Source organism: Lytechinus pictus, chromosome 14, assembly GCF_037042905.1.
Source record: "Lytechinus pictus isolate F3 Inbred chromosome 14, Lp3.0, whole genome shotgun sequence".
In the NCBI taxonomy this organism is placed as follows: Eukaryota; Metazoa; Echinodermata; class Echinoidea; order Temnopleuroida; family Toxopneustidae; genus Lytechinus; species Lytechinus pictus.
Genome location: NC_087258.1, coordinates 22315001 through 22432807, shown reverse-complemented (window position 1 = coordinate 22432807; position 117807 = coordinate 22315001). Strand labels below are relative to the sequence as shown.

The 117807-nt window shown below is 37.3% G+C and overlaps 4 protein-coding genes across 5 annotated transcripts; all 4 read right to left on the bottom strand.

The window, feature by feature from the left end:
• Window positions 1-260: 260 nt before the first annotated feature.
• LOC129276109 (aminopeptidase N-like) lies at window positions 261-39442 on the bottom strand. 2 transcript variants are annotated; one of them, XM_054912547.2, is made up of 19 exons: window positions 39382-39442; window positions 34858-35195; window positions 26497-26816; window positions 23173-23446; window positions 22619-22739; window positions 16649-16797; window positions 15939-16052; window positions 15233-15364; window positions 13142-13273; window positions 10858-11045; window positions 9449-9540; window positions 7922-8058; window positions 6941-7144; window positions 5885-5967; window positions 4477-4617; window positions 3938-4102; window positions 2922-3062; window positions 1651-1732; window positions 261-1104 (listed from the first exon to the last, which is right to left on the bottom strand). In XM_054912547.2, exons 2-19 carry the CDS (start codon window positions 35158-35160, stop codon window positions 949-951), a joined length of 2934 nt encoding a protein of 977 aa, XP_054768522.2. In that variant the 5' UTR covers window positions 35161-35195; window positions 39382-39442; the 3' UTR covers window positions 261-948. The 2 variants fall into 2 exon arrangements, with proteins under 2 accessions (XP_054768522.2, XP_063965615.1); XM_064109545.1 differs by having other exon boundaries at window positions 34858-35225; window positions 39382-39436.
• Window positions 39443-42480: 3038 nt separating this feature from the next.
• LOC129276469 (hyaluronidase-like) lies at window positions 42481-54447 on the bottom strand. Its single transcript, XM_054912848.2, has 3 exons — window positions 53905-54447; window positions 46775-47350; window positions 42481-45980 (listed from the first exon to the last, which is right to left on the bottom strand). The coding sequence occupies exons 1-3, from the start codon at window positions 54334-54336 to the stop codon at window positions 45639-45641; spliced, it is 1350 nt and encodes a 449-aa protein (XP_054768823.2). The 5' UTR covers window positions 54337-54447; the 3' UTR covers window positions 42481-45638.
• Window positions 54448-59991: 5544 nt separating this feature from the next.
• Window positions 59992-64516, bottom strand: LOC129276470 (insulin-like growth factor-binding protein complex acid labile subunit). Its single transcript, XM_054912849.2, has one exon. The coding sequence runs from the start codon at window positions 64218-64220 to the stop codon at window positions 61455-61457; it is 2766 nt and encodes a 921-aa protein (XP_054768824.2). The 5' UTR covers window positions 64221-64516; the 3' UTR covers window positions 59992-61454.
• A 20024-nt stretch (window positions 64517-84540) lies between these two features.
• On the bottom strand, window positions 84541-108294 carry LOC129276473 (E3 ubiquitin-protein ligase MIB2-like). The gene is made up of 20 exons (XM_054912850.2): window positions 108027-108294; window positions 106095-106266; window positions 105545-105651; window positions 104561-104752; window positions 103057-103166; window positions 99435-99542; window positions 98519-98623; window positions 98014-98170; window positions 97341-97549; window positions 96751-96899; window positions 94216-94375; window positions 92702-92856; window positions 91786-91912; window positions 90805-91014; window positions 90431-90609; window positions 89951-90093; window positions 88266-88452; window positions 87579-87699; window positions 86461-86580; window positions 84541-85954 (listed from the first exon to the last, which is right to left on the bottom strand). Exons 1-20 carry the CDS (start codon window positions 108253-108255, stop codon window positions 85547-85549), a joined length of 3348 nt encoding a protein of 1115 aa, XP_054768825.2. The 5' UTR covers window positions 108256-108294; the 3' UTR covers window positions 84541-85546.
• Between the last annotated feature and the right edge of the window lie 9513 nt (window positions 108295-117807).

The following is a 117807-nucleotide window of genomic DNA, read 5'->3' as shown; positions in this document are numbered from 1 at the left end:
GGAACTGAAGTGGCTACCCTGGGTAAATATGCCGCTATTATTATTATTATTATTATATAACATAACATAATCTAATATAACATTATATTGAACAATAATTTCTTCTTTCCCCACTACGTTTCTCTTCCTTTTCCTCGGTTTTTTTTTGCGGGGGGGGGGGGGGGGGAGCACGTGCCCCCCATGCCCCCCGTAGTTACTCCACTGCTCATAAATATTCATTGAGCAAATTGGTGATGTCATAACCCCATTTGTCCTTTCTCATTTTATTATATGAAATTATGTTTCTTAAATTTTGTTCCTTCAAGAATTAAAAGTTTTGAATTGACAACTGGATTGTACATTAGATATTCATTGCTGCAACTTATTTTGTTATAAGGGAAACATATCAATAGTAAAAAAATGTATGAAAAAAAAAAAAAATAATCATAATTTAATGTACTAATGGGTGCTAGTGGTCACGACTCTCAATCTGAGGGACGTGGGTTAGAATCCCAGCCATGGCGTGTTTTCCTTCAGCAAGAAATTTACCCGCATTGTGCTGCACTCAACCCAGGTGAAGTGAATGGGTTCCCATCAGGAATAATTCCTTGAAACGCACTGAGTGCTGAAAGGCTGCTTGAGCTAACTCTCGGGTAATATTAATAAATACAATGCGCCTCGGAATCAGATTAGTTTTAGATAGATGGCGCGATATAAATGCCTATTATCATTAGTATCATTAACATAAGAATAGGAAAAGTGGGGACATGAATGCATCAGCCCATCTAATGAATATTCATGACGACATGCATATAACTGTTTTCACAAAATATTACTAAACTTAAAAATCCAATAACTCTTTTATTTGTTATCAGATTTTGATGAAATTGTCAGCATTTTGCTCAGTGAATTGTTCTATTTATTTAGATATCATATATTTTTCAGCCTGAATATCCCTGTATTTTAAACTTATATTCCGCCGTTGAGGGTGGCAGATTGTAACCACGTTGATATGATCCCTGAGTTGTTTTCCATCCATTCGATGTTTTTCCTCGTGTTTCTTATAGCCTTCTCGTATTCACTCTTTACCGCTTCCAGATCCGTATGTTCGCCGAACGCCTGGAGCTTTTGAATAAAAAATAAAAAATCATACATTTTTTTTAATTTGTGAAAACTGCACGACACAATGCTTTAGATAAAATGTCATAGTACATACAATTGCCATGACTGTGACTTTCGTTTTTATAGTAATAAGCGCCTTAGTTTTGTATATTCACTTTTATTTAATTGGTGGAATCCGATGGATTAAAAATGGATTGTAACGGTTCTCGTCGGCTATCCATAAAATTAAAACTAGTCTTTATGGTGGTATTAAGTTCCTCTTCTCCTTGTTATCTGATTCCGCCGATTTATTGAATTTATCATTATTGTTATAGTTTTGACTGTCTGCTAGCATAAAAAGTTTTGGAATACATTTTTTTATGAACCTTATCAAATCGTCACACATACATTGCAGTAAGAACGATTTTGCGAAAATAATTATGTACACGTATATTATCATATTATAAAATTATTACTTTCAAACAAATTTTGCACTATTGTTTCTCTCGCACTTTTTTTTCTCGTCAGGACAACTTCAAGTCTTTAAAGTAAATCAATGTATGCGATTACCTCTTTAAGTTGGAGTCGTGTATTAAAGTTTGACGTAACATCGACAATAAGCCGCTTGAAATGAAAAGAATCCTCTCCGAAACTGGATTTGAAGGGGGATAGATGCAAAGACGGAGTGATTAACAGAAATGAGCGGTGTTGTACCTTTTTGAGTATGACAACAATGATTGTGTGCGTGCTGTGTGAGGGTGTGTGTGTGTGTGTAAGGGGGAGAGAGAGGGGGAGGGGAAAAAGATTTTTGGGTGTGCCTGTGTGTGTGTAACGAGCGAGAGTGTGTGTATGGGTGTGCGGGCGTGCGAGAGAGATACATGTACATGGAATGAGAGAGGGGAGAGAGCGCACGGTGTGTGAGAGTGAGGCTAGCCTGCTGGGCAAACCCTTCACTCGAGTTAAGGGTCTGAATGTGCAGCCTACTCATGCCTTGTGTACTGAAGGCTCTCTCGCTCAGTATTGGAACAGCAAGTTTTGTATGTGCTAGTCTTTGCGTGGAGGCACACTTATTGATCAAAGTTCCAATCAGGGTCTGTGCCTGCAGACTAGAGTGAGGCATCGGGGTGCTGGTACATATAAAGTGGTGAGTGTGTGAGAGAGCAGGTAGGTGTACTTCATTATGTGTGAGTGCGTGTGTGTATGGGTATGGTAGTGGTAAATTAGGAGAGCAATAATGTGTCCCTCTTACGTCATGCGGAATATATTTATTAGAATATATCCATACAAAAACACAAGATAAACAATAAGCTGTTTTTATCAATGTCCTATTGAAAGAAACATTAAATCAAAATTAATAGAATTCATTTATCATAAAGTAACATATTATAAATCTAGAAATCGTATGATTTATTCTTTCAAAGCCACTAAAATGGAATTGATGAAATAAGTAGGGGGTGCTCTATATGACTTCAAGGGAACTTTATTTAAATGGATTCGGTATACTGTATATATCTATGGCCGTGGCCGAGTGACCAAGTGGTGTAAGGCGCCTGACTATACATGGAAAATCCGGTGTCGGATCCCCGGCCGAGGCACCTAAGTCTGTGAGCAAGGCATTTAATTGACCATGCTCTTTTATCCTGCATTGAAATAAATGGAAATGCTGTACGGATTCTTGGTAACTAGTTGTGAATAAAAATGAATCTATCGGTACTAGAAATAATTTGCTCCGTGGAATCAACCTCTTATAAGTCGAGTAAACATACATACAAACAGACAGGACAAAAAAAAAAACTCACAAAAAACAACAAAAAACAGGTAAACACGACAAGATATCTTACTTTTCTTTCAACTGTTCCCATTTGTCCCGTACAAAATTCCATGCTATTACCCGTCCAATAGGGCTCTTAGATACATAAATTATGATGGAAGCAGACCATTTCTTCTCAAGAAGTGTTGAATTGAGGGAGTAATGCAAGAATCTGAAAAAAAAAGCATACACACTAAGACGAAATCAAGATACCAAGCTTGCAATTTAGATTTTAATATTTATAATTCTCAATAATGCTTATCTTTATCTAATACATCTGTGGTGTTCTGTCTTTGAGTAATAGATTAGTCAAACGGTGTTCTTATGGATTATTATTATACATATTTCTGTTTATTTATTTGCTTTTATATAATGTTGATGATTATCATATTCCTCCACGGTGGAAGAGCCGTGGTGTAGTGGTTCTGACTCTCGCCTTGTAAACAGAGGGTCGTGTGTTCGAATCCCACCGCGGTCTAGCGTCCTTTGGCAAGGCGTTAATCCACACTTTGCCACTCTCGACCCAGGTGCTAATTGGGTACCCGGTAGGATGCGAAAGATATTGTATGTTTGATTTTGCCAGCGCCATAATGAGGCTGCGATGAATGCAAGGAATGCTCCCCAGGGAGTGGAAATTGTGCACTTTTCGTGCGGGATTGAAATGAATCCAATGACCGGGGTAATAATATGCTGTAACGCGCTTTGAGCCATTCTGGGAAAAGCGCTTTATAAAAATTGGCTATTATTATTATTATATTAATAATAATAATGGTAATAATATGATATGATAATGATAATAATAACGAGAATAATAATAATGATAATACCAGTCATAGTGATAATAATAACAATGATAATAACAATAGTAATAATATCAACAATAATAATAATGCTAATGGTGATGATGATAATATTAATAATGATAATTATTATAACAATCATTATTATTATTATTATTTTGTTAGCTAAACAAATTCCTGGTCGCGTGATAGATCTCATCCTATCATATTGTTTGGATCGCTATCAACAATTAACCCCCTTTTTTACCTGTTTAGTATCCATGGTGTCTTAGAGCAGGCAAGTGACTTGATCCAGTCCATATTGCCCTCGCTCTGATCCTGAATGAATTTATTCCAACCAAAGTTCCACTCCTCCTCAAAGCCTTCCTGGATAGCATAGCAATATGTAGACGCCCTCAAATTTGGAGATATGCTGTGGGCAAACAAGATGACCGGAAAAGCAAAATGAGGATATTGACGTTTTACTACTATGGACCTAGTAGGTCCATGCTACTACTACTACTACTACTACTACTACTACTACTACTACTACTACTACTACTATTACTACTACTACTACTACTACTACTACTTCTACTACTACTACTACTACTACTACTACTACTACTACTACTACAACACTACTACTACTACTACTACTACTACTACTACTACTGCTGCTACTACTACTCCTACTCCCACTACTATTACTGCAACTAATACTACCAATACTATGACAGCTACTACTACTACTTCTACTATTCCTATTAATATCCTTCTTAATACTAGAAAGATCAATAAACTTACGGATTGATATCATAATCTGATTTATTTTCGGTGTTATTCGAATCGATATCCATATACTCTGCGTAGAGGGCGGAAGCTTTGTCTAAGCAATCTTGATTGTTGTATTTACACGACGTGTCAATTGCGTTGATTCGATTTAATCTATTCAATAAAAAAAATAGCAGTAAATTACAATAATTAATGTAACGTTTGCTCTCAAATACACGGGAGGGTCATTCATGCGTACCCCTACTATACATTTTGTACACACATCCATGTATATACAGAATGACCATTGCTTTTTCAAAATGTGTTTCAATATGGATAAACATCCGAGTATTGTTTTCCTTGGTCAATGAATATTTTTTCTCCCTTCAAAAATAAAACAGTAAATTTGATGAAGAAAGATAAAAGTGAATAAATAAATGATTATAGTGTTTAAGCATTTTTGTTCAACATTATTTTGTCTTATTCATGGCAAAGGTCACGTTTCATAAAAAGTTACCAATAAAATCTAAAATTTGCTTAGAACAAGGAACAGTAGCGATCGAATAGGCGCCTACACCAAAAAGCACATTAGCTTGAAGAGTCATACTTGACCACCATCTCAACTTAATTAGCCTTGCCATTTAAGTCGATTTTGCAAGATAGGTTATAACGCCAAAAGTGTCGACTTGATAGTTTCCGCTTCTTTTGCTATATTGCTAGTATTTTGTGCAATGAAAGATAACTCTTTTATTGCATGCTTCTCTCCCCTTTCCTTTTGAGGCTTCCATCAATTTGTCTCCCACTTTTCAATTTTCCCTATTCTAAAATAGTTTATAAACATGTTAAGGGCCCTGGGAACGATTTTTAAGTGGGGATGCTGATGCAAAAAAATTGAAAAGCAAAAAGAAAACTAACAAAAAACACTACAAAATTGGAATTCAATTCGTCCCCAGATATTTAAAAAGAAGAAGACAAATAAAAGGTTGTACACCTCTTCCAGAATACCTGGGGGTGCTGCCTATGGAGAATATTACACACAGCCCCATCAAGGAAATTTCAGGGGGTGCTCCCCCACTTCCCAGGCCATGTACCATGTACATGTGTCAACATTTTTAAAGAGAAATTTGTCCATGTATAATTAGAATCTGACCAAGAACAATACTATGTTAAACATTGTTAACATTCTGTTCATTGTCATGAAATGCTGAAAAATGATTATACTAAAACTTGTCCATATACTATGCTATAGAAATGCGGAAATCAAATCGATTCAAATCAAAATCAATAGTGATATCATGTCGAGAATGAGAGCAAGATAAATCATCCCGGAGACGCATTTTTCTTACCTTTACGGTACTTTATTTGTTAGTGTATTGATATGGAGGGGCGGGAATGAAGGTGACTTTTCAAAGTCCGTTTATACTTTGAAATTCAAACTTACTGTTCAAGCAGGGAATCTGTTTCCGGGTCATCGTCCCATCCAAGTTGGTCGTATAATGACTGCACTTGTTGAAGCATGTATCTCTGTTAGTAGGGTAAGTACATGCACTGCAAATACTCGGGTGTTGATTTAACACCAGCCCGGAATCTATATATGTCCACACTAGAGAAGTATTGAAACACCACCAGTTTGGAATCAAACCGATGCTGTTTTGATACTAATTGGTTTTGTATAAACACCTCTCTGGTGTTAGACCAAAACGAAACTGGTGGTGTTTAACACTTGTCTGGTGTGGACATATATAGATTCCGGGCCGGTGTTAAATCAACACCAGAGTTTTTGCAGTGTGGGAGGAATCGAATCATGTTTCATGTTGATACCCAGTTCCCACTGCCACGATTCGAGCCACAATTAAAACGGCGGACTCAATCGTGGAGTAAGCGTAATGATCGTAACAGAACGTAGAAGATCGTATCAGAACGAGGCAATCGTATTGATTTTAGAAAAAAAAATGGTTCAACAATTTGCGCGATCAGTTACGGAATGCCAATCATGGAGTTCGTAACAATGAGAACGAGGTAAACAAACAATTAATTTATTGTATTAAATGATTTAAACTTACATTATTGATATACACTTAATACATTCAAATATGACTTTATTGAAATTAATCTCTTTTTTTAGTGTCCTAAGGAAAATATGAGATGCCTTCAAGCAGAGATAATCTTTCTAACGCAATCATGTCAATTAGCCAAATAGAGTGGAAATGTCTGCAATAGGAAATATGTGTGATTCTGCTCAGAGGGATATTGGGTGATTTCAAGTCCGGTGTTGGCATCGGTGTTGGTGTTGGAATTTTGATTGCTTCCCCTAGCTCCAAAACCTATTCAGAGTTCACAAACTACTGAGTGACTTTTCAGGACCATCTTCATTTAATGTTTGGTGTTATAAAAAATTGACCTAACACTAACACCAATAGGTCAACACTGAACTTGAAATCATCCATAGTGCTCAAGCAAATGCAGCCTTTATCTAACCGCTGCAAATATTACTTACCTCCAAATATCCATAACTAGCATCTATACTGATCATATCTTTGATATGGGAGAAGTACTCCAGGACAACCTTCCAGGATACATACTCCGTCTCCTTCGCCAAGTAGCGGGTCAGATCAAGTGCTATCGGGTAATCGACTCGCCCGGCCCGAGCCAACGTGAATGCGTCGTCGAGGAGCTGAGAACGTGTCGTCACCGGAATCACCTGAATACATTAATATTTTTTAATGACAAATTCAAGAACAAGATGGAAAACCTGGTGCAGAATTAGTTTATATAATGCACAATTTAGGCTAGATAGAGTTAAATACAGTGTATCTTGGCATTGCATACCACCCCGCATACTACTGCCTCGGCTTTCTTGATTAGATGCTCGAGAATTCAGGTAATTTCTTCCTACCGGATACCCATTTACTACACCTAGGTAGAGAGTAGCAAATTCAGATAAACGCCTTGCCAAAGAGCGAGAGTGTTGCAGTGAGAATTGGACCCCAGAAACACAACATTACTGTGTACAGCTTTCATGAAAAATCACAAGAAGAGTTTGAGTCAGCTTCTTCCTCTAGAGCTATCCAGACTTCGCATTTACTACGGAGAAACTCTCTGCATGCAACGCACCAATTCCTTTGAATGGAGAGCTGAGAGGCATTTGCCGGAAGTTGGTGGACCTAGACAGCATCGGATTCTCTTCTGGACAACGACATAGTTGCATTTGTTCGTCCGGTGCAAATTTACGGATGATCTGCTGTCCCAGTCCACCAACTTTCGACAAAAGTCTCTCAACTCTCCATTGTGATTTTAATTTCATTTTCAAAGGTATCGATGCACTGTAGTATAGTGAGTATCCCCGTAGTTCACAGATCCACCAATTTTCGTGTTAATTTGCACCATCGAACGAAGAAGGCGTCAACACGCAACGCTAAACACTTTAAACTTTGGACGCCCTCTACGTTCGTTGATTTGAACAAGAAGACAATCTTACCATATGATCATCGAACAACTGTTGTCCAAGCCGAGCCCAGTTTTCATCGTCGTAGTTAACTCGAAAGAAACCAGACTGCTGGACATTTCCAAGGTACCAATCATCATTCCCCACGGTGGATGGCAAATCAACAAGAGCTGAAATTGATAATTGGACAGATGCCAGATGACATTAAAAAATATATACAGTTGTGCTCAAAAGTTAGTGAATTCCACCACGAAATGCACTCCTTCATGCTGAGTGTTGAGACAACAACATTACGTGTACAATTTCCAGTGAGCCCAGAGAAAGAAACGTCATTGAACGTAATACTTTATCACCTGACTTTACAATTTAAGTATCGAAAACAGGGCAGAACTTGATTATTTTAAATATGTCCATGTTCTGATAGGGCTTTGAGCACCACAGTACATGTGAATAGAAAATGGCAAAAAGAAACAAGGCCTAAGAAGATAGAAGAATATATAAATACAAAAAAATGTATAAAAAGATGAATAAGTGGATAGATGAGTCGATATTTATTGGGTAGATACATGTAAAATATATAAATAAACAGATTGATGGAGAGAAAGGTAGACTGAAGCAGATGAATAGAGATAGATCGGGTAGGTAATTAGATTGATGGATACATTGATGGATATACCTAGATGGATATATATATATATATATATATATAAATGTGTGAAGTTATACATGTACAACAGCTTTGGCAACTCTTTTAATTTTAAATATTGGTGGGTTCAAAACCCACCTTCACCCGACAAAGGAAATTATAATTGGTATAGTGTCGAAAATCTGTCTATCTGACGGTCAATCGGATCGGGGTCGCCCTAGCCACTAACCCGTCTATGTGGTCTAGTGGTTAAGGCACCGGCGTTCAAAGCTGGGGGCCCGGGTTCGATTCACGGCAGAGACATTTTTTCGGCATCACCAATTTTTCCAAAGGGTAGAAAGCTCTGGGGAACCTTGATTTAAGCTACGCCTACCATTGTTCTCTTCATTCATTTCTTTACAATATATATATATATATATATATATATATAAGTCGACAGACATAAACGTGAATAGAGAAGATATACGTATAATACGAAGTTAGGTAAAATATGATCTTTACAAAGCTTTTTTCCATTTGTTAACTTATCAGCAAGAGAACGCCCGACAGAATTATTTTTTTATTGATTCTCTATTAGAAAATGTTACAAAGCTAAGAAACTAAATTTCACACGGCTCGTGCGGTCGAGTGGTTAGAGCATTGGGCTTATAATCGCAAGGTTTTGAGTTCGAATCCCACCTCTGCCACTGTTTCCACTATGATATAAAGACCCAAGAATAATATCTGTCGTCTATAAGGTCAGCCACTGTGACTGATTAACCTAGACGTAAAATGTTTCCTATATAGGTAGTTGGTTATATACCAGCTTGGCGTTTACCAGCAAAACGCTATTCTATCGAGTTCCTACGGAAGTTACCATAAACAGAAACAGAAACTTGAATCTAAATCTAAGAGGTTCTTCCGCTTTTTCTTACCCCAAGGCTCTTGTTCAATCCATGTTGACTGCGGCATTTCATAATTTGCTCCAGTCTTCTGGGTATAGGTTAGATAGATATACCACAGGTATCTGAATAGATGAAAAATGAACGCATACACTAAAAAAAAATCCTCCTCAAACCTTAGAGCAACGTCTTTCCCGCAGAATGATATCCCGCAAGCGGCTATTATATTTTCTTCATAAACAAAGTAAAGGGGAAAACAGACAGGCCGCTTTGGGAAGACGCATAGCGGATTCGTGCTAAAAAGACAGGACACAGACTTTCGACAAGTTGCCTTCAATGTTATCGTATAACTGCATTTCCGGACATACACAATGTTATTTTTTGCATTTTGTTCTTATTTTGAATCATTTCAATCTTGTTAATATGTAATTACGATGATTTCTTTGAACAAACTCTCAAAATAGGAAAAAAAGTTTTCAGATCAATGACGCATTTGCTCATTTATTGGAAAACAACATTGTCGCAATGATCAAGAAAAAAGATATTTCAACGTTAACTCGGATTTCCATTCAGGTCCTACCCGCGATGAATAAAGTTGTCAAATCAAGCAAATTATTTGTTAGAATCTTCCAGAATTAATTGAGTTTCTTTTTTTTTGTCACACAACAATACAAATGCTTTATAAATCATTTTTTAAAAGAGCGTTTAACTCGCCTGTCCTAAATATACTCAGATCTACTTTTTATGAATATATTGCTCCTGGGGGACATAATTACATGAATATTTGGGTTAGTGATTCTGACTGACAAATATTAAACTACTAGAAATTCTTGCATTTGATTAGCTGAATGCATATTAGTGAGTGAAAAGCACCGACAAAACTGTATGGGATGCTCCCGAAATGTAAGTCTCTCGATCTCTATTTCGCTGTTAGCAATACCTACCGTTCTCCACAATTTTGGGCGAATATACGTACATTCACTTTTGAGACCTTATGCATATGACATTATAATCTCATAGCGCCCTCCTTCAGAGGCTACAGAAATGCGCGTAAAAGGAGTTGTCAGAGATGCGCCAGCTGCATGCATAACAACTAATTTCAGGCAATTACTTCAGCCTCTAACATGGCGTCGTGATGACGTCAGTGCACTGTAAAAGCTGTGGTGTTAAAATTGACACCAGTTGGTATCTATGGAGGACCACACCCAGTGCTGTTAAAATTACACCCTAGAGATTGAACAAAACACTAAAGAGTGTAAATGTAACAATCAAAGGTGTGAATAGCACCTATAGGTGTTAAACTAACACTGTCAACTTAACACCGGTGTAAAATAACTGGTGTGGTCCTCTATGTACACCGGTTAACATCATAGTTTTTGCTGTGTGCACAAGGCCTATAGACTAGCAGGTGTCTCACAACCTGTCTCACAACCAGTTCTTACCCAAGATTGTCATATTTTTCATTTGCCTTCGCGTCGGCTTCGGCATCGTAATCGAGCAGGAAGCGTTCTTGCGAAGCGTTCAGTTGACGACCGTTGACGCGACGGAACTCGACCACGGGGTAACCCATCTGAAGAACCCAGGTGTCCATGATCGTCTTCACGTCGTGGTCACCGATTCCCTCATCGAACTGAGAAATCAAACAATCATTTTATTTTCCAAGGATTTTATATTTTTATTATAATATCATTTCTTGAATGGCTTATCCACATTTTTATTTATGTGATACAATATAGCATCTTACACATTATTTTTGTATGATAAATCGATAATGTTCAGAATAATGTATTATCACATGGGTAGAGGGGACCATGACCTGGAAAATTTGACAAAAAAAAAAGTTATCACCTAAAATGTAAGCTAATTTTAATCAAGCAAAAAAAAAACAAAAAAAAAACAATGTTTACACCCAAAATGTATAGGTCATCATTTAGTTCAATACATGTATTATTTCGATTGTGAAGCGATGTATTTTGCTCCATCATAAAATACCAAAAATAGTAGGGAGAGCATTTGATATTTAGGCCCCATCTTTCTATTTTGAGTAGGGGGGACACGTCCCCCCAGTCACCCCTGGGATTTCCGCCCATGTAATATCATATAATGAGATTCGGTTAGTAAACAGTGTATTTCTGTGCTTTAATAGACATTTTTAATTGTTTGTTCATGTTTCTAATTTGCATATACATGATGCTCCTTCACATTAATACATTGGCCATTGATTGAATTTTATTCATGCCTTCTCTTTATCTAATGATTTCTTTCGTTTAATGAGATAAATAAAAACTAAGAAGCTGAATTCAAACAAATTATTTCTTCGTTGCGCATATTAAAAACATGTCAACAAAATTGGGCTCATTCTGAAGACGACAAGAGGGCCGTCTGCACCAGCCCGAGTTTACAAATTAGCGCGCTTTTTCTGATCCGGCATATTATCCCGATCTGAACAATCTCGAGATTATTTGTAATGGACACGCAATTAATGCGCCATTTCGCTGGATTAATCTCGAGATTGCAATTCCAAGTCAACTTTTGATTTTTTTTTGCAAAATAGCGCGCTATTTACGAATTATCCCGCTAATTCGCAGGTGCAGACGCACTCAGGATGATTTTTTCATGGCGTCAGACCATAATGCATCGATGCCTCGCTCGAGCAGGAATCGCTCTTCTTGCGATGGTGGAGATGGGGTTTCTTGAATATCGAGATTAATCGCAAAGAGCGATCGGGCTAAAATCTCGAGATTGAGCAAACTCGGGCTGGTGCAGCACCGCTTGTTGAAACGTAGAGTTTTGGTGGTTCTTTTCAGAACCAACAATTGCCCAAGAAAGAAACATATGCGGTGCTGCATCAGCCCGAGTTTGCTCAATCTTGAGATTTTTCAGATCGGGATAATTTGCCTGATCAGAAATAGCGCGATAATTTGAAAACCGGGCTGGTGCAGACGGCAACCTATTACAATAAAACTGGGCTCAATTATAACGATAGGCCGACGTAATATTTTTTTTTTTTTTCAACTGATATTTTTTTATAATGGGCACAGCCTGAGGGAAAATCAATCTTTGCCTGGTTTTTTGTTTATACTATCGATACCGTTTTCACTGAAAGATAATGATCTAACACCCCAAGCCAACAATACTTCGTCAAAAGTCTATTTTGAGATTTTTATTGAGCTTGAAAAACACATATCCTAAGCTTTAAAATGGTATATAACTTGTCAAACTTCATCAACCAAAACCCAAACGAGCACTTGATTAAATGCAGAAGGTATTCAGCAAGAGCTTCCCCCAAATAAGGAGAAATCAAGATTTGAAGTTCGGAGTTAACTCAAGCATAAGATGTCCTCATTGTGCAATCTAAGTGAAACTTACGAGCAGTTCACAAAACATGGGATCAAAGAAACTTGGGCATGTTGGGAATCTTGTCTTTTATTCAACATTAATACAACTTTGAATGTTAACGGTTTGAAGAAAAATAATCAGTCTTTCTGATGAGCTAATTTTCTATATATTTTTTTTTCTTTTTGAAGAACGAACTACTATCTTGGCTATTTACATAGAGTTTTCCATGGCGACTTATTATACTAGCGGCTTTGGCGTGGCTGGTCACAGACAATGTTTATGCTGCAGTAACATTTCCGCTACGGCGAGTCGAAACAGCAATTACGAGAACGGCTGTTTTTTACACGACGTACGGCCGCCGTAGGGGAAATGTGACTGCACCATTACCTCAGTAAGAGCTGCCCATAGATCATCAGAAACTACATTGCCCAGTTTGTGTCTGCTTAGATAAGCTCGAAGACCGTTTTTAAATACTTCCTCGCCAAGCATGGTCCTCAGCATCTGGGTAACTTCAGCTCCCTAAAAGAAGGGGAAATGGATCAAAGAATGTATTTGAGAAATAAACTCAATTTAGAAATGTTGGCATACTTTGAATGATAAACTAGAGACAACGTGTACAATGGTACGACCTTGATCATCATTTTCATCACCATCATTACGACCACCATTACGACCATCATCACGATTTATCACCATCATATGATCATCATAATGTCGTCATCATAATCATCACCTAACTATGATCACTATTATGATGGTCATCATAATCATTACCATCATTATGAAAATAATTACGATTATAATAATCGCCAACTTAATTATGATCAGCATTATGGTAGTCATCACGATCGTCAACTGAATTATGGTCATCACTACGATCTTCATCACGCTCATCAACTTAATTACGATCTTCATTACGATCATGAACTGAATTAGGATCATCATTACGATCGTCATCACGAACATCATCGCGATCTTTATCAGAATAATCAACATTACAATCGTTCCCACAATCATCACCATCAATATGATTATTATTATGACCGTCATTATAATCATCACCATCATTATGACCATCATATAAGTATGGTCGTATGGTCGGCATCGTCATCATCACCATAACATGCAGTATATGATAACAACCATTATGGTCGTCATCATAATCATTACCATCATGATCATCATTACTATCGTCATCTTAATCATCAATATTTCGATTGTCACCATAATCACCACCATCATAATGATCATCATTACGACCTTCCTCATAATCACCACCATCATTTTGATCATCATTACGACCGTCCTCGTAATCATCAACATCATTATGACCGTCCTCATAATGATCATCAATACGACCGTCACCATAATCATCAACATCAATATAATCATCATTACGACCGTCATCATAATCACCACCATCATTATGATCATCATTACGACCGTCCTCATAATCATCAACATCATTATGACCGTCCTCATAATGATCATCAATACGACCGTCACCATAATCATCAACGTCAATATAATCATCAATACGACCGTCCTCATAATCATCACCATCAATATGATCATCATTACGACCGTCACCATAATCACCGCCATCATAATGATCATCGTATGGTCGTCATCATAATAATCATCATTATTATGATCATAATTACGATCGTCATCATAATCATCAACATAATTATGATCACCATTATGGTCGTCATCATAGTCATTGTATGATAATTACGATCGTCATCATAATCATCATCATATCATCATTCGGGTCGTCATCCATATCATCACCATAATTATGATCATCATAACGTTGGTCATTATAATCATCGCCATTATGATCATTACGATCGTCATAATATCTACATAGTTTTGATCCCCATATGGTCGTCATCACAATCATCACCATCAATGTGATCGTCATAACGATCGTCACCATAATCATCACTAATTACGACCGCTATCATAATCATCATCATCATTACAATCTTCATAACGGTAGTCATCGTAATCATCACCATTATTATCATCATCATAATCATCACCATCATCGTCATCATCATCATCATGACCACCATCATCATAACCATCATGATCATCATGACCATCATCAATCATCATCATCATCATCATCGTCGTCATCATCATCATTACCATCACCACCATCATCATGATCATCATGACCATCATGACCATCACAACCATCAACATCATCATGATGATCATCATGATGATGATCATCATCATCACTACCATCATCATCATGACCATCATGACCATCATGACCGTCATGACCATCATAACCATCAACAGCATCATCATCATCGTCATCATCATCGTCGTCATCATCATCATCATCGTCATTACCATCATCATCATCATCATCATCATCACCATCATCATCATCATCATCTTCATCATCATCGTCATCATCATCATCATCATCATGTGTCGTCATCCCCGTCATCCACTCACCTTGTGGTAAGTTATAGAATCGAAGATTCCATCGATATCGTCCGGTTTGTTAAGGGGTGGTCGGAGTGGATGAGAGGTTAAAAGAGCATCTTTCTGGTACCCATTCTTCTTCTCAATGCGACGATGCTCATGCTACCAAAGAATAAAAAAAAAAAAAGATATGGAAACTAAAAATGAAATGAAAGGAAGGCAAAATAAAATAGATAAGTATATAAGAAATACGTAATGATAAAATAAAAGAAACGAAAAGTACCAAAGGACATAAACGAAGTGAAAAGAAAAGAAAATGACAAGAATGTGAAAGAGAAGAAAAATACCGATAATTATTGAAAAGAATAACTCCCATGAAAAAAAAATCAAGATGTCTGGCGGAATCCTTGAGGTTAGGCAAAGTTTTACTTTTAAAAATAAGTTTGAAGTCCATGAAATAGTAAAGAAGCATGATTGTACACTAAAAATGTACAAAGCTCAACTATTTGCGTGTCTTTTATATCTCTGTCTGTCTCTCTTGCTGGTCCATGGACGTTCAAAAAACGACACAATCATGGGTGTCACTCCGGGCACAAAATACCTCGTCGTCTTTCCATAAAAGTTATTACGTCATTTTGTTGCTACAACCCCTCTCACATCTCACTCTCTAGCTGTGCTCTATCTTTCAAGCTGTTAAGTGCATCATCACACTGTCATTACCATTGCAAATACTTACTATTCTCCAATTCGGTTCGGCGGAGTCCATGCCGAGCAGCTCAAAGTAGCTCGTGATGCCTTCGTTGAGCCAGATGTCGTCCCACCAAGTACAAGTTACGATGTTACCGATCCACTGTATGGTGAATAGAAAATGGTGTTTGACCTCAATCATAGATACAAACTCTTTGAAAGATCCTTTTATGCTTAACCCCCTCCTATTCCTCCTCGTCTGATCTTTTTTATCATCACCATCATCATCCTCATCACCATTATCTTCATCGCCGTCATCATCACCATTATCATCATCGTCATTACCATCATCATTATCATCGTCGTCGTCATCATTATTACCACCATCATCATAATCATCATCACCACTGTCATCATCATCATCATAATCGTGGATATCATCACCATAATCATCATCGCCATCGTCGTCATCATCATCATCACCATCATCATCCCCATTATCGTCACCATCATCATTATTATCATTCATTAACATAATGATAATAACATAAAAATAACGTCATATTTAACCCATGGTAGCCACTTCAGTCCCGAAAACTGTTCTTCCACCACCAACAACAACAACACCGCCACCATATTACCACCAACACCACCACCACCAACACCACAAATACAGTTTCCACCATTTCCTCCCATCATTCCCAATGATCATCATGACAATGTAAATGAAATTATAGATATTAGACATGTTAGACGTACCTGGTGTACAAGTTCATGAGCGATAACTGTAGCCACCCACAGTTTTGACTCCGCAGTATCGATCTTAGAGTCAAATAGCAGATACTTCTCGTTATAGATGATAAGACCCCAGTTCTCCATCGCACCGCCACCATGCGTTGCGATCATGTCTGAAGTTAGGACGAGATAAAATATAGAATAAAATAGAATAGAGTAGAATGGAATGGAATAGAATTTTATTCATTTATTTATTTCTGATATTTTGACAGGGTAGCCCATTCACCAATAAGTAGTGGTCTTCCATGGAGCCCTGAATAACAATAAACATATTTACAAAATGCATAACGTATGTACAGAATGTTACGGCATTAAGATTCACATTAGGATTTGAATGTAAAACGAAACATTAACAAACTTAGCAGCAAACAAAACGCAGACGGGCACTCGTTTGACGTATAATCAAATATCAATAAATCAAATTAACTAAGATCGACATCTTGAAAATACTGATAATATACACCAAATCATCAAGGTCATGCTAACACAAAATACGCACAACAGTGGATGTTCCGCAAGTTATTTATAAATTACAAGTTCTTCAAAACATTCTCTTAAATGAAATGACAGAAGGAGCTGTTCTAATTGAATTATCAAGCTTATTCCATTCAAATATTGAAGATACAATTGGACTACACTTATAACAATCAGTGCGAAACTTGGGCACGCGTAAATATCCACTGTCTCTCTGTCTGGTATGATGTTCATGTACATCATTTGGATTGGTTAAGTTTACCTGAAGGTAAGAAGGTGCTAAATTATGAACACATTTATATATCATCGAAACGCGACTGAGCTCAAATCGTTTGTCCAGTGTCATCCATTTAAGACTTGCGAACAAATCAGCCGACGGTGTGTCGTATGTCTTGTTCAATATTATTCTTGCCTCCCTCTTTTGAATTTTTTGCAGCTTAATTGTATGGGATTGAAATCTATTCGACCATACAGCAGAACATTAATCAAATCTTGGCAACACTAAACTGTTATAAAGCAACTTTAAGGACTGCAGAGGCAAAGAACTTTCTGCTCTCTTTATTATGCCAATACTTTTCTGGGTAAGTTTACATACATTTTCAATTTGTTTTGACCATTTCAGTTCTTCATCTATCAAAACTCCTTAGCATTTGGTGAATTGAACTCTATTTATCACATCACCGTTTAACGAAATCGTGAAAGAATTTATTTTCCTGAGATTAGCACGAGAACCTATTATCATGACACAAGTTCTTTCAGTGTTGAGGACGAGCTGATTATCTTTAATCCATGCCACGACCTTGTTTAATGCAACAGTTAAATTTTCTTCCAAAACTGTCGCATTATTCGCACTGACGGTAAGTGTCGTGTCGTCAGCGTACATATCTATGGTACCTTCATGAATACATTCAGGTAAACTATTAACATATATTGAAAATAAAAGGGGACCTAGAATTGACCTTTGTGGCACGCCTAATTTGACGATTGAAGGGTGCGATTTGGCTCCTTTGAATTGTGTCACTTGTTGTCGATCAAATAAATATGATTTGAATCAAGTGATAGTCCTATTACTACAACCAATGCAAGCCAATTTCTTTAAAAGCAGCTCATGGTCCACGGTATAGAATAGAATAGGATAGAATAGAATGGGAGGGAATAGAATAGAATTGAATGAAATAAAATAGGGTAGAATATAATAAAATAGAATAGAGTAGAATGAAATGGAATGGAATAGAATAGAGTAGAAATATAATACATGTAGAATAGAATGGAATAGAGTAAAATGGAATAAAATAGAATAGGAAAGAATAGAATAGAATAAAATAGAATAGAGCAGAATTGAATGGAATAGATTAGAACAGAATACATGTAGAATAGAATAGAGTAGAATGGAATGGAATAGACTAGAATAGAAAAGAAGAGAATACATGTAGTATAGAATAGAATATAATATAATAGAATAGACTAGAATATAATATAATAGAATAAAAAAGAATAGAGTAGAATAGAATGGAATAGAATAATATAATATAATAAAATAGAATGGAATGGAATAAAATAAGATAGAAAAGGATAAAATAAAATAAAATAGAAAAGAGTAGGATGGAATGGAATGAAATAGAATACATGTAGAATAAAATAGAGTAGAATGGAATGGAATAGAATAGGATAGGATAGAATATAATAAAATAAAATAGAATAGAGTAGAGTAGAATAGCATATGGAAACGAACAGAATAGAGTAGAATGGAATAGAAACGAATGGAATGGGAGAGAATAGCATAAAAAATGGAATCGAATCGAATAAAACCGAATGAAATGGTATGAAATAGAAAATAATGGAATATAATAGAGAATAGAACAGCAGTGGAACATAATACAATATAAACGAATGCAATAGAGTAGAATTGAATAGAATTGGTTAACAATAACACAAGCAGCTAGTATGCTGAATATGTTCAAATAGTCTGGTAGGGAGGTAGGGTTCCCATGCACCCGAATTATATATTTTTTAAACCTATATTTTTGTAATCCTTAAGATGTTTATTGAATGAATTTTGATGTTCCCAAAACGAAATAATGTCCCATGGGGTTCAAATTCAAGATGGCGTCCAAAATGGCCGCCATATTCATGGGATTTTGATTTTCGTGCATAGATTCCGACACAAACATTCATTTGCCACAAAATTAGTGTCATATGAAAGATAAATAAATTTTCTACAAGTTGATACTGTTCATGGGTGATGAAATGGTAATTCGGCTGAGATTTTAATGAGAAAAGTACAATTTTGAGAATTTTTTCTAAAAAATTGAAAATTTGTGAAATACATGATTTACCATAAATCTTAGGAAAAAAAAGTAATCGCCTTGAAAATTTCTAGAAAACTTTCCTAATATACAATTATTAAGTGGACGAAATTCCAAATTGATATCATTATTAGTCACAAACTTATTATGTCTCAAACTTGAAAATTCAATTTTCAGATATTTAGCTTTTTTTCTGCATATCGGAGACTTGGATATATTAATGTATATTGTCACATTTTCAACCCTGAAAATGGAAAAAGGCCTTCATGAAATGCGAAATTATCTATTATTTTGTTGGTAGAATTTACTACAATCCCTTTATTCTTCGATTTCAAGTCGGTTGATATAGTTTTTAAAAGAATTAAGACTTTTGGCCAAAATTTGTATGTTTTTGGTAAAAAAAATTGCACATGCGCTGTTATTGATCAGATTTATTATGAATATCAGTAATAAATGCACATCTCAACATTCGATATGAAACATGATGTATCAACGAGAATATTGGCAGGCTTCATGCCACCATGAGTATCTTCATTTGCTTCAGATAGAAGGAAAATATGCTGAATGTATTGAGCGATTTTGCGCTAAAGTGAGGCCAAAAAGCAACCTTAGTGTGGCAGTCACACCTATGAAAACGATTGCAAAGTGATGAATGGTATGCCATTCAAATAATACAATAGCTCTGATCAGCCTTTCGCATCGATTGTGTTGGTATGACTAACACACCGTAATGTACAGTATATAATGTGCATGGTAACAGAAATGTATCTGATTCAGAAGGATGTAAAGGGAAAAAAGGTGTTTCTGTTACATCATAAAGAAATTTATTTATTGAAGTCTTTTGGAAACATTTATAAGATACACTAGCACTGCAGGTAATAGAGATGAAGTTCTGACATATCAATACATAACTGAAAGGAACATGTCAAAGCTACCCCCACCTTATCTGTATTTTGAATCTATGGCCTGTATTCCAAAATCAGGTTTATGTTCCAACACGTTCTAACTCTTTTCTCAATTTATGAAGAGCCAATATTCTGTTTATTGTATATCTCTTATGTTTACAACTCTGTTCCGTTTGCTTTCATAATGAAGGAAAAAACCTCAATTATCATTCTCAGACAACTATGAACCATTTGGGGGTCAATATTAATGGAATTTGCTCTCCACAGTAAAAATCATTGGGGGTAATTCTGTCGTCAGTCAAAAAGTGATCATAGTTGAAAACCATAACGTAGTTCAGATGACCGAAGATCTGACATGGTATGTGATGGTCGTTTACCAAAACAAAAGAAATCACGATCAAAATCAAAACGTCGAAAGAACTAACCAATCAGCGAAATGGACACAGCACACGATACTATCACAGATCCTGATCATTATCAGTCTAAAGGCAGTCTATCCAACTTTGCATAATTTGACATAATACATACCAATGGACCACACACAGTTGTAAATTCAGAAGGCACAGTAGCATTTGCTAACATTTACATATGCCCACAGAGCCGGTCAACATAAGCTCTACCTAAGAGTTGACTCAAGTGCAAGTACTAACACTATCATAGTCCGTACGCCAAGGAAATATAAAGTTCAAAGTGGGAATCATTAGTGAAACAAACACCAGTAAAACTTGAAGCTTATGGTGAGATTCCAATTAAATGTAAAGGTACACTAATTTGACATAAAATGTTACAGTCCAAAATGGTCAACATAGACATTCTATGTACCAGATGTCAAGGTTTCAGCTATCCTTGGGTTGTTAGGTTGCACTGACCTTGGAATTATCACAATTTACTCAATGTACAATTATGACACACCAACACCTAACCCTAAACCTGAACAAATACTTATCACAAGTGATGAAGATCTCGAACAAGCATTTCCAGAGCAGTTCGATGCTATTGGTAGTTTCAAAGGAAAAAACGATGCTTCATGTCAAGGACATCGCTGAACCTACCATAGACGCACCACGCAAGTGTAGCACATTAATTGAAGGACAAGATCAACGTGGAGGAACACGACAAGAATCGGTACTTGTTCATGGAGACGGCAAAGCAAGAAGGCTCAGTGTTCAACAGCTCCAAGTGCACAATCAAGAAAGAAGCTATCAACTTCTTTGGCTCCAAGTGCACTAGATCAGATATCTACTCAGATCCTAGCAAGGTAGAAGCCAACACATTACCCAAGTACTATTACCCAAGGACGAAGAGGATGATGTTCAGAAATTCCTAATATTGTTCAAATACCTAGCAGCATATATTCCTAATTTGTGGGAAAAGTCAGCACCACTTCGATAACTTCTCCACAAGGAAGTACCGTTCATCTGGGACGATGATCATGAACATTCCTTGAACAGGATCATCTGTATGAAGTATGATAATATTTTGTATAGATATAAAGAAATGAGAGCAAGTTGCAAAAAACTATAAAAAAAATGATGGACATGACCTCATCATATCATTTTACCTTTTGACCCCTAGATGACCTTTCATCCCATCATCCTCATGAACACACATATGGTATCACCCAAGGATCATATGTACCAAGTGTGAACAAAATTGATGCCGAAATAATTAAATGATAGAAATTTGAACAAACTTGACCTTTTGAGCCCTTGATTACCTTTGACCCCATTATCCTCAACAACACACATGTGGCATTACACAAGGATTATACGTATTAAGTATTAACATAATTGATGCAGAATAAAATAAATGAAAGCAGGTTGGACAAATATTGAACATTTTTGTAACAGACCAAGTGACCACCAGGAAAAGTGATACTAGGTCTCTACCATGGACCTAATTAATTAATTAGTTAATCATTTTTACCAAGGAGATATGAGAGGTGATATCTCCTTGCCTATACACACAGTTTGCACGCCAGTGAGGCCCTGCATATTCGTTATTTGTGAAAACTGTTATAAGTTATGGTTAACATTACATCTGGGCTCCGTTGCATAAAAGTTTCCGTTATGGTAACTTTGCCATCCAATGGTTTCTTTCATGGAATCCTGGATACTGATTTGCTGATGAGCATTATTACCATGGCAACGTTTCTATAATAGTAACTTTTATGCAACGGGGCCTTGATTGGCTGATCGCACCTTTTCATAAAAAAAAAATCACTGGACAGAATATTAATATCAACACACCTTGCTTTGGTAGATCGAAAGTAATGTTGAAATACGACTCGAAGTATGTTGTAATATTAATCGCAAGATCCAGACCATATCCCGTTGCATCCAGCTTCTCTGGGCGTGACCAAACTCGGTACTGTAGCAACCAATTAAAATAAAAACAAAACGGTTATAAATAGGGTGTTAATGATATCTATAATTATAAGGCTCTTAAGTATAGGGGAGTTCACAATCGCCCTATTCTCTTTTAACTAAACCCGGCCCCAAATAATTATGATGATGATGCTTATAATAATAATAATAGTAATAATATTAATTCTAATGATAGTAATAATAATAATAATAATAATAATAATGATAATAATGCACAGAAGTTATAAAGCGCTTTATACATAATGTTTCACAGCTTTATAATGTCTGCACACTTGTCATTAAAGCGAGCATCATGGACATCACATGATTTGTCTAGACGATGCGTGGTTCTAGGAAATAACCTACACAAACTCGACTGGAGGGGGGGGGGGGGGAGCAGCCACCCCATGTCCCCATCTACATGCCAGTGAACTTACCCGAACTCCTCTGTCCGAGAACCGTTCAGTGTAGTTGAAATAACCGACGACGAATGCGAGGAGATAGTTCGACATCAAGGGCGTGGCGCCATACTTGGTCTTGATCCAACCTTCTCCAGTCTCGGTCTCGCTCTCCTCGATTCCGTTGGCGAGGGCGACCATGTCGGCGCGGTGCTCGATCTCGGTATAGAATACAGCTTTGAAGTCGGGCTCGTCGAAACACGGCAGGGCTTGCCGTGCGAATGTCGCCTGCATCTGGGTTTCGGCCAGCCATCTGAAATTAAAGATTGCTGGTTTTCAATTGATTAATTACGATGACTTATTAAGGTGTAGATAAGTTAAAACTAAGACAGCCAGCCTGTTGTGACATAATATCCGGAAAATTCATCCGTTCATGGTAAAAATAATCAATTTCTCCCCTGAGGTACTACACTCTTATAACATTCTCAAGAATAACCAACATGATACACAGCAAAAACTGTGGTGTTAACCGGTGTACATAGAGGACTTCACCAGTTATTTTACACCGGTTTTAAATTGGCAGTGTTAGTTTAACACCTATAGGTGATATAACAACACCTTTGGTTGTTACATTTACACTCTTTGGTGTTATGTTCAAACTCTAGGGTGTAATGTTAACACCTCAGGATATGGTCCTCTATGAACACCAACTGGTGTCAGTTTTAACACCTCAGTTTTTACAGTGTACTGTAGGTCCTCTTATAGACTTATATTCTGGAAGACTAGGCCTATCCTACAAAGAAATCCCTGATCATACACTAGTGCCCTGTGAAGATTTTTAAAGAGGAGGTGCTGATTTGGTAAATAAAAATTGCTCTAGATGGACGAAATTTGGGGGAAAAATACGATTTTGCTCAAATTTCTGTATTTTAGCATAAATTATATACCTGATTTTCATGGGTTGCTGCCAATGGTGCACAGACCCCCTCACTCCCAGCACCGCCCGCTTCCCAGGGCCCATGTCATACATTATTTCGAAATCGTGGTCTGTTTGCACGAACGAGGAAATCGGATTGACATACATGTGAGTTTATATTGCTACTGTCAAAATATGTTTAAAAACCCCCTTTACTGTCATTTAACATGTAAAATCTAAAATCTATAACTTTAGCATCGAATTTTACGATTTTCTTTCTCTATTTTTTGGATCACCTGCATAGCAGAGTGAGACTACATGCGCCGCTTTTCCGACGGCGGCGGCGTCAACACCAAATCTTAACCGAAGGTTAAGTTTTTGAAATGACAGCATAACTTAGAAAGTATATGGACCTAAGTTCTTCATGAAACTTGGCCAGAAGGTTAATCAAGTATTACGAAACATTCTGCCTGAGTTTCAGGTCACATGATCAAGGTCAAATGTCATTTAGGGTCAATGCACTTTGGCCAAGTTGGGGGATATATGTTGAATTACCATCATAACTTTAAATGTTTATGAATTTGATACATGAATTTTAGACATATTAAGAGTAATCAAGTATCACTGAACATCCTGTGCGCATTTTAGGTCACATGACCAAGGTCAAAGGTCATTGAACTTTGGCCATCTTGGAGGTAATTATGATATTGCTGGTCAGAAGTTTGCAGTGGAATACCCCAGGGCAGTGTTCTCGGCCCCATTTTGTTTTTAATGTATGTAAATGATCTCCCAGATTTAGTGCAGACTTCAGCCAAGCTGTTTGCTGACGATACTAAGTTGTACGTTAGTTCTGATGTTCCAGGGGTTATTGGTAAATTGCAAGATGATTTGACTGAGCTTGAGGCCTGGGCTGAGAAGTGGCAGCTACGTTTTTACCCAGATAAATGTACTGTTTTGAAGATTGGAAGAAGTAGGTCTAACTCTGAGGATCATATGACCAAAGGTTCGCAATCGGTTGTTCTACGTGAATGTGAGAGTGAGAGAGATTTAGGAGTTCAGGCAGACTCACGTCTTTCTTTCAAGGAGCACATTTCTAAAGTGGTGTCAAAGTCTAATAGACTGCTTGGTATTATAAGAAGAACTTTTGTACATTTGGATAAGATCTCTATTAAGCTTTTGTTTAAGGGTATAATTCGCCCAATCTTAGAGTATGGCCAGGCTGCATGGCCAAGCTGGGTGAGCAGAGGCGGTTAGAGAGTGTCCAACGTAGAGCTACTAAATTGATCCAAAGTATTAAGCACCTATCATATTCAGAACGTCTTCGCCTCCTGAAATTGCCATCATTCAGTCACAGACGTAAAAGAGGTGACATGATTGGCGTCTACAAATATCTGCATGGTTACTATGATACCAGTTCTGAGCTTTTCTGTCTGATAAATGGTGGTAAAACACGTGGTCATTCCTTAAAGCTAGAGAAAAGATATTCACGTCTTGATGTGCGTAAGTTTTTCTTTGGAAACGTCCGAGTGATAGATGTGTGGAACAGTCTCCCAGAAGATGTAGCTACTGCTTGTTCAGTGATTGCATTTAAGAATAGACTGGATAAGCATTGGGAGAAGATTGCCTATGATTTTGAGTGATTTTCGATTCTCGTGTGTTTTTCATGGATTTTTTTGCTGTCTACGATACCCCTCCCTGCCAACATATGTAGCGCATCAAATTTTGTCTGAAGGAGAGCACCAATAGACATTCTACTTTGATTGATGAACAGGCTTAGTCCTACAGCATCGTTGAAGTGAACTAAACTAAACTATAACTTTCAAAGTTTACAGATATAGTTTATGAAATATGGATATAGGGGTAATCAAGTATCACTGACAAGTCTTAAGGCCACATGATCAAGGTCAAATGTCATTTATTGTCAATGAACGCAGTATTGTATCATTATATGAATGGTGTTTTTTGTGAATAATTATTTTATAGTAATTTTCAAAGTCAGCACTGCTGCTATATATTATTGAATATGTGTAAAAATTGAAAAATGTAACCAAAATGACCTCCATTTTGCAGTGAAGCCCTTTTCTTTTTTTTTTGCTTTTTAAAATGTCTCTGGACCAATTTCACCTCCATTTTGTAAAGAACCTTTTTTTTTCTTTTGCCTTTCAATTTTTTCTGGACCAATGTCATCTCCATTTTGTAGTCAACCCTTTTTTTTGCTTTTCAAATGTCTCTGGACCAATTTCACCTCCATTTTGTAGAGAAACATTTTGTTTTGCTTTTCAAATATCTCCGGACAAATTTCACCTCCATTTTGTAGAGAAACATATTTTTGTTCTTTTCAAATGTCTCCGGACCAGTCACCCCCCAGTGAAAGCCCCTTAAAAATCGTTCCCAGGGCCCTACCAAGCTGTTACAGTTGGGTTTCCTTTCAAACTCTATCCACTTACCTTGTCTCCCCTCCTTCTTTATAGCTACTTCGAAAGAACCCTGTGGACGAGTTCGACAGCCCCCCTACGTACTCAATCACCAGTTCGTAGTTCCTGCTCTGTTCCAACAACATACCAACATGAAAATGGACAAAGTCGTATTTTTCTCCGTAGGTGACGTCCGTGATGGTCACTGCATTCCCGACGTCGTCCACGAGCTCGTAGGATAGGAGGGTGATGTTCTTGCTGTGGAGGGTTATGACGTCAGTGGCTACGTCACACGTCATATTTATCTTAACCCGGCCATCGAAAGTGAACAGTCGATCATCTGGTCCTAAGTCCTGTGGATGTAGGAAATTAAGAAAGGATTCCTATTTTTTTTTAGTACCAATTAACTGATATCATGGTGAAAGTTGGGTGAATTCATCTCCCCGTTACGTAAAAATAATACTATAATTGGCTATGGTTGGCATTGTAAATTATACATATAAAAACTATACTGAATTACTTTGCCACACCGTATTCTGTATTATTGGAATAAGATGTATTGTGTCGGTATTTCGTTATTTATTTTGTGAAATGAGTGTGAGAATAAATTGAAATCAAATCAAATGAAAAAAAAAATCGCAAAAGCCCCGGCTCGGTCGCACCGCTCGCAAGCTCTTTTCTTTAACCCCAATAATTCAAACATGATTGTTTCGACCATTTTTGGGATGATGTACAAAGTACCCATCGCATCATGAACACACAACACTAATACATGTCCCGACAGTCCTAAAAGTGTCATGAATGAGTATTTTTTCCTCTATAAATTTATACTATTTTATATCGAATATGTTTTGTATAGCCGAGTGGCCTGTTGCATAAAACGTTTGACATAAAATACTCTGGCAAACAAAATAACAGATTTTTACTTTTTTTATGCAACAGGCACAAGAAAACTGCAACTAATGAATCTGGATGTCCACGAAGGCATAATCCTATGGGTTGCTGCAAAGTTTACTGCAAACATTGATCCTAATCCATGCTGCAAAATACCATGTTCAATCAAATAAGCATGAAATAAGGCATTATCAAACGATTTTCATGTTAATTCAATTGAAAAGGGTATACTTTGCGATGAATTTCCCTGAAACTCTTTTATGTTTAATGACGTCATGGACATCTGGATTCATACATTGCAAGTGCGTTTACTGTAAACTTTGGCACAAATCGAATTTTACACCACGTCGACCGCCATGACAACGAATACCTCGTAATTATCCTAGCGAAGCACATTATTATGGTATCACATTACTCTTTTTAGATGTCTTTAATTACATATATAAGTATAATTCATTTATGTTGATGACAATTTTTCCCATTTAATTGACCTCCCCCTTTTTTGGGTCCAACGTTTTCTTTTTCGCTAAAACATGTCAAAATCCCAGCTAACACAAAAACATTGACAAAATATAAAAATGTTTGGTCAAACGTCATGAAAATGTTTTACGGAAATGTTAATATCATATGAAAATGTATGGTTTTCTCATTGCGTTAACACTTAAACATATTTTCCTAATGTATTTTAATAATATTAATAAAATGTTGCAATGATATATTTATGATGTTTTAAGTTAAAGTTCTAAAAACGTTTTTAATCATTTCTGAAACCATACATTTATGATTTAAACATATTTAAAAAAAACATTATAATGTTCTTTACGTTCAATGTTATAAAAATGTTATGAAAATGTCACAAAGATGATATCTTACTGATGTTTCAAGTGAATGTTTTAAAAATGTTTTCAAAATATTATTTGGTTTCAAGTTGAAGTTTATCTTTACAACTCTATATTTTATATTTTATTATATTTTCCTATCCTATATCCAATTCTTTTCCTATCCTAATCTAAAGCCTATCATTCTATATCCTACACCTATATCCACTGAATCCTGCCATTGATTCCTATATATGTGACGACTTTCCAATACTTGGCAGATTACGGTTAATAACAATTTTCTGTAATAACCTTGAAAATTTCACCTATATGAATAATTCATTTTAAGACAATGATATGGTTATCAAACCACATACTTTTGTGAAACTAATGGTGAAACAAGTATTCATGACTGCTTCATCATCATGATCATGTCCAGATGGTCAAACGTTTTTCAACGTTGGCATATTATGTTTTTCCAACATTGGCATAATGTTTTCCCAACAATTATATTGAATTTTATTATAAGAACGTTATCATGATGTCATAAAAACATAAAGATGGTTTTGTTCGACGTTATCATTTCCAACGTTTTTTTTAATGAAAATGTCCCTATAATATTGTCAAAAAGTTTTATAATGACCTTTCTAAAAAGTTTGATGTCATTTCAATCATTTTGTATATAATTTTCAAAACATTTAGTTTTCATCATGTAACCAATATTTTCAAAATTCTAGAACGTTGAATTGTGCCGTCATTACATTTTGATAACATTGAAAGCAATTTTTTAACATTGAAAAGATAAAGATGTTTCTTTTAATTCTGAAAAAAATATTTTCATGAAAATGTGAAAATGGTAATGTTTAACATAATTTTTTTTATCTATATAGGGGAATTTTTTTTTAGCTAAAATATTTTGAAAATATTTTGAGACTATATTTTCATAATTTTTCTACAACCTTCAATGCTATCATTATCATTAAATTTTACCAAGGTTTTAAAATGGTATTTTTTATATTCAATGTATTTAACCGTAATATCATAGAGATGATATAGAATTTTTTTTTTTTCTGAAAACAAGTATGATATCATAAAAACATCAAAATAACGATGTTTTGTTATACATTGACATTTTGGGAAAAGATTAATAAAACTATTTCTTTTCCAAAAATGTTGAGTTCTTTTAAAAACATATTTTCATAATTTGCAAAGAACTTTTGACCTAATTGTCACATCCAACGCATAACATTATAAGAATGTTAGTAAATAGTTATTTCTAAAAAAATGTTAAAATGATATTTAAAAAAAGTTTTTAAACTTTACAAAATAAATGTTTTATTAAAACATTTGAGAAACATATTATAATGACATTTCGAGAATGTATTATGTTATTGTCCTTATATTCTAATAACATATTTTTAATGTTTTTCACATAATGTAGGCCCTATAACGATTTTCTTAAAATCTATTTTTCTCTGAATTAAGATTATTCAAATAAGCGAATAAGATAGTTTGCAAGAGAAGACAAGTCTTCTCAGGAAACCAATTTCGGCAAGCCATACACGGCCCGCGATTCCGCGGGAATTCTCCAAGGACACGCCCCCAGCAACAGGTCTGTGATTGGCTGGGCATGTCATGGGCGGCGCTGTCACACAGCGCCCTTGGTGACTCTACGCTAAAAAGAACCAATGAAATGCGTTGAAAGAATTTAAGGACGCGCGCAATACGCGACAGATTTGGACCGGAAACACATATTCATTCTCAACTCAGCACTGGGGGATGCAAGACGTTAATTTTTAGTTCGCTATCAATCCGCTCTCGGATCATTATAGTTTAGGCCCAACTTAAGCAGGCTAATACAAACAATTCAAGTATTGCTCATCCCAGGTTACAGGGATATCAGGACATAATGGATCCCGAGAAAATTAATTTTCAGCGTTTTTATCAACATTATGAATGGCTAGCCGGTCAGATCTCGCTGACGACACGCTGGTGGAGCTGAAGTGAAGGGAAGGACGGTTACAACGCTGAATTTCCAAACCCCTTGGCCCTAGGGACTATCTCAGTTAGACCTGGATCACCGTTCTCGTTAGAGGTCTAGATCTAGATCTAGGCCTACCGCAATTTTGCCACGGTCTAATCGGTGAGACTGCAGAACTGGAATATACATCGACATGCATACAGGAATACTGAACTAATACTGTCAGTTAAACAGAAGCTCTGACCAATGGCAATGCCGTGAATGAGGCTTGATCTAGAGATCTATATCTAGATCCTAATTGCCGGGCGTTGTAATTTTATTTCATGTACGAGTACGACTATTGACGATGTTCTAATTGCCGGCGATGCTTTGAGTTCGATGGAGCTGGATTATCATATAGATCTAATTGAATGGAGTGGAGTTTGGGGTTCGGACCACAGCGTATCCTGACCCGGTGAGTGTTTGGATCCATATATACTTGTAACTGTTAGTTTTACATCCTCTACTAACTTGTTAGACTTGGACTGAATTGCCCCGAGTAGGCCTAGATCTAAACGATTTTAGCCTGAACCGGTCGCTATAGTATAGGGTCTGGAACTCTAACGTTATAACTTGTTAATACTATCTCTATTGACAAAGTCCAAAGTTCCAACTCAGACTAAAAGTGTTCCTTGGGACCAGACCCTCGATCTATCGCTAATCCCTTTGGATCTACTATGATATATAATAGGGCCTATCGATCTCGGACTGAACACCATTGTGGTTGCAGGAATGCAGGATGAATGGAAACTGAGGGGCCTAGGCTAGCTTCGACTTTGCTACTGGAGTTGAGTTGGTCCATGAGTTAGAGTTGATTCAATAATGTACCGGTATAATGAAATGAAATTTAGTACTTTCATCATTCATCGTAATGATCGATGGCTATTGGATCCTACATGTACAGAAAATAGTGTGTCTCACATCACATGCTTAATGTCAATCTTTTGCACATCCGTATTAACGGAAGTGATTTTTAAGGTTTACAGTTTGCGATAAAATATAAAGATAACATATTGAAGATAAATAACAATAGTATTTAGCGAAGATGACAGTGACTTGTTTAGAACAGAGTGTACACTCCCAAAAAAGTTTACCCAATATTGCATGTTTATTGGGTAAAACGATACCAACTATTTTGTAAATTTTACGTTGAAATTTACCCTTTAAACATGTATTTTGCCCAATATTGGGGGGGGGGGGATACACAGCAATCATGCATGTTCCTTTTCTACCCAATATTGGGTAAATTTTGACTCTTTGTTTCTTAAAGTGTATCACAATGTGTTCTGAGTTTGGTCACATTTGATAGCGTAATGAACCAGAAATTTGGAGCCGGGGGCCATGGGGCATTTTAAAACGTGCGAGCGAGAGAACAACAAGTTTGATATCTTTGATTCAAAAGTCTAATTTTGTGATATGATGATGACACTTTGTTCAGAAAATATTATCATTATTATGTTACCCCGTTTCCCTCCGTTTCTGTCTTTTCTTGATCGTGAAAATGTTTGGGCCCCATGGCCCAAGCCCCCCCTCCATCTATACGCAAGTGGTCACAACGTGGAACACAATGTGAAATCCTCTACACTGTTGAAGAAAATTTGATCAGTATGAATCGCTCTCAATCGTGTTCCCACATTCAAACAGAACACTTGTTTAACACACTGTTTATGGTAACTCCCGTAGAGATGTCCTTGTGAGCGCTCTACCAGCTGCATTTCTTCTCCGCTCATCTTCAAATATGACATGAAGGTCCATTATGGTAAAGCAAAGCCGCCTAATGATTTTGGAGTGGGTGGAGACATGGTTGTCATGGTAACCATATTTTTTGTGGAAAATTTGGTAAAACCTGTAACTTCTGCTTTTTTCAGTTTGTCATAACAGTTGGCACACAGAAGCAATATTAGAAGGTGAAGCGAAGATGCCTATCATTTTTGGTGGGGGTCTTAAAGTTAGGTTTACAAAATATATCCAGATTACTCTATGATTGTATTCCCCAACAGGTGAGACTAGACAATACTTTAGGTTCTGCAGAGTCATGCTGCTACGTCATATTATTGTCATCAAATTTGGTGCCCACAGGCAAAATGTGGGCAGGGTCATTGTCGCCATGACAATTGTATTTATTTGTCAAATTTCTGTGTGAGCTCTATATATCGCAATGACGGATGACGCGGTGGGTTCGGGGGATACATGTGCTCGGCCGCGCGACCCGCCGAGCATTTCTAGTTATTATTGTTATTATTATAATAATTATTATTACAATTGTTATTAGTATTTTTATCATTATTGTCATTATTGTTATTATAATTATTAATATTATAATTGTTGCTGTTATTATTGTTGTTATTATTATTATCATTATTATTAATAATAATAATATTAATAATAATGTTATTGTTTTTATTATTATAATCATTTTTATTGTTATTATCATTATTATCATTATAATTAGTATAACAGATATTTGTTCAGAGCCTAATTTAATTTGGAAATGACTTTAGCTGGGAATCAAATCCATCCAAGTAAAAATGACCAACTTCCCAAGTTACTCTAATCGGGTTTAATCCCAGTTGACACCGCATCATTTCGAGTTCGCGGAGATGAGAATTAAACGATAGTCCTAAACAGTGGCGTAACTACGGAGTGGGAAGGGGGGAGTAGAAAGAGAGGGAAATAGAAAGAGAAGCGTAGTGGGGGAAGAAATAAATATTGTACATTATATTATGTGATACTGTATTATATATTATATAAAAATTATTTTGTCATAACTTTATGAAACATAATTTGCTTAGGGTGTGTGTGTTCATCATTCCTGGTGCTCACATTATCTGTTTAATGATCTGGTTCTACTAAAACGTCCCGTTTTCAAGTCAATATAAACCAAACATGCCAAATAGGCCTGTATTTCCTCCTACTTTTATTTTATTATCGTTTTATGTAATGGCATATGCTTCTTTTTCATGACTACTTGAAGTGATTGTCCCTTTTTAAGGTCTGAATACAAAACATTTCCAGTCTGAATATCAACAATTTTCAAGTCGCGCTTCGCGCTTGCATCATTTCGTTAATGGAATGCGAATGGTTTTAGTGAATTCCGACGAGCAACCCTTAGAATGCCCCTCTCCAGGTCTGAATTTCAAATATTTTCAACTCGCGCTTCGCAATATTTGATGAGATACGTATCATGTTCATGATTACAATGACTGCAAGTAGTGCTTCATGTGTTTAGGTGCAATTCTAACAAAATCAGCAAGCGCTTGGTGCTCGGATTAGATGACTATGGTGAGATGTATGCTCTAATTACAAAAACAATAGTCCTTAAAATGTTCCTGTTTGGGGTCAATATGTAAAATTTTTTAGCTCGCGCTTTGCGTTGTTTCTTTAGTGAGACAGGTAACATGATTACAAAATTATGCTTATAATGTCCCCTTTTTTTAGATCTGAATGTCACAAATTTTCAGCTCACGCCTAGCGCTCGCAATATTTGATTTGTGAGATACATATCCGTTTAATGGCACGGTCCTTAAAATGTCTATATTAGGTCAGCATACCTGGCAGGTTAGCGCGCTTCGCGCGCCCACTAAGTAACTCAAAATTTTTGCTGGTGCCCCCCAATGCCGTGACCCACGGTACACCACTGGTCCTTAAAGGCAGCAAAAAGGACTAGCTCTTTCAACTTTACAATTCAACGGCTTAGCTTTTTTCTTCGAAGAATTCAAGGTCCGCCACTTTGCTAGCAGTATTCCGTATTTATTTCCTTACCATCCCGATATAATTCGATGCCAAAATCGATTAGTAATGATATCTATAGTGGGAAGAACAACACGACAAACATAATCTATTTAAGGAGAAAGCAAGACTGAAGCACCGTCAGTTTGTAAAGTTTAATAGAATTTAGTTGGAATTTTAGTTCGCGAACTTTTTAGCTCTATGTAAGCGTGGTAAGCTACAAGTATTGAGTTCGCCAACATTTGATCTCCATCGCCGTCAAAGATGATCCATGGTATTATGGCATGAAATCCATATTCAATCTGTCATTCGACATGTTGTAGGCCTGCAATGTATGGGACTGGTCTGTACCATTTACCTATTTATTGAAATTTTATAAAACAAATGTTGTTTTTTCTATCTTGAAGGGAAGGGAAAAATGGGGGGGGGGGGGGGGGCGGTGGCGGTGGGTTAGCCGGGGTAGGGGGTAGTGATTGTTCGATTTTAGAAGTAATAGTTTTATGAGCAAAGCATTTTGAGGGGGCTCAGATATGGCTGATTGAGGAAAAGTTCTAAAAAGATTAGAGCGAGCGAAACCAGCGAGCAAAAATTTTGACCCGTTTTTATACCTTTTGGCAAGATTTTTACGTAGTATTCAGAAAGTAATATGATACTTCACTCTTTCCCTTCCCTTCTCTTTCTTTTTTTAGAGGGGGGGGGGGGGGATCCCCAAGGCGTAAGCCATTGATAAGAAGTGATGCAGATGTGCCGTATGTGGTATTAATTACCAATTTTTTTTTTTCAGTAACCCCAATACTTTTATTATAGTGAAATGTTGTAAAATTCATATAAACTATCAGTCATGATTGTGTAATTCTTGATACCCTTGTATATTCCGGTTAAATTTCATTTTCACACTTAGGTTCAATGAAAATATAATAAGATTTTACTTACGTCTTCGTAGAGGTATGGTTTGAGGTAGATGTGGTAGATTGTGGGGACGAGGTTGCGTGGTAGCCGACCCGTCCAATCCTCCTCGGGGGCTTCCGTCGTCTGCTCCCCAGCGACGGAGGGGTCGTCGGTCGATGTCGGCTTACACGATCGATCAGGGATGAAGAAAGCCATACACGCGACGACAATGACCAGGACAATGGCCAAGATGACGATGAGGATAAGGTGGCGTGTCGAGAAGAAGTAACCCTTGGGTTTCTTCATTCCTGTCTCATCGTCGAGCTCGAACTTGCCACTTTTTGCCATTCTGTTAATTTGGTTGTCGGTTAATTCTTAAAACCCTGTACCGAGAAAATATAGAGAAGGGAAGACTGAGCAGGCGTGAAAATAGAGAGGTGAGAGAGATTGAGAGACAGATGGAGAGAGAGAGAGAGAGAGAGAGAGACGGGGGGGGGGGGGCGAGAGATAGAAAGAGAGGGAGAGAGAGAGAGAGAGGGGGTGGAGGTTGGTGGGGTGATAAGAACAAAGGGTGTCGAGAGAGAAGACAAGTAAACAATTCTGAAACTATTACCTTTCCGTCATCCGTAGAATGCTCATAATAAAATTATACATGTATGTCTATTAATGAGGACGCCATTGCAGAGAGTTAGCTATCCCTTTTAGACCTAAACGTATACGAAAATATGAAAATTACCATAAAACTGTAATTAATCTAATGTTCCGCACGCTCTAAAAAATGTTAAAAATGCTCCGTGAGGGTAATTGTGTGTCCTGAACCAACATTGGGGATTTCTTTTGGGCATTTTCATTTATCCAGTGTGCTGAAAATGTTACCCATTCTAAAGTAATTGATGCTTAGTTTTTAACCTTACTGGACAATATGCCTCCCGCATTGGGTGAAATACTGCACCGAATTGCTTGGACACATGCTTACCCTCGTGCTGTTTAACATTGTACCCATCATTTTTTACAGTGCACACTTTCGTCTCCTCCGAGGCCCGGCTAATTGTTAGGACCATTACATTCCTTTATACTCTTAGCTAAATTACCTTAAAGAAATTATAAACATAATGACGAGGAACACCCAGTTCAAAATTCGAAAATTCTTCGACAAGAAACAGATTGCATACTCATTTGCTGACTTTTTGACATTTTACACGATGAAGTTCAACGCTGGGGTCAATCGCTGGGGGAAGATAAGCAAAAACGATCCCCAGTTCTATTTACCTCTTTGGAACCAAGAAAACATCGTTAAAGGAGTATTGACCTGATATAGATCTTGATGGCCCATAGTGTATTTAAAAGTAACTGCGAACTGTCCAATTTTTACATGAAGATATATGCCTCCGAAAACAGTTTGGAGTAGACATCAATGACATAATATACATAAGACCAGACTCAAAATATACTCGGGTGAAGGCCTGGCTTATAACTAGGACAAAATGTTAAAGGAAAATGAAACCTTCCGAAAAAAAAATTTAAGAAGCAGATCAATGAAAGTTTGAAAAAAATTAACAAATAATAGAAAGTTATGAGTATTTGAAGTTTAGATCATTATTGCAATGTAGATCCTCTCGTTGGCAATGCGACAAAGATGTGTGATGTTACAAAGTCATTACTTTTGCATTTATTTCACTTAAACTGCCTCTTTTATCACATCTACAGTGCGTATCAAAAAAAAGTTTACAGTCTGAAAAAATCATGTAAAATTACACATTTGTAATATCCTGAAGATTTTTCCACATTTTAACATCGGTACAGATCCATTTAAGCAAATGACAATATAACTGTCGAAAAATATTTTCGCTTGAGTGAGCACCACTTACTTTTGAAAAGTTAGTGAAAAATGATTTGCGCAGAACTTTGAAATAGTTATGCAAATAAAAGTAGACCTTAATCATAAAGAACACGTGGAATTTAGCTGGTAAAATTGATTTGAAGATATATTTTACCTTTTAAAACTTGTTTCCTTGCACAAAACACTCCGGAGAGTGCATAGCTCCCCACCCCACCCCCCACACACCGAGGCCATCGAGACGTTATTTGCTTTACACTGAGCTGTGATTTACATGAAATGGCTTAGGCTTGATTTTCATTTAGTTAATCATTGTTAAGCTTGGGAAAAGTGTGGAGAAACAAGTATTGAATGAAAAATGATATGTAAACCCACTTTAAATGATAAAAAATTAGTGAAAAAATGCTGGAGATGTCTGATATAAACTTTTGTTCAGATTTAGTTATGTCCTCAGATCCAGCTGGCACAAAAAGGGTAAAGATTGTGCTTACTAAATGTTAAAATTTCAATTTGGGAGGCAAAATTGTTACAAAATGCTTGAATGTATCCGTTTTATTTCAATTGACTAAAGGTGCAAGGGAAATGTATGAGAAATGTTTCGCAGGGTAAGTTTGATTTCGCACTTTCCCCTTGACACAGCGTGAAAACGAGCATTTCTGCGCAAACAGATTTCTGCGAGCTTTACAAAAATGGACAGTGCTCACTAAAGTGTAACATTCTGTCAAAACATTTACTTTTATTGGATAGATGAGACCCAAACCCAAGATTATAAGTGAAAAAGTACCAACATGTTGTATATTTTTTAATTCCCAGGGCTTTTTCAAAGTGTAAACTTTTTTTTGATACGCACTGTATAAGTAGATCATTGTATTCCTTCTATAGGAGGGCATGTAATATATATTTTCAAAGAACACATTATGGATGAAGAGTTTGTATCACCAAAAGAACAAAATTAGACATTTTGGGGGTATTTTATAGTCCATCAAAGGGAAAGTTGTTCACATTGTGACATCACACATCTTTGTCGCATTGCCAATAGGAGGATCTCCATAGCATTAGTGATTCCAATTAGTATTCAAATGCTCATACTTTTCTCATTATTTGTCCGATTTTCTCAAACTTTCTTTGATCTTATTCCTTGACTTTTCTGTTTCCACACAAGCCCACTTGTTCCAAAGGTTTCATTTCCCTTTAATCTTGAAGCTCCACTACATGTGTTACAGACCTGCCCCCTAGCCACTGTGTGTGATTGTATAGGCCTGTACGGTATATTGTCCATCAGCTATAGGGTTGGTGCCACAGGGGTACGGGGTCGACCCTCTATTATTTTTCGAGTGATGAAAACAAGGAGGAACACAAGAACGAGGAAGCCAACAAAGAGAGAAATATTTTGGGAAAAGTTAAAAACTTTTTTCAAGACTGTTAAAGGATCGACCTTTTTTATGGCACATTTTAGTGAATTTTTGGTGAATTACCCAAAAAGAATGTCCAATTTATCAAAATGTGCCAAAACAGACCACGCCCTTATTCTCCCCTTTGCTTATTTCACTGGCACCGTCCCTTGTTATAAAATGAAAATGGAGTCTATCCATGCCCTACATTGCGCAAACACCGCTAAAGAGTGAACATACAGTTAATTTAAAAGAGTTGTCCACTTTATGTGGTAATCGGAAACCGGAATCGCCTTATTCCTTCCTTTCTTTGCTTGATTTATTCTCTTTAAAACGCTCATCAGCATTTAAAGGGGGAGTTCCTCTTTCGCAAAGCTGGTACTCTAAAAGTTGATATCATGAGCTCCAATTCTATACCCCTTTTGTCTTCCGAGATTCATCGTTGAGCCACTTTCTCCCATAGTCCCATTGACCCCCTTAAATTGATACGAATCTTTGGCAATCATTATTGAAATAAATTTCAGTTTCAGGAAGAGAATGTGAATGGACTTGTCGCGGAGTGAACAGATGCATGATATTTTTGACTTGATATAGTATATGCTGATCCGTAGGCTATTAATTATGCGTATATTGCGGGCTAATGTGCACTGTATAGTATTGAACAAACTTACACTGTATTAAATGTCAATGTATTTTGTTACAAAATAATTACTGTAACATAAACAAGAACATTTGTGACTGCGTCTGAGTGTATCAGTGTAAAGAGAACAATGTGGCTAATGATCTAAAGAATGGTTTCACAGACGACATGGGCTGACCCATAATCAGGGGCGGATCCAGGATTTTCCAAAGGGGGTGGGGGCACATTTTCCCGATGAAAAATTAACAAGCAAGCAAAAATAAAAATTTTAATTGAAGGTCATTTCGTGCGCGGAAAATTCGACAAGCAAAAACAAAACAAATTATTATGGCTCTCAAGGGGGGGGGGGGCACGGGCCAGATGTGGTCCCCTGGATCCGTCACTGCCAATGACCCGCTTTGATTCACACTCAGTTAAGAAACTCACAAATGTTCATACATTATAAAATGTTACTGAAGTTTTAACAAAGAAAAGCAAATGCCTCATTTGATATTCGAGAAAATCGGCTTGCAAAAGCTCTTAGATATTGTAAAATATATAAGTCATGGAGGAAATCCTACGCCCTTCTTCAAGTAAGTATACCCAGTCGATTGTTGCTCAATTGAAGTTGTTGAAAAAAAAAACAGATACAGACATAGGTATGGCTTATGATGTGAGCAAGAAGGCGTCAATATGAATTGAAGAATCTACTTGTAACTTACCATTCAGAATGAAGACGTTTGTTGACGATGTACCACTACCGGTAGCAGCTACAGTGAGAGCAGGTCGATCTTGCCCGAGGAACTTAGGGTTCAAAGTCTTGCTCGCTCGATGGTTGTGGTATCCAGGGGTCTCGGGAATTTTTTCAAGGGGGGGGGGGGGGTGACCGGAGTACATGGTAAGCATCGTCAAGTGGTCAAGAGGTCACCTTCATTCTCGGAAGCCCTTTCTTGAAAAAAAAAATATATAGTTCAGTACCAGGCTAACGTGTGTGTCTGTGTGTTTTGGGATGGGGGGGGGGGGGCAGTGCCCTCCTGACCCATCTTGTACGTACTGCAGTGTCTCAATCAAGAAAACCAAAACATATAACACCTATAATACCCCCACCCCCTAAAAAAGTCCGGCCATGCATGAGAGTCGTCTCGGCCCACGAGAATCATCATAAAGGGAGTATTCCCCAGGGGTGTGAATCGGGCATTTTACCCCAAAAAGAGAAAAAAAGGTACTTAGGTCTGCTCGAGGGCAACCTTAACCCGAATGGCAAATTGTGCAATCATTGCAACAGTGTGAATATCATGTCTCCTCAATTTCTTACGGACTGATATATTCTCAAATGACCAACTTAAGAGGCCAGGAAATATACAAAGTAACGTAGTGTTATACTCTTAAGTTTCTTTTTTTATATTTAAATGTAAATGAAAGATTCAATGTCACACATGGAGATACTGTATTATATGCGTGCCCTGCTAGTTTTCTATATTATAAGAAAAACATAATTCTATTTTTTCATATTCCGAACCCAAGACTGGACTTTTTAAGGACATTTTTTTTTTAATTACACAAGGAACAAGCTGTGTTTTTGTCACTCAACAGGAAATGCGAGCGCGAATGAAAATTCTTACCCTATACAAGGATGCCCTATATATATTACACAGTGATCTGAAAGTTTTATTTCATACATTATCCCTCTTCTCATCTTTATTCTTCTTATTTACCACCTTCAGCCTTTTTGCTTTATTTCTATTTCTGACCTCTTTCCCCTTTTTTGTCACGTGATTTCAAGGGTGGGTGGGGGGGGGGGGGTGGCTGCTGTTTCACCCCTGGATCCACCTATAGTTGTGTGAGTTGTATAATTATTTCCGTCTATGTTTCTTTAATGAAGTACATGAAGGAAGTACACAAGGGCATTTGGGGCGTATAATTTCCTGAAAACATGGACATTGTGATAGTGTGTGAATTCTCTTCCTAAAAAAAAAATCAGAGCCTCACGGTAGGCTAACACTTTTTGTTACAAAGTCATCCCACATAGGTTTCAATTTCTTTGTAAACTAAACACTGAACATTCAGCGGATTGAACCGATTGTTGTCGCGGTTTTGCCAGTTTAACGTTGCTTCCTATTAACTTTTTGGCGACCTCCCTTTTTAATCAAGAATTATAGAATTCACGTAATTACGCGTAAATAAGCTTACTATGAATGAACTAATGGTGTCAGCGCAAAAATGAGATCTATACCGTTTTTTAAGGTGTGGGATTGATCTAGCTTAGGAGGTTGAATGCTTTTTCCGAAAAATTAATGAAAAATATACCAAGTACATTTAGAGATTTTGAATTGGATAGCAACATTTCAGACAGAATTCTTTACTAGATTTTCGTGGATAATGTTTCAAGCTTAGGTAAAAAAAAAATGGGGGGGGGGGGGGTACAACCGGCATTTTTTTCTGCATGTTATTTCTCCCACGTAATGATACTAAAATAGAAACAACATGTCTGTAGGGAATCGATGCATCTTAAAGTGTGCTGTGGTAAAAAAAAAAACATCCGACTAAAACCAACAATAAAGATTGAAACTTTGCTTGCTCTAAAGCCACGATAATTTGCATTAAGATACTCTTAAATAGTGTAATAACGATTATGGTTATTCCTTCGTCAATGAGCTACAGCAGGCCCAGCGGCTATTTTGTCCAAACCATCACTTCTTAATTTTATGAATAGTCGCGAGCGAGCAAGACGATTGACCTTATAAAATGAATTCTTATATAGTGACAAATTTTAACATAATCCTGAAAAGAATATCAGGTTTAACTCTTTTCCATTTCATCCTTTTTCTTGTGATTTTTCTTAGCCATGTTTAACTTTGGGGAGGGGTGGGGGCGGGGGAAGGTGACCTAAAGCCCTGTCTTGTATACCAGTGTAGAAGATTGATGTAGGAATAGAAGCCCTTAAGAAACTCGTGCGTTATGAGGGCAGACACGCCACGCCCACTGAACAGTCCTACAACACGAGATGGCTCTCTTCATGTTCTTGCAAAGTGTTTGTTGAAGTAAAGAAAAAATATGAATTTGATTTTGATGAAAATAATGAGTATAGAAAGTAGAAGAAGGATGAGAATAAGGAGGAGGAGGAAGAGGAGGAGGAGACGGAGGAGGCGAGAAGGAGAGGGAGAAGAAAAAGGAGGAAAAGAATAATATGATGAAAAAACACCAGTGACAGAAGAAAGATAAGCCAAAATTGTCAATGCCTTCTATATTTTTACTTTATCTCTCTCAATCTCATCACACACACACACCCCCTTTATTCGTTTACCCACTCTCTCTACATGCTCTATCCTCTTAATAACTTTCATCTCTTATCTATCCTTCATCCCTTCCTCCATCCTTGCACTCTATGTCTATATTTCTCATTTTCCTTTCCCCGCCTACTCAACTCCCCAATAGGCCCATGCCCTTATCTTTCACTCTTTCCACATTTTCCTTTCAACGTAAATATCTTAATCAAGGTTACATGTGGCAAAAGCAATATGAACGACATTAAAACAAACAAGGTTCATACACATTACTAGAAATTAACTCTATCAAAATATGTTTGTTCTTTTATTATAAAAAATGAAAATATAAAAAGTATCAACTACATGAAACAAATTACTCAAGTTCTTGCAGGACAAACATTAATAAAGAAAAGATTTGTTTAAAAAATCGGAAAATATTGTCAAGATTTTTATAAAGTATGTGAAAGACTGATATAAAAATAGAAAAAGGTACTATTTAGTTTACGCACACACTTTTAATTTTGAATGAAGGCGAAGTTGATATGCCAATGTAACAATTAAACGTAAGAAAAATCCCGATAAATATTGTCAGGATTTTTCAAAGTAAGTGAAAGACTGATATAAGAATAGAACAAAGGTACTACATGTATGTAGTTTTAGGCACACACTTTGAAAATGAAAGTAATAGATAGACCCATAGGCCTGTATTCTGAAGTCGGGTTTACCTTAAACTCAGGTTTAAAGTTGTGGTTTAAGTGTGGATAGCCAATTGTTACATAAATCACTAACAGTAGAGATATATTTCAGCTCATTTGGCTCTCAAATCATTCATAATTGTCTAGGAAGTATAAATAGAGGATTGTCTTCACCATCGATGAATCAGGAAAGAGCACAGCAAACATAAGAAACATACCACTTAATAAAAATTTTGACACTTATGGCTTGCCATAATTTTAGCACAGAGTTAGACCACGGTCTAAGTTAAACCCGACTTCAGAATACGGGCCATATTCTCCTACAATGCAGTGTACAGTATACCAGCACACAGCATTCACCGACCTAACATTTAGTATTTTTCACCACGAGTAAAACGAAACGGAATACAGGTAAAAAGTTGTTTAAATATGAACGGAACATATAAGACTACACACTGATGACAATTAACAAGCATTTTAAAGGACTGATGTTATTTTCCCAATCAGACACGTGAAACCGACTCCTGATAGCCAATGACACAGCATCCATCAGTTTGTAGTCAGTTTCGTCTGTGTGATTGAATTCCCTGAAGCATATCACAAAACAGAAATAAACTTAAAAGTTCTGTAAACATGACATGAATTTAAAGGCATAAGGTAACAATGTTTAATTTAAAACAAATCTGAGCTGCAAGGTTTCTTTTTTCACCTTTGTCTCTGATATGTTATTAAAGGGGATCTTCACCATGACAAAAAGTTTGCTTTAAATATTCAAGAAAACATAATGAAAAGAAAAATATTGGTGAGGATTTGAGGAAAATCCCCATTTGTTCTGAAATATAAAATGCATAAATTTCAATTCTTTAATGGTTCATGACTAAACAATTTCTTCTTACAGGAGCAAGTGTCAAATAATTTGTCTGTTGATATACTGAAAGTACAATAAAATCCATTCATATTTTTCTGAGAAAATTAACGTTTCATTTATTTTATCTATTTAAGGGAAGCTGCTCGCATATGACGTCACAAATAAGAAAATTAAAATTCTTATAATTTTTAAATCTTTGATGGATTTTCCTCAAAACCTTCAGCAACATTTATTATTATTTTTTTGCTATTTTCACAAATAATTTTTTGTCAGGGTGAACTTCCCCTTTAAAAGGAGGCCCAGGAAATTAGTGCCCGAAAAATCATTGATTAGTCAGCTAAAAAAAGTGAAATACTAATTGACCAGACCACCCTCTTAATTTCAGCCCATGCATGTACACTATAGTCTGTATACTGAAATTCGGTTTACTTTAGACCATGGTCCAGGTGCTAAAATTATGACAAGCCAAATATATAAATTGTATAAACATTGCACATTTTTTATATTTATTGTGTTCTATTTCAAAACTTTTATGGTGAAGGAAATATTGTTTTACTTTGTTATAGTTCCCGAACAGTTAGAACACATCTTTAGACCCGAGTTTAATTTAAACCCTGACTTCAGAATATGAGCCTGTGTCATATCAACCTCCCAGGAGATTTAATAATTTATTCTTCTTCAGTCAAAGATATCTTGAAACTGCAAGAATTTGATTTTTCTTTCTTCCTGTGTATTTTTTTCCATCAATGTGAACAATATTAAATAAATACAACATGAATCAAAGTTCAGCTCTTTTTTAAAGAAGACTTTTGTAATGTTGGCATATAGGCTTTAATACATAAAACTTTGGTTGGAAAAGACACACGAGACTCTACCCTGTATTTAAAAACTGACAAGACATAAAATGAGCATTTAAAAGCTCTAAACATATGAATTTCGTAGATATAAACATTAGTCCCATCTACCACAGGTAAACTACATATTTAAAACAATTTTAGACCTCTGGCCACAAAGGAAAACGAAACCAAAAATCTAATCCCACATAATATAAAAAATACAGGATTATCAAAATTAATCCATTTACCCCCCAAGTTGCAGCTTACAAATTATGACTGTCTTTTTCCCTGGAGGGCTGTCAAAAAAGCTCTGTCAAAAAATTGAGACATTTTTAGGAGAGCTCAGAAAAACCCCTTATTTTAGAGTTATGACATAAGTGGCAATGTCTCCAAACATTTCTCTACAAATATCAGAAGAATGTTTTCAGACATTATGTGGTTGGCAATGCCACCATTGCCGAGTTTGAATTTTTCTGACCTTTTCTCCAAATATTTCAATTTTCAAGTTATATAAAGACATAATTAAAACCAATAGTCAATAGGGCAAGATTTGTTAGATTAATCCTCCAAAATATCATAAGGGGAAAAAAAACCCAAAATTTCACACTTGGTTCCAGTAGACAATGGCCAGGTTAAAGGACAAGTCCACCCCAACAAAACTTGATTCGAATAAAAAGAGAAAAATTCAACAAGCATAACACTGAAAATTTCATCAAAATCGGATGTAAAATAAGAAAGTTATGGCATTTTAAAGATTCGCTTCATTTCACAAAAGAGTCATATGCACATCCGGTCTGTATGCAAATGAGGGAACTGATGACATCACTCACTCACTATTTCTTTTGTATTTTATTATATGAATTATGAAATATTTTGATTTTTCTCGTCATTGTCATGTGAAATGAAGTTTCATTCCTCCCTGAATACGTGGAATTTCATTATTTTAACAATTTGTGGTTCAGGCAAGGAGGTCCTAATCGTCAAATTCGTAGAAATTGAAATATTGTATAATTCAAACAATAAAAAACAAAAGAAATAGTGAGTGAGTGACATCATCGACTCTCTAATTTGGATGTAACTGGCTCGTTCATATAACTATTTTGTTAAAAATAAGCGAAACTTTGAAATGTCATAACTTTCTTATTTTGCATCCGATTTTGATGAAATTTTCAGCATTGTGCTTGTCTGATTTTTCTTTATTGATTTAAATCAACATTTTGTTGGGGTGGACTTGACCTTTAACCTGTTGATTACTGACTTCGGTAATTCCCATAGGCATTGTATAGGGATCACCTGGTTCCTGCAGACAATGGGTTAATATTTTGCTTTAGTGCTACAATCATACCCTTGCCATCCTACGAAACATCTGCAGGTACAGACACTGACCTTCTTTTGGCTTCTCTTCCCGTTCTGCCGATCATCGCCTTTGCTGCAGGTCAGTATGTCACCGACGCACCTACCCTGGCCAGAGCACACCCTCTTACTACAGGCTGTAGCACCCTCTCTTGCCAAGACCACGGTAGGTCCAAGAGCATCGATGATGTACTGTCGAAGCTCCTGGCAGGAGCCAACCTTGGAATCGTAGTTGTCACCCCAGAAGATGACACCGTTGGTCCCGAACTCGGCCGATGTGAGAATGGTGTTGTTTAAATCTTCCTATAAGTGATATACACATGTATATACAAATTATGTTAGAGAGTGTTATCTTTATTTTACAAACAGAAACATTGATAAATAAGTGCAATTTCATAAACTAATAAAAGATTAAAAGATATATCAAAGTTAAACATATATATCTCCACGATTGTTAACTGACGACGGTGGAAGATCGTTGTCAGGATCGTTTAAAATTTGAGTCAAATACTGTAAATTCATTCCCACAAATTGCCACAATGCATTAACTGTAGTGCTTTTACATAATATTTGTATAATTTCAAAATGTTCATTTGTGATTTCTGATTTTAATCCCTTCTACTTTTCTCTTTTTCCCATATCAAAAAGAAAATAGTTCATGTAACCAATTACCTCTGAACCCACAATAAGTTGCCAAAGGGTTTCTTAATAAGCTGAAAAAGTCATTTATATTTCAAATACAAAGCTTTAGAAAATTACTTTATCATGAAATGCGATACCTTGATACCTTCTGTCAAAAATGTAAAGTCTAAAAAATTAACCGAACATGAAAAATATACTGAACATTATTTTCTTCCAAGACCAATCTCAACACCCCCCCTTCCTGCTCGTCTAATGAAAGTATAGACCAAAATGCATTTACTTCATTGCACCTACATCTTAGAGGCTGAAGCCATTGCCTTGCATGTGTTGGTAATCTTCAGCTGGCACATCTCTAACAACTCTGTTTACACATATTCCTATATCCTCTGAGGGAGGGCGCTATGAGATTATGACGTCATATGCATAGGGTCTATTTATTTTAATCAAGTACTTACCAGCGTGAAGAAGTAATGAGTATCAGTGTAGTTGAACCTTGTGTAGCTCATGATGGGGCCTTTTGGATCACTTGATAAATCTCTCACTCTTAACGCCTCTGCCAGTCTTCCCCTAACAGACGACGCATAACTGCCGGAATATTTAGATATCAAGTAGATGCTTGGATAGAGACACGTTGTTTCATTGAAGAACCACATGATCTCATTGTTGCGTTCGGGCCCAGGGGGATTACACGTTGTGGTGTTTGGAATCACGTTACAGTACGGATAATGGTAGAAACCCCACAGAGCCTTGGGACGCATGGCCTTGCCGAGTTTCAGCGTGCTCTCGAAGAAAAGCTTGGCACCCTGTGTCCATTCTAGCTCTGCGACGGTGTCCACGGTGAGATTGTCCCATGTTGGATGGAGTCGGCGAACATGTTCTATGGAGTAGGTTCTGTACCGACGTTCGATAGAGTCCCATTGCGGGTACCAACTCTCCCAGTCGATCACGCAGAAGCCATTGTAGTCAGGGTCTGGTATCATAGATTGAATGTCGTCGGCTACCTTCTCCAGATGAGCTGTTATGTTACCAAGCTGAAACAATAAATAAGACAGGGTTTATGATAGACACATCACAGCATGCATTGATCCATGAAGGTATAAATTGCCAATTTGTTTATTGCCAACTCATCCACTCATCACATGGTCTACCTTCATTTAGTCTAATACCCTTCCGCTGATAAACATACATCCTCTTACAACCATTTGGTCCAAAAATCACCTTGTCTAACCACCAATTCGCCAATGACAATTTCATCTCATGACCAGTTGGTCCAATACCCATTTTTTTCACAATTCATTTTGCCCAATTAACACCTTGGTCCAATTGGACCAAATGGTGTTTGGACTAAATGGCTATTGGACCAACTGGTTATTGGACGAAATGGCAATTAGATCCTCAGAAAAGTGGACAAACTGATGGTAGACCAAATGTAGTAGACGAGTTGGTAGTTGGACAAATTGGTGGCATAAGACGAACTGAAAATAAACCCACCCATGAAGACTGTTGATGTGGACATAATCAAACATTCACATAACATTGTACAAGGATGACTGACAGAATGTGACACCTTGAAAAAAAATAACAGAAAAAGTGCGACCGAAGTGATGATGACCTCTTTTTTTTATTCCTCCTCCCCCAAAAAATTTGACAAAGAAATTTTCCCACAAGAGTGATGACCTTTTTGTTCCCTTCTGATGAGATGCTTCCTTAAATAATACAATTTTTTTTGGTACAATCAGTTAACAGAATACTTCATGAGATGAATGATGAAATTATCAATTTTCACAAATGAAAAATATTCATTACTTGGTTTATGACACCTAATTTAAATAGATCCTTGTCAGCTGCCCGCCCTGGCGGGTTTCACCGGGAAAAAAAAAAGAAAAACGGGAAAGAGAAAAAAAAGGAGGGAGAAAGATAGGGAAAGGGGAAGGAAAGGGGAAAAGGAAAGGAGGAAAAGGAAAGGGAAAAGTGAAAAGAAAACGAAGAAAAAACATTTTTAAATGGTAAATGAAGGAAATCAGGAAAATGTACGAAAGAAGCACATTTCAGAAAGAACGAACCATTCCGAAATAGGCCTATATATGTAATGCAGTAGCACGATGGGAAATAAATCAAAAGATGACAAAACGGCAAACAATAGTGCTAAACAAACTTTAGTCAAAAACTGAATTGGAAAACAAAGAAAAGGGACAAGAAAAAAAATAATAACATGACCGGGCTGCCGACGATTTGAAATTAAATAGTGGGAAGAAATTGCGCCATAAGCTAGCTAAATTTTATGCAAATAATCTACCGCGGCTTTGCCCCACACCTTACGCAGTAGGGCCGGGGTTCTTCATTTATAACCTTCAAATGGCTCTTTAACGCCCCCCGTTCAATCACTGGCATACATGCGCGGGGGGGGGGGGGGGGTCTTGGTTCGACACCCAAGAGGAAATGAAAGAAATTATAGGCGACAACGTATAATGAAATGAATGGAAACAATGAAATCCTACTGAAATATGTTGTTTGCTGAAAATAATGGAAAAATCTATCACATAATTAGAATTTAATTTCAATAGGTAATTTTTTTCCAGCTCGCTTTGCACGCTGGCGACTTTTTTCAAATTTTCCCACATTGCTATGTTTTGCCCCCTCAAAATATTTGGTTCATTACGCAACTGGGTTGAATAAATGTGTTGTGTAAAAGCTATATTCTGCATACATGGTATTTGCCCGCGATTTGATTAAAATAGCGGCAATCTGCGAGGTTTAAATGGCTTTGATATCAAAAAGTTCGGGGGGCTCCGCCCCGGACCCCAACCGCACAGCACTGCGTATGGAAAGGTTGGGCCATGGCCCCAAATGTTCTACAAACAAGAACAAAAAAAAGGAGGAAAGAAAAGCATCTGAGAAGTGTAGGATATGCTTTTATTTACTGAATATAATGTCAAAAAATAGCTCAAAGTTAGATACTCATGAAAGGGTGATTTTTTTCTCGCTCGATTCGCTCGCTCGGGACTTATGCAAAGCAGCTTTTTAACACATGTGCCATACTGCGCCTCTAATTTTTTTCATTTTTATTTACTCTTCACGCTACCCCAAAGAATCCGGTTCACAGTGGCGTACAGACCACAAAAAAGCAATCTAAAGAGAGAAGAGTGCAATATATTATTCTCTGGATATCATGTCAAAATATATCACAAAATTTGATTTTTGTCTTAAAAGGTCAAAATTTTTGCTCGCTCGCTTCGCTCGCTCGCAAAGTTTTTAAAAGATATTCTGCTCGATGCGCAATATCTGGCCTTCTCAAACAGTCTCCTCATATTACACCATTACGCCTGTTCATACCATGATATGACCGGGAAATTTTTGGCGCTTGCCCCCCCCTGGCCACCGACCCCTGTTACGGCGCTGATCCTTGTCATGTGAAATTTGATGAATTTTGATGCAGTGACAGCTCGGTCTGTTGCTTGTTGCCTACATACATGTACAACATGCACGCTGCAAACACAAGTGTTTTTCTTGTGGTGCCTGGGGTCTCAGTGCAATGGACAAAATCGTATGGATCCAATATTGCACGGTAGATGACGTCATTGTGAAATCGGCTGAATGATTGACATCAAACAACCAATCAAATGACAAAGATCTATAATATTGTTGCTTTACACAGTTTTGACTGATCGTGACTTAAGACTTGTAAACTTAAGACTTGTAAAAATTCCCGAGTTAAGGTTTTCTGGACAGAGAGCAAGTATCAACCCTCTTTTCTTGGGATTTTTTTTCAACAATCTTTGCCATTTGTTTATTATCATCCACACTGCAGAGGTCTCGGCGATTCAAGTATAAGACATGCAATGACCACAAAATTTACACTTGCATACATCTGTAGACAGATATTTGTTAAAAATCCAACTTAAAGGTAAATGCTAGTTTTGGTAACGATATCAAAATGAGTTCGTACAGAATCCAATGAAATGACCACCAAAGTGTCTGTTTGTATAAATAAAACGTATGTGCCAAAGGATTCTGGAAGAAATTGTGTAATTGCTGAGAAATCAGCAAATAACCACAGGATTCGAGTAGAGCGTCGGGCCCGACATTCAAAGCAATAATTATACACTGTCCCACGTGCGCTTATCTGTGTTGGGGATCTTCAGTCTGAACATTTTTCAGCGTAGATTTCAAGATTTCACGAAGTTCAGTTTATGTAACTGTACCAGATCTAGATCCTCGATATACTGACAATTAAGCCTTGTTTTACAGACTTTCTCATGAAATCAGTGTTTACTGCAACTACTACAATTTCTCTTTAAACAGTAAAAAAATATTGAATATCAGATATATGACAGCCTCAATGCAGCCTTTTTCATCAATATCCCTGATTACTTCTATACTAGGTTAGGGCATGTGTGCCTTGACATGGGGCATCATTTTTTGTTCTGAGAGTGACTGAGCATTGTTTTTTCCATGAAAATCATATACTTCTATCATTTTTAAATGAAATTTTTCGCACACTTACCTAATAGTATAATGAACATTATCGACTGATAATATATGTGGAATATTAAAGAAGAAATTCATATTTCATCTTAATTTAATCTTTTGGTGCACAGACATGGGGCCCCCTAGATGCTCAAAAATTGTTGCTGAGAAGTCAGAACAGAAGTTCACAACAGACTGAAGCTTTCAATTTAATACATGCAGCAGTACCAGGGGGCCATTTCATAAAGCTGTTCGTAAGAGTGACTTTAAGAACGACTGGTGAACCTTTCTTACATGCTAAACCATCGCCAATGGTGCATCGTTTACCAAATGAAAGGATCACCAGTCGTTCTTAAAGTTGTTCTTAACTTACGAACAGCTTTATGAAACACCCACCAGTTTACCACCAGAGTGCATACAATGGATGGATCTGATGATTTTGAAATATAATATTATAAAATTGAAGGTCTTATTTAAAACTATAAAAGCAAATTTCATTTTTAATAGGACCCATGCCATCATGCCAATTAAAAAATTGAAAACAGGGAATCCCGGGGGGGGGGGGGGGGGGCACTCAGTATATAATGCATAGTGGGTATGTGCCGCGGAGGGGACCCCCATTTTTACACTCAAATTTCCGTTCCAAGGCATAGCATTTTTGTCTTATTGAGAAATAAGAACAAAGAAAGCCGCTCCAAGGAATAGCATTTCCTTCTAATCGAGAAAAAAAGAAGAAAGAAATCTGCTCCAAAGCTTCGCATATTTTTCGTTACGCCGTTCCGGTCGCATTGATCTGCTACAATTTTGGTGAAAAGAGGCGCGATAGCTCAGTCGGTAGAGCGGGGGATTTGTATTCCGGTGACCCGGGTTCGATTCCCACTTGGTGCGCTAGTGCCCATTGGTAAGGCATTAATCCTCATTACCAGGTCCTTCGGAGAGGACCTTAAGCCGTCGGTCCTCTGGTTGCTTGCTTACAAGCATTCATGCTTTCTTAGCAATCAGGTAAAAAATCCCTACCAAAAAAAAAGCGGCCGTAGAGCGCTTTTCGACCATCACCTAAGTGCACCCGGCGGAGGCCGCGCTAGCTGCGTCATGCACGATTGCCCGTTCCATAGGGATGCATACGCACTCACAGAGATACAGAGATCCGTTCAGAGGACCACTGGTTCACCCTGACCATTCGCCATACAGGAAAATGTACGGGGTGGGACTGATCTAAGACCAGTGCCGCTAACACTGTCATTTCTATGTAGGAACGCGCGAAGTAAAAGAGTCTGACTTACCAATTCTTGTGTTGACCCAAACGCAGATTTTGGTTCTAAATACTTAAACAGGATTCCAATGCCCAATGAGTCAAATATCGTCCTTCAATTGAAGATTTTTTTCTAAATCGGGTAAAATCATAAGGAATTTTTTCCTTATTCTCGTCTGGTCCATAGTCTCCTACGTAAGTATTTCAGCACGCCCTCTTGTGCTGAATAAAAGAAAGAGCTCTAGCCACTGAACAGTGGCGACCACAGAGCTGGTTACAATAAGCTCCTACCTGTTTCCGGTGAAGCATAATAGGAAGCTCCGTGATCCGGGGACTGTAGCCTTTTTCTCACCTGACACCACTAACGTACCTAAGGGGCAGACTGCACCCCCTGACGAGTCACAACTCATGCAAGGGACATACCCCTGCCCCCCTGACGAGTCACAACTGATCCCTGACAAGCCACAAGTGGCCCCCTCTTTTGAACTTGAAGACCTTTTTTTTTTTTTTTTCATTTCAATTTTTTTGGCAGACGAATTTGCCCCCCCCCTTGGAAAATCCTGGGTACGCCACTGCCTGACACTCAATATTTTGTTCATTATTTTTTTTTACACAAGAATTATTGTTGTCACAGGCGGCGGAGGGGGGGGGGGTACACATTCAATACCCCTTAAATTTCAGGAGGAGGGGAGAGTTCCCCTTAAGAAATAAAGAAACAAAGAACAAAGACTGAGAAAAAAGTAAGAAATAAAAAATCAAAAAATTCATTTACGCTCAGAAGAAAAAAGTAAGAAAGGGTAAGGGAAGAGGAAAACAGACAAATTATGCTCTGGATACAGTACTAGAAATATTATAGATAAGCCCCCGAAAATAGCCATTTGGAGTTTTTGGACTTTTTTATTCTTTAAACATGTTTATCTAGACAAAACAAATTTGCCAATCTGTCGAGGCTATCGAGACATGTTTACCAGAATGCATCACGAGTAGTGTGTCATCCATCCGGGTGGATGAACCTCTATGGCTTCGTGATATTTTTTTCTTTTTCGATTTGTCACGATCAAACACCATTGAACGAACCAAGAGTAGTGACGGACTATGCATGGGTGACCTAGGCATTTATGTCCGAAAAATCGGCACAATGTACCGTGCTGACCGGTATGATTGCATCTTTGAAAGGGCAGGGCAAGCGCAACTAGTTGGAACTGAGCTGAAGATAGCGGTTTGTTTTTGGTGAAGATTTGTTTATATGCCATTTTTACAAGAGTTACAGCAAACTTTTGTACATACCATAATTATCCTTTTTCATATTAGAAGGATACACAAGAATAATATATGTATACATCATATTGGTAATAATATCATTATGTGAGAAGTGAGATTTTTTATTAATAGAGTCAATGGCGACAATAGTCAAATATGACTAATCGCCACTCAAACCAACATAAGAAGAAGTAGAAGGTCACCGGAGGTGGAAAAATCGGTGAGTTTTTAGTCATTTTTCATATTATTTTCAGCAATTAGATCTTATTTGTTATAATAAATTTATGTCAAGTATCACACTTGATCTAGTTCGATAAAGTCATGATGTTTGGGTGAGGGAAGGGGAGGAAAATAGTCGATGAATTTTTTGGCCATGCTAGTGTATACACCCGAGAACGAGGTTTATATAACCTCGTTCGTAGGATGAGTGCCGAGGACCCCCGTTTTCACAAACATTTGTAGTTCCGAAGCCCGTTCCGAGGACCCTCATTTTTACAATAAGCCCGCTCCAAGGCCCCCGTTTTTTGCCTTGCCTGCGGCACACCCCTACCACTTTTTTGGTCGAGTGCCCCCCCCCCCCCCCCCCCGTGAGGGAAGCTGACAAACCTGTGGAAGACCTCCATTAATGAATCGTCCATCCACGCTGTTCACATAGGGGTAATATCCCAGTTTGTCACCAAGAAGAGAGATAACCTTCCCGGAGTCCCATCCTCCATCGTCATTGAATTCTATACCATAGTCACTCAGTGGCAGCTTCACGCCAGCTCGTTCCTCGCAATAATTCGGCACGTTCCATACCGCACGGAAAATGTTTTCTTCACTACCGGAACCACGCGTGGCTCCGCCGCCAGCAGTCCCGGGGAGATAGCTCCGTACTCGGTCGTAACTTTCCAGGTGATCGTTTTTGCCCTGATATTCATTTAGCAACAAGCGCGAGTTGGATGTGAATATTTCTCTGTTGATTGAACAGTAGAACGGCGTGAAGTGACAACAAATGAGAAGAAGCTGGCAAACGAAGCTAAAATAATTTCCAGGCATTTTCGATGATTGTTGATCTAACTTGTACTCGTGTAGTTTCAGTTCTCAGGAAATTTCACGTGACACCACAAAAAGTAAACACGCCCACTCGTACCGTACGCTCACGATCGATCACTACTGCACCGAACGCTAGATGGCTCTCTTCCTGTTCTTTCAGCCATAATGATTGATGGTCATGTGCATCAGTTACATTGTTTGATAATGATAATAAAAATAAAAACAAATTAGACAACAGTAATATGCATTTATATAGCGCCATCTATTCAGAAATATTCTATTTCGAGATGCGTTATCATCATCATTATTATTATTAGACCGGCTTTAGCTTGAGCTGCCTTTCAGCGCTCATGCATTCAATGAATCAAGCTGCCGGGTACCCACTCAATGGGTTGAGTGCAGCACAATGTGGATAAATTTCTTGCTGAAGTAAATTAAGCCATGGCTGAAAGTCAGAAGAGTAATCCACTGGGCCACAAATACTCAGGAAGGCCTCCCGGCTTAAAGGGGAAGTTCATCCAAACAGTTGCATTTTTTTTTGTAACACAAAAAATAATATGAAATATTGGCGAATATTTGAAGAAAATCCATCAAAAAATTAAAAAGTTATTAGAACGTTTAATTTTGTGATTTGTGACGTCATATCCAACTAGCTTTAAATCAATGAAATGTGATTTTCTTTTAAAATTGAAAATGTGTTTTATTGTAACTTCAGTATGTCGATATACAAACATGATTTCACACCCGTTTCTAAAAAGAAAATTAAAAATAGATCATCACGAACCATTAAAAAATGAAATTCATGCATTTTATATGACATAATATATGGGACAGCTGTTTGTTTATGACGTCACAAATAAAACTATTGGAATTCTAATACCTTTCTCAATCTGTAATGGATTTTCCTAAAACCTTCACCAATATTGTTTATGTTACTTTTCTGCTATTTCTTTAACAAAGTTTTCGTCGGGATGAACTCCCCCTTTAAGCATGAAGTTAGTGCATGCTTATGGGAAAATACATTTCAACACTTTTTTCACGTCTCCAATGAGCCCCATTATTGTCTCGAGCAGGTCCCGTCGTAGAGAGGCGTTTCACTTTACGTATCTCAGGATCAGCCCCCTTGAGGTTTCAAAGTCGTCGCAGAGACGATCCCTTGTCTCGATCAGGATTCATAACAGTGGTGTATACAGATGGGGGGGGGGGGGGGGGCTCTTTTTGGGGGCGCTTGTCCCCAAAAGTTATTTCAAGACCAACACAAAAAAAATAAGAGCAAAGGAAAGAGAAGGGTGAAAGATACATGTACTATCATTTTTTAATCATGTGTATATATTTATGATATAATTTGATTTTTTAAATTGAAATGTCGACAATTTTGCTTGCTTGCTTGGCTCGTTCGTTACATGTTATAATTTTTTCCCGATAAGCCATATCTTGCACCCTAAAAATGTTTTGGCTCATTGCGCCACTGTATCAAAGTCGTTGCAGATGCGTTTACTTTACTTCTGCATTTAATCTATTGGTCTCGAACTGTTTTCAGAATCATCATAGAGAGTAAGAGACGTATTTGGTATACGTCTCCAAGTCTCGGAAACTCGTGGAGACGTCTCTACTTTATCGTCTACTTTACTTCTCGAATCAGTCTCCCTGGTCTCAAACAGTTTTAAGAATAATCGTAGAGACGTATCTCGTACGTCTCCAAGTCTCGGACTCTTCGTGAAGACGTCTCTACGCTATCGTCTACTTTACTTCTCAAATCAGTATCCTTGGTCTCGAGCAGTTTTCAGATTCATCGTAGAGAGTTAGAGACGTATTTCGTACCTCTCTAAAGTCACGGACTCTTCTTGAAGACGTCTCTACGTTATCGTCTACTTCACTTCTCTAATCAGTCTCCTTGGTCTCGAACAGTTTTAAGAATAATCGTAGAGAGTAAGAGACGTATTTGGTATACGTCTCCAAGTCTCGGACTCTTCGTGGAGACGTCTCTACGCTATCGTCTATTTACTTCTCTAGTCAGTCTCCTTGGTCTCGAACTGTTTTCAGGATCATCGTAGAGACGTTTCTCGTACGTCTCCAAGTCTCGGACTCTTCGTGAAGATGTCTCTACTTTTCGTCTACTTTACTTCTCGAATCAGCCTCCCTGGTCTCGAACAGTTTTAAGAATCATCGTAGACAGTGGCGAACCGTGGGTCACGGCATTGGGGGGGGGGGGGGGGCACCAGCAAAAAAATCTGAGTCACTTAGTGGGCGCGCGAAGCGCGCCCAGTTGCCAGGTATACTGATCTAATAGAGACATTTTAAGGACAGTGCCATTAAACGGATATGTCTCTCACTGGTAAAATAATGCGAGCGCGAGCTTAACATTTTGTATATTCAGACCTAAAAAGGGACATTGTAATCAATCTTTTGTAATCATGATACGTACCTGTCTCGCTAAATAATGCGAGCGCGAAGCGCGAGCTGAAATTTTTGTAATTATTGACCCCCAAAAAGGAAAATTTTAAGGACTATATTTTAGGAATCCATTAGGAGTATACACATCTCACCATAGTCATCTAATGCGAGTGCCAATAAGAGCTTGATGATTTGGTTAGAAATACATCTAAACATGCACATAAAGCACTTGTAATCATGATTAACATATCCATCTCACTAATCAAATCTTGCGAGCGCGAAGCGCGAGCTGAAAATTTAGGAAATTCAGACCTGAAGAGGGGCATTTTAAGGCTTGTTTGTAGAAATTCATGAAGACCATACGTAGTTTACTAACCAAATGATGCGAGCGCGAAGCGCGAGCTGAAAATTTTTGATATTCAGATTAGAAAACGGGACATTCTAAGGACTGATTCTAGGAATTCATGGAGAGCAGACATATTTCACCAATCCAGTACTGCAAACGTAAGCACGGACAGGAATTGTTTTATAAATTTAAAATGGGGCAGTCACTTTAAGTAGTCATGAAAAAGAAGCATACTATTGTACATAAAACAATAATAACTCGAAGTGCGAGGAAATATATTTGGCAGTTTGGTGTATATTGACTTGAAAACGGGAGGTTTTAGTATAACAGGATTATATATCTCGGTAAACAGACAATGCGAGCACCAGGAACAATGAAGACATAGGCCCTGATCAAATTATGTTTCATAAAGTTATGAAAAAAAAATGTTTCTTATGTAATATAACATAACATAATTATGAAATAGTATAACATTTTAATGAACAATAATGTCTTCTTCCCCACTCCGTTTCTCTTCCTTTCTCCCTCTTTTTCTCCTTTTCCCCGGTTTATTTTTTTTTTGTCAGCCGATTGGGGGGGGGGGGCACGTGCCCCCCCCATGCCCCCCCCCCCGTAGTTACGCCACTGATCGTAGAGACGTATCTCGTACGTCTCCAAGTCTCGGACTCTTCGTGAAGACGTCTCTACGTTATCGTCTACTTTACTTCTCCAATCAGTCTCCTTGGTCTCGAACAGTTTTCAGAATCATCGTAGAGACGTATTTCGACCGTCTCTAAAGTCGCGGAATCTTCGCGAAGACGTCTCTACGTTATCGTCTTCTTTACCTCTCTAATCAGTCTCCTTGGTCTCGAAATCTTTTAAGAATCATCGTAGAGACCTATCTCGTACGTCTCCAGGTCTCGAACTCTTCGTGAAGACGTCTCTACGCTATCGTCTACTTTACTTCTCTAATCAGTCTCCTTGGTCTCGAACTGTTTTCAGGATCATCGTTGAGACGTATCTGGTAAGTCTCGGACTCTTCATAAAGAGTAGACGTCTATACATTATCGAGGGTTTCATGACATTTTCTCACACGACAATTGCTCCGATAAAACCTCTCCTGCAAAACTAAAACAATCCCGATCCTTATCTTTACATTATTCTGAACCGAAAAACTCTATTACAATCTTAACTCTAACCCTATGCCCTCTTAGATATTAAGACCGGAGGAAAGGTCGAAGAAAAGAATTATGTCGTGTCACCGGTCTGGTCTGTAGTCGCAGACACTTTCGACATTTCTTGTTGGTCTATTTTGGTAATTATATTTGTATCAGCTCAAAACATTTTAAAAGCTCGACTGGTTATATGGCTAGATTCATCCTTGAAGAAAAGATAGCCTGAAACCAACAAACAAAACAATTCACCATGGATCAGCTTTCTCGACATATCAATGCTTTTATTTCAGTTTCGATTTTCCTGCACCAGTAAAAAAATCGAAATAAAATTACATTGATGAACGTGCAGAGCGATATAAATCATTATATTATATTCGTGAGCCTAACCTCTGCCTCTTTCTCATTTTTTTTTTTTTTTTTTTTTAATACAGAAATTGTATTGTCACATGCAACGTACCAATCATTTACTAGGCCTATTTAGATACCAATTCTTCTCCGGAATAGAGTTAATTTCGCAAAATATGGAGACATAATAGTAGGTCTACCGATCAATGGAATTCTTTGAAAAAGCATATGGTATCAAAATCATTTAAAAACTTATAAAATTATGGATGGCATTTATAATGAAAATGAAAAATCCATATTTTATTTTGCGAAATAGAAATCTGAGAATAGAAATATTTCGAAAATTCTTTTTGCCCAGGCGCCAGATTGACGAGGCTCTATCCCTTAAATGTTGCACACTAAACAGGTTAGCAGCAACTCCCTTCTTTTTACGTCATATGGTCTGACGCGGCCTGGGTTTGAACCCCCGACTTCCTGCCTGTGAGAAGGACGCTCTCCCAACTGGGCCAACACACAGGTCTGGTGTATTATTTTAATTATCATTCTTCTGTCTAGTATTTCATCATTTGAAATACCAAATGTAATAGTTTTTTTTACCCCGTGAATGGTTTATTTCCAAAGGAATATGCTAACTTACAAAAAAATCATGACTATAATTCATTGCGATGTACTAAACGCCTCTTTGTTTATCAAATCCAAAATTATTGAAAAAAATATATATTTCAAACAATAGGAAAATAAGTGATGAGTATGTGACATCATCGATTTCCTATTTATAAAATTCCTCTTTTATATTGAAACTTCCAAAAGGAATAATATGAAGAATATTTCAAGGTTTGACGGGCTGTGGACACATTTTACTTTTTTAACCTGAGGATCTGCCAAAATTTGCCAATCAATGACACAATGGAGTTTCCGGAAACACGTAGGAAGGAAAAGATTTTACACACACGCTCCATCCAACGGAAACTCAAGCCTGATGCGCCCTGGTCTCACCGACGAAAGCTTGTCCAAATCGGCTGATGATAAACCATCCGAAATAACGTATTAGCTTTGATCGGCCTGTAGCTGTTTCATTGGTTTGACTGTAACACACGTGAAAAAAGCACGGTTTGATATTTCTCGAACCTTCCGTCCTCTTTGCCTCTGCCGTTTGTTTCTTCTCAAAGGCACCCTCACCTTCCTGGTGTCTGCATGATCAGGGGCCCCTCTTACAAAGAGTTGTGATTGATCTGATCAATCGCAACTATGGAAAGCCAGCAAAGTAAACATATAAAATGTATATTTGCTGAAAAATATTCTCTACATATGAATGTGTATCCATAAATTCATTGATTTCTTGACAATTTGGTGTGTTTTCTTTTGTTTACAAAGTTCATTTTGCAAATTTCCTGTAGAAGAAATTATGACACTGATGGATTTCCATAGAGTTACGAATGATTCGATCAATCGTAACTCTTTGTAAGATGGGGCCAAGGAGTTTCGATATGACATTGCATGTATATCAGTCTATGCTCCGGGTTGATAATAATACAATTTGATCAAAGTCGAACTAGGAATAAATGGCATTTTAAAGTTTTGCATTATTCCGGTGAATCAGTTCTTATCAGTTCTAGGCATGTCTTCATAAATATTCAATGAGCAAACTGATGATATCATATCCCCACTTATTCGTTTTTATTTTATTATAAGAGATTAAGTTTATTTGATTTTTTTCTACAAAGAACTGAAAAAATTGGATTGACGACTGATTTAGTGCATCATTGCTGCATCTTTATTATAAAGGAAACACATTATTCACACAAATATGAAAAAATTATGATTTACTGTAATAACATAAGAAAAAGGAAAGTGGGAATGTGACATCATCAGGCCACCTAATGAATATTTAGGATGACGTGCATATAACTATTTTCTAAAAATATTGCCAAACATTAAAATCTAATAACTTCGTTTTTTTGTAATCTGATTTTGATGAAATTTTCAGCGTTTGGCTCTGTGAATTTTATCATTTTTATTTTGGATATAGATATTTCCAGCCCGGAGTACCGCTTTAATAAATTTAGAAAATGAATTGAGTTGATGCCGGCCTTGAGGCAACATTTTTCCGATTTCATGCATATGGATTTAAGAACTCCGTGGTCCGTCATGGCTCATGCATCGTTATTTTAGGAAATGTTATACGTTCGAGTCTTAAATGGGAAAAATGTATTGCCATTTGTAACATTAACGACACACCAATAAATTCGTTTCATTCCTTTAATAAATCTTCTTGTATTTGGCACAATACTCTCAAATTCATCAATATAAATTTTTGAGATTGTAATACTGTCAAATCAGAGTTAGTATTCAAACTTTAGAAGTGCCACACAGAAGAGACTGTGGTGTTAACCGTTGCACATAGATCGAGGACCACATCAGTTTAATTTTACTCGCGTGTTAAATAGGTGTTATTATAACACCTTTGGTTGTTACATCGACACTCTTTGGTGTATAGGTGTTATTATAACACATTTGGTTGTTACATCGACACTCTTTGGTGTTATGTAATTTTAACAACACAGGGTGTGGTCCTCTATTAACACCAACCAGTGTCAGTTTTAACACCACAGTTTCTACAGTGCAAAAGACAGTTATCGAAATGAATTACACCATCAGGCACTTTTATCATTCTGGTGGGTGTCTCATAAAGCTGCTCGTAAGTGTTACGAGCGACTTTACATGCGACTGGTAATCCATCTACTAGGAACTACATCAACATCAGTGAGAATCTGGTGTGTATCATTTATCATGGAAGACAATCACCAGTCGTTGGTAAAGTTAATCGCTACTAACGAATATGAAACGCTCTCCTGATCATGCTAAGTGCATTCTAAATGTTCTTAGATAGGTAATAAATCATTCATTTTCTTGTTGTATCTCAGTTCCTGCATTAATTTTCCCCACATGAGTTTTTGTCCGTATTTATCTTCTGACCACCGGAAATATGGTTTATTCTTGCTGAGGAAGAGTCTGATTAGATACGGCAATCGCCCGTCGGGGATATCCTCCTTGAATATCAATATGATCTTTTCTAATTCGACCTCGTTCATGTGATCGACGGCGAGACGGAGCTTGTTGATGAAGGCGTGATTGTCAACGGATCGATTGCTCACGATGAGGACGCTTTTATAACTGTGCTCTACGACCTCGGTGATGGCGTCGATGTAAAACATCCCGAGCGGAAGGTCGTCGTCGCCGCACACGATCCTGTCGAACGTCGGAAGCCGTTCTTCGAGTCCAGGCTTCAGCTCCGTCCTCACCCACTTCTCGTCATCGTCGTCGAATGCGATATTAATGTCGTACTCGTAATCGAGCCTCTCTCGTCCATCGTGACCGTCTCGTCTGCCAAGCAATAATATCTTAAGATGAAATAATCGGTAATTGATCAACCATCGTCTTTGATACGCTACTATACAAACCATGAGACAGGTCACAATGGCAAAGGTTGTGATGACATAGACCCAAACTTTAGGGCCACAAACCTCTCGGGGATCAAATGACAGAATGGGCCGATTCTTAAAGGGTGCTGGTGAAACAGGTGAACAGTTGGTTTGTTCAGGGTGGATGATAGATACCTGGGCTTGGTCCAGCCAATTCACGAACCATCCAAACTCACAATTACAAGTGAAAGGATTGTTTGAGACGTCCAACGTTTTCCTAGGGAGTACGGTACCTTCTTGGATGGTGGTTAGGTGATTGTGGGATATATACAGATATGACAGATGTGGGTTGTTGGTGAAGACATCAGTAGCAATAATTCTGATCTCATTTTTCCTGATAGAAATACCATATAACGAAGAGAGATCGGATAGGTGTCGGGGTGTCAGTTCTGCGATGTGATTTCCGTCAAATGTTAAGGTCTGTAACGACGTCAAGTTCGTAAAAATATCCTCATGTAGAACAGTTATGTCAGAATTATCCAATTCTAGGTGTTGAAGGCTTTCGAGACCACGAAAGGTTCCCGGTATTAGTCCGTCCAGTTGGTTACCTTTGAGGTAGAGGCGTTCTAATGTTGATAGAGCTGACAACAAAGGTGGATTCGAAGGTGAGTTCCAAAGGCTTTTCTCATCTATCCCCGACCCCCGCATATTCAACCTCGTAAGGTTGTTTAACCCTGTAAAGAGTTCATACATCAACTCAACGGATGTGTAGGACATGTCTAGAATGGAGAGTTCATTTAGATTGGCAAAAGGACTATGGATCTGGCTTAAAAGACATCCAGACAGTCCAAGACTCTGGAGATGGTCAAGAGATACAAACGCCCCGTTTTCAATCGTTGCCAACTGGTTGTTACAAGATATGTTAAGTGTCGTGAGATTAGCCATTCCATAAAACGAGTACTTTTCAAGACGATAAAGTCGGTTATATGATATGTCTAGGAATTTTAGATTTGGTAGATTCCATCCTCCCCGCTGTAAATAGAGTTTGTTTATTTGACACCGTGCTAGATTAAGAGATTCTAGTGATACTAGATCGGCAAACTGCGCCGGAGTCAACCCCGTGAAAGGATTGCTCTGCAATATCAATGACTTGAGACGCGGGCAGACTAAAAACGTCTCTTTGTTGACGTACTTAAGATGGTTTCCAGTGAGGTCAAGAATCTCCAGTGACTCTAGTCCTTCAAAAGAATCATTCTGTACAGTTTTTATCCGACTCTGGTGGATGTCAAGTCTGATGAGGTTGGCCAGACCCCAGAAAGACCGAGAAGGGACTGACGAGATACGGTTACCCTGTACGTCCAGAAGCGTTAAACTTGGCATCACGTTTGTCTGATTTGGTAGAGGGGCGAGAGGCTCAATGGCTGCAATCAAGTTGCCTGCCAATCGTAGGGTTTTCAAGGAGGACATTCCCAGAAAAGATCCTAAGCTGAAATTGCGGAACTGATTATTTGTAAGAATCATCTCCTGTACCCCCTCGAGATGGCGGAACAAACCGTACGGAAGTGACGTGAGAAAGTTTTTTTTCAGTGTAAATTGTTTAATCTTTGCGTTCCTGAGGGGCAGAAAGTCGTCTTCTGAAAAGGACGAGAAGTTATTATACTTGAAGTTGAGCAAAGTTATGTTCCTGCTTTCAAATCCTGTAAAGTCTAGACGTGACAGTGAGTTCTTTTCCATATTAAGCAAAGTTAATGATTGTACATGATTTATCGCGTTACCGGGGAAATTAACAAACTGATTAACCGAGAGATCAACGATTTGCAGCTTTTGATTATGGGAGAATACATCAGTTGGTAGACATGTTAAGTTGTTATTTGAGAGAGTGATTTTATAGAGCTCGGGCAAAGAATCAAACACACCCGTCTCGATAGAAGTCATTTCGTTGGAACGAAGAGACAGCAACCTCAAATGGGGAAGGCGATTAAAAGATGCGTTTCCCAATCTGGTGAGTTGGTTATGTGAGAGATCTAACATGGCGATGTCTTCCACGATATCAGTAGGTACCTCGGTCAGGTTACGGTGGGTGCAAATTGCTTGTAATCCATCAGGCGTTACATGGTAGTCACAGGGTTCCCCGTTGGCATCCACTCCATCTGCTCCGCCGGAACCCTTCACCGCTGCAGATGCTAATAATATACAGGTTAACCAGAACAAATGGATGAAATCCATATCGCTGGCTCTCTGTCCTTTTAACCAAAACGAAAATGTTTATCCTTTAAATGGTTTATTCTTTCGCTAAACCTTGTGCTTTACACAATCACAGCGGGATCATCTATCTGTGGACATAATGGACGTCACCATGCCCATAGAGTTCCTAGCCCCTGAATCATCATCCAGCAGTATGTCCAAACCTGATGAATCTGGAAATCTTAGTGGCGAATTTGAGAACGGAAAAAAGTCAGATTGGGGCCTTTCATAATAGATGGAGCTCGCCTTCCACATAATGATGCATTGATCTTTGATCATCTTCTGTGATAAATAAGAGAGAGAAAAAGAAAGAGAGAGAGAGAGAAAAGATTATATTCATGTACGTGAGCACTCAATGTCTAAGCTGTTTTTTTTTGTTATGTCCTACGAAACCAACTTCTAGCCGATCGGTGGTAATTTCGTAATAGTACGTAGTCAGTGGCGTTATGAATAAATAAATCAAGGGGGGGGGGGGGCAGAGCATGACCTAAGCTATTTTAAAACTAAAAAAAAAAAAAAAAATATAAGCCTACTTTCGTGACACACCTTGATATTATTTCCACTTCATATTTTACCCCTTTCCTTTTCAGTTTATATTCTGTTTCTCTTTCTGTTTATTTATTTATTTTTCAAATCGGAAGTATAATATATAAATATTTTTTTTTTTGGTGGGGGGCGCTTTTCCAAGACCCCCGCGACAGGCTACGCAAGTGCAATAGCTGTGTTCGGTCTGGTTTCGTTTGTTTAAATGCGACACAATTCCAAGAGACTAAATTATTACTGACCACACTCTTTCAATACTTTTAAGTAGCATCCACTCACACTGTAACGCGTGATTACTCCCTATTAGCATCTATTCATAGAACTTTCGCATTCGGCCACAAATTCACACTTCTGTCAGTAAAGTCTCACTCGTTAATCAATTATTATTATTATTATTATTATTGATCCTTTACTTTTATTTTAACAATATAGCAATCTCATTGCAACTGCTTATGTGAAATTTTAAATCAAATTCCTAATCAAATTTGGCGTAACACTTGACATGAAAGGCGATGCATGTATATAACTCTATTTGGTCACAAGTAAATCGCTGTCTTAATGGTCATCATGCTTTGGCACATACACATACATGTTTTTTTTTAAAGAAAGATTCCAGTGACTTCTGGGGAGCATTTCATCTACATTTTTGGTCTGACAAGTTGTCAGACTTGACAACTTTCTTTGATTGGCTAAGAAGCACAGTTCTTTTGGTAACTGCCGGATAAAACAAGACTTGTCCGACAAAAAATCTGACAAGTCCTTTCTCCTTTCATGAAACACTCCCCAGATAGTTATAATAAAAAAAAGAAAATGCCAATTAACTCGCAACCCATCCCAAATAAAAACCTTCGTAAATATTAAATAACAGAAATATGAATAAATTACAGTTTTTTTTTTTTTTTTATGGATAGCGCTTCTGGTGAGAACTTGTAGAAATTGCAGAAATAGTGTATAGGTGTGCGAATGTTGTTTCTTACCAATTACGTTACAAATTATATATCCGTTTCTAAACCCTCTATGAACATGATGAAACAGTGCAATCACCTGTCTGGGCATTATTTTGGATACGGAAACCAAACATTCACCAAAGGCTGGAGAGCATGTCCGCTTGGATTATAAACCGATACTGTTATAGCCATGAAATGTGCTACTTTGATATATATAATATAGATATAGAGATTCAAAACTGCTCATTGAAATATACAAGATGGCATGGTTACCAATTAAAACCCCATACATTTGGCAACCAATAGGAAAATGATAATGAACAATCTTCTTTTCCAAGGTGATTTTTTTTTCACTTATACCGTAACTCACCACATTCGCAATAGATTTTTGGTATCGTAAATAAATGAATATAGGCTGAGGTCATCCCAAATCATACGGTCTGTATAGGAGCTATATTTTTGTTTTTAAGAGCTCGAGTACATTTACACAAGGAGAATATGTACATATTGCTTAACTGCTTGATCTACTATGCAGGCCCTAAATTCATTCTTCAAATTTTGCACAAGGTTATAAGTTCCCTTTATATCACAATACAAATGTTTGAATTAAGCTGATGGTAATAAGAACAAAGTAAATATGCTTCAGGGATATGGACCAATCACATTAGGATGTCTTACAATATAAAAATAATGATTAATCATTACATAATGATTAATGTATGTGATGTAAGGGAATAAAGGAATGGGGGATAGCAATAGACAGATGATGACCGATAAAGTCTGGTGAAACAGAAAAAAAAATATAAACGATTATTCTTGATAGAGCAAATTACAACAAATTATGGACACATTAATACATCGTTTACCTTGATCAACAATGGTTTCATATTTTCTTAAGTATGTGGAAGCAGGGACGTGAGAGGGAGACTCCCTCTCATGTCCCTGGTGGAAGAGAATGATATGTGTGTGTGTGTGTCTGAATGGGGGGGGGGGGAGGTGAGGGTGCGGGTGTGTGGTGAGTCAGTGTCAGTGATTTTTTTAACAGTCGACGCATTTCTGCACCTACAAACTGTCACAACATACTGCCTAACTGCTCTATTTAATTCAATTTGCATCAGTATTTAATTCTGAATCTAAAAAGTAGGCCTACCTCACTATACAAACATAATAAATTATTTATAAACAAAGGTAGACATTACAATCAAAATGGGAACTGCAAAAACAAAGCCAACGGGCCTTGTAAAAGCACAGCTACCACAACATTCATCTCATGGTGAAACATTGTAAACGAATCAGACCATATTGACTATCAAATATTGATGCGTGATGATTGAATTATTTCATCTATTAATAATTTACTCTGATAATGCATTTTATGTTTGTATTACCATTGCACATAGAGTGATGCATTCTTTCGTGTTTACCTTTACTTCATTTTTTGATGACTTTTTGGGGGTAACTTCAAAGTTGAAGAGTTGGTGTGCGATACAAAAGGAACATTATAAGCTGCTGCTTTATTCCTAAAATAGATATTGCGTTTGTGCTCTCAAATTTGCTCAAACAGGATTTGGATCCTCAATTATCGCCTGAATTAGTTTAAAAATAATAACTACGGACCTCTTTGGATTCCCTTCTTGGTATTATTATTGTTCTCCTTATTGTTTTCCTTATTATCATTGTTGTTTTCATTATTGTTGTATTTATTAATATTATCCCTGTTATCATTGTTGATCTCATTATAATTATAATTATCATTATCATACTACTACCACTACTACTACTACTACTTCTTCTTCTTCTTCTTCTTCTACTACTACTACTACTACTACTACTACTACTACTACTACTACTACTACTACTTCTACTGCTACTAATACTACCACTATTAATTATGATTATTATTGTTATTAAGATTATTATTATTATTATTATTATGATTATCATTATTATTATTATCATTATCATTATCGTTATTATCAATACTTCTGTCTAGTTGCGACCGAGCAAGATACCCTCAGATTCAGTTTCATGTCTCACAAAATATATAACCATGATAACATTCGATAAGATATAATGTAGTACGAACACTAAACGTGCTATAATGATTGAATAAATGATTGTGATACAATATAAATTAAATATGAAGAACAAGGAAATTGCATATATGAATACATGGATATACAAAAAGGTGTAATAATAAAGGAAAACTAATGTAAAACAGAACTTGTAATCCGTAGCACCTTTTTAAAAGACACATAATTACAGTCAAATTTGCTTAAAATGTCAGTTGTCCCCAAGTGCAACTAAAGAGTTTAAATCAATTCACATTGTAAAATAGGACATTGAATGCCGTTCATAATCTTGCTTTCACTGGTAAGAATTTAGCTGCATATAACATACAACAAAACGGCGTTGTGTGCGATGTAACGTAGCGTCCGAGCAAAAGAACATTGCCATTTTCACCCTTGTATTCCAAATATACGATGCAGTGAAGGGACAGTGTGAGAGAGTGTAGCGACCGATATAAAAGTCCCAATAGAAAAGTAGTTTGTAAATCCCAATAGAAAAGTAGTTTGTATATTGTTATTTCTAAGGGGGTCTAGTAGGTCCATGGTCTAATTACTTTCTCTCCTTTTGTTTTCATCCGTTCTAGATGGTGGATCATGGTCCTTTGTGCCCCCTAACACATAACTGCCAAGTTCTTCACTTCAAAGCACCCATTTCAACCACGTACGATACCATCGTTATTGAAAGACAATTCGCCATCTAATTTGATTTACGAGCAGATATTGTGATGATAACAAGGTGCTAAATCATTGTAATGTTTCTTTCCAATCTTCTTTTAATCAGTATATAAGGAATACCAGGGGCCCGTCTTACAAAAAGTTGCGATTGATCCGATCAATCGCAACTATGGAAAGCCAGCAAAGTCAACATATAGAATGCATGTTTGTTCAAAAAATTTCTAGATATGAATGTATATCCATAAATTCATTGCTTTCTTGACAATTTGGTGTGTTCTCCTTTGTTTCCAATTGACATTTTGCAAATTTCCTGTAGAACAAATTATGACTCTGATGGATTTCCATAGAGTTACGATTGATTGGATTAATTATAACTCTTTGTAAGACGGGGCCCAGGAAGTTGGGAGGTACGGAGTAATAACCTACTGCACTGACTTCAAATACTGGTGAGTGTTACATAAAGTTGTTTGTACGTTAAAGGTCAAGTCTACTCCTGAAAAAGGGTTGATTTAAATCAACAGAGAATAATCAGACAAGCATGACGCTGAAAATTTCATAACAATGGGATGTAAAATCAGGAATACATGAAATTTTAAAGTTTTGCGTATTTTTCATCAAACTGTTATATGCACAACTCAGTGTTATGCAAATGAGAGAGCCTATTATGATGTCCCTCACTAACTCTTTCTTTTATTTTTTGTTTGAATTATATAATATTTCATATTCATATATTACAGATTTGACAATAGGACCCTTTTGATTGAACCACAAAATGTTAAAACAATGGTATTTTCACATGAAAATGATAAGAAAATAAAAATATTTTACATTTCATAAACAAAAAAAATAGTGAGTGGGTGATGTCATCAGTCCCCTAATTTGCACGCTGACCGGGATTTGCATATTAACTGTTTTCGTGAAATTTAGCAAAACTTTGAAACGTCATGGCCTTCTTATTTTACATCCGATTTTGATGGTTAGTGTTATGCTCGTTTTATTTTTCTCTTTTTATTCAAATCAACTTTTTGTCGGGGTGGACTTTAAGAGCGTCTTTACCAACGACTAGTGACCCTTTCCTATTCAACAGGAAGGAAAATCTGGTGTGTGTGTGTGTGTGTATCATTTACTACAAGAAAGTATCACCAGTCGTTCGTAAAGTTGCTCTTAACTTAGAAATAGCTTTGTGAAACATCCACCAGGGGCCTGTAACACAAAGGTTAGCAATTGATCGTAAGTTTGATTTTTACAATTCATTGTACATTGTAGTCAATGGAATCAATCGTAGAAAAATGTCCTACGATCATTGCTTAGCTTTGTGTTACGAGCCCCAGGTGTGAATAAAAACGAGTGCGTGTGTGAGTGTGGGTGTAGTCAGTGGCGAATTTGGGGGAGCAAAGTGACAAGGCATCTGTGAAAAAATTGCTCAAAAGTCCGAACGAGCGATGCGAGCAAGCGAAATCTCTAACACATAAAAACACTCTTTTCCTTTTATTTTCTTTCTTTTCTCGTTCTTTTTTTCTTGGACGTGGACTTTTTTTATTGAGGGGGGGGGGGGGGAGGAGGAATGTTTGCCAGTGAGTGTGGATGTGGATGTATGTGTGTGTTAGTGATCGAGTGTTGGTGCCAGTGCGTTGGTATTGATATGCCTCTTTCTAGTATTTTTCAATTAGCTCAAATCATATTTATTATAAACCTTTTTTGGGGGAAATGAGAGATTTACATCTTAAGAGGTTTATCTCGCCTTGCGTAAATAGCAAGTTTCAGTTTCGCTTAGAGAGTCAGTATAGAGTGGGTTTCAATATCATATTAGCGCGGTTCATGATGGATTTAGTTTTTTGTAACCAGTAATGGCCTGTTTAATGGTTGTTTATTGTTCGGTATCTTTCTCCGACAATAGTAGACAAATAAATGAATGAATACATCGACTGTATTGTATATTTATTGATGTAAAAGTGAACGCTAAAGTGTAATTTCTCGACAATTTGAAAAAAAATAAAGTTATTAGGTTTTTTAATGTAAAATCATGACTGACTGGAATTCGTTTTGGATTGAAAGGACACATTGTCATACCTTACTATGTACATATAATATTTAAAAGGATGTTTTCTAAAGTCTCCACTCTTCTTCGTTCACTTCTTCTTCATTGCCTCCGCCATCATTATCATCATCATAACCACCACCACCATCACTAGCACCACCAACACCATCATCATCATCATCTTCATCGTCATCACCATAACTATCATCACCATAACCATCGTCACCATAGCCACCACCAACACCATCATCATCGTCGACGTCATCATCATCATCACCATCATTATCTTCATCATCATCATCACCATCATTATCTTCATCATCATCATTATCATCATCATTATTTCTTCATAATTAATATAATCTTTATCATCATCATTCTCATTTTTATCATCGTTATACATGCGCTTTTTTCTATATTTCGTTTAACCGGAAAATGTGCCGAGAGTGTCTGTATCCGATATAAAAGTGGCCAAAATTCATTTTTCAGCTTTGCCAAGAAACAAACGATGAAAGCGTCTAAGGAGATGATAATAACTATATTAAGAAAGACAAACAATCTACAGCAAAGAAACAGACAAAAGGCCAACACAAAAAAAAAGAAAGCGGAAGAAGAAATGAGTTATATATTTCGTCTTCCTTTTGCAGTAATGATACACATATTTCTACCGGCTATTTTGTTTGATGCTATAAGACAATCTTATCCGGCTTGACATACAATGCTATCTGATATGTTCCCGCCATTAAGAAAATAAACTTATGCCTAGCTTTTGAAACATGGGACCATTATCCAACAATATTGTTTCAAGTGCTTGTGTATATACATGTATAAATATATAGAAATAGATACATTTTTTCTCAATAGCGCAATGAGCCACCAATTTTGAGGGGGCCAAAGATAGTGTTTGCGACAATTTTATTAAAAGTTTCGAGAAAGTAAAATTTATGAACTTTTTAATCTAAAAAATAATTTTGTGATATATTTTGACGTAATGTTTAGAAAAGATATCAATTCACCTTTTCCCTTTCCCTTTCTACTTTTTTTTCTTGGTCATGATTTTTTTATTTATTTATTTATTTTATTATTATTATTATAATTATTATTATTATTTTTTTTTTTTTTTGGGGGGGGGTAAGGTCCATGGGCCCAATCACTCAATCTGCACACTAATGGTGTTTTTGTTACCGTTTATAATGAGGTATTAAAAAATCAGGTAATGCTTCATCCGTTCTAAAGGTAGCCTATTTGTTGAAAGCTACGGCAGAACTCATTCTGAAATTGCCGGGTTATTTGGACCCATCTCACAGCCGGGGGGGGGGGGGGGATTCCGGATATCTTGGCCTTCAATCGCGCGAGCACCGCGAAAATTTGCACAGGGGTAGTGTGCGATATAATTTACAAGGCCGTATGGTTAATTTATTTGGAATGATAAGATTTTTCATTTAATGACTTAATTATGCTAATTTTTTTCATGAAATAAAACATTTCCTCTAATCAACTATCATACTGCCTCAAAACTGCTCATTTTATATTCACAGACTTTTTGTAGGATCCTGATGTACTTAAAACAAATTTGGTATCGCAATTTTTTTCTTATGTATTTTATTATTTTTTAAATTTATTATGTATTTCCTTGTTTTTTCGACTTTTTGTTTTTAATTGTTTTTTCGATGGACATTGCTGCAGAGTTAATTCTGATCACAAACAAAACAAAATTAATTAAGTTTAATCAGTACAGGTAAGTCGAAATAATGATACATTTATAAATTTTGGCTAAATACACAATTTGCATTGGATTTGTAAATGGATCCACGTTTTTGAGCAGTTTTGGGTCTGACATGCACTTACATAATGTTGCATAATTTCGTAACTGCGTACCCGAGCATCGCAAATTTGGTCTCAAAAGTTGTGCGAGATTTGAAAGTAAACAGTCAGCGAGCGGCGCGGTTGAAAAGTTTAGCGCGGCGGATTTATCGTGAAAATTTTTGAGGGAGGGGGGCGGAATCCACCCCCGGGCCTTTAGGGTTATAAGGCATTTGCATATTCTACCTTCGCATACAGTGCATTCCTTTTTTTTTAATCAAATGAAAATGAAAATTGTCAGCCATTGTTCTCTTCATCCATTTCTTTCACAAAATATATATATATATTTTTGTATTTTATTTATATGACACCTAGATAGATCCTTGTGATTTGATTGGTTGTTTGATATCGTTCATTCAGCCCACATTGCAATGACGTCATTAACCGTGCAATTTTGGATCCATACGATTTTGTCCATTGCACGCACGCACCGAGTCTGCAGCTGCAGGCACCAGCAGTGCGCATGTTTTAATGACGTAATAATCAACATACCAAACTCGCACTGCATGAGAATGTTTTGCATCGAAATTCATAAATTTATATATATATATATATATACATATACATATAATATATATATATAATATAAATATATATTATATGTATATGTATATATACCATTTTCTAGGTGTCATATAAACCAAATAATGAATTTTTTTCATTCGTGCAATGGACAGAATACTTCATTCAGTGAAAGGTGAAATAATGATCCATTCAACTCGGCTACGCCTCGTTGATTGGATCATTTCATCTTTCACCTCATGAAGTATTCTGTCCATTGCACTCATAAACATTCATTATTTGGTTTATATGACACCTAAAATTGTATATATACATATAAATATAATATATATATATATATATATGTATATCATATATATATGTATATGTATGTACATATATATACATATATATATATATATATATATATATATATATATATATATATATATATATATATATTGTATATATATATATATATCTATATACATATATCAACCTGGGGACCCGAATTCGAATTTGTGTGTGCAAAATGAGCGGAAGAGAATGAGGCAAAGGGAAATAGATGGAGAGTGAGAGAGAGGAAGGGAGAGAGAGAGAGAGTGGGGGGGGGGGGTTGCCCTTCAGACGTACCATCCTATACACAGTTAGCATTTTACATCACACACACGCACATAGGTAATACACACACACGCACACTCCCACAAGCACACCCACACTCCAGCGGCGTAACAGGGGTCGGTGGCCAGGGGGGGCAAGAGCCAAAAATTTCCCGGTCATATCATGGTATGAACAGGTGTAACGAGGCGACTATTTTGAGAAGGCCAGATATTGCGTATCGGGTAGAATTTATCTTTTAAAAAAAAGTTGCGAGCGAGCGAAGCGAGCGAGCAAAAAATTTGACATTTTTAATACAAAATCCAATTTTGTGATAGATTTTGACATGATATCCAGAGAATAATATATTTCACTCTTCTCTCTTTAGATTTTTTTTTTGGTGGTCTGTACGCCACTGAGAACAGGATTCTTTGCGGCTGTAGCGTGAAGTGTAAAAAAAAAACTAGGGGCGCAGTATAGCCCATGTGCTAAAAAGCTGCTTTATATAAGTCCCGAGAGAGCGAAGCGAGCGAGAAAAAATCACCTTTTCATGAGAATCTAACTTTGAGCTATTTTTTGACATTATATTCAGTAGATAAAATCATATCCTACACTTTTCCTTTGCTTTTTTTTTCTTGTTTGTAGACATTTTTGGGGCCATGTCCCAACCCTTCCATACGGAGTGATGTGCGGTTGGGGTCCGGGGCGGAGCCCCCGGAACTTCTTGATATCAAAGCCATTTAAGCCTCGCAGATTGCCGTTATTTTAATCAAATCGCGGGCATATACAAAATATAGCTCTTACACAACACATTTATTCAACCCAGTTGCGTAATGAACCAAATATTTTGAGGGGGCAAAACATAGCAATGTGGAAAAAATTTGTAAAAAGTCGCCAGCGTGCAAAGAGAGCTGGGAAAAAAATTGCCTATTGAAATTACATTCTAATTATGTGATAGATTTTCCCATTATATTCAGCAAATAACACATTTCATTATACGTTGTCTCCTATAATTTCTTTTATTTCCTCTTGGGTGTGGAACCAAGACCCCCCCCCCGCGCCTGTATGCCAGTGATTGAACGTGATTTCACGGGGGGGGGGGGGGGGGACGTTATAGAGCCATTTGAAGGTTATAAATGAAGAGCCCCTACTGCGTTGGGTCTGGGGCAAATCCCCGGTAGCTTATTTGCATACAATTTAGGCAAGCTTATAGCACAATGTTGTATGCAGTCCATCTTTCTTCCCTCTCTTTAATTTCAATCATCGGCAGCCCGGTCGTGTTATCTTTTTTTTGTCCCTTTTCTTTGTTTTCAAATTAAGCTTTCGACTAATTACATTCTACTTTCGTTTCCCGCTATTGTTTGCCATTTTGTCATCTTTTAATTCATTTCCCACCGTGCTATTGCATGACATAGGCCTATTTCGGATATGATTTGTTCTTTCTCAAATGTTCTTCTTTCGTACATTTTCCAGCTTGCCTTCCTTTTCCATTAAAAAATTTTTTTTCTTCGTTTTCTTTTCATTTTTCCCTTTCCTTTTCCTCCTTTCCTTTTCCCCTTTCCTTCCCCTTTCCCTTTTTTTCTCCCTCGTTTTTTTCTTGTTCCCATTTTCTTTTATTTTCCCGGTGAAATCCGCCAGGGGGGCAGCTTGCCCCCCCCCTGCCCCCCCGCCTGTTACGCCACTGCCACACTCACCTCTCACACACCCAGCACACACTTTGTACATAATTTACACGCTACATATCACGTATCATATATGTCATGCCATTTACACATCGTAAATATTCACGAACCATGAAAACCATGAAGATGTAGAGCTAAAGGCTGCAAACATAATCATAATATTATTATTGGCCCAGGACAATAGATAAAAAAAATCTCAGTATCACTACTACATAAAAACATCAGAAGCGAACTCTTCGGACAGAAACAAAGAGCGTATATATTGCTTGACAATCTGTATAGGGTGGGGGAGAAACTTAAAGGTATTATAGTACACATATCGAGCCTAATGTATTGCAATGCCTTGATACACCATTTACATCCATAATTTTGAGCATGATGAAATCATAAAGGGAAAACGAAAAAAAATAATGTAAATCGAGTCATTTTAGGATGATCTATGGAACATCATAATTATGACCCCAAAATGATGACTGTGATGAATGAAAAATGAACAAAAAGGGAAATTTTACTGCATATCAGACATTATCAAATCTAAAACACTGGATAATCTAAACGAGTTGAATGAAAGAGCTAATAATGTTCCTCTCTCAGGATGCTAATCAAAGGTCAAGTCCACCCCAGAAAAATGTTGATTTGAATCAATAGAGAACAATCAGACGAGCATAATGCTGAAAATGTCATCAAAATCGGATGTATAATAAGAAAGTTATGGCATTTTAAAGGGTTTTAAAGTATCGCTTATTTTTCACAAAATAGTTATAATAATTATAATAAACAAGTCAGCAACATGCAAATGAGAGAGTCGATGATGTCCCTCACTCACGAATTCTTATGTTTTTTTATTTTTTGAATTACACAATATTTCAATTTTTACAAATTTGACATTAGGGAACAACTTGACCGAACCATAAAATGTTAAAACAATGGTAATTCCACATGTTCAGAGAGAAACAAAACTTTCTTTTACATGACACAAAGGGGAAAATTAGAATAATTCATATTTTATATAATAAAATACAAAAGAAATAGTGAGTGGATGACATCATCAATACCCTCATTTGCATACAGACCAGGATGTGCAAGTAACAGTTTCGTGAAATTAAGCCAAATTTAAAAATGTCATAACTTTCTTATTTTACATCCGATTTTGATGAAATTTTCAGTGATATGCTTGTTGGATTTTTCTCTTTTTATTCAAATTAACCTTTTGTTGGGGGGGGACTTGTCCTAAAAAAAAAGGCCCGGGAACCTGGCCACGGACTCGGGAGGGGGGGGGAGGGATTTCAGCCATCTCTCCTTTTTTCAGTTCAGTGAAAAGGACGTGAAAAGGACCTTCACTTTGTGATTCTATTTCCCCTCCACTTTTTTTTAAATTCGATCCGCCGCCATAGTAAAAGGAGGCTCCATGAGGAACGTCAAGTATAGACCCTGGTTAAAAGTTTTATCAACAAGTGGGTCTTGAAAACTAGACTAGCACATATATACGTATATAGCTTGCTTTCTGTACACAATAGATTACTCATTAAGACCACTTACCTCCAGAGAGATTATGAGGTCCGAGTTATTTCACTGGCTAAGCGCATTTGAACCGAATGTCTAATCCGTGCTAAGCCTACCTATGATTTGAATGAGGAACCCCCCATTATGCAATCGCACACGCAATAAGGGACAGGTGAAGGCTTTCGAGTCTTTCAAAATCATTCCATTGAAACTCAAAAGAAGAGAATGAGGAGGAGAAGAAGAGGAAGAATGAGGAGAAGGAGAAGAAAAAGAAGAATAATGAGGAGACGAAGAAGAAGAATGAGGAGGAGGAGGGGAAGAAAAAGAAGAAGAAGAATTAAGAGAAAGAAAATGAAGAAGAAGAAGAAAGAGAAGAAGAAGAAGAAGAAAATGAGGAGAAGAAGTAGGAGGAGAAAAAGAAGAAAAGAAGAAGAAGAAGAGGGAGGAGGATGAGGGGGGGGGGGGGAGCCAAGAAGGAGAAGAAGGCGGAGGGGAAGAAAAAGAAGAAGAATAAGAAAGAAAAAGTAGTATAATACTCATGTTACTGATCGATAATTGTTTGAGTCAAGATATAGCTTAATTAGCGAGACTTACCTTAACCATACGATTGTGTCCGCTATGTCCACAGTGTCGCAACTACATCCTGTCATTTTGTCATTATATTCCGTCCACTGTGTATCGTTGAATATAACCGTAGTATTGACCAGCATGCTCCTAAATAGCTATCGCGCTGACCGGAACACAGTATGCACTATATATCAAGCACCTAACAATATTCTTTATTCTTGCCAGGAACCATCAACTGTCATATGTGTGATCCAATCAGTCAATCAATGGAATGATCGGTCGGTCAAACTCAGTACACGAAGTCCGAAGTACACTTCAGATGCTTACGCCCTCTATCCTAGCATGTTAGAGATATGTGATCGTTGGCCTATGTTTATATATCGTATTTACTCTGTAGAGGGAAATTGCATTTGGATTGTCCAGGTATTGCGAAATCGGAATTCTTTGTCATTTAGGCTACTCTTTTGTACAAGGGTGATCATGCTTGCTACTTGTAGGGAGGTCTGCATGGCTTGTCTGCTGTGCAAACACTTCACTCGAGTTATATTAAAGTGTCTGAATGTGCAGTGGGGCAGTCTATAATGCCTTGTGCCCTGCAACAGCAAGTTTTGCGTGGATGTGCTAGCCTTCGCGTGGAGACCCACTTGTTGATCAAATTAGTTTCAATCAGGGTCTGTGCCAGCAGACTACACGGTCTGGCTTCATGGAGGTATGTCTGAGAAAATTCTATTGTATCAATGTGACGTTGGGGGGGGGAGTCAAATATATGACTGTAAACATGCGTGACCAAATCATTTCCAAACACCCCCCAAACGAGTTTTTTTCTAGGTGTGCAAAATAACCCCCTAAAGTTGTCGCCAGATATGAGCCTGGGGAAAAATTTTGGAGAAAAAAACCCTAAACACGCTTGGCTAGTCTTAAAAAAAGCTTTGGAAAAAAAAACATACCCTAAATACGTTTGACCCCGCGATTGACCATTGACCAGTCTTTCAAAGCCACCCTTTTTCTTGAAAATCTGTGTTTTCCATACCCTTAACGAGTGCACGCGCGGCCCGCGTCCAAAACTGAAAAACACTCCTTTTTTTTGGTCACGCATGTGTACAGCAATATATTTGACTGGCCCCCCCGGGGACGTTCATCATTCTTTTGAAGAAAGTTTGGATATGCTTTTCCAAATGTGATTTAATAACAATCCTCTGATTGCTCTGAATGGAAAAAAGCCTTTCTGGCATTCATGGATATGTGCTTTTAGCTTGCATGGCCCTGGGAAGCGGGGTGCTTGCTGAGGGTGATAAGGCATTAAGATTTACATTTGGGATGCCACATGCGTTATTCACCATATGCAGCACCCCCTGGAAATAGGTTTGGGCATGCTAAATACCAGAAATGTAACCAAAATCACCTTCATTTTGTATTGAAAACCTCTTTTTTTTAATTGTCAAATTTCTCGTGACCAAAATGACCTTCATTTTGGAGTATTGTGGAGCGTTGAAGTGTGGAGCGTTGTGGCCCAGCGGATTGGTCTCCGGACTTTGAAACAGAGGGTCGTGGGTTCGTATCCCAGCCATGGCGTAATTTCCTTCGGCAAAAAAAAATATCCACATTGTGCTGCACTCGACCCAGGTGAAGTGAATGGGTACCCGGTAGGATTTATTCCTTGAACGCTTTATCGCCTATTGACTGGGGTAATAATATGATACCAACTATCAAAGCGCAGTTGAGAATATGCACATAGTAACTGCGCTATATATAAATGGACACATTATTATTATTCATTTTATACTGGAAACCTTTTTTTTTTGTCTCTCAAATTTAAACCAGCACCCCCTGCTAATAAAAAAATCGCTCCCAAGGCCCTGGTAGCTTGAAGCCTGATATAATATTGAATTGAAATAAGGTTGTATCCCGGACACTTTATACAAAGCTAACATATTGGGGAAACTGCCTAACTAGAAGTAAGACTAGCCCTACTTTTACTTCTTCTACCGTATATACTACACTCTACTCTAAATTCCAAGGATTTAAAATAAAAATGGCAAATCGCCTTTAACGGTGACCAGTTGAATATTGTATTTAGATTGAATCTTTCTGGATTTAAATATAAAGCAAAATAAACTACTTTCAATCATTTGAGAAAAAAAGTAAGTCCTCAAGATTTAAAGTTAATCTTTAAGATTAAAAATAAAATCAAATTTAGTGGTAAGTTTCATGGACCTATCCACGGAGGATCATCTATTGTTACTGGGGGTGCTGTGACAATGCTCAGCACCCCCAGTAACCATATAATAATCCTCCGTGGATAGGTCCATGGTAAGTTTGGAAAAATGCCATTTAATCTTCGATAGGACTAATATGTAAGTTCACCCAATATGCACTCGTTCTTTCCTTAGAAATACTGTTACAAAGTACGTATATACAACTGCTAAAATACAAAAACACAAAAAAACAAACACTTATTAGGCAAGCCAACTTGGAAGTCACATACACTATAATTTATTCCAGTTGCTTTCGCACTATATAGAGACCAGGTTCGTCAAACCAAGGAGTTACCAGCACAAACAGGGGCCTGTTGCTTATTTTTTTTTTTTTGCATAAACAACTCTGGCAAATAAACAAAAACTCTGGACCATCTTTTGCAAAGTTTTAATGGGTGAGTGTAAACGGCATAATGTATATTTTTCTTAATCAGAGTTTTTTTATTGCAAAGGTTTATTCAACTGGCCCTTATTTTACATCCCATTTTGATGAAATTTTCAGCGTTATGGTAGTTTGATTTTTCTCTATTCATTCAAATCAACATTTTTCTTGACCTTTAACTCTTTGTGACCCCCAGAAGTTTATAAGAACACCAACACAGACATAAAAATACTTGACGAGATTTTTCCCTCTCCTGCAGCTCTGTCGATTTTGTCTGTCTCATTATGTATTCAAAATTGCATGCTTTATCGCGAATTTTGTTCTTGAATTTACGAATGCATGGTATATCTCGTCATGTATACAAAACAGCTATACTGAATGGAGAGTTTTGCGGTAACACCATGTAGATTAGTCCTGAAAAGGAACAACGATTAGTCCTGAAAAGGGACCGTTGTTCCTTTTCAGGACTTACCTGCACTGTTGAGTCTTACCACCATGCAAACCTTCAAAGCTCACATGATAGCTTTACATTATTATAACGTGTATTGTCATACAGTTTTTATAATAATATATATGGAATTATAAATATCTCGTCAAATAGAAGGCCTGGTCCCACTGGTCGACGAACACAGAACGTATTCATAAAGGATACAGCGGACAAGCAAATTTCAGAGTGGCTCCATCCGTTTTGATCCGCTCCAGACTATGGACAAAATGGGCGGACAACGAAATCACAGTGGACGGATGCTCGATGGATATAGAGCGTCTGAAACACGTATGCAAAGAGTACACAACGGAAACATAACGTTTTCCAACGGATGGCATGCATCCTCTCTGCATCCGTAAGTGCATGCAGTGGGACCAGTTTCCATTTAAACGTCCTCGTAATTGTATAATTGCAAGAAAATATTTGCGATCAATTGCAAATATTCTGTTGCAATTTTTCAACTGATAGATCAATGTTAGCTGTAGCAAATCAGATTAAACTTCTTGTTTCAAGGAGCAGATTAACAATCAATCACTAATTTGCAATTAACTGCAAGACATAATTGATTTAGGGACCAAAAATTGACTTGCAATTGATCGCAAGTTTTTTGCAACACCCCATTAGACTACTAAAATTGAGCTTCGACTAGCTTTTTTTATAAGTTTGCATACTATCATGACTATGAAGTACAAAAACGCACAATTTTATGGTGGAGGTAACTAATCATAATTATACAGTGCGTCCCACAAAAAACGAAACCGAGATTTATCGATGATTTATCATAACTTAATCACAAATAAAATAGACAAATGACCTACCATTGTAAAGCTTAGAATCTCCTCTTTCATCTGAAATTACTTAGATTATTTCTCATTCACGCATGAGTGACCAAAAACAATTTGAAGAGGCGATACCAAAAAGTCATTTGGCGGGCTGTATCTGGGTTTAAAAAAGAAAACCACATAAAAAAAAATTCAATATCTGCTCGTTAATTTGATACCTCAATTACAGAAAATGGTCAGGAAATAACAAAGTTCTGGTTGTTTGAAATAAGGCTTGAATTTCAATAATTTCACAAAATTAAGAGGTTCTGCAGGCTAACGTTCAAACTCACTTGACACTCCGTTTTGTTGACGGTCAGCCATGCATGAAGTCTTTTGTTAACCATGCGATAGCTTCTGTGGGAAACCGGTGAAAACACGTTTATTTAATGAAATTATGGAAATACAAGCATTGTTTCGAGGGAACATAACTTTTTTACTTCTTGACCATTTTTTGTGATTAAGGTATCAAATAAAAGAGCAGATATTGAACTTTTTTAGGCATGTGATTTTCTGTTTGAAATTCAGATACCCCCCGCCAAATGAGTTTTTGGTATCCTTTCTTCAAATTGTTTTCGCTCACTCATGCGTGAATGGTGAATAATCTAAGTAATATCAGATGAAAGAGGAGATTCTAAGCTTTACATTGGTAGGTCATGTGTCTATTGTATTTGTGATTAAGTTATGATAAATCATCGCTTAATCTCGGTTTCGTTTTTTCTGGGACGCACTGTATTGGACCTCGCTATTTGACAGGTCAGACTAGTCTTACGCCGAGGACATTGAAGCGGGAATTAAGCAACTAACTCGGAAAAGACCTGGCGCAGATAATCTACTAGATTGAAGAGCGCCAACTTAACTCCAACACCAACCAACCATCAGGAAAAAAAAAATCATTGTCTTATAAAGAACCCACCCCCAAAACAGAGCTAATCTCTAGTTTGATCATTAGATTTGTAGTACTTAATGCTATGAACACATTTCATCGCACAATCAATTTGAATAACGGGATTTTGTTTTCATATCACAAGAACCCCCCCCCCCCCACATGCTTGTCATAAACACACGGCCTAGTCTTAAAAAACAATAATTTCTTAAGACTTGATTTAAGGATACCATATGTTATGGACAGTTACCATTGTACAATCAACATGATTTATGTAAAAAGGCGAGGCTTACATTATTTTAACAAAAAGTCGCCAATACATTATGTACCAAAAAAAGAATCACATATGCATATCGAGAAGAGTTTAATCCGCAACATGGAAAAACCTAATGAACAATGAAAACACTATACATGTATTTTATGCGGTATTCTACGAATGAAAACAAGTTTAAGTGGACAGGAATATCGATCCATTTTTCGATCATAAAGGATCAACAAACAATTCTGATTAATATCCTTTTTTTTCAATACAAGAAGGAAATTGCCCCGTTTGTGACTATCACTGATAGCTTCAATTCCAGGCAATCACATACATTAATATCTGTAGCCTGTTAATATCTAAAGGCTTAATAGTGCTTTCACCTCGTGTCGCATGTGGACTGTATACGAGAATATGGAAAGGTTTATTTACATTATTTACATCATAAAAATAAAAGTTTCCCAACGACAGACAATGGATTTCGATGACAACTCGTTTGCATGAAACGACGAAAATAGGTATGAAAATGAAAATAGAGTTCAAAGTACTTGATCATGTCATGCCTATAAAAGAAATGAAATGCTATAATAATGGAATGAGCTGTGGCAGTATTATAGTACTTATTCATTTACTTATGCATTATCTATTGGGCTTTTCAAAACATACTCGTGTACATTACAAAATCAATTTCAATACATAAAATTGCAGAGATAATGATTTGTACAACACCATACGTGTATCATCATTTTAAGCATTTATGGTATCAAAAAATACATCAAATTAGTAAAGCGCCATACACGTTGAATCCTTTTCATTTTTCTCGTAATGCAATAGTACCTCTTAAACCAGATATAATCAAATGAACTTACAGAGGCGATCAGAATGACATCAGAATATCAATAATTTGATAACGTTATGTCGTGTATTGGTCTCACGTGTCTATTAAAGGTGGCAAACAAATGCTGATTTGTATATAAACGGAAGGCAAATTCCTGTTTACATTTAACGTTGAACGGTGGAAAACACAACATTTTGTCATCTTTTATAGGTGGAATCAAATACATATATAATCTAATGCGATATATTAACACAAACTTATACTATATAAATGAATACCTGAAATTGAGATGCCTTTTATCCATATATACGAAGTTGAAGAGTTTACTTTCAATTCATTAATTGACAAAGAGCAATCAATTATTTAGTAATAAAATCGTTGAAATTTGCATGATGGAGAGGCATACATACAATACAGGATGCTTTTGATAGACATGTAGACATCCATTTAGCTAAAGCTGTCAAATGTTCACAAAATAGATTTAGCATTTTGAAGATCGTGTCTGTGTATTCTCGTTAATTGATTGATTCTTTATTTCCATGCAAAACTTGATCATACAACATAAAATATATTGACAATAGTTCACGGTAAAATAACAATAAACAATCATTGCATGGGAGGGGACAGTCATACGCACAAAGACTTGAAAAAGGACGCCCCTCAAGTAAGACTACGGCCCTAAATATACATCCATATAAGTCCATATTTGAAAATTACAATAAAAGCAGGGCAAAAAGGAAAACATATCAAGCATGTCAAGAATAATCTAATGATAATAACACACCAGCCGTGTATCGATTAATAGTACTTTGTTTTACATAGATACGTATAAATACAAAAACCTGTGCAAGTAGGCCTACATACATGCAGTATAATAGTCTAATGTACATGGGCAATTCCAATAAATACGTACGTCCGATCCCATATATGCATATTATGTGGGACCTTGAAAGTTTCTGTATCTGATTTCTGGTTCTTACGACAGTCTGTAATGCTTTTAAATGATCATGACTTGGTCAGTTTATGAAGTGAAGTAGAAATTGAAAAAAATGGGGGTCGGATGTACAAAAAGGCGATTCTCTTATGGAATTGCCCACATGTAAACTATGATTTTAAGGCTATGTTACAAAATATAGCAGGCATGTATATAAATCGGCAAAACTTTATAAAAAAATCTGTAATTTTAGTGTTCAGGTACTGGTTCTGCGTATTATATGAAATCGACATACAATCACGAAAAATAAACCACAAAGCTTGCGATATACTCTTACCACTTCAGCGATCACGTATATACACGAAAAAGAAAGAACATGCATAATCATTTTCGTAATAATCAAAATCATATACAAAGACTTGTTCAGTTGAAAGGCGAGAAATTTTTTTTTTTTTCATTATTAAAACTACGTATAAGATATGCATGGTATTATATATAATATACATCTTTAAATGAAGCTATTTCTCAGACACAAGAATGCTTCTTATTACAATCCCATGAACGAAAATGCTGATCTGAATAAAATATGCAAAAATATGTCAAACATATCATATCACCATATATATAGTTTCAGAAGTAAATTTCAGGTCGTTTTAGGGTGAACATTCAAATACATCAAGCAAAATCGGACATAACACACCTTAGAATATCGCATGAAATTATTTTGATGATTATGAACATCTGCAATACAAATTATTATTTCTGACATGAATTAATACATTACATAAGTAAAATGCAAGATATTACAAATAGTAATACAAAATATGACTTATGTTCCTTAAATTTACGATTCTTTGAGAAATAACAATGCAATATATACATGCGCCAATTTTCATTAGTGAACCCCAACGTGATATTTCATGATACTGGTAGATCAAAGTAAAAATTAATTTGCAAATGCAGTGAATCTCGTATGATTGAGAAATTTATTTGCTACAATTTCGCTTGGGATGCTAAAGTTTCCCTTCCTTAACATACATGACAAAGTGCATTGTGCTAAAGAGTTAATTCTTCACTCATGATGATAATGAATAATTTTCTTTGAAAATTTTCAGCTGGAAGTTAAGCACTGTTTGCCTGTTGAAGGAGTTGACAAGAGGCATCCCACAATAATGCGGTCTACAATCAACTTATTTTTATAACTATAGTATTTATAATCATAACTTACCCTGGGTAGCCCCTTAGCTCTTACGAACCTTTTCCCCCCAGCGGGTTCTGTATAACATTAATCATATTATTACCCTTCTCCATTCTACTACGCCGAGCGCCTAACAAGAAGGTAAAAGTCAAATTTTTAATGTCTTCGATATGGTTCGGCCGGGGATCGAATCCACGACCTTCCCTTCATAAGGCGGATGCTCTACCACTGAGTCACCATGTGCGGTCATGATAACGCTCTGTTTAGATGAGCCCACTGAACTGTTGCATGAGCGATTCCGCCGACGGACGTTTGGATGACTCCTTCTGGAAGCAAGGCTCTAGAACCTTCTTGATTTCTGGTTTGAGATTCTTCACACTGGCTGGGACCACGTCATCACTCATGAACTTACCAAGCAGGGCCATCTGATGCATGGTCCTGGGCCAGACTGATTCTCCCAAGTAGAGCTCGATGAATGTACAGGCGAGGGACCAGACATCAGACGCCGTTGATGCAGACATATCTCCACCAATAGCCGTGCAGGCTTCTGGGGGCATGTACATGAATGTACCTTTTGCAGGCACAGCAGTATGACATGACATTGTTGACCTCGACTTGATGTGGGCAAGACCAAGGTCACACAAATATGGCTTCTTGGTACTTGATTCAACCTACGTGTGCAGATCGATTGCGAAAAAAAAATAACTTTAAATTTCTTGAAGCGTCTAGTTTCAAGAAAAGTTAATGACATTTGTAACAGAATGTTCCCAAATTCCCTTAATATCATTGTTCATTGTAAAGTGCAGTATAGTATATAAGTCGAATAGTGTGCTATGTGAATGGATACTATTACTATCATCATTACTGCCATCCAAATCATTTGAATATTTAAGTTTGCATTTTCAGTTTTAATAAATCGGACACCTTAAAAACATCGGGTCATCTCGAGAAATATCGAGAGAAAAGAAATATGATGCATTTTGAGTTCGTACTCTCAAAATTAAACCTGTAGCCCAGACGGTAAAGCGATGGACACAATGGTAAGTGAGGTGACCGTGAGAAAGTCTAGAAAAAGTCTGGAATGTGCATTAAAGAGGTTTAGATTTAGAAAAAAAGTGATAAGAATGTACATTAGAAAAGGACACGATCAAAATACTTAAAATAATAAAATCCTTACCATAACATTCTGTGGTTTGATATCAAGGTGAAGTATATTGCAGTGGTGGAGAAAGGTGATGGCTGAGAGAAGGTCCCTAGACAACCGGACCTTGGTCAGGAAATCATACGGATTACCTTCCTGCAAGAGAATGTGGTCAGTAAGAGGTGGTTAAAATGACCTATTAATTCGTTAGATGACCCTCGACCAGCATGACCAGTCTCGTTTTGTGGAAATAATTTTCAAAATACACTCTCCTCTCATATAGAAACACACAAAACTAAATTTCCGCCAAATTTTTAATATATTGGTGATAAGACCTCTATATGCAGATCTAACTTTCCAAAGCAATTTGAATTGATAATGGACAAGCATTTCATGCTTGCAAAGTGCGTACTAAAATGCGTATGGTGAGCCAAAAGAGAGAAATATATTTATATTCATTATTACTGTTTATATATATACTGTATATTATATAACCCCTCAAAAAAGGTTCTGCAACTCAAGTTTGAGGGAAGATATATTCTTCATTATTGAAGTATTAAAGGTGAAACTGGTCTCATTGGAAAGCTTCATTATTCCTCCTTACAATGATTTGCCATTTATTGTGATTATGTAATCATGAAATGTACAATTACCCTGAATAAAGGGCAAAGTCAGAAGTGAAATGTTGCAAAATGCATTGTTTTCTAACCAGTCTCCATTTCTTTAGAATTCTGCCCAGGATGCAGGTGACAGTGAATGTTTGGGTGTCATTAAGGTTGAAAGGAGTGGTCTGTGTAGATGTGTATCAACTGTTTGCATGATTTGGTGTTTGCTTTAAGTGAAAGCTTTCTTAATTTTATAATGTTCAACAGCAATGAAACCAACATTCTAATCTTTTGTAAATTCAACATCTTAAAACTTTTTGAAATGACAAGGTCCAACACCATTCCAAACACATTAATTCCGTTACCATGAGAATAAACCATGTGTGGACTTTCACGCATCAGTAAATCAACATCATTCAATAATTACAATAATTACAATATATTGATACAAATTGATACAAATGATACATTTTTATCATGTATATATTAATTTGTCTCTGGTTTGATGCGAAATAATAGTCTGATTATCTGATACTTAATTTTTCATACCTTGAAAATGATTGTATTAAGATCACTCCCATTAATGAGTTGCATAACAATCATAGAGTTTGATGGACTCCGTTGATGACCAACTGCCATCAGTTGAACGATGTTTGGATGAAGGGCACGTCTACATGGAGACAAAGATTTTTCCCAAATAAGTGAGGAAAATCGTGAAAATAATATATATCTATATACATGTATATAATAATAATTTTTTTTAATAACTTTTTTTAAGACAACCCCAAAACTTTTATGGTTGTTTAAGGGTAATGGGATTATTTTGTTCTGCATTTTTAATCTTTTGCATCACTTTAATGAACAGAGAGCAATAAAGGAGCAGTATATAAAAATAAAATTTCCTTTATAGGTGAAGATTTAGTTACAAACGTTTTGTCTGTTTAAACAATAATTATAGTTTATTTAAAGTGGACAGTAAAAAAAGCTTTTAAAATCAGTGAAATCATATTTTTGCTTAATATTCCAACTCCAAGTTAACAATAATCCCATATTCCACTACAAAAACATGTATTTTATTGCCCCATTCTTCATCTTCATTATGACAATACTATTTTCTAGAAGGATGACCTGTCTAAACGATGTATTTTTTCTTCCCCACTGAAAACGTAAATATTAAAAGTACTATTTTTTCAAATGTCGTTTTTTCATCCTAAAATTTTTGATGGAATTACATACTTGTGGACAGCAACCTCCTGCTCAACTTCAGATTCTTGACTCCCCTCTGTGGTAAGAATCTTAATGGCCACAGGTGTACCCCTCCAGTTGCCCTTCCAAACTTCACCAAATCCACCTTTCCCGATCATCTCCATCAGCTTAACCTCGTTCTTCGGATCCTCAATGACGTGTACTCCACTGAAATCATCTATGGAAGCAATAAAAAGGGGAGCAATAAATGCAATCTGATTATGGATGTGGTGGAATATAGCATGGGACATTTAAAGGCTTAAGTCTCTAGTGTTTTCAAAGATATTTGGGCAGTTGAAACATCTAGTCATGGACAATTTCGATAAATCTGCAAAAAATAAGTTTAATTTACTATATTATATTTCATTGGCTATCATTATTATCATCTAGCTATCGCCGACTAGGGACGGGTCAAATGCTAAAATATTGGCAGGACAATCCCCCAATGTGATCTTTCTCTCGTGCGACCACCAATCCAACATGGAACTCACCCAAAGATATACAGTACATTATCAGAATTCTACATAAGTGTGATTTTCATCTTCATTTCGAATAATGAACACGCATTTGCGTAGATTTTTATCTTTGACACGTTTTATTAGGGAGCATAATGTATTATGGGCCTCGACAAGAGGCTAGGATAGGATATGGTTTGATTTGATTTGAATGAATAAACCTGTAGGTCACTCCATTTTGAAAGGGGTATCGCGAATGATTTGCAGGTGAATGCACCCATACTTATTTTGGGGGTATTTTCAGACAGTGAAAATGAGATGAAGTGAAAATATGCTCCGATTGAGCAGTTTTACACCATTATGTCCATATAACAAACCATGCAAGTCACTCCACTACACAGGGGTAAAGCTAATAATCTCTACGCTCGGCTCTATGCAGTATCTTCAATGTAAATGAGACAAGGTGCAGAAGCTATATAGTTAAACAGCTTTCGCAAATTAAGTAACTACAAGGCAACAGGGTCAATGCTAAAAAATCAATGTCCATGATGTATTACGAACACGACATCAAAGACTTTTAAAAGTATATTGCTACTCTGTGGAAGAGGGTGATGAGGAGATACAGAATAAATCCATAGTTGAATAATCCATTATCATTATAGACATGTGTCCATACTAAACTTTCAGTGTGTCTTTAAAGGAGGAATGTGTGGAACTTTGCTACATCAAAACCTCGTTTATATTTTCCCTTTTTTTTTTAAACTTGGCACGACGTTTTCTAATAATCAAGACTGGCCCTAAGTACAGCATGTGGACTGTTTGCAGACAGTCACCACCATGGCGTCTTTTGCTCTTGTTTTTTGTTTTTTGGAAATCTAAATTATATCTAAAATAATTGTGCAATGGCCGATTTGCGAGATCAAACCTAAATATTCATAGCATGTAACAATGCGATACGAACCCACATGGTATATCAATATGTCTTTAAGTAAAATCAGGATTTCATTTCAGGCCAGGTTGTTCCAAAAGATGAGCTCATCAAGAAGCAAGCTACAATGACGGAAGTATGTGTTCCAACCATTTTCAGTTTGCTTGTGTTTTGTTCAAACTGTTTGTTGTATTTCCATTATCCAACTGGCTGATTTTTCAACTGTATACTTATTTACGTTGCGTTGTGAAAAATAAATAAATAACAAGATAAACATTCCTGAAACCACGAACCTGATTGTGAGCCTCTTGGTGATTTTGTCGGGTCATTGCGATCTCGGTTGTCAACACTGCTCTCATTACTGGACGTAGAGGGCTTCCTCCCTTCACCCTCTGGTCCTTGAATGTTGACAAAGCTGCTGTCACCAGTCTCCTCTCTATGATAAAAGAACATAGAATCAAAACCCTTTGATCTTTCAATTTCAATGCATATCAAATATCAATACTTTAACACAAATAAAAAGCAACATAAACAAAATAAACTTGTAAGGTACGTGCCACATTTTATATTTGTAGAGTGTTTCCCGTACTTAAGGAAGAATGGATGAGATCCCACAAACTCCTCCCTTTGAACCGATTAATATTTAATACTCATTCATCAAGCTTATTAGAGAACGTAGGCGGATATGTGAGTGAGGCTGTGGGTGTATAAGTAAGGGTTTTTCGAGCCGGTAAGGGCAAAGATAATTAACTGGGCTAACAACAATGTGATACCTTTTCAACTTGCGAGAGATGTGTTCCAGAACTTTACGAACAGCAGCTTCTTTCAAATAGTTGAGTGGTGTGTGCTTCTTGAGATTAGTTTGGCCAATGTTTGCGCCTTTTTGTACAAGATAACACATGAGGGCAGTCAGGGGCTTGGTTATCCCGTTGTCACGATATTTCTTGCGGAACTAGAGGACAACATCAATTACACAAACAAAGACTTTAGAACATTAAAAAATAATGATACTATTAATAAAACATGTATGCATAAAGCCGTATTTTTTGCTCTGATTCATTATTTTTATAGCATCAATAACAATTCATTACAACTTTATTACAACTTTATTTCATCATTATGTGAGCATGTGTCCAAAACTGCTGACCTGTTTGAGTGTGTCTGTATCAGAAATATCCTGTCCTTGTCGATGTTTCATCACAGCAATGTGAAGGCAAGTATCGCCATCACCATCCGAAGAGTTGACATCGGCACCGTGCTCGATCAGGCTTTCGACAATGGCACTGCGACCTTTGGCGACGGCGAGCACTAAGGGCGTTTGGTGCTGTTCGTTATATAGATCAATGGCACAACGCCCCTATGAATAACAAAATGATAAAGAGGATCTCTGTAAGCAATCAAAATGTGCTTAATAACAAAGACGTTAATGATGAAAAAAATAAGCATGATAATGTAATAGACATAGACGTCAGCAAATTAGAGGTGTGATGGGGCAGTAATGAGGAGTGAGTTAGAATATACATTTCATTAAGCCCCCTTTTTTGAAAAATTCGTAGATGTGGCAAGTGAAAAAGATAATAGACCAAATATTCAAGCGTATTCAATGGTAATTTTGAAAATAAATGCAACACTAAGAAAAGATTATTGTTACTATGATTATGATTATTTTATTTCTTAGAAGAAACTCCTGGGGAGTTTCCACTAGGGCATTGTGTCAAGGCATGCAAGGGGTAAAATTACAAACAAGTCTAAAGTCAGCACACAGTGAACCAATAGGTTCAAGTTTTATTTCATTTCTCAACTCAATATATACAAGGTAAGAAATAAGTAATAAGAAATAATATTGAGTTGAGAAATGAAATAAAACTTGAACTTGAAAAAAAAAGGTTAACTTAGAGAGCCGGAGCCGGATAACAATAAAATACAAAACAATGAAAAATAAAATTAGAACAAGCAATAATAGTAATAATAATGAAAAAAAAAGAACAAAAGATGAAACTTTTTATTTCAGCTCAGAGCGTACCGGTGAAACTGGATGCATTTAATAATATCTATTAATATATATTGATAAAAGAGAGTACTTAAATGTCGATACCTATAGCCCCTAAATATTTGATATGGTAATCACCTCTGTTATAAGTATTTCAGCGATATTCAGGTGGTCGTTATGGACTGCCAAGTGAAGGGCCGCATACCCATCATCTTTTCGAATGTCAACCAAAGACCGTTGCTTCTTGATCAGATGACGAGTAGCACTAAAGACGAACACAATGAAAAGTGTATAGATATATATATTTTATTCTGTTTTAAAGGAGAGAATTCAATACAATCGGTTATAAATGTAGGCAAAAAGAAGCTGCTGAAAACTGCTTATCTAATAAAAGAGAGCCAATGGAGTAAATTAGAAAGTCAAAAGGGGCCTAAGCTTTCGATCCCAGCAGAAAAAAATGTAACTTTTGTTATAAATGTAACAAAAAATCTGCAAGATTCTCTCATTTTATTTATTGATTTTTTTTGTGTTTTGAAGAGTTAGATTTTATGCGACATCGACTCAATAGATAAATATTCGTGGACAGGATGAGGTGACATGAACTAGCTTTACTTTGCCTTCGAAAAAATACTAAAGAAATTAAGACGTTTTCCTGTATTAAGATTGTTGATAAAAATGTATCATAATTATCTCTTTTATAGAGCCACCCTAAAAAAGTTGGGAAAATAAATAAATAAACAAAAAAATATTAAGCAATTTCTTTAAAAAACGTTATTTTGTTAAAAACATTTTTTGTTATTTTATTGGTTGTTTGTGCTTTTTTTTCTTAATTAGAAAATAACAATCTTATATATTTATTCATTTGATTTATTATTTTTATCCTTTTTGTTTTATTCAATTTTATTAATTGATTAATTAATTAATATAAATTAATTGATTAATTAGTTAATCAATTCATTAATTAATTCATACATCTATTTATTTAGCTTTTTTTTTTTGGGGGGGGGGGTGACTTATTCATTGAAACACATCGTCTCATTCCAATATCACTCACTGTGCGTTGTTGGTCAAAGCGGCATGGTGCAGAGGATTGAACCCTTTTTTATTCTTTATCTTCAAGTCGACGTTCCTTGCATTTATAAGCAATTCTGTAATTTCTTTATGGGTCTTACGGATGGCATCATGAAGTGGGGTGTCTCCGACATCGTCCTGAAATTGATAGGAATATGTAAGTTATATATATTTTCAATTTATATATGGTTCGTGGTCAGCCCTTTCCCATTCTTAGTTTTCCTCCTTTAAAAAAAATAGTTATCTTGTCTTGTATGGTCCTGTCTCTTGTTTTGTCTTGTCTTCTATGTCTTGTCATCCCCTCTCTCTTTCTGTTTTTTTTTCTTTCCTTTCTTCTGTCTTGCGCAACATATCCTATACTACGAAGACCTCTTTGTGTGAAAAGCTTTGCATTTGTTTAGTAATTATATTTGCATCAATATGATTTCTTTTGTTCTCTTTTTCTTTCCTGTAATACATATATGTACGCATATAAGAATAAGTCTACTATACTTTTTTCATTTCCAATGGGGATCCACACTTTACAAGCTTTGCTTTTTAGTGGATCCCCTCATTTCCATTTATGCTCTATATTATACTGTTTTGTTGTTGTTGTTTTTTTACGAAGTTAGAATGCCCTTCTGTAAAATTGTACTTGATTTGTATTACTTTATATTACTTTGTATTATGTTTTGAATGGAAATGAAATAAAAGAATTCAATTGAATTGAAGAACAATTCTACCCACATTTATATTTAATAAACAATTTAACACTGAACTCCTGACATTTGTGGTTCCAATCTGAAGTTTCTTTTTTAAAAAGAGACCAACCATTCACAAAGAGCAATGGATTCTGGTAGAGTCTATGGTATGGTAATTTATGTGTTAAAAAGCACCCAACAAATTCCACTACCGACTACGGGATGATACAGTTATCCTTGAGTCATTGAAATGTACGCTCATTCTGAATAAATGCAGGATACTATTGTTATTTAGAAAGTGTGCTCTGTCTTATCACTTTTTTCTTCATATTAATCTCTTTCCGTCAAATATTAAAAAAATCGAAAGATTGGTATATACAATAGCATCTTAGCTTCGAGGTTTTGTTTTATATTGGACAATCCATATTTTGTGTGGAAAAACTAGATTTTGTTCATCTGAGTAATAATTATCTGTAAAATGTTAAGCTTAGAGAAGGCTTTGCAAGGCATAAATCAACTCAAGAGGCAGATCATTCCAGATGGGCATATGACTTTGCAACACACATTAAGGGATATGGAGACCGTGCCTTTTCATTTATTGATCCACGCCTCTGGAACTCCCTCTCTTCTTCACTCCGTGAAATTGACAACATTGAACTCTTCAAATCATCTCTCAAACTTACTCATTTCAGCAGATGTGTAATAATAAGTTTAATTGGATGAGCCTGCACCTATGAATGTTTTTAACAGAAATATGGCGCAATACAAATGCTGTGGATCTTCATCAAAACTCAGGGTGAGAGATTGTGGGCCTTACTTGTTTATTTGGATTGGCACCCTTTGCAAGCAAGAGTTTCAGACATTGAGTATTGCCCTTGGATGTAGCGATATGAAGAGGGCTTCTTCCACCCTTTGTATTCGTGGTGTTGGGGTCGGCGCCACGTTCCAGCATATACTTCACAATTCGCTGATTATCCCTACAAAAACACATTGGATAGAGTGAAATAGGAAGTACAAAAGTACAACGAATGAACACTACGAATGTATTTCAAATATTAAAAGTTCTCCACAATTGACATTAAGACTAAGGCTGCGTTTATGCGACCTCAAGCCAGAATCATGATTTGAATCATGATTTGAATCATGATTCAAAACACAAACATGAATCACAATATCACAGAATCAGCGTTTAGACGACCTTCATTCCAATGCTGTTTCTCCTCAGATTCGGGCCAATCCAGTGCGCATCAATAGTGCGCAGTTTGACAGAGGAAGTTTTTCGCACGTGTTTCGGCTCTCGAAAAATCTTTTGCTTCCAGAATTCAGTCTTTACCTCATTTTGTTTACTTCTATCATATAGGGTCCATATGCTTCTATAGTTTATCCAAAATGGTGTTCGGAAGTGAATTTCAGCGTAGATCCAATTTAGTATTGATACTGTATACTCAACAACTGAGATCATTGTCTGTCCAGTTAATTCATTTACTATAGAACTTGAAGTTGAAGACATGACCAATAAATGAAAAGTAGTGGACGATGCGATGACCAACACAGAGCTTGAACATGACAAGAAATGCATGCGTAGTACATATTCATGTACATACAGCGCATTGGGCAAGGCAAGAGTCAAACCGAAAGTAGCCCGACACAACAGTGAAGTCATAGAATCATGATTCAAATCACGATATCGTTTATTCGAACATTTTCGTACGTGATTCTGCAGAAACGTCTTTCCAAACGCCCCTTTTTTCGTGTTTCATGTTTGTGATTCTAATCATGATTATATTCAATTTCGACTAAACGCAATCGTGATTCTGCAGAATCATGATTTGAATCATGATTCAGATCATGATTCTAGGGTAAAAAAGTGGCGGATAAACGCACCCTAAGTGCGATAGGCCTAACCACAGAGGGAGCTTATAGCCCTAGGCAATAATTGTGAAAAAAGACGATTTTGGTACCCAGACATATAATGTTTTACCAAGAGAATAGACATGATGTCGTAATTCAGAGCTTCAGAGCCAGTGAATGAACATGAAATGATAACATAAGCATAAATCGTAGACATTCGGACAAGTTTATGATGTTTGCAGTACGATGATGTTTAGTAATTAAGTATAATCGTTCGATTGTGTTACGTCATGCTAACGACGTTTTACTCTAGCTTTCGAAAGCGACGAATCCAGGATTCACCAGGGGAGGGGCATACTGTATATAAACAAGTGGAATGCCTCTGGCGGTCTCACCTGCATCACGCGATTCAATATAGCAGCAGTGCTGACTTTGAAAACTACTATCAAATACTTATTCACAAAAAACACTATTCATAGAATGATACAATACTACGTTCATTGATATTTGACCTTGATCATGTGACCTAAGACTTGTCAGTGATACTTGATTACCCCTATATCCACATTTTATATATTATATCTATAGATTTTGAAAGTTATGACAGCAATCTAATAATTACCTCTAAAATGGCCAAAGTTCAATTACCTTAAATAACCTTTGACTTTCGTTATGTGACCTGAAACTCGCATGAGATGTTCAGTGATACTTGATGACTCTTATGTCCAAGTTTCATGAATCAGATCCAGAAACTTTCGAAGTTATGATGGTAATTCAACAGATACCCCCAATTTGGCCAAAGTTCATTGACCTAAATGACCTTTGACCTTGGTCATGTGACGTGAAACTCAGGCAGGATGTTTAGTAATACTTGGTTAACCTTATGGCCAAGTTTCATGAACTAGGTCCATCTACTTTCTAAGTTATGCTGTCATTTCAAAAACTTAACCTTCGGTTAAGATTTGGTGTTGACGCCGCCGCCGTCGGAAAAGCGGCGCCTATCGTCTCACTCTGCTTCGCAGGTGAGAAAAAAAATGGTTTGACAATACAAATAAAACATTGTAGTTCAAGGGCGGGGGGATTTTCCTCCTGGTAAATTTGTTTACAAAAATAATAGGGGTATTTAAAAGAGGGCATGGCCCTTTTGCTCTGTATTCGCGCCTGGTTTTCAATATAATTTAGTCAGCAAGAGTGTAGATATAATTGCAGTGTCAAACAAATACGCAAACAATCATAATAAGATGATAAATATGGAATTTGTTCACATTAAGCTAGTAATGCAGTGGGTTTAGATATCAAAACGGCAAGAACAACACAATGACGACCACCTCACCACTGGTAGACAAACCTATATGCATATGACGTAATAATTTCATAGCCCCCTCCCTCAGAGGATATAGGAATAAGCGTAAATGGAGTTGTCAGAGATGCGCCAGCTGCAGTTCACCAACACATGCAAGACAATGGTTTCATTGCATTGAGGTCTATAGTGCGCACTCACTGATGGACAGCATCTGCTAGGGGAGTGTCGCCATCATCATCCTTATCATCGAGCGATGCTCCATTCTTTACGAGTAACTCGACGACCTGGTAGTGACCTTGGTAGGCGGCGAGATGTAGGGGCGTATTCTCTTGCACCGATATGTTAACCTATACAGGGCATAAAAAACAAAATAGTTCTCAAACTGAAAATGAAGAAGAAGCGGATATCACAGGCGATTTCAGTTGAGCCGCAGAGCCGAAATTTTTTTCTAAACAAAGGAATACAAATCCTATTAAAATACCATCTGATTGTGATTTTTTTTTCATGGTCAGCCCCTCTGTCCCTTTCAAAGCAGTTCCGCGGCCTCGGCCACGGCCCCTGTACAAATGAAACCAAAAAATGTGGGGGTTATGGATCGGGCTTACAACAAACATGGGGAGTTTGGCAAACATAAGGCAGTGTCTCAGGTCACGAAAATCTACCATCAAAGACAACATTGCGAATACGGCCTTCGATAAATTTAAGCCTTGCATAAAGGCATGATTCAAAGGTATTGATCCTCATACTAAGTGTAACTATCAATGAAACGGAAATAAGTCATTATTTACATATCCTTTGTTCTTTTGGAGAAGTTCAGCAACACGTTTAACGTCGCCTTCCAACACACCCTTGATGAATTCCTTGGCACTTTGAGCAGTCACTTCTCCGCCACTGCTTGAAGACGTGCCTTCTGCTTCAGCTACCATCTTTCGGAAATCATCTGTATCGACCAGACCAAGGGGGTCAAGGAGTTTCTTCAGGAAAAGGGCCATCAGATCTAAACAAAAAAAAAGAAGAAAAAAATAACAGAAAGAAGAAGATTGTGAAAGTAAACGAAGGGCATTTGACTGGATTGTACCATCGCATCGGGTTATCAAGTCCGTCGGGCAATCGCACAACCCGACCATTTGAGAAAAGGGCTCCTAAATTCCCGAAAGGTCGCTTTGTTATTTTGGCGTATAATTTTTATTTTTTTTTACAAAACATCGGGTAAATTAGACCCGAAAATTCGTAAATATGGCTTATCATTTTCACAACCGTCGGGTAAACTTGACCCGACCTCTCGGGAATTTTAATGGGCCATTTTCTCGTCGAATGGTTGGGTTACGCGATTACCCGACCGGACGCGATAACCCGATCTGATGGCACAAGCCTGTTTGACTGGTTATCCTAAGATTTTTTAAATCAATGCTAATGACCTCATATATGAAATGATGATACTTTTTCACCATGCATTATTACCTGATCTGAGATCTTGTTCAAATATGCCTTCTGACCCACTTCCTTGTTCTACCAAGATTAATGCTTCCGGGTTAAAGGTCCAGAATCCTCCACCTACATTGACCTTGACGTCACCATCAGCATCAATGTTAAGAACACGCCCTTCTTCCCCAAGAGCCTAAATATGAATACAAAAAAAAAGGTTTTGCATATTGCCGTAATCATTATATATTACACAGTGCTCCAATTTATATGCAAGTTTATGACACACGTATAGTTTTAACTGTTCTAAAGACTCTCTTTTTCACATCGGAAAGTGCGAAACGAATAACTTTGTATTTGTATTAGTATACTTAACACGAATGCAGTAAAATATTAAAATGCATATTGGTATAGATGAAAGATTTCTTTCAGTTATCTTTAAATTGTCAATAATTTTCATATATATTCATATTATTATGTGGTTTATATTTCCATCCACCACCTATCGAAGGGTGGCACTTTAATGAGATTTTAATAATCTGACCTTTGACATTTTGCTGTTCCATCCTCCATGTTCTTTCTGCAGCTCCTTCACCGTTGCTTGGTCGGACATTACACGTACTTTTGCCCCAGTGTTGAAGGATGGCAACTTCGGTAGCGAGTGGTAAAAAGGGAATGTTAAACAAAATATTATTTTAATAACACATGAGTGATCAACCTACATGTACATGCTGCTATAATGTTATGCTACACTACTACTACTACTTCTACTACTGCTAATACTACTACTACTACTACTACTACTACTACTTCTGCATTCAATATAATTATGTAATTATTTAATGCATCTTTAGTTTATCATATTCCATTCACATTTGCTGACAATGACAATATCCGTCTTCCGCTCATACGTTTAATGATATTTCTTCTGATTTACTGTCAAAACTTTGTTTTACCTTTATATTGTTATGGGAAAGTGAATAGAATGAGTCAAAACAAATACTACTACTACTACTACTACTACTACTACTACTACTACCACTACTGTAATAGTAGTAGTAGTAGTAGCAGCAGCAGAAGTAGTAGTAGTAGTAGTATTAGTAGTAGAAGTAGTAGTACAAGACCTAAAACAACAGCAGGAGCAACTATTACTACTATTACTACTACTACGATTTCTATCACCTTTTCCATTCAGTACTACTACTATATAGATATATATATATTTTAAATTTCAATAAAAAGCAGAGATAAATATTATCCAGAGGTAAGAATTCGACCTACTAGTATTACTACGTATACCCTGCATGTATTCAAACCAAGGGGTAGTAGCTACATCAAACACACGATTGGAAGACAAATTTCTTTTAAATGAACAATATGTAAATGTTAGTTATGGTGATGATAATTACGAGGATCAGAACAGGAAAATTTTAATGCAATTTTAAAAGCTATGTATGTACCTTGGTGACTGCAACAGGGTTGAAAATCCATATCTTTCCATCCGGGTACTTGACTCTGACGTCACCTCTTGGTGTAAGACTCATTAGCCGACCCACCTTTCCTATGTACTATGGAGAGAAAAATAGATTAAGTAGGAGAAGGGTACAGAGAAGAAGGAATTGGGTCAGAAGGAAAGATGGTGAGTTGATAATCGTATAAAGATGTGTATTTCTATAACAAGGTGAACCAGAGTCTTGCCTGATTTCGCGATCAAAAAATAAACGCAATGATCTTTTGACCCCTAGATGATCTTTGACGTTTACCTAGGAATCGTACCAAAAATCGATGCAGAAATGTAGAAATGAAAGTTGAACAAAAACTTTACCTTTTGACTCTCAGATGACATTTGACCCCATCACCCTCAATACCACACATGTTAAACCAAGTGTGATCAGAATTGATACAGAAATAAAGAAAAGAGACACAGTTGAACAAAGACTTGAAAAAGGATGGAAATGACCTCATATCATTTGACCTTTAGACGCATAGAAGACATTTGACCACATTCCCCTCATGGACACGTGTGTAGTATTGCCCAAGGATCATGTGAACCAAGTGTGAACTTAATAAATGCAGAAATAAAGAAATTGGAGCAAGATCTTCATGAGCAAAAAAAAAATAATAACGGACCAACCCATCAACAGACTGATAAACTAACAGGAAAAGTGATTACTAGGTCTCTGCCGAACTTCGTTCGGGCGAGACAAAAATGATGCTTGATATGCCAATCGTAATGATCTCTAGATGAAAGCTCTCGATGACCTCAGAGATGAGCAGAGAAGGAAGTTGAATACCCTTGTCTAAGACTGAGAGGCTTAGAAGGAAAAGGAAAGGACGGGCTAAGCAACTACAGAAATTCTACGAAGGTCCTGTTGTCTTCACCGAAGCTCTTTTCAACCCTGTGAAATATGGTGAACTGAAGGCCACTAGAGAGGAGTCACAAGACCATCTGAGAAACACCTACTCTGGCAGTACGAAGAACCTACCCCTGCCTCCAATTGAAAACTTGGTACGTCCAGCTCATTCAGGCGAATACTTTGACATAGTCCCTCCACGCCTATCTGAGGTAGAAAAATATGTCAAGAATGCAAGGACTGGCTCATAATCTTTAGGTCTTATTGGTGTGCCATATAAAGTATTTAAATACTGTACCAGGATGAGGAGGCTATTGTAGAGACTGTTGAGGGTATTGTGGAAAAGGATGCTAAAAGGATAGAATCATTCCGTCCATTATCACACCTTAATATTGACGGGAAGATCATGATGGGAATCCTTGCTGGGCGTCGTTCCAAGTACCTATTGTAAATGGATTTGTTGACACATCTGTTCAAAAGGCAGGAGTTCCGGGGTTTTCTGGCTGTGTTGAACACCTTGTAACGATCCAAGAGGCAAAGATGAGGAATTTGGACCTATCAGTTCTACGGCTTGACCTGGCCAATGCACACGCTTCACTACCACACTCACTGATATGGTTTACCTTGGACTTCTTCTTCATTCATGAAAAATTTGGTGATTTCTTAGTTTTCTTTCAGGACTTTAAGATGATATTTTCTACCAAGGAATATACAACAGCCTATCAGCCCCTTGAGGTTGGTATCCCGATCGTGTGTGTCATTCCCCCAATTATATTTGTCATGGCAATGAAAGTCATAACTAGAGATGCATGCTTCAGTTGTAGAGGTGTTGAGATCGAACCTGGACTCGAGCTGCCACCAATAAGAGCTTTCAAGGATGACATTACCTTACTCATCCATGCACAGCCGATTCACAGAAGCTTCGGCCATGAAGTTCGGCCATGAAGAAATGGAATGTAGATGACAGGACACATTTCAACGTTGGTGGTGAGGCCATTCCATCGATATCAGATACCTCTAAGAGCTTAGGGCGCTAGTTCACGAAGGAGCTATCTGACACGAACCAGATAAACTAGGTCCGAACGATGGTAGAGGATGGACTAAATCGGATTGATGGATGTACCCTTCCAAATAAAGTCAAGCAGTTGTGCCTAACGTACGGTCTCTTCCCAAGGATAATGTGGCCATTGATGGTGTATGGGTTTGCAATGACGCATGTTGAGAGGATAAAGCAAAGAATCTCAGTGCACATACGGAAGTGGCTTGGCATCCCTCCTTGCACAATGAACAAAAGCTTTCATGGCCATTCCACAAAGCTGAAGCAACCCCTGAGTGCACTTACAGAGGAGTTTACGGTGAAAAGGCTAACATGTAATCAAGCCTTAGGGACTCCAGCGACCAGTTTGTTAAGGGGACTGTGCGAGACTTACGCGCAGGACGCAAATAGAATGCCCCGCAAAAAGTTGAGGAAATGGAGTCTCGGCTGAGGCACAAGGATATGGTTGGGCCTGTGCAAACCAATAGAGCAGGGCTAGGTATGAATCCAATCCAGTAGTTCTTTAAGGCAAGCACGAAAACGAAGCGGAAGATGGTTTCTGACGAAATCCGGCACAAAGAGGAGGAACGGCGTATAGCTAAAGCAGTTGGCATCGTGCAGCAGGGAGCCTGGTGTCATGGGAGTGTGTAGAACTAAGGTGCCTGTCCTGGAAGGACTTATGGAAAATGGAAACCGGCACACTTAAATTCTTGCTACGAGCAACCCACGACGCCCTTCCTTCTCACAACCTGAAGAAATGGGCCAAGACCGAGAACGAGAAATGTTTTATATATATGGGAAAATGGTTCACGCAGGCACATTCTATCAATTGCCAGGTCTCTCTGGTAGAAGGCTTACATACGTGGAGACACAATGACATATTGAAAGAACTGAGCAATGCCTTAAACAGTACTATTGAGAAAAACCAGACAAAACCACTAAACGCTCCAGTTATCTCATTTGTGAAGGCCAACAGGAAAGCTAGACATGCACACACAAGTAGGCTCCTTTATCTAGCAAGAGACTGGCAGTTGGTCTCAGACTTGGATGAGCAGATGATCTTTCCTAGCGAGATTGCGACTACCAACATGCGACCAGATATGGCAGTCTGTTCAAAGCAGTCCAAGTCGGTCATCCTCTGTGAATTGACTGTGCCAAGGGAGGAGAACATTGAGATGACCCATGAGTACAAGACATCAAAGTATGCCGGACTTATCTCAGAATGCAAGGAGAGGGTATGGAAGGTAGACTGCTACCCATTGGATATCGGCTGCAGAGGGTATGCGACAAAGTCTCTCCATTTCTTCATTTCAAGGATGGGAATAACCAACAGAAGGACGCTGGCTTTGGACTTGATGGAGATTGCTACAAGGTCCTCAGACTAGATTTAGAACAGATATAAAGCCAACTTACCAAATAAATGAGTAGCTGGTGGTGGCATCTCGTGCTGATGCTGCTGGACCACCTCCTGTCACATTGCCATTTCGAGGATAATGGGCCGAAATGGCTGTCAGGAGGACCTCGACTGAGGATCCAGCTGTTCTGAAGGACATTTGTCTGCACAAGGTGTGTTTTGATTATCTCATCGTAATGATATTCTGCGTGGAATGATGGCACATTCCTTTGTGGTCTGCGTGAGAACCCTTTCCCTCACTGAAACATAATATCTTGAGAGGTATGAAGTATATTTACCTTTTCCATCCCTGAAACCCAGTCTCCGTGGTGTTCTTGAAGCGCCTTGAGAACTTCTTCATCCAACTTCACAGCCACTCGATCACCGACTTCCAATCCAGTGAGTTCACCTGCCAGTATGCAAAAACCATAAAGCAATTTATGATTAATAACAATAACTCTTATTCACTCAGGGTAGCCGCTCCAACTACTAGCTAATTTTCAAGCACTCTCTGCATAACACGATGTGTTATTATTACCTTTCTCCCTTCTAAAAAACGAGCGTCTGGTGAGGAAGAGAATCAAATTTTTAAAGTAGCTTTGGTAAGACTCGGCCCGGGATCGAACCCACGACCTTCCATTCATGAGGCGGGCGCTCTACCACTAAGCCATCATGTCTGGAATGGCTTGTAAACAACAAATTCTCCAGCCTTTATACCCCCCTTCTTGTGTAGTACATCATTTTTTTTAATCCACCCTGCACAGATGAAAAGTAATGAACATAAATCTATTGTTGTAGAATATACAATTTGGAATATTAGAGCCTGTTCAGACCGGCAGAGATAGCGCGATCTAGCGCGCGCTAGATCGCGCTATCTCTGCGGTGTGGAAGGTACAACGTCGTTTCGGTCCGCCCAACAGCGAGCCACGGCGAGCCAAAACGGCGTGCCACTGGAGCACCTCTTGGGGGTGGTCCACGAGAGATAGCGCGGTCTAGCGCGCGCTAGATCGCGCTATCTCTGCCGGTGTGAACCCGAGCTACGATAGCACGCCGGAAGTCATCGTTCTACAACGCCATGAAATAAACGTAGGCCGGCTAGCATAATAGGCACAGCGATATCGAGCTCTCAACTAACTAGTAGTAGTACGGGTTCGTAATAGCGCGCGAAATCTTTGACCGCTCTGACCTCATGACGTCACGCGTCATGGCAACAGGACCTCTCAAAAAAGGGGGTGCTACGATAGACCGCGCTATCTCACTGCGGTGTGAATCCGGCGAATGCCAATGGGCGGACCGTGGAACGCGCTACGATAGCGCGATCCACGGTCCGCCCACGGTCCCCCCTTGCGGTGTGAACAGCCTCGAACATCACTTTTCATATTTTCAAACTTATATTAATAGTACTATTTGTGAAGTTTTGTGATACTAGTATCCTATCAGTTCCCCCTCCCTCTGTGATAATTTATTGGACATGTATGACAACATGTCATGCTTAATTGATTCATTTTTAAAGATCGAACCCTAAGTTGACTTGTCAATAAGCAGTCATTATGTCAGTATTTGTAATGTCTTGTAATTAACAGGGATATCTAAAGCCCGTCGTCGCACCGCCATCTTAGAGGCTGAAGCCATTGCCTGGCACGCGTTGGTGATCTTCACCTGGCGCATCTCTGACAACTCTGTTTACGCGTACTCTTATATCCTCTGAGGGAGGGCGCTATGGGATTACTATGTCCGAAGGTCTCAACTCTATTATTTACAACAGGAATAACAAGCATGCATTTAATTATTATAAATACTTGCCAAATTTAGGCAGATGGTCTTTGTAATAATCATGCCCCGCGGAAGCCTTGACACACTTGATGTCGACTTTCCCATCATGCCCTAGACGATATTCATAAGCTCCTCCGGCGTCCCATCGAACTGCTATGGCACTGCGCTCGATGTTGGCCCAAGATCCCCCTCGAATCATCACGCCTGTATTTCCTGAACCACCTTAAAAAGCGAGCAGGAAAATAAAACCACTTTTACACACAGCTCATTATCATTGTTATGATTATTACTGCTATTATAACTAATAATGATATAATGATGACCAAATTATTATCATCATGCGCTTTCCCCATTAGGTCCAAAGCGCTCGCGATGAATTATTTAATTGAATTATACCATCCAAAGACTATGAAAACTACCCCCAAAATGATTTCAATGCCTTTCTGAAAAAATAGTTTTGATCAGTTTATAAATTCGGATGTAGACATGATAAACACTACCAGTACATATGATGGCCTTTCTTTTTCAAGAATATTTTTGGCAGTTCAATTAAAGGGGAAGTTCACTCTGACAAAATTTATTGTAAAAACAGCAGAAAAAAGCCATATAAAATATTGTTGAAGGTTTGAGACAAATCCATCAAAGAATTAGAAAATTATTATAATTCTAATTATTTCGTTTGTAACATGTGGGACCCTGCTCGTTTATGACGTCACAAATCCAAAACTTCAAATTCTAACAACTTTCTGAATCTTTAACGGATTTTCCTCAAACCTTCACCATATTGTTTAAAATCATTTTCTGCTATTTTTTACACAAACTCTTCTCTAGGGTAAACTTTCCCTTTAAGCCATTCATTGGTGACGCACGAATTTTGACTGGTGATCCTTTCTTGTGCTCAATGATATGTCCCTATGTAGCTGACCAAGAACGTAAGAACAGGCCAGTCGTACGTGAAGTCGATCGTGTAACTTCATGAACAGCTTTAAGAGAATTGATGAATTGATTCTTTACCATCCTGTTGCTGCCACTTCCAGTCTCTTCCTCGACACACCTTGGCACCAGGAAACATCCCCTTGGCTTGGAGCTTTCGACTGCCTGCTCGAGGAGGCATCAGCTTTCTATATTCCATAAAGCAAACATTGAAAAAAAAAAACATTGGCATTATACCTCTTAACCTCAGGCGAGAGAGCTAAATACGGTATGTATGAAAATGACGTGATGTAACAATTCTTGCATTTAAACTAAGTTAAAGCAGGGGCCGCGGAAGCGGGGAGGGGGGGGGGGGGCTGAAGCCCCCTCCCCTCCACTTTTTTTCCAAAACCGTGTACAAAAACGCAAAAATTACCTTATGTTTGTGACTTTTTTGCATGGTGAGCCCCCTCTCCCTACTTTGAAAACCGTTCCGCGGCCCCTGTACTAATATGCCGCTGTTTGACATGTATGTTGGCATCAGTACAGGAAATTGTTCGAAAACATTGGATCTGAACATGTTGTCATATATGATATGTTTTAGTAAATAGATTAAAAAAATAGGGAATGTAAATCATAACGATGTTCCTACCCGGCTGTGTTAGGAACGACTATCCTGAGGAAGGTATGCTTCAGATCATGTTTGGCCGTCATGTAACATTTGTTACAAAGATCATAGTCATAGCATAAACTGCACTTCCATCTAATTCCAGCAATATCAACGTCCTTGCATTCATCACATTGGATACCGCGATGCTTCACACCTATTGCCACACAGGAGATAGAATTAACTGATAATAGTAATACTAACATGGTCATTTATATAACGCAGTGTTACTATATGCACTCTACTTCGCTTGATACTTGGTGTGATATATTACTACCCCGGCTGTAGCTGAGCCGCCCAATACACGATTCATTTTATAGACGCTAAAGCATTCAAGGAATAAATCCTACCGGGTACCCATTCACTTCACCCGGGTTGAGTGTAGCACAGTGTGGATCAATAATCTTGCTGAAGAAAAATACGCCATGGCCGGGATTCGAACCGAGGACCCTCTGTTTCATGATAGTCCCATGACTACTGGGCCACAATGCTCCACATGGATGATAATGATGAGTAACCAACTATTTGGTTAAGGGCGATAGCAGAGATATAGTTATTGGAGTTGGTTATCTAATGACCAATAATTTGATGAAATTGTTTATGTGGGTATGCTACATTTACGTCAAGGACGTCAGGCTAGCTGAGGCGAGGAAGCAGAATTGGCTATCTCTGGCAGGAGTACACTCTTAAAAATGTTGGGAAACCTACAAGTACTGTCCACGGTTAGTTTGAAACCAGTAATGTGAGCTTTGGTTGAAAACTACACTGTATTGGTAGAAAACTACCCAGAGTTCAATAAAAACATTTTTTAACCAAATGTAGTGTGGACAGTATGTTTCCCAACATACTGTCCAAGAAGAAGGAATCTACCCCACTCCGATCACACCTATTATTGTAGCTGTGATCTTTGCGTTGGTAAAAAAAGAGCACTCACCATCGGAAAGGATAATTGGAAACGTATCAAATAGGTTTTTTGCGCCGCGACGCTGAACGGATTCAAGAACACAGAAAAATGTTTTAAAAACCCCTTCAAATGACAATAACAGTTGGGAGGTCTTTGCCGAAAATTGGTGAACCGGAACAGCAGTTTCGTCCTAAGTTTCGGAGCTGACGAAATATTGCGAATATGTTGTTTGTCCAGACTCCAGGACGAATCTGCTGTTTTGATTAACCAAGTCTTGACTGACAAAGACTCCTTGGTTGTTCTTTGTTATGAATGGCTTTTGCCAATACCTTTCCTATGTTCTTAAATGCGTCCTGTCTCGCGGTGCAAAAAACTCCCTAGTAATACATTAAGTCAAAGCGTAGTTGGGCAGGGAGAGTTTAAATGAAATGGAAGTTGGCTTATCACTTATACCTTGGTCACAATTGTTCTACGGCGGCCGTACGGCGAGTCGAAAACAGTCGTTTTATTAATCTTTATTCAAACCACCTATGTGTAGCCGGTACAAAAAAAAGTTAAAACGGCGTACGGCCACCGTAGAACAAATGTGACCAAGGTATTATCCTAAACACACTCAAATGATTTAGATTTATATTGTGGGCGCGTCGTGGTCTAGTGGTTCTGACTCTCGCCTTTCAAACAGAGGGTTGTAGGTTCGAATCCTAGCCATGGCGTGTTTTCCTTCAGCAAGACATTTATCCACACTGTGCCGCACTCGACCCAGGTGAGATGAATGGATAACCGGCAGGATTAACTCCTTGAATGCACGAGCACTGAAAGGCAGCTCGAGCTAAAAGGTAATAATAACAACAATGCACCTCGGAATAGATTGCTTCTAGATAGATGGCGATATACAAATGCCTGTTATTACTTTTTATTATGTTTACGAGATTGATTCTAAACTCATCAATATCATAGCGCAACATTTTTTTTAAAGAACATTAACTACACATAAAAGTTTCTAACTGTCTCACCAGCAGCCGCGTTGTCGTAGATGAGGAGATCGTACTTGTCATCGAAGCCGGCCCGGTAGTCAGCGGCCGTCCCCATGTCCCAGCAGACCACAGCGAGCTTCTTATGTACTGAGTTCGAAAGAGTCTTTCCTATGGTGATCACGGTGCCGAGGTGACCTTCACCATTATCTTGCTCGGACCATCTCCAGTCTGGTCCACGGACGACCCTCGTCCCTACTGTCAACGCCATCTTGAAAGGGTCCTAGAGGGGTAGGATGCTTGACACCCTGAAACAGAAAGTAGACCTTTACACGCAATCTTCGAACACATGGTATATATATTTTTTGTAACTCGTATACCTCGTTCCAACTCTCGTGCGATTGTTTTACGAACACTACGATTGGCCCTTCGTAACGTACTGATCGCGATTTTGCTTTTACCCGTTTAACAATTTTTTGCGATAATGCCGGATTTCCACTTTCGCGCATCCGTTTCGATTGGCATTTCGTAGCTGATTTGGAAATTTTTTGAGCCGTCCACATTTGTTTCTCTACAATCATAACGATTATCATGACTGATGTCAAGATCTGATAAGATCTACCATGATCACTACGATTACTCCACGATTTAGACCACGGTTTCAATCGTGGCGCGAATCGTGACAGTGGGAACTAGGTGTCAATAAGATTGCTACGACTGATCTAATACGATCTGATACGATCAATAAGATTACTCCACGATTAGACCACCCTATCAATCGTGGTGCAAATTGTGACAGTGGGTACTAATAGCTAGTTCCCTCTTTCACGATTCGGCACCACGATTGAAACAGAGATCTTAATCGTGTAATATTCGTAGTGATCATATCAGATCGTATCAGATTAGTCGTGGCAATCGTATTGATCGCGGAAAAAAATGAATGGCTCAAACACTCTCGCAATCGGCTATAGAAGGTAAATCATTGCTTTCGTAATACCTAGTTCCCATTTTCACGATTTGGCACCACGATTGAAACGGAGATCTTAATCGTGTAATTATCGTATTGATCGTGTCAGAGCGTATCAGATCAGTTCTGGCAATTGTACTAATCGCAGAAAAAAATATAAGTGGATCAAGAGTTCTCGCGATTTATAGTTGTGAGAGGTAAACCGTGGAGTTCGTAACGGATCGTACGATAATGGGAATGAGGCATAAGTATTCCATGCGACTCAACACATTTTATTTCGTTCCAGTTTCATTGCGACCTTGAAGTGATCTTGATGCAATTGAGTGCGGCACTAGCGTAGTTATCCGAGTTAAATTATATCAAAGTTTTATTTGCGTATAAGTAAAGTTTATTCAGTTACATCGTGTTAAAATAATCATGGTACTGAACATCACGCTTAACACACACCCACACACACTCCCTTAAACCCACACGCACACACACCCTCACGCGCGCGCGCACACACACACACACACACACACACACCCACACATGCTTATTTCAAGTGTCCGTAGTCAAATATAAAGTGTATGTCAATATCGAAAAGTTCAAATTAAACACCGAAATTTAGTCTAAAAATTGTGAGTCTTATTCAAATCACTTAATTTATACCAACATCTAAATGTACTTTACATCAAAGCCATATGATAAACAGTTATTATATTTATACATTTTTCATGAAAACAGAAAATGGGAGGTAGAAAGGATCAATATATGGTATTGCAAAACAAACATTATATTATTTGAAAATGTTGAATGTCAAAAGCAATATCATCTGTGGGAGATGAGAACAAATATAATTCATCGTTCTATATAAATATTTACTCGCTTTAAGAATAACGAGATAATATGATACAAAACGATAGGTCGGGGGAATTCCCCACTCGTGTCATGGTTGGTCATCTAATTTCATTTTGTGTGTGAGTGTGAGAGGGTGTGTGTGTGGGGGGGGGAGGAAAGGGGGAGGGGGTTGGGGATAATGTTTTTTGACCTGGAGGGGAGTTTGTTAATTTTATTATGTCACCATACGAAACCATTTTCACATTGACAACAAGTGGATCGCTTCTGGCAGTCTCGCCTGCTCTATACGCGATTCAATATAGCAGCAATGCTCACTTTGAAAAAAACTATTGACTAATTATTCACAAAAGAAAACATATGATAATAGATTACTATGTTCATTGACCCAAAATGACCTTTGGCTTTGATCATGTGACCTAAGACTTGTGCAAAGCAGTGACTTGATTAATCTTCTGTCTATGTTTCATGAACTAGATCCATAAACTTAATTACGATGGCAAATCAACAAATATCCCCGACACTGCCAAAGCACTTTAACCAAAAATGACCTTTAACCTTTGTCATGTGACCTGAATCTCGCACAAGATGTACAGGGATGCATGATTGCTTTTTGTCCAAGTTTCGTTATCTAGATCCATAGACTTTCAAAGTTATGATGAAAAAGATACGATCATGTGACCTATCGTCTGGCAGGATCTTCAGCGATAGACCATTATCCTTACGTCCAAGTTCCATGAACAAGATCCATAATCCTCTTAAAGCTATGATGACATTTAAAAAAACTTAACCTTGGTTAAGATTTCGATATTGATTCCCCAACATGGTGTAAGTTTATTGACCCTAAATGACCTTTGACCTTAGCCATGTGACTTGAAAGTCGATAAGGAACTTAAGTAACACCTGATTACCTTTATGCCCAAGTTTCATGAACTATAAACCTTTCAAGTAATGATGATATTTGAAAAGATAACCTTGGCTAAGATTTCAATGTTGACGACGCTGCCGCCGTCGGAAAACAGGAAAAACGGCGCCTATATAATAATCATAATAGTCTCGCTCTGCTATGCAGGTAAGATAAAAATAGTGCTACATGTGCAGATATTTAATACACATGAATTAAACACTAAAAAGTCGTCAAAGACTCTTAAATTATCGTCGAATCAGAGTTAAAACATACAGTGGCGGTACCAGGATTCTCAACCTAGTGAGGGGAGGGGGCAACATTTTTTTTATTTTTATTATTATTATTATTATTCTTTTTTTTTTTGGGGGGGGGGGGAGCAGATGCACATTTACTGAACATTTTTTTCTCATTTTTTAACAATTTATGGGGGGCGCCTTGGGTTTGGGGCAACACTTCTGACTGGGGGTGGCAAATACCCCTGTCCCCATTGGTGCCGGCACCTAAATGTATGTAACATAGTGGTTTTTACAAAACAAATTACAAAAATTCTTTGGTCAAATTTTCGGTTAGATCGGTGAAACCGGCGCCTGACTGATCAATATTATTACGTGATTTCCAATGACATACCATCGGTATAGTATGTTTGGAGTCGATTTCGTTGGCAGGACTGTAGCATTAGTTTTGAGTCCATCGAAAATGAAGTAAAACAATTCATTGAGAGCTCAACAATTTTTTATTATGGACTTCCGGTTCCGTAAAAACGAGCGTGAGGAAAAAACCGAATGACAGAACATATCCTATACTAATATATCCTCGATCACTAATTGCCATAGATCCCGATCAAAGTCCATCTACTGCTTCATTATTTTGTATGAATTGGATATACACTCATATATATTTATCAATATAAAGAAGGGAGTTATGAATTATCTGCCAAACAGGTAGGGGGAGAGTGGGTGGGATGACCCTCTCCAACGGCTAGTGTACACAATTCTAAATTATACAGGGAGGGGGGGGGGGGGGTGGACACGTTTCCACCGCCCTCCCCTCAGGCGCAGAAATCTCTCGAGAACACTTGGGGTGGTCGGGGGGGGGGGGTAAGACCTTCTCCTATTAGCTGATGTATACAATTTTAGATTAAATAAGAGGCATGTTTCCCCCTCCCCGAGATCCCACTCAAGGCGAAACCAACTTTATAGCTTTCTGGGTGAGGGGGGGGGGGGGGGTTTAACGACCCGCTCCCATGGTCTGATGTACATAATTGTATATGATGGTGGCAGGTTTCCATCACCCCCTAGATCGCCGCGCATGGTGCAAATAACTCTCTAGACCAGGGGTTCTCAAACTTTTTCTTTTAAGGGCCAGATGAGACTCCAAGTAAACCTGAAAGGGCCAGGGTGAAGTGGATACTTAGAAAAAAATGTGCGCAAAGCACAAAGACCCTTGCAGCCGGGGGTCCTAGATGCTCTCTTGTGCAATCTGGCCCTTATTTTTGGAGCATTTAATCCAACAAATTTATAATAGTTTCAAAAATTAGGCAAAATTAGAAAAGATTTCGAAATCCAGCGAGAGTCAATAATGATAACCAAATTGTAGTACTTTGTTAAAAGGAATCTAAATTGTACCTATACATACTTGGTATTGGGGAGACAGATAATATCCTGAAGTATCAATATTTGTTTGTAGCCAAAGTAGAATGAACAATAGAGCATGTCTGTTGTACACTCTAGGGTGTCAGTCTCCTAATCACTTTCAAATGGAAAAGTGACACTGTCTGTCAGCAACAAGTTGTTTGTACCTTGGCATAAACGGTGTAATTGCCAGACGAAGTGCAAATGTTCACCGGTCGAAAGACAATACTACGTGCTTCGGTATGAGTTAGTTCTTTAAATTTTCATTGTGGAAAATGCACTTTTACACCTGTATGTAGATACAAACATGGTGAGAACAGCGCTGGTTATCGGATAAGAAAGTAGATCGAACAGACAGACTCCACTAAACTTTGTTTAAAAGTCAAATTTTTTGACTGCCATTCACTTTTATTACGATTAGGTCTACATGAATACACAATGTAATCATATTGAGATATGTTTCATATTGTGACTTAAAAGTGATTAAAAAAACAGCAGAGTCTCGCGGGCCGGATTGAGAAACTCCACGGGCCGGATCCGGCCCGCGGGCCATAGTTTGAGAACCCCTGCTCTAGACCTATAGACCAAGAGAGAGAGAGAGAGAGAGAGAGAGAGAGAGAGAGAGAGAGGGGGGGGGGGGGGGTTAAGACTCTCTCCCATAGGTAGGTGAAGGGACACTTTTCCTTCGGCCCTCCCATGGCGCAAATATCTTTTAAAATTGTCTTGAAACTACACGACGCGTATAAAACAACTTCTGCGTATTCCCATTTGCCGATTGTGAATAGGATGTCCCGGATGTCTTAAAAACTTTATTCATCTTCAGAATTTTAATGGAATCATCAGAGACAACACAATGAAGATATTGTCACGATTATGCTAAAACTACGTTGTACCATGTATTTTTGCTTTTACAACTGTTATATTTATGATTATAAAAATCATAATTTATTTTCCTCCGTTCTGCGTGTAGTCCAAAGGTCAGATTTACCGTGACTCCCATCGAGCCCATAATACTAGCTTTGCAATCATAACAATGACTGAAATCTCCGGATGAATGTACAAGCTGTATAAAAAGTTTGAATTCAATTGTCATTTCGATACGATCTGACAATGGAACATGTTTTCGTGCTTTGAGCATGAAATGAGCACAGCTGTTGAATGATAGGCAGGGCACTACGCTGTGATGAAACTGCATTAAGAATGACTAGAATTATGTTACCAGCCTACATGGCCTAAAAAACCGCATATTTACATTAAGTCGATTTTTCAATTATGTAAGCATTATTTGGGCACAATGTCATTAACATTACCTTCGTAAAAACCAAGATACCTGAGAATAGTGGGAAAAAATATTTGAACTTTGCAAGATACAAAATTTCACTTGCTGAAGAAAATTGAAGAAATTGAATGCTGTTTCATGTGTGCAAGGTATACCATGTATACAGGTGCAGACAAACTTAATTACCAGAAAGTGACATAATAAAATCTAATATGCATGCACAAACGCGATGACGAGATAACTAGTTTGCTTTAGAAAGAGAAAAACTATATTTACTTTTCGAATTTGTCGTTAACTTTGTTGATGTTGTTATTATTACTGCCAGTGTCTTACATGTCAACAGTCCTGAGAAGTGATCACTTAAGAGCAACAGCCATAGCTGTACAAGGAAGTTCAATGTGATTCTTTTAAGATATTTGTAAATAAGATGTCAGTTGTACCTGGGATGTAATGGGAATCTTAGTTATGAAAATTGGAGCTCCTAAAGATATCGTTCTACATGCTCAAAGCGCCCTCTCTTAACCCCCTCCCCCTCCCCGTGATCGCCACAAATATATATTTCATTGTCCCAAAACTACACGTATTAAACAGCTTTAAATTAAGTCCGTATTACCATTTTTTTTGCCGAATGTGTGGGATGTCTCAAAAAGTTTATCTTCAGAATTTCAATGGAATCATCACACTGTAAAAACTATGAAGTTAAAACTGTACAGTTGGTGTTAATAGAGGACCACACCCTGAGGTGTAAAAATTACACCCTAGAGATTGAACATAACAATCAAAGGTGTTGTAATAACACTTAGATGTGTTAAAATAACACTGTCAATTTAACACCGGTATAAAATAACTGGTGTGGTACTTACTCTGTGTACACCTGTTAACACCTGTTAAAGACCAATTACATGTTATTTAGTAATAGAATAAATAGTTTGCCCGACAATCTCATTTTTGAAAACACTGTCCTTGAAAATGTTTCTAAAACAAAATTATTGAGTGTACTTATTGATAATAAATTATCATGGAAACCACAGTATATGCAAAACAATATCAAGAAATATTGGAATTATCAACAAGCTCAATTTTTTTCTTCCATCTCGTACACTACTTACATTTTATCACACCTTAATATTACCATACATTAATTACGGTATTTTGGCATGGGGTTGTGCAATTCAAACACAATTACATAGGATACTTTTGTAATATTTCATACACATTTCAGATGTCACACAGATGAATTATTTTTTGCAAACGAAATCCTTAAAGTTAATGATATATATCTGTTCCGACTCGGCCAATTTATGTACAAACTAAATAAAGATGATCTCCCCGCAATTTTTTCAATTATATTCTGCAAAAACTCCTCTGTACACAATTATCCTACAACATGTACAAGACAACGAAACTCTTATCACCTACCTCCAACCCAAACTTTACTTGCAAAAAAATATTTTGTCTTTTCTGGTCCCGTATATTGGAATTCCTTGCCCAACGCCTTTAAGGAATCCCCAAGCATCACAATTTCTAAACATTACCTTAAAAAGATGCTTATTTGCCAATACTTTACACAAACAAGTCAATCTACCATATAACCAAAACTATATACAAAAAACTTTTATTTTTTTATTTATTTTTTTACCTCCCAGCATACAACTTGCCTGCCGACCTGTTTTCGCACCTGCCATGCTCCTATTTGCACCTCCAATAGTACCTGCACCCCCTCTCTCCCCCTGCATTTCGCGGCCTCTCTGTTCCTCCCTCATAATCACAATTATTGTAACCATAATGTTATTTATTATTATTATTATTGTTATTACTATTATCATTTTTTCTAATTTGGTTCACTCTTTCGTTGTTACCTTCGATATTTTGCATAGCCTCCTTTTAAACTGTCTTCCGTCTCTCCTTTATACTATAGTTTTGTAATATACGTATTGAAACTAAGTTACGGGGGCTTGCCTCCCATACAAGCTTCGCTTTTCTTGGCAAGCCCCTCCGTTCTGTTTTATATAGTTATTATAGTCAAAGTTACTTTAATTTGCATTAGTTCTCATTGTTATATACCTTATTCCGATTGATGTTGTACTTTAAATTTGACTATGTATTGTTTGATTTTGTTGTGCTTTGTGAACGGAAAATGAATAAATCTAAATCTAGACACCACATTTTTTGCTGTGCAGGGATAAAACAATGAAGCTATTGTGATCAAAATACCAGTACATAGAAATGAAATAATAGATATAGTGAACAACTTAAAAAACAAAAAAGCTGTGGTCACGATGGTATTGACAATATTTTATTAAAGAATGTTATAGAATATATTGTTGATCCATTAGTATACATATTCAACCTTTCTTTAAGTAATGGCGTCGTGCCTGACAATATGAAAATATCAAAGATAATACCAGTGCACAAAAAAGGAGAAAAGATTAATGTATGTAACTATAGACCGATAGCTTTATTACCTACTTTGTCTAAAGTTATGGAAAGGGTGATCTACACAAGATTATTAAATTTTTTGAATAAATATAATATAATCTCTGATTTTCAATTTGGATTTCGCCAAAAACATAGTACATCTCATGCCACTCTCTCATTTATTGACAAAATCACAAAAGCTATTGACAACTTTGAACATACAAAAGGTGTTTTTCTGGACCTCTCCAAGGCCTTTGACACTATAAATCATGAAATACTGCTCTACAAACTTGAAAATTACGGAGTTCGTGGGAAGGCCTTGGAGTGGTTCAGAAACTACCTCGTAAATCGTAAACAATTCGTAAGCATAAATGAACAAAATTCTTCTCTACAAAATGTTAACTGGGGTGTTCCCCAAGGCAGCCTCCTGGGCCCTCTTTTATTTATAATCTATATAAATGACATCCAGAACTCCTCTGAAATATTATCTTATGTCCTTTTTGCAGATGATTCAAATGTACTATACTCTCATCCTAACCCCGATATCTTAATAAATGTACTGAACACTGAACTGGATAAATTGGTACAGTGGATTAGGGCTAACAAATTGTCAATTAATGTACAAAAAACGAAATGCATGCTTTTTAGCAATTCTTTAGAACAATTGCCATCTAATATCAAATTGGACAATAAAGACATTGAAGTTGTTACTACAACAAAATTTTTAGGTCTCATAATAGACAACACATTATCTTGGAAAACACACATTGACTTTATATGTCGTACAATTTCACGCAATATTGGTGTTATTAACAAAGTCAAATTTTTTCTTCCAACTTCCTCCCTAAAAATGCTTTATTCAACATTAATTTTACCATATTTAAATTATGGAGCAATTGTTTGGGGAAATACACACTCAACCTACCTTGATAGAATATTACTTTTACAAAAGAAGGCATTGCGTGTTATTTTCAACTTGTCCTGGAGATCTCACACAGATGAGTTGTTTTTTAACAATAACATTCTAAAAATAAAAACACTGTACCAATATAACTTAGGTCAATTCATGTATCAGTTAAACAATAATATGTTACCATTCATATTTAATTCTTCATTTAACAAAAACAAAACTCTTCACAAATATCCCACACGTCAATCAGATGAATTCCATTTACCACTACCCCGGACCATCCTTGCAAAATCTATTTTTACTTTTGAAGGCCCTAGACTCTGGGGAACTATTAATAAAAACATCAAAGAATCACCAAGCCTTAATTCTTTCAAATATAAGTTCAAAAAATTTCTCCAAGATAACCATTGAATTTAACTCTTCATCACTCAAACTCTTGTATTTTTTTTTTAAATCAAACATGATTATCATGTCACGTACGCTTTTACATCTCTTTCGTTTTCCTGTTGATCAACGAGGTCCGTCTGTGAGTGCTGGGGCTGGATTCTGGAGACCTTTAATCTCTCTTTTTCTTATTTCCTTTTCTATTTTAATTTCCCCTATTTCCTTTTAATTTAACTGGTTCATGCTCTAGTCGTTATTTTGATATTTATATGTTATGCAACTACAAGAATATTTATTAGGAGGCTGCACTCTACAAGCTCCGCTTTTTAGCAGCCTCCTCCATTTCCAACCTGATATGTAATAATATTGAATATAATTTTTGTACAGGAATACTTGAAATATGTTTTGTTATTTATATGTTAAAATGTACAAAATAAACTGTAATTGTTGAAAATGGAAATAAACGAAATGAAATGAAATGAAATGATTA

Excerpts from the sequence above, each read along its gene's own strand:
- LOC129276109 (XM_054912547.2), bottom strand. The coding sequence starts at position 35,160 with ATGGCAAAAAGTGGCAAGTTCGAGCTCGACGATGAGACAGGAATGAAG. Across the intron at positions 23,447-26,496 it reads AAAGAAGGAGGGGAGACAAG|ATGGCTGGCCGAAACCCAGA; the intron begins GTAAGTGGATAG and ends CTTTAATTTCAG. Across the intron at positions 5,968-6,940 it reads CTAGTTATGGATATTTGGAG|AGATACATGCTTCAACAAGT; the intron begins GTAAGTAATATT and ends CCCTACTAACAG.
- LOC129276469 (XM_054912848.2), bottom strand. The coding sequence starts at position 54,336 with ATGCCTGGAAATTATTTTAGCTTCGTTTGCCAGCTTCTTCTCATTTGT. Across the intron at positions 47,351-53,904 it reads TTAATGGAGGTCTTCCACAG|CTTGGTAACATAACAGCTCA; the intron begins GTTTGTCAGCTT and ends TTATTGTTTCAG. Across the intron at positions 45,981-46,774 it reads CTCATTACTTCTTCACGCTG|GAAGATTTAAACAACACCAT; the intron begins GTAAGTACTTGA and ends TATCACTTATAG.
- LOC129276470 (XM_054912849.2), bottom strand. The coding sequence starts at position 64,220 with ATGGATTTCATCCATTTGTTCTGGTTAACCTGTATATTATTAGCATCT.
- LOC129276473 (XM_054912850.2), bottom strand. The coding sequence starts at position 108,255 with ATGGCGTTGACAGTAGGGACGAGGGTCGTCCGTGGACCAGACTGGAGA. Across the intron at positions 106,267-108,026 it reads CTACGACAACGCGGCTGCTG|GTGTGAAGCATCGCGGTATC; the intron begins GTGAGACAGTTA and ends GTGTGGCAATAG. Across the intron at positions 105,652-106,094 it reads GTCGTTCCTAACACAGCCGG|AAAGCTGATGCCTCCTCGAG; the intron begins GTAGGAACATCG and ends TATGGAATATAG.